At 36.7% G+C, this 111,708-nt stretch overlaps 5 protein-coding genes and 1 long non-coding RNA gene across 6 annotated transcripts; 4 read left to right on the forward strand and 2 right to left on the reverse strand.

The window, feature by feature from the left end:
- The first annotated feature begins 2,263 nt into the window (after positions 1-2,263).
- LOC127418001 (melatonin receptor type 1A-like) lies at positions 2,264-9,847 on the forward strand. Its single transcript, XM_051658310.1, has 2 exons — positions 2,264-2,934; positions 8,466-9,847. Exons 1-2 carry the CDS (start codon positions 2,670-2,672, stop codon positions 9,233-9,235), a joined length of 1,035 nt encoding a protein of 344 aa, XP_051514270.1. The 5' UTR covers positions 2,264-2,669; the 3' UTR covers positions 9,236-9,847.
- A 5,641-nt stretch (positions 9,848-15,488) lies between these two features.
- LOC127417994 (proton-coupled amino acid transporter 1-like) lies at positions 15,489-71,173 on the reverse strand. The gene is made up of 13 exons (XM_051658298.1): positions 71,023-71,173; positions 70,690-70,915; positions 69,681-69,796; positions 69,229-69,340; positions 68,504-68,594; positions 63,198-63,286; positions 59,115-59,204; positions 58,924-59,008; positions 58,348-58,566; positions 55,994-56,092; positions 55,716-55,882; positions 53,704-53,873; positions 15,489-17,374 (listed from the first exon to the last, which is right to left on the reverse strand). The coding sequence occupies exons 3-13, from the start codon at positions 69,706-69,708 to the stop codon at positions 17,106-17,108; spliced, it is 1,419 nt and encodes a 472-aa protein (XP_051514258.1). The 5' UTR covers positions 69,709-69,796; positions 70,690-70,915; positions 71,023-71,173; the 3' UTR covers positions 15,489-17,105.
- A 169-nt stretch (positions 71,174-71,342) lies between these two features.
- atox1 (antioxidant 1 copper chaperone) lies at positions 71,343-75,182 on the forward strand. The gene is made up of 4 exons (XM_051658325.1): positions 71,343-71,473; positions 71,646-71,718; positions 72,576-72,716; positions 74,364-75,182. The coding sequence occupies exons 1-3, from the start codon at positions 71,468-71,470 to the stop codon at positions 72,698-72,700; spliced, it is 204 nt and encodes a 67-aa protein (XP_051514285.1). The 5' UTR covers positions 71,343-71,467; the 3' UTR covers positions 72,701-72,716; positions 74,364-75,182.
- Positions 75,183-84,369: 9,187 nt separating this feature from the next.
- sparc (secreted protein, acidic, cysteine-rich (osteonectin)) lies at positions 84,370-101,455 on the forward strand. Its single transcript, XM_051658317.1, has 10 exons — positions 84,370-84,460; positions 90,088-90,157; positions 90,470-90,496; positions 90,935-91,022; positions 92,332-92,453; positions 92,663-92,783; positions 93,363-93,496; positions 93,760-93,908; positions 100,438-100,586; positions 100,666-101,455. Exons 2-10 carry the CDS (start codon positions 90,101-90,103, stop codon positions 100,692-100,694), a joined length of 876 nt encoding a protein of 291 aa, XP_051514277.1. The 5' UTR covers positions 84,370-84,460; positions 90,088-90,100; the 3' UTR covers positions 100,695-101,455.
- On the reverse strand, positions 100,728-103,265 carry LOC127418015 (uncharacterized). Its single transcript, XR_007893353.1, has 2 exons — positions 102,972-103,265; positions 100,728-102,566 (listed from the first exon to the last, which is right to left on the reverse strand). It is a non-coding gene; the product is annotated as an uncharacterized LOC127418015 (long non-coding RNA).
- Positions 103,266-103,411: 146 nt separating this feature from the next.
- On the forward strand, positions 103,412-110,917 carry g3bp1 (GTPase activating protein (SH3 domain) binding protein 1). The gene is made up of 12 exons (XM_051658297.1): positions 103,412-103,559; positions 104,674-104,790; positions 105,129-105,210; positions 105,324-105,497; positions 107,408-107,498; positions 107,582-107,672; positions 108,164-108,374; positions 108,498-108,599; positions 108,969-109,086; positions 109,478-109,606; positions 109,994-110,103; positions 110,215-110,917. The coding sequence occupies exons 2-12, from the start codon at positions 104,696-104,698 to the stop codon at positions 110,443-110,445; spliced, it is 1,434 nt and encodes a 477-aa protein (XP_051514257.1). The 5' UTR covers positions 103,412-103,559; positions 104,674-104,695; the 3' UTR covers positions 110,446-110,917.
- Positions 110,918-111,708: the final 791 nt, after the last annotated feature.

Raw genomic sequence — 111,708 nt, forward strand, 5'->3', positions numbered from 1 at the left:
TCCATCAGAGTTTTAATTTTCTCTAGGTTTCTTCTTAATTTTACAGGTTTTCAAACTCTGGACATTCTTCCAACCAACTTCATGAGGTATCCACCTGGGATGCTTTACAGTATTGAAGGAGTTCCCATGTATGCTGACCATTTGCTGGCTGCTTTTAAATTAAACTTAGTTTTTAGTTCAAAGAAATTCATATGTAGGCACAATTTATATTTATCAATAAAACTTATTTAAGGCATTTAAGCATAAGACTTTGAATCACAATATTTTAGGATCATGAAAAACATCAATTCTGTCAATTGTCTTCTTGTTGGCTGCTTTTCCTTTACTATCTAGTCCATCTAATAAAATAAAATAAATATTTATTTTAAATAAAAATAAGAGTTGTATATGTAGGCACAATTTATATTTATCTATAAAACAAAATTAAGGCATGAATCCAAATGTTTTAGGATGAGGAGAAACATAAAATCAGTCAAGTGTGTCCAAACTTTTGACTGATAGTGTGTGCACTGACAGTTGACTATTTACACAGTTAAACAGAGCTTAAGATATCATTCTGCAATAATAATATCCAAGGTTAGATGCTGTGAAATGAGTATTGCTGACAATGCAGCTGCTCCTTTGACTGTTCTCTCAAATTAAAGTGCAAAATTGAGCAAGAGATCTCATATGATTCACTGCAAAAGCTCACCAGAGGGCCAATTCATCAGCATAATAGGGTCACCTCACATAAACCTTCTGAACACTCGGCTGTGACCCAAACATCTGTAATCAGCACAGTCACTGAGCATTATTCTGCTGTCAGTCAAGTTCCATTTGAAAAAACACCACTCCCCTAATACATACTTGAGCATAGTGGGAGAGCAGAGCCATAATTTTAAGGGATACAAGTGGACACTCCCTTAATCTCCATGTGACACTCTCATGCAGCATGATAAACAGTCTTGTGGGTCTTCTCTCACATCTGGATTGTTAAACACTTGGGCTGTTATGCACTGTGCACTGTTTTGCATTCATCTATGCGCTGCAAACAAGAAAGACTGGTTATTAAAGTGACCCTCAGCTGTTTCTGGGTCAACAAATGGAGGGCATCAGTGGTTTGTGTATTCAGATTACTGTATTTATAGTGCTTTTTGAAAAGAGGGGAGATGAGAAGTCATTGGCTGTGGAAAACAATATATACAGTGAACATCATACACCCACAAATCACGTGTGAAAACAAATATGGAAAACTGTACACTAGGGAATTTCCCTTATCCCTCAGATATGACACATCTGTCTATTTGGCACATCATAGATGATGTTCAGTACATCAATAATACATGGCACCCCACTGTGCAGTAAAACATCAGAAATGTAATGGATGTAATTTCCATGACATTAATCATGAAAATGTCTTGCACTCATAAACAACTTAGTTCCTACAAGTAGTTAATCATGCAATTACGATATTTCTGAAAAAGTAAGGTATTGTCTCTTCAACATGAAATCACTGTACAGTAAGCAGTCAATGAGCACACATGCTCATGCCTTGACGCAGGTTTTCCATTATGAACTTATCAATAAACCAGTTTATTGTTCAATATGCAACCCAATACAACTGACTTTGCATAATATTTTCATTCTGGCATCACATTGTAATGTACCCTGCTGGGTTTTCAGTTAGCTACTGTTTTTAGTATGTGCACTTGTGCAGAGCTGATTTAGTGTGCTCGAGTCTAGTGCACACCTGCTGACTGGGACATGACAGCATGCTCTCAGCTGCGCGTGCTAGGCTGGAGTCATCAGGTGCCCCCACATGATCAGCGCGCACACCTTCAGCATCAATATTCAGCTTCACGCGAACGCATTAACGCAACAAGTCAAGAGTCCATGCGGATATAAATGAGACAGTTCCGGACAACGGATATCTTTGGATCGCCAGTTGCGTTTGGCGATGATACTGAGGGAATTTTGAACTTTGGGAGTTTCCTTTATTTATTTCCCGGCGGCTTTGTGTATAAATGGTGCACGGTGAAGCCATGAATGAACAAGACTACTGTATTTTATGTGCAGATGAATCAGATTTATGAATGGGGGTCTTGACAGATGCGTCTCGTCCTCTTGACTTGACTTGACTTGACTTGACCAAAGAGCCACTGGATTGGACGCCGAAATTTTTAAATATATATATATATATTATTATTATTAATATATATATATATATATTATTATTATTATTATTATTATTATTTATTTAAAACTTAAACCCAATTTCGTTTTGAAATATTGAAATGTTTATTTTTGTAGTAGCTACGAGCGGACAAATCTCCACGTTATGACTGAACTGGACTATATTCTTACAATTTTCAACGAGCAAAAAGTATGGAAAATGGCCGTTCACACCAAACGCGTTTTTGTGTCCGTCCCGTCCACAAAATGTAAAAAGGCTGACGTCTTTAACCGTTACGGCGCGTCCAGCTGACTTTTCAGTGCTACCTTTTATAGAATTCGTGTCAGGTAAAAATAAAAAGAAAAAAGACAAAAAAGAACGTCATCTTTAAACAGGCGTCTCGAGACATATGCGTTCTGTTTATATCGTCTCGTGAAATAATTCGACATTTAAATGTCGCGTGTTTTCTATGGCGCGCATCAGTGTGGAACTCAAGCGGCAGCTGTCCGGTGTCTGAATGTACGAGCTACACGAAAGATACCCGTGGTACGGAGGACTGTACCCCTCACCGCTGTCCCATGATGATCAATTGAGGATGGTGGAGGGAACGGACGCCCCTTTGCGGAACATTTCTACCGGAAATCGGGACAGCAAGTTTCTCTCTTTTCCCTGGGTGGTCACTCTACTCTCCAGCGTCCTGATCACTACTATAATAGTAGACGTACTGGGCAACCTGTTGGTCATTGTTTCAGTCTTCAGAAACAAAAAACTCAGGAAGGCAGGTAAATGTCTTCATCTTCATACCACCATGCCGATTATTACATATCCATTTGTATATTTTATTTCCAATGTCTTCTGATGTATCTCATTATTTTAGATTTGAGCCTCATCCATTCAAGGACTCATAAACAATTTGCAGCCCATCAGCTGCTACAAGATCAAATAAGGTGTCATTTTAAAAAGACCAAAGCATGCTGTATGAATGCCTCTACATGCATCCATGTTAACATTGTCTGTGGCTTGAGTTGCACATTTCAATCACCTACCGGCCATTGGGTTTATCTCATGGGCACAGAACCCAGTCATACCTTTTCCTTTGGAGATTTAAGCTTTGAGTGGTTTTAAGGTGCATTTTGTCTGACCAACTAATGATTGACCATAACAAGTGTAGTTTGTTATAAAAAAAGAACTATAGAATTCCTATGTAATTTTGTTGATTATACTCCCTAAATTATACATTGCTAAACAAACTGTCTTTCAAATGCACCTCTTAAAATAAATAAATAAATAAATAAGAGAGACAGTGAAGGTTCATAAACTTTTGACGCATTTTAAAGCATTTTTGTTTTTGAGTGAACTACCCCTTTTATAATACAAAAATATTACTATAGGGATAACATACAATAAAAAAATGTTGGTGACAAATGTGCTATCTAAGACTCTAGATAGCTCTATTTATGAGCTTCATATGGAAACACTTATAGTTGAAGCTGCACTCATCTCTTGTCACTTGCTGCTGAGTGGGGCAGATCCATCACAAAGAATGAAACTGGATCAAATTTATTTTAATTGTCATGATTTATTCCACCGCAGGCCTTGCAGTTTTAGTCTGAGTGATGCTAAATGAAAATTCAATTTGTGTCCCACTCCCAATGTACAATTTCCAATACATTCAATCAATATCATATTTATTAATACCCAGCAAGTTAATTTACAGAAAATTAATTTATCAATATTCTTGACCTTCATTTTTGAGACATTGAAGCTGACATGGGTCATATACATGGGTCATTTGAGGCAGTGTGCATTCTATGAGTTTATATGAAGAACAAATTAGTAAAAATCTACTTTTACTGTTACCATATAATAATAATGTAAAAAAAAAAGAAACGAAAAAAAGAAAAATCCAGCACAGTGTTGTGCTTGCAAATCTTTACTTCAAAGACATTCGTCTCAAGCCTTCCTGACTTTGCCTTGTTCCTCTGCTCCCCTTGCCCCTTGTGCCCCCTTGAACTGCCTGTTTCCCCCTTCCCCCCACACACCATGGACAGTTTATCATTGTGGAGCATCTGAATCCGCTTCTTAAAGGGGGGGGGGGGGGGCTCTGTCACGTATTCCCTGTTTTTGTTTAGACTTTTATGTTGAAATTCTTGTTTAGTTCCCCTGTTCCTGTTTCCTGTTAGTTTTGTAGTCCTTTGTAGTTTCTTTTCATGATTGGTTTTCCCCTGATTGTTTCCCCAGGTGTTCCTCGTTCCCTTGTTTTCCCCTGGTTTCTTTGTCAGTCTTCACATGTATTACGCTGTGCTCTGTGCTTTGTCCTCTTTGTTTTGTTTCGTTATGTTCTGAGTTACCTTGTTTATCTTTGTTTTATTAAAAACGCTGCATTTAGATCCTCATTCCTTGCCTGCTTCGTTACAGGTAGCCTAATGGTATTTTTCTGAAAGTGATTAATCTAATGGCTTATTAGTTTCAACAATACCAGACTGGCTTTGGCTGAACCTGACAGCTCCTTCAGTTTATGTCAATATTCTATAAAAGACTAATTGAATTTATCTCACTGAAAGCACCACGACCGCTCCCATTATAATTAATAAATCTGTCTACACTAGTGGTATGTGATGTCAGAAATGCGGTAGCAATCGAGTATTATTCTTTTGATGACCTTACATCACAATACATGGAGTGGACTTTTTATCTAACCTGTTACTCGTCTGAGGTAACGGCACTTCGATGTTCAGGGGCGAATTCAAAACTGAATTTTTTTGTTTCCTGGAAGGGCACTCCTGCGGGAGGGGATGCCACACGAAAGCTTGTTCAAAACGAAAGTGAGAAAACAAATCTTTTCTTTGGCCCTTCCACAAAACTGTTAGCGAAGGGTACATTCATACAGTAATGCCATGTTTTCTTCAGAGTACTCACTTCAAGGGCTCTGCAGTTCGGAGTGAGTATATGGCGCAGGGAGGGTCACTTGCGATTGGAATCCACCCCCGATCTGCTGTAGGGCGCGCTCTTAAAGGCACCTCTGCCTTATTTTCTTTAATACGCCCACGATTTACAAAGAAATCTCATATAACACATTATTACTGTTATTGTGAGATTATGATGAGATTTTAATTTTGTTTTATTTAACTATTTTAATTTAATTATTAAAATGTCTTCCCTTTTTCTGGATGACCAACAGGCCACCTTTAGATTTATGAACGAAAGGGGCAGGGGCTTTCACCACTGCTACCCCCATTCTGTGCACGTCAGTGACCTGGAGTGTCGAAAAGTGCATTTGAATACATAATGAAATTCAAAACAGTCATTTTAAAAAGATAAAGAGAACAACTGTATTAGTGTGAATCTGTCAACTGTATTAGTGTGATAAAAGTCAGCTGTCCTCACTTGGAGATACAGTATCACAGAAGTGATAAATGACTTCAGAGTGCTCCACAGACATAGGCATGATTTAATTGTTTTGTCATGACTTTATAAGCCTATCAATGTACTTGGCACAAGCAAATCCTTGCTTTAAAAAATGATCTTGTGAAAAGCACATTTTTGGTGTTATTATGTGTACCATCTTGATAATGTAATAGAGCATCTTCTTTATGAGCTACATATGAGAAAATTTGAATGAAATATGAAGTAATTGCTTAGAAAATACACAATCCAATTATACCATATAGGTCAGTGTTTTGAACTCCCTGGATTTGTCTACACATAAATCAGTATTCATATTTAAAGCACATGAGAGCTGTTTGTGACTCATCAAGCACATTTATTTGTTTTGGGCTTATCACGCACAGATTGGGTTTTTTCTCTGGCATTTATGCAAAAAGTAGAGAATGATAATCTACACTTATAAAGATAACATGGCTATTAATATCAAAGGCACCACAGAAGGCAATAAGAGATGGTAATAGCCAGGGCCGTAACCAGAATATACATTGAGGGGGACAAGTCCCCTCAAATAATCAGATATGGCCAGATTGTCCCCGCCAATAACTGATATCCTTGTTGCTGTTCTGATGCAGTCCAGTATGCACCACTGTCTAATTGTCATGAAGTTGTTGCAGGAATAACATAATGGTTAAAAAAACGTACATTTTTAGCGTGAGTAGTAGTTAACTCTGCCCGTCAATGTCATTTGCTATAGCCAATCAAATTGATGATGGCGGGACTCAAGTTTAAGAAGTTGAGCGGGAACCTCGTGGATTATTCCAGCGCCACGCAGCACGCACACATCAGTGTCGGCAGTTCAGGTTAAGAGTGTTAGTGTCATGTAAAATGTCAGTGTACTGTACAGCTAAACATGCAATATTTCCCCACTATTTTATGATTGAAATGTTGTACAGACCGACAGTGATTTCCAATGGTGCAAACTATTCACCATTGAACAGAAGTTCATTTTCTCTGTATAGATAATTTCTATTCAAGTCACTCTGTTCACTTTACTCACCAACCTGTTTCATGTTTGTATGTGTTAGATCAGTTTTTATGTTTAGATTAGCAATAAAGTCTTGTTTGTATTCAAAGTTAATTTGACTGTGGTATATTTTGATAAATAATCTTGTCACTTGATTTTAAAAGATCTTGCTTCAAAGCTCATATCTAAAATATTTGTGATATTTTCAATAAGCCATGAGAATAATATTACTCCAATAAGTGAATTAATCCTAATTCCCTTATTAAATCTAATTCCTTACAATAGACGTTGTGAGTGGATACAACAAGCTGTTGTACTACGATTTTAATGGTGGAGAATTTTATTCAGACAAATAATCGAATTATTTGTCATTTATCTTTCTTATAATAGTTGTCGAACGCGACTAATTCCGTTGTAAATTCCTTTCATAATGATGTAGACATGCGGACAATTTAATTTAACTCCTAACACACATACTGTTCCTACATAATGATGTAGGTACACAGACACTTTAATCCATACCGTGTACATTTACATAACCAAATTTCCCTACAGACTTGTGGCTTCCATTGAGTTTTTAGGTTGTGGTAAGGACAGTGTCATATATTTTTAATGCAAATATTATTGGGTAATAATTTAAAATCAATTAAAGTTTTTCTTTGTATTTTTAATTCATTCTGAATTTTGTACAGACACAGTGGTAGTGTTGTACTGTGTGAACTTAAAAGAAAAACATGTCTTTTAAAACCAAAAATTATAAACATTTAAATTTAAAGCCTTTATTCAGAAAAGTGTTGCATTCAGCGCCTTTACTATTTTAAAGGTCCAAAGTGGACAATTATATTTGTGACATCAACACATATGACCCCAAAAGAACACATGTTAAAGACTTAATGAAATCAAAATTCTAATCTTGGCTTCAGGTCCAGTCGTGTTTAGTATACTCCTAAAGGTTGACACAATTCACTTTTAGCTGATATACACATAAAATCTGCTGAAATTTACTTTATGATGATAATTATGATGACTCATGTTGCTCTTCATAGATTTTACACATCAAATACTCTCTAGAATGAGAATGTTCCTCCTCCGAACACAAATTTATGATAGTGCAAAATCGTACAATATCACATAATCTTCCCTTGTCTCATTACAAACCCTCATATTTCCTTTCTTCTGTGGTACACAAAATGTATTTTACAGTTAAAACCATGGTAAGGGGCTCGACTTTATGGTTAGGTTTAGGTATGGGGTTTGTGTTAAGGTTTCAAATTAGGAAAAATCTCATGAACACGTGTTCGCAACCCAGATGTTTCTCTTTCTTACGTGGTAAAAAACAGGGCTTTTTACATTAATATCATGGTTATGTTTAGGGTCTGTTAGACTTTTTGTTAAGTTTAGGTTTGCTTTGAAATACATTTTGTGTACCACGGAAAGCAGGAAATATTGGCATTTACAACGAGATGAGGGAAGTGTATGTGATTTGTTGGTCTAAAAGTCAATCGATTTCACCATCTAATACAACTTTCATGAGATTGCGCTGTACCACCAGTAACCGACTAGCATGTAGCAAATCAATAGCCTTTTGGCTATCAAAAAAAAAAGGAAGTGTGTTGAAAAGTCCCACTCAAATGTCCTAAAATATGTAAGGCAGTTGCCAACACAGGAAATAAAACTGCAGTCGTCAAGCAGTTTCATGGGATTTTTAAGCATGTACAATGGGGGTGTGCACTTTCAACGTGTTGGCCAAGCATTCACATCTACATTTGAGTACTTACATAGACTGTTTTTGGCATTATTTGTGATAATTCTAGCAAATTGTAAACTCAATTAGTATCCTATCCTAACGAAAACATGAAATATCTATTAACAGTGTTTATTTTTTCCCCCTCCTCCTAATAGGTAATGCTTTTGTGGTGAGTTTGGCAATAGCAGATCTGGTAGTAGCCATCTACCCATATCCACTAGTGCTAACTGCTATCTTCCATGACCGCTGGATTGCCGGTGACATTCACTGCCAAATCAGTGGCTTCCTAATGGGTCTCAGTGTTATTGGCTCTATTTTCAACATCACAAGTATCGCCATCAACCGCTACTGTTACATCTGCCACAGCCTTAAGTACGATAAGCTCTTTTCCAACAAGAATACAGTATGCTACGTCATCCTGGTCTGGGCGCTGACTATCCTGGCCATCGTCCCAAATTGGTTTGTGGAGTCTTTGCAGTATGACCCACGGGTATATTCATGCACATTCGCCCAATCGGTAAGCTCGCTCTACACCATCACTGTGGTGGTGGTACACTTCATCCTGCCCATCTGTATCGTCGCATACTGCTACCTGCGCATCTGGATCCTTGTCATACAGGTCCGCAGACGGGTCAAGCCTGACAGTCGGCCCAAGATCAAGCCTCACGACTTTCGGAACTTTCTTACCATGTTTGTGGTGTTCGTGTTGTTTGCCGTCTGCTGGGCTCCTCTAAACTTAATTGGCTTGTCGGTGGCGATCCACCCTAGACTGGGCCAAGCCATACCAGAGTGGCTCTTCACAGCCAGTTACTTCATGGCATACTTCAACAGCTGCCTAAATGGAGTTATATATGGAGTGCTAAACCATAACTTTCGAAAAGAGTATAAAAGGATTGTACTGGCAATTTTGAAGCTTCACTGTTGAAAGTTTTCACAAGGAGACTAGCACTGTGTCTTTCCTAAGGTACAAAAGCTGTTAAAGAGTCACACTTACATTGGGGAGTATTGGTGCATATATTGTCATATTTTTTTTTTAAATTATTATTACATTTTGTCATAACAAATATGGACATATTTTGAGTTGTCACTAAATGTACGTGCTTACAATAACAGAATGATATATGAATCTAAGGTCTTTATTTACAATATATTTTACACATTAAAAAGATTTTATACAAGCTATGTACAAGTATCCAAAGCAAAGCAAACCTCCTGATAAAGAATGTGAATTACTATTTAAATAACTAAAAGGAATATTCCAGGTTCAATACAAGTTAAGCTCAATCGATAGCATTTGTGGCATAATGTTGATTATCAAAAATGTATTTAAACTCTTCCTTTTCTTTAAAAAACACAAAAGTTGAGGTTATTGTGAGGCACTTACGATGGAATTGAATGGGACCAATTTTTGGAGGGTTTAAAGGCAGAAATGTGAAACGTATTATTTAGAAAAGCACTCACATTAAAAGGGATAGTTCACCCAAAAATGAAAATTCTCATAATTTCTTCACCCTCATGCCATCCCAGATGTGTATGACTTTATTTCTTCTGCACAATATCTCTGCTCTGTTGGTCCTGACAATGCAAGTGAAGACCTTTGAACCTCCAAAAATTCCATAAATGCAGCATAAAAGTAATCAATAAGACTCCAGTGGTTAAATCCATGTGTTCAGATGATAGGTGGTGGTGAGAAACAGACACATTTTTAAGTCCTTTTTTTACCATAAATTTCCACTTTCACTTTCAAAATGTAAAAGAATGTGAAAGTGATAAAAGTAAAAGTTTAAAAAAAAGTACTTAAATATTGATCTGTTTCTCACCCACTCATATAATATAGCTTCTGAAGATATGGATTTAACCACTGGAGTCTTATGGACTTCTTTTATGTGGCCTTTATGTGATTTTTGGAGCTTCAAAGTTCTGGTCACCATTCACTTGGACCTACAATATTCTTCTAAAAATATTCATACATATTCATATAAAGTCATACACATCTGGGATGGAATGCGGGTCAGAAAATGATGAGAGAATTTAAATTTTTGGTGAACTTTCCCTTTCATTCTGTTAAAACTTGTGTATTTGAGCTGCAAAGCTGTTTAAATTGCCATTTTTGCAGCGGACTACTGTTCTAGGTGGATAAATGTATAGTTATTTGTCACCGACGTTACGTCGTCTTAGCAACCGAGTTAATAAAATTGGATGTAACTTTACTGAGAAAAGGTTAGTAAGCAATTGTATCACACTAAAATCATGTTAACATGCATATAGTTTTTGTCTCGTGGCTATACTTTTGAAACTTGTATTTTAATGTTGACAGATTGGCCCCGTTCACTTTCATTGTAAGTACCTCACAGTACCCTCGATTTCTTTTTTTAAAGAAAATGAATTTTTGTGGTAAACAACATTATGCCACAAATACTGTCAATTTAGCCTAACATTTATTGAACCTGAAACATGCCTTTAAAATGTGCTTGATTTTGTGCTGAAATGACTAAAAATGTAGTGTTTAAATATGAAACAAAAATACTGTTTTGGAACCAATGTAATTTTCATTTTCAGGATTATTTTCCTGACCATGGTGACATTTACTTGTGAAATATTTTATTAAGAAAGGTTTTTCAAAACAATTATTGGATATTTTACAGGAAGCATTCTTAAAGGAGCACATCAAATCTGTCCTTAAGAGACACTTGAGAGGATATTTAGGTTGTGAGTAACATCTCATTTAATCTATAACTAGCACATACTGTTAATTCAATTCATAATATATTATTGAGAATATATTGAGATTTTGAAAGATTTCTAATCTTATTTTTGTTAAAGAAATGTATTTACTGTATTACCTCAATTCTTTAAAAGAATGTACGATTTAGTCTAAATTATTTTGAGAAAAAACAGTTACACAAAATATATTTTAAGACTGATGAAAATTAAATTCATGTCAAAGCCTGTCTTCTGGCCACAGAATTCTTTCTATGGATTGTATAAGAGTTAAACCAGTTTATCAATCCACTTGATTGATCGACATAAATGTTGCAAAAATGCACAAGAGATTTCCTGTATATTGTTATTGCGCTGCAATGGAAAGCTCTGCTTACATGCATCATACAATTTTTTTGTGTGTTTTTGTGTGTAAAAGTAGTTGGGAATCAAGAAGTGTTTTGCTGTTATTTGAAGTCTCCACTCTGCACATTTTCTCAAATGATCAAATATTTATTAAACAATCTTATTTTTATATGTATATATTCCTATGACTGCACTGGGAAATTGAGTACTGTGTTCCTTCTCAGTACGATGTTTTAGAAATATTGTAAGTCCAACTAAAATGTTATCACTGCTTTTAACTGTGCAACATGGAAAGAAATGTGTGAAATATTCACTCCACTGAAGAAGTTGTTTTTATTATAAGTATAAAAAATGTATGATGTGTGGTTTTCAAAGATGAACACCAGAAGTACATGTTCGACAAGACCTATGTTGTTTTCAGCACCTCAAATGTTTAAAAAAAAAACGACAATAAATGCTCACCAGTCAACACACATTACTAAGAAACCAACACTTGCTTGGGGCAGTTTTCTTGATGATGTGCTGCTGGTCATCATTATCCATTTAGAGCAGGTTTAGCAGAAGAAAAAGTAGATCTCTGACAGGGAGCTTTGTGAGTCAGCGAGGACATAGCTTGTAGATGGCAGATTTATGCCTTAGGGTTTGAGAGCAAAATAAGGATATACCGCACAAATTCTGAGGCTCACTGTAAGCCTTAAACATAGCAAAAGAATGACACTTTTGAAGATTTTCTGCTAAAAAAGTCTGTCGGTAAGTTTTACCTCTTCTCGGATGCAGAAGATCAGTTATTGCTGGTATAAACTGGTCGGTGGATGAATCTCATAATTTTCAATATAATACTAATAATAATCTCTCAACTCTCAAAGCTGTCAAGTAATGTTCGGGTCATATGTCAACATATAACATAAGTATTCAATTTTGCCTTTTATTTTATTTTATTTTTATTTATTTTTTAAAGAAAATTAAGCCTATTTTTAAGACTTTTAAGATTTAAGATCTTTAAGATTTTTATTGTCCTTACTATGAGACTTTCCAATGTCACAGTACTAAGAATAACTTTGTGATAATATTCTTTTTACAACCCCAATTCCAAGAAAGTTAGGACAGTATGGAAATTGCTAAGAAAAACGAAGTGATTTGTAAATTCTATTCACCCTGTGCTATAGTGAAAGCAACACATTATTTTGATGTTTTACCTTGAATTTTTTTTTGTTTTTTTTTTTAAATATATACTCATTTCAAATCAGATGATTGCAACACAATCCAAAAAAAGTTAGGAGTATTTACACTCCTTTTTGTTTTTATTAGCATATATTGTCCCAACTTTTCCTTAATTGGAGTTAAATGTAAAGTATAATTTACACTGGTGGCCAAAAGTTTGGAATAATGTACAGATTTTGCTGTTTCAGAAGGAAATTGGAACTTTAATTCACCAAAGTGGCATTCAACTGATCACAAAGTATAGTCAGGACATTACTGATGTAAAAAACAGCACCATCACAATTCGAAAAAAGTCATTTTTGATCAAATCTAGACAGGCCCCATTTCCAGCAGCCATTACTCCAACACCTTATCCTTGAGTAATCATGCTAAATTGCTAATTTGGTACTAGAAAATCACTTGCTATTATATCAAACACAGTTGAAAGCTATTTGGTTCATTAAATGAAGCTTAACATTGTCTTTGTGTTTGTTTTTGTGTTGCCACAGTATACAATAGACTGGCATGTCTTAAGGTCAATATTAGGTCAAAAATGGCTTAAAAAAGAAACAGCTTTCACTAGAAACTCATCAGCCAATCACTGTTTTTAGGAATGAAGAATATACAATGCATGAAATTGCCAAAAAAAAAAAAAACCTAAAGATTTCATACAAAGGTGTACACAACAGTCTTCAAAGACAAATGACAACTGGCTCTAACAAGGACAGAAAGAGATGTGGAAGGCCAGATGTACAACTAAACAAGAGGATAAGTACATCAGAGTCTCTAGTTTGAGAAATAGATGCCTCGCATGTCCTCAGCTGACAGCTTCATTGAATTCTACCCACTCAACACCAGTTTCATGTACAACAGTAAAGAGAAGACTCAGGGGTGCAGGCCTTATGGGAAGAATTGCAAAAGGTTAGAGTGGGCAAAGAAACACCGACATTGGATAACAGATAATTAGTAAAAGAGTGTTATGGATCTTAACCCCATTGAGCTTTTGTGGGATCAGCTAGACTGTAAGGCGCGTGAGAAGTGTCCGACAAGACAGCCACATCTATGGCAAGTGCTACAGGAAGCGTGGGGTGAAATGTCAACTGAGTATCTGGACAATCTGACAGCTAGAATGCCAAGGATCTGCAAAGCTGTCATTGCTGCACATGGAGGTTTTTTTGATGAGAACTCTTTGAAGTAGTTTAAGATTTTTTTTTTGTAATAGTAATTTTTCACGTTATTAATGTCCTGAGTATACATTGTGATCAGTTGAATGCCACTTTGGTGAATAAAAGTACCAATTTCTTTCCATAAGATCAAAACCTGTACATTATTCCAAACTTTTGGCCAGCAGTGTGTGTGTGTGTGTGTGTGTGTGTGTGTGTATATATATATATATATATATATATATATATATATATATATATATATATATATATATAGTACTGTGCAAAAGTTTTAGGCGCTTGTGAACAATGTTGCATAGTGCAGGATGTCTTCAAAAATAATGTCATAAATAGTTTTCATTTATCAATTAACATCATACAAAGTCCAGTAAACATAAAAAGCTAAATCAATATTTGGTGTGACCACCTTTGCCTTTAAAACAGCCCCAATTCTCCTAGGTACACCTGGACACAGTTTTTCTTGGTTGTTGGCAGGTAGGATGTTCCAAGCTTCTTGGAGAATTCGCCACAGTTCTTCTATCTCAGTTGCTTCAATCTCTTTATGTAATCTCAGAGTGACACGATGTTCAGTTGGGGACTCTGTGGGGGCAATGCCATCTCTTGCAGAGTGCCCTGTTCTTCTATTCTAATCTTTTCTATTTGCAAAAGTAATGTTTGGGAGTCTAAAATGTATTGTTCCTATTGACACACTAAAGCTGAAGATATAAATAACCATCTTAAGTGACTAAAAGTTTTGCACAGTACTATATATATATATATATATATATATATATATATATATATATATATATATATATATATAATTCTTATTTATTTGTGAGATTCACCCACACACTGGGTTCTATTACTACAGTCTATTATTTAAAACAAAGAAAATGAAATTGGATTGCCATAATAGAACATGGCCGAAAACTTGTCTGTACTCCACAATATATTTCCCTTAAAGTGTACCATCGCAATTTCCTTTTGATCTGTTCCAGTGGAAACACTGTTATTGCAATCTTTGACACTGCTGATGTCAGCCTGAAACATGCCCACTAATCAAAGCCTGTGCATTTGAAAGAGTCGAGCAGCAGCACATCAAAATTCACAGTTCATTCTTTTCAGCAAGTCAAATGAGAAGAAAGATAATTCAAATAAAATGAATGAAAAGTAATCAAATCTATAATTCATACAAATCATGAATGTATACATAATGTCTGCTATGTCTGCAATAAGAAATGCATTCAATACAGACTATACTATCAGTTATGAGGTTGATAAATGGTAGGATGAACTCTGAGATGTATTTTTCTGCTTAATAAGAGTGTCATAAAGTCATTTTCCCTGTATTACAACACAGACAGGCACCTATCCAAACAGCAAACAACGAGAACTAGTTGCATAACTGCATGTGTGAAATTAACCCAAGCTTTACACGGATAACTGCTCTGTGTGACTTTCCTTTCTATCGTTACAAATGCACATCTTAAAGTGTTGCCCTCAACCCTCTAAAAACAAATGCGACTGGAGCCAGATTTAAAAGCAAGATGGCACAACAGCAAACTGTTACTAAAGCTGCATTAAATAACATTGAAACAGCAGTGTTATGCTCTACTTCTTATATGTAGTGAGTAAAAACCAAGGATAAACAACCTTTAGAACTGGGACACAGTGGCAGCACTCTTACAAACATCAAGGCAATCTTAGGAACTTCCAAAAAGCACAAACAACTCTTAGGGTGTGCAGTCTGCTTTACAAGAAAGACACAATATGGGAAAAGTCAACTGGTGGTTTAAATTTTCATTGTTGACATTCAGCAAACAAAGAACCAGTACTACTATATGTACAGTACAATTATGAGAAAAATTATTTTCATCTTCTTGGATCTAACGCTGAAATATCATCTTTATAGTGTACAGCTTCAAAATTGGAGGGACATTTTCATTTAGGACAGGTTGAGCATGGAAAAACTACTTACAATATACAGTATGTACAATAAGGCCAAAATCCATGAAACCACAAAGACGAAATAAAATACACTGCAATTACAACAACTGTAGTTAAGTGAAATTTTATGTGATACAGTAAATGATTAAAAAAAAAAAAAAAAAAATATCTCTAGTCTACAAATGTGGCACTGCCATCAATATATACAGCAAATTCACAAATTAAATAAATGAAGAAAAAAAAAAGTACAAGTAAAGTGTTGAAACACAGTATCAGAATTGAGTTGCCTTTTATAAAATAAAAATACAAATAAAAAATTTACGTACGCATAGTAAATGTACGCTCCTGTTGATTTGCCTCAAATTAATCAGTGTTTCATGTGCCAAACTTCATGACATCTGGAGCAAACTTTCAAACTAGAGGTGACAATTACTTTATATACAGTACAGCACAACTGGACAGGTCATACATAGATTTTTACAGGATGGGTTTAAAAAAAGAAAAAAACTAGACAAATTAGGTCAAAATTCATATTATCTACATATTTCTTTGCTACAAGACTCAAAGATGGACCTGAATATCAAAGACTAAGATAAGTCTAATGTGTGATAAGACAAATAAAATTACATCATTTAAATATTGATATACTTTAGTTAAAAATGTGTCAATGAATAAACAGAATTAAAACAGCAAATGGTGTAATAATAAGAAAATGTGTTTAGATTACACTATTTCAAGACCATTGGCATATTCATTTTGGACAGCTCTTAATTTAATGATTCTGATCATACTGGCACATCTTGAGGGTATTATGTTAAAATTTTCAATTTTTTCCACCACATCTAAAAACAAGTCTAGGGTGAGCATGTGTATTACACAGACATACAGTAAATCACTTGCTTTCAGCCTTGGAAACAAGCCCTAAGAAAACTAAAAAAAACAATAACAAGCAAAAATACTGTCTATGTCCATTCTTTTTCATATAAACTTGAATAAACAATTAGAATGATTAAACAGTACTTGTTTGCCAAACTGGTAAATCCAAGTAAATGTGTAAACAAACACATGCCTGGTGAGAACACATTCATGATATTGAGACCATGTAAACAAGAAATTAAGACAAACAATGCTGAGATTGTTTTGTTGAGATTAATCGTAAAATTTAGATAAAAGGCCACGTTTGACCGAAAGGATTGTGTATAAATGAGCTGTTTTTTGACACTTAAAAAACAAAACAAAAAAGTTGAGAAACTGAAAAAACTCAAGGACAAAATAACATTACAATCCATGAAAATCTAAGAATGCTCAGTAAAACGAATCTCAAGTGAAATTCAGCAGAAATCAAAGGACCGTGTAGTGAGTAAATTATTCAGTGAGTCTATACACCCTATATTTAATCTGTCACTCTGTCAACATTTACAGTAACTGAAGGCGTGTAGTGTTGTGTCTGGCACTGCTGCGAGTGAGAATCTCCTGGATGGAAATGTAGGTCCCCGCCACAAAGCCCACCAAGCCAATGAGACTGATGGCGATATCCTTGACCTTCACCCAAACCTTCATGTCTTCATTATGGAAGGTCATAATCTGAAGCAGGGGTGGGATGATGAGGGCGAGAGCGCTGCTGCTCACCGAACCCACCAGAGATATCACAAGGTCAAGCTCTGGAATCAATACGGCAAGAGTACCTGAGGAGAAAACAGCAAAAGCACATCACGTTTAACCATGAAGTATAAAAGCAGAGATAGAGAGGTTAAAAAAGGTAGTAGGAAGATAGCAAAAAGCCAGAAACAGAGACGAGCTTAATGCTGATGACCATGTTTCATGTTGGGGAAAGGACAGTGGCCATGCCGCACAGGGCTTTGGGAATGGGTAATCCTGATCTGTTGCTAAGGGGATTGAAGTGGGCAAGGAAAAGCACTGTTCTCCACCAAACAATCACCTCTGATGTCTGTCGCTCCCAACCAAATCTTCTTCTATTTTTCACAATGTGCATGGCAGGAACACACCGGAGCTTTTAAATCTTCAAAAGCTCACATTGCAAATTCCTGTCCATCACACATGAACACATCCATGCACACACCCACTTCCTGTCACTTACTGCTTTGTAGGGGCTGTGAAAGACTTGTCGGCTCTTCATTTTATTCTCATTTCACACACAAGATTCTTTGAACCATAATCTGTCACCAGAGAATCTGGCAAATTAACGTGGAAGGGGAAAGGAAGGTTGATTTTTTGGACAACATGCCTCGTGCTCTCTTGGGAGCGAACGGAACAGTCTGCTTTGTAATGTTGTTTTGAGAGGTCTGGTGGCCAAATTTGAAGCCCAAAGAAGACAAATAGTCTAAAAGGACCAAGATGTAGGTCACTTTGAAGATTTGAGCTGCACACACCAAACAGATTACAAAGAAGGCACAGGTGACAGATTCCCCTTGGGGACTGAGAGCAGAAAAAGGGTTTAAAAGGTATCACAAAGTAAATTCACATTAAGGACATGCACTGGATCAATTGATGGAACTACTAAGCTCGCCTCTTCCCATAAACAAAATTGTTTGTGTCCACAGAGCGGGACTCATTTGTACCTGACCGTGAGTGCGTTCACATGCAAACCAATATGGTAAAACTACAAAACATGACAATAGAGGACAAGAAATTGCAGTGTACTTAAATATTATGGTAGAATAATTTTATGCCAATCAGCATTATTATTATGAAGACATTGCATTCATTACCCAAGGAGGTTTGAAATCCTCTACAGCAATGTGTCCAAATTCTGGTCCAGGAGTACCCCCAACACTACGCATTTTGGATGTCTCCTTAATCTCAGCTCAATAATGGCTCCATGACCTGAATTAGGTGTACTAATTAGGAGAGACATCCAAAATGTGCAGTGTTGAGGGGTACTTCAGGAACCGAATTGGACAACATCGTTCTGGAGTGAAAATTCTGACCTCTTTCTTTTCTACATGAATTTGTCCCCTCTTGCTGTGTTATCCCACATTTACAATCACAAATTATTCAGACACCACGGATTCACATAGTGTTAGACAAGAGCTGGAGCTCTACTGCCACATCCTCACGTTACTTTATAGTATTTTGTCATCCATGTCCTTTTCCATATTTCATAGATCAAGGCCAGCGTTGTGTCAGGGACGACTACAATCTGGATTCTATGGACTCAGCCTGTCAAACTTTGCTGGCCACATCCCTAGTCCTGTGCCACTGGCACTAGATCCTTTGCTGCACTATGAAATCCAATGAAATGAGTGCAGAGAATGATGATATTTGATCAGACAAGTCCATCCCTCTCTATCATTAATTGGACATCAAGCACGTCCACAGGTCGGACCAAGTTTCTCTCATCCATTTCACAACTCACCTCTGCTAACCTTTTCACGGCACCTGCACAAAGACTGGAGTCAGCACATTTCTCCACATGGAAAGAGAAATGGCAATGCCCTGCCAATTGTAAGGCTTCTAGATTAATGAGGTCTGCCACTCTATTTAAGCTATTTTTATAAGGCAGTCTTAGCAGAGCAAGCATTTGATTTGCATGCACAGCAAGTTTAACAACTGCACTATAAGGCAAATTGATTTATGTATTGAAGGGTATCAGAGAAGCCCAACCTTTGACCTGTAGAGGAATTCGAGAAGTGTCAAGAGAACAAGGTGTCAAGCAACAGAAGATATAAAAGATATGGGCGATATACCCCAATAAACCGGTAGAAATTTAACAACCTTTATACATTTTGGATTATTTTCTCATCACGGTTATGCAAAATCAGCACCACGTGGCAAGATGTTTGAACCTCATTCTATTCACGGTGCACATTCTACCGGAGAAATAGAAGAGAAGGCTTCATATGAGATTTGAAAAAGACGAAGAAACATGGACAGGGTTTTTTCAGGCACTGACAATTTTTCGGCAGCTGCCCAAGCAAAAATTTAAGCCACCGAAGTAAATTCAATGACATTCATCTTTCGTACTTTATGGGCTTCTGACACGAGCAGCTGTGCTTCATGTGATTGTCGTGCACGCTATCTCTAGAGCATGCAAGTGTGCACAAATCCAACAGGCTGTATGTGCTCCAGGGACAGGACAGCGCAACACGGGATCAGTCACGCTACTCAATCCTGTTCAAAAATCACAAAACTTATGTGACCCATTTGAATTTGAATTCCATTTGAGTTTTTTTTCCCCTTAAAGTGCTAAGGAGGATGTCAAACATAACAAACGGCTAGAAAGCCCAACATTCTAACCACCACTGATGAGGTAAACAGCTAAAACAATGTGTCATGTGGCAACAATTATGTGTGATGTGGGGTTTTTAAACTATATCATCATCACCCTTAATTGAATTCTGTTCAAATGATGTTAGATATTAAGAAATACATTTTTACTTATGTATTATTTCCTTTGTTGCATTGCTTTGAAAAGATGTTGAGTTTATTAAGGAAAGATAATAATAATAATAATAATAATAATAATAATAATATTCAACAACATCAGATTGAAATGTGGCATAATGTGATATATAGCATTATGGTATGGTTGATTTAAAACCAAATTATTATTATTATTATTTTACTTTATGTTTGTCAAGTTCCACATGAAGATAAAATGTACAGTATATAAGAGAGAGTAGCTTTCATTTAATTCACTAACTGGATTATTAAAAATATAGTAAATTACAATATTACAATATGTTTATTTAATATATAATCCCATTTTTTATGATTATGTATATTGTGAGATATATTGTTATCGTGATGTAAAATTATTCATATTGTGATCTAAGATTTTGGTCATCTCACGCACGCCTACCAACATTAATCAAAATTACCCTGGAGCACAACTCAGGAGAATTGTATTGGATTTACACATCGAATACATTGAGTCCTAGGGGTTTGAATGAAGACTTTAATATTAGACCATTTCTTAAATAATACATCTTGAGATTGCTATATGTATGTTAAATTTGTATGGGATTTTGTTAAATATGTATTAGCGCCATTTATATATTGTATTTCTTCAACTGTTGTGAATACATTTAATGACATGGAAATGTATATATTTTATTTTATCTTCATGTATGTTTACATGTGTATACTTCGTTGTATGTTGATGGAAAATTTATCATGTGACCTATACTATTTAAGATGGCGGTACTTTGAATACATTTTAAGTCTGATGAAGAGCGGGATGCTCGAAATATTACTAATATTAAAGTCCTGTTAATGGGAATTTTGTTTTAGGTGTGCGTCTCATTTGTTTCTACTTTTTGACTATAATTTGGGGGTTAAACATGACTCAAGGTTTCGTGAGAATCATCCACTGACACCCTGTCTACACCATGTGTCAAATTCAAGTAGATCCCATTACAAATAATCGTGTAGTGCTGACAGTAAACGGATGCCCTGTTCTATTGCTGAGGTGCTAAAGAGCTACTCCAGTCACTTTATCATCCCATCCGTCTGAAATAAAATGATTATGCTTTCCAAATATCATACATGTGAATCTTTCTGTCTTGAATTTAGTTTAAATAACATATTTAAATAACTTCTGACAGTTGCATTAACCTTAAAATCCTGGGGGATACAAACATTTGAGAGGATGGGGAAAGGAGCACTGAGCAAGTGGGCCAGTTTTTTGTGGAAATTGTTGAAAAGGGGGTCCCTGCAAATACTGAGGTCATGTGACTTTTAAACAAAAACTCTGGCATCAATTCACAGATTTCATCAAAATGTGACGTGGTAGCATGTTGTGAGAAAACTGGTGACTTCAAAGTAAAAGTTATATGAAAAGAGAGTGAATGGAGAATGGCTGCCTGTGTTTTACAGAAAATCAGTCAAATTTAACATTACCATCAAATGTTAAATTTTAAGTAATTAGTACAAGTGTTGTACTAATTACCCCCATCCATTGTGAAAAAACCCATTATACTACATTAAGTGACAATGGCTAGTTTCAAGAATTATAACAATTAAGAAAAGTTGAGTTTTGGTTGGCGAAGTGAGAGTTTCCCACTTGCTACATTTTGACCTTTCCTGACCAAGCTATTCTAAATGCACCAAAGGGTCAGACACAGATGATCCCATTATGGTGTTTCATCACAGGCCCTAGCAATCAGCTTGTACTGTCATCAAAAGACCTGGGGACTCTAGTGGTCAGCTTGCGCTGTATTAGCCAAAGGTCTCGTGTCCCTATTGATGAGCTCACACTGTACTTTGCCAGGCATCTTGGGTCCTAGTGATCAACTTACACTGTATTAGCCAAGGGCCCTGGTGTTCAACTTCCTTTGGCAGTCCTGAGGCTTTGGATGCCCATGGTAGTTCGAGGCCCTGGAGCACTGGTCCACTGTTCTTGATCCGTACCATGGTATAATGGTATCAGATGGTAATACCATAGCACTTTGAAAAATACTGTGGTATTAAATAACAATCGTCATCATATACCACAACATTTTCAAGGTACTTCAAGTTACTTCAAAGGATATTTTGTGGGTTTCCAAAGTATGCGGTAATGGAAAGTGTTTTTGAAATGTTTCGTTTTCTGTGGTGGAAAACACTGTTCCAGTGTGAATATAATACATAAATGCCGCAAAATCAACGTGTTTTTAAATTAAGATGTATTAGTGTGGACATGGCCTGAGGGTTAGGGGTATGTTTAAATATCAGCAATAGTAACAGACAATAAACAATAAACTAATAAGCAAAACTACATTATAAATTAAATGTTTTCTAATTCAAACGTATCATTCATAGACATACCACATTTAGAGTAGGTAATATAATGGGTCTGTAAATTCTGCAAAATATGTATGGAAGATCATTAAGCTTTGGGGTAACATTAAGATATCCTTGGCTTTTTGCAGGAATTCAACCCCAGACTGCAATGCTAACAACACTGCAGGACCTAAAATGTGCTAAAAGAAGTCTCAAAGCAAATGTATTCAAGGCAGTACAGATGTTACATGTCCTCAGCCTCTTAATTACAAATCTAGAGGGACCTCTGGGACACATTTCACAGGCATAAACACAGCAGGCATATGGGCATTTCAGCACTACCCACTGTAAAGCGGGGTGCCAAGGTGTTTGCATTCAAAGACAAAAATCCCCAGGGAGTCAAAGAGCAAATGTATGATCTCTGAGAAAATCAGCATAGAAACTTTCTCGCAAAGATGCCATCTCCCACCCAACTGAGAAAGAATTGCCTCGTTGTCTTTCTACATCTGTTCTCTCTCCAACTCCCCCTCTCCTGTCCCTCTCAGCACAAAATCACCTTAAAACGCACTTAAATCTTGTAGGTAACAAATGTCTAATTATATGTCTGGCTATTCATGTTTCATATCATTGAAAAGGTCTCAGTTTGACTGGTATGAAGGTCTCATTACCTTAACTGTAAAATACATGATAACATAGTTTTGAGAATTTAGAGGAATTCTGACCAATTCTGGGGGCGTGCCTATCTCCTTTATGCAGCTAAGGTGTGACCCCAGGACTTCCAAACCTATTCATCCCCAAATTCTTATTGTCATTCCATTTGGTTGTGGTCTGGGTATTTAAGGAAATTTAGCACATTGTTCATTGGAATTTTCTGTAGCCAGAAATCCCTTTGGTGCTTAAACTATGTACTTTGCTGAAGTCAGGTATGCATCTGTTACTCATAAGATTCATCTATGAGCATTAGATGTTTTGTATTGATAATTTTTGAATTTATTAATTATGTAATTGACTTGATACATATTTACCTGACTAATAAATTGTTAAACTTGATTCAATTCTGACTCAATCTGAAATTCTTGCCTTTAGTAGATTATGTTAAGTCCTTGTTGACACAAATCTGCGATTAGTGTTAGTACAAACTTACGGCTCAGCGTTGATAGAGCATCTGGCATGTCTTCTGAGACCTTAGCTTTCTCGCTAACTATTTGGTATGAACTAAGTGTACCTAGACTGTAGGGACTAAATATAATCATTATTTAGAACAACATAATGTTGGTTGACTCGCCGAAATAATGGTAGTTATCACCTCTGATTACCGTTAACATTATTCCGGCCAAAGGTTCATACGAAACTATGGAGACTAATTAAAAGTACTTAAAAGTATCTGGATACGGTAGCATTGGTCGGCCAATCCAGATAGTATAAGTCACTACTCTGGTTGAGTAGTGTTATTTTAATTAAATGTATGCAGATCTAGGGGGACTAAACAAAGCTATTATTCAGATGAAAGTATGCAGGGAGCAACTTGTCTGAATAATATAATCAATAATTGTCCACACATTAAGGGTCTTGCCCATGAAAATTATTCTCTTTAAAGCTCTGATGACCAGAAACTTAGCTGGTTGGAGTTGGAGCATGGCCAGTCTAATTTGTTCATTTGAGGCTTTGAAAGTGTTGCCGTAGTTGGACAAAACTTGTGATATAATTCAGCAACAAACCAATTTACAATCACACACACGTTGAAAGGCCCTCAGCCATGTGAAGATTTCTATGGGCATACTGTGACAAAACTACAGAGGAGAGCACAGGCTCTGAGACAAATTACCCACTATATCCTTCTAAACAATTCTTGACAATGACTGTTTAAAATAAAAATAGAGGCTCATCACGGGTTTATTGTCAGGAGACAGATATGGTGACCTATATTTTAGGGAAGCAGTAATTAATGTTGCATTGGGGAAGTATCTTAAAAACATGAAGAACCCATCTGCATGGAAATTCTCATAAAATATCCTAAAAAATTCAACTCTAGCTAAAAATATCTGTCTTCAGAAGACTCACTCATCACAAAGTGTGACAAAAGCACACAGGAGGCAGCTGTTCTTAGGCATAACACAAGCGTGCATCTCTTTAATGAAAGCTGGATTGTGCTTGATGCCGGTAACGTGATCGATACAACCGTATGACTCACTGCCCACACATCACATCAGAATTCAGACTGACATTTTAATATGTGTTGATGCACCATGGAAACGTGAGCCAGTATTTATATAAAACATGTTGTTTGGCCTATACGGTTGTTCTGTATTATGCATCTAAGGCAAAGAGACTGTAGCCTTGTGCAAAGGGAACATTATAGTGTGATGAAAATGTACATCAAGGCCTTTGCCCATTCTTGTCAATATAAATAAATAAACAGATGCAGAAATAAATACATACACTGATCAGCCACAACATTAAAACCATTTATGGGTGAAGTGAATAACATTTATTATCTAGTTACAATGGCACCTGTTAAGGGGTGGGATATATTAGGCAGAAAATTCAGTCAGTTCTTGAATTTCATGTGTTGGAAGCAGGAAAAATGGGCAAGCGTAAGGATCTGAGCGACTTTGACAAGGGCCAAATTGTGATGGTTAGACGACTGGGTCAGAGCTTCTCCAAAACGGCAGGTCTTGTGGGGTGTTGCCAGTATGCAGTTGTTAGTACCTACCAAAAGCGGTCCAAGGAAGGACAACCAGTGAACCGGTGACAGGGTCTTGGCCACACAAGGCTCATTGATGCACGTGGGGAGCAAAGGCTAGCCCATCTGGTCCAACCCCACAGAAGAGCTACTGTAGCACAAATTGCTGAAAAACATAATGCTGGCTATGATAGAAAGGTGTGAGAACACACAGTGCATCGCAGCTTGCTGCGTATGGGGCTGCATAGATGCAGATCGGTCAGAGTGCCCTTGCTGACCCCTGTCCACTGCTGAAAGTGCCTACAATGTGCATGTGAGTGTCAGAACTGGACCATGGAGCAATGGAAGAAGGTGGCTTGGTCTGATGAATCACGTTTTCTTTTAGATCATGTGGACGGTCGGGTGCGTGTGAGTTGTTTACCTGGGGAAGAGATGGCAGCAGGATGCACTATGGGAGGAAGGCATGCCGGTGGAGGCAGTGTGATGCTCTGGGCAATGTTCTTCTGGGAAACTTTGGGTCCTGGCACTCATGTGTGTATTACTTTGACACGTACCACCTACCTAAAGATTGTTGCAGACCATGTACACCCCTTCATGGCAACAGTATTCTCTGATGGCAGTGGCCTCTTTCAGCAGGATAATGCGCCCTGCCACACTGCAAAAATTGTTCAAGAATGGTTTGAGGAACATGACAAAGAGTTCAAAGTGTTGACTTGGCCTACAAATTCCCCAGATCTCAATCTGATTGAGCATCTGGGATGTGCTGGACCAACAAGTCAGATCTATGGAGGCCCCACCTCACAACTTACAGGACTTAAAGGATCTGCTGCTAATGTCTTGGTGCCAGATACAACAAGACACCTTCAGAGGTCTTGTGGAGTCCATGCCTTAATGGGCCAGAGCTGTTTTGGTGGAACGAGGGGGACCTACACGATATTAGGTAGGTGGTTTTTATGTTGTGGCTGATCGGTGTATACTTTAGATTGTCAGTAACAAGTCCATTGAGACTTTCTAAATGGATCCTCTCAGTCTATTAAGAAGGACAGTTTTCTGTGGCCATTCTGAAAAATTAACAATATGCTCATCTTAGACATATCAATCATGGAGTAGCCATTTATCTCTCAGCAGCCTTCAAAATGAGCAACTATTAAATGGTCAGAGGCAGAGAAAAGAGCAAGGAATATGTTGTGCATAATAAAAGAGCCTTCAAAAGATGGGAGGAAAACAGAACATAACGCCTCATTACAACGTCTAGGACAGTTAGTGTCATGAACACTGTGGTATTACACATGAAAGATACTGTGTTTTAGTCTCTCATAAGGCAAAGAAGAAAATCACAATGGTAAGAATTGGGGAGATAATGAAGCAGAGGCTATTAAATGTCATGAAATGAATTGCACAAATTAAACCTTCAACTCACAGCTGAAATAAATCAGGTATACACTGCCAGGCCTGGATGCAGCATCCTCATCATTGTATATGTTAAAAAGATGGACTAAGATGTCTTATAATTAGGAATGTGCATGTTTATTTTAGTTATCTTGACAAGTGAATTGCTTAAACGACCAAAGTTTCATCATGAAACTCCATGTGGCGCAAACTGATTATTTGAACTTGTTATCTGTTAGCAAATTAGCTCGCTCACATGTGACCAGTTAAGCCAATCGGCTACCATAGTTTAAGCTGATTGGTCCTTTGACATGTAATCAGGAAACCAATCAACTTGTTTCTTTCTCTTTGTGTAACATTTAAATTGCTCAGTTTTGCAAATAAACCGGTTTCACTGCAGCGTGTTGTAAGATCTGAGGAGCTCGGAAAGAGTAGAAGAGTAAGATAAAGTCTACCCCGAAATTCCTCAATGTCATAATTTAAAGACTCTGCCAAGATAGAGCCCTTAAAGTCTGAATCAACCTTGTGTAAGAATGTACATCTGTTTATTCTCAACCATCGTCTAAACAAAGGAAACTTTTCAGGATAGCACATAACCTTCCTTCAGACCCTTCCTCACTCATGCAATAAATCAGGAAATACCCCCACACTTAATGGTCATCACATGACATAGCCATCTCGACCATCTGCAACAGACTCTTCTGAAGAAACCCCCATGGTTGCCATGGAAATCTAAGACACTCCTTTGTCCTTCGATATAAACAATTTGCTACACTTAAATTAGACTAATAAGGGAGCATGAGACATTTCCTGTGGAACACCTGACCGTCATATGCTAAAAACTCATCCAAGACAAAAGAGCTTGAAGACTTGAAGAAAGTAGGCTTTCTTTGAAATTATCACTTTGTATTATCTTTTTAGCGAGACACAAAACTAATGCTCTGCTCATAACTTCATATGTACAAAATGAACTTTTCAAGTGTATACATATATCAGGACATCTCATCTTATTCCAGGAACTTTGACACAATCGCAAAACTTTATTTTTTTCCTGCACATATCTGTCAAAGTGCCTAGAACTCTCATTCAAGGTTTAACCTGATAATAACCCAGACAATTATGTTTCTCAATCAAGGTTTAACCTGATAATAACCCTGACAATTATGTTTCTCACAACGTGTAATGTATTATCCATGTTGTAATACCATTTAATTAACCTTTATGACTTTTAATCAGGTATTTTCATGTTTTGTAACTTGCACATTGAATATTCATGAAAGTATGTCATATTTACTATCGCTGAGTTTTATTTACATGTTTCAAATGCTAATGAAGGGTATTTTCTAATATTTCATTAGTGATTTCATTATATAAAAGTTCATGATTAAACATTGCCCAATTTTGAGCAGGAAACAGAAACCTTAAGAGCAGACTCATTAATCTCCTTCAGAAGGAGGGACAGAAAGATGATCACATGGTATCTGAAAAGACACTTCTGATTGGCTCAAGGCACCTTTGGGGTGTGGCCAACCTCAACACGACAAAACCTCCCTGCCTAGGACGAATGTTCCTCTTCTCTTGCCTCTTCCTCTCTCTGCTCTCTTGCCCTCTTCCCTCTGGGCTCTTAGCCCTTCTTTGGCTGGCTTCGCTTTGGCGCCCCTCTGCCCAGGTTCCACACAATGTTGAGCTCGGAATGCAAAGTTCTGAAAAGAGTTTTCTTCTCTGTGCTACGACCCACACACATGACGGGGAGTCGCGAGTCTCCCTTGCGGGAGGCCTTGCTTCAAAGCGCTGCCTGATCATTCCAGCACCAAACTACCTGGCATCCACGATCTTAACAGAGGTCCAAAACATAGACGGAACTGCCAGAACTTTTTCTACTGACCCAGCCACAGAACCAAAGCAATACAAGGAAACACAACGAAATGCGAGTACACCTCCAGACCTTTGCTAGAAAGAGCTGGTATTTTATTTCAATACTTCGGGTAACCCAATTGCAAATCAAGGTTTACTAAATGAAGTATCGATGGTTCAGGGCATGTCTATAGACTCCATAAAGATAAATTTTCTCTGTTACAGACCTTTTCATTCATCTTCTGTTACAGCTCACTCACCAACCTGTTCTATGTTCATCTGTGTGTGTGTTAGTTAGTTTGATGTTGTAGATTAGAAATAAAGTCTTGTTTGTATTCAAAGAGGATTTGACTGTGGTATATTATGATAAATAATCTCATCAATTGAATCACAAAAGATCTGCGTTCCGTGCTCGAACAATATTTAAACATATTTGTGATATTATTTTCAATGGCCATGAGAATAGTATTACAATAAAGAGTTAACAGATGTGAAATATCAACTCAGTGTGGCCGAGTGATTAGATGTACACCTTAATTCTTTCAATATTCCCCAAATTAATCATAATTCCTTTCTTGAGCTAAAATCCCTTACATATAAATTGTAAGCAGATACAGTGAGCCTATTGTATTACATATTTAATGGTGGAGAATTTTTATTCAGATTTCTAATCTGATCATTTGTCATTTATCCTTCATATAATGGTGGTCGAACATGGCCAAGATTCCTAAACTAATTCCATTATACAATTCTTAAATATTATTGGTGATGAATGCTGGCAGTTGTAAATATACCGTCACAAAGTTACAAATTTCCTACAGCACTTTCCTACAGTTTTTCTCTGAAAACCACCTCCACCCCAGCTCCAATTGTTTATATCTACTACATGGGGATTGTTTGTATGTTTATTTATGCAGCAGCATGTCCTACATGCTCGATGCAGCATGTTTTGCATTTTGTCTAAATGTACACCAGCATGTCCACATGCCAACTCAGTTTGTCTGTGTATTTTCTAGTAATTGCAAGTCTCTGTACTTGCTCTGCAGCAGAAGCAGCGAAGCAGATCTTGTTGCCAAGACCAATATCCTATCAATATGTCATACCCACATTAACATGCTAAATCTTTTCGAGAGTTATCTTGACTGAAATGACTTTAATCAGTTAGCTCAGTGGTTCTCAAAGTGTTGGGCACACCCCGTAGGGGGGGAGCAGAGGTATTGTAAGGGGTGGGTGGAAGACTGGCCCGTTCTCAAATCTCGTTCACTTTCAAACATTCAACAAAAATACTGACAATGAACACAAGACACAATGTGCGCAAATTCTTTTCCTCTGCCTTTTCTACTGCCTTGTTTAAACTTCCGCTTGGCACTGCAGCGCATCCTACGTGCACAGATCTCGACAGCCCAAAGCTTTCAAATGGGTGAAGAAGTGAATTAACTCAACAAAAGATTTTCTTGTGTCAAAGGGGGGCGTGAACCAACAAAATTGAGAACCACTGAGTTAGCTGAAGAATGTTAACACAAATGTTTTACTAATAATTGACACTGAACACCACTTTTATTGATGAAAATAGAGGAGAAGAGTGGATGGGATTGAAGTCAGGTTGCAAATGAATGAATGAATGAATGAACGTTACATTTATATAGTGCTTTTCTGACACTACACTCAAACCACCACCAGTGTGCAGCATCCACCTGGATGATGCGACAGCAGCCATAGTGTGCCAGTATGCTCACCACGCACCAGCTATTGGTGGAGAAGAGAGAGTAAAGTTATAGAGCCAATTAATGGGGATTATTAGGAGGCCATGATTGAGAAGGGCCAATTGGGGGGAATTTGGCCAGGACACCAGGGTTACACCCCTACTCTTTATGACAAGTGCCCTGGGATTTTTTATTTACCACAGAGAGTCAGAACCTCGGTTTAACATTTCATCCAAAGGACTATGCCTTTTCATGGTATAATGTCCCCGTCACTATAATGGGGCACTGGGACCCACACAGATCACAGGGTGAGCACCCCCTGCTGTTCTCCCTAATACCTCTTCCATCAGCAACCTTAGTTTTCCCCAGGAGGTCTCCCATCCAGGTACTGACCAGGCTCAACCCTGCTTAGCTTCAAAGTGTCTTGAGCTACAGGGTGCTATGGCTGAACGTTGCTGAACATTGCCAGAACCACATACAATATCCACTAGGCTACAACTCTGACATTAATATTTTCTAGCTGAGAAAAAGGTAATTAGTGGTGCTTGCCAAGGCAAACATGACTATTACTATTGCTCATACTTAAGAGTTAGGGATTCAAACAAACCCCAAGCCTAAGTATTCAACTTCAGTGTGTAACTACTCCAGCACCATTTGTTCCACAGAAAAGAACAATTAAAATTGTGAGGCCTATTGAGGAGTAGTGTGCTATTGCTTTTCTAAACCATCAGACTTGGTTGGACTAAAGTAGCTTAAAAAAAATCACATAGACTTACACTGAAGAAGAGACCTGAGCCATATCTGGGGCCAGAATAACAAAGACATGGGAACACCTTAGCAACCGCATAGTGATGCCATGGCAACCACACATTAAACTCTATTGATGGGTTTTGCACGAGCAAGCACCACTTACACTTTTTTCCTTCAGAAAATGTAGAAATCTAGTAGTTTTACGCTACTCTGCCAATGATGCTGTTCCATTCAGGATGTAAAGTAGATTTAGCTCTCTCACACAACCCAATCTCGGTTACTGTTGCCGCAATGCACAGTTCAAAGCCTTGACTCAAGAGGCTGTGTGGGTTTAAAGTTCACACTTCGAATAAAGAGCACTGCTGAAAAACCCCAGAGTAACTAAGATCAAGCTCAAATGCTAATCCAAGAGCACAGAGTGGAAGATTGGTCTTAAATTGACTGTTCGGCTCTTATGTTCCCAAACCAGAAAATTGCAATAAACAAAATAAAATGACCTGAATGTAAAATAAACATGCTTGGGGCATTGGCTCAGCTGATCTTGCATAGTCCAGGAACCTCTACAAAAACAGAGTCTATTATGTGCAGACTACTTTTAATTTGTTGCTGATGACTTAATTTTTTTCTCAATGGAAAATGAGTTACTAGAGTATTGGGAAGAATGGGGGTAGTTGTCACACTGGGTACATTTTAAAAAAATACTATGAACAGAGGGATATTTAAACCACATCGATGTTAGTTAACAGATTTACTTTTTGATAACATAAAAGTGACTATATAACATGATTAAAAGGCAGTGAAAGTGAATGAGCAATCCCACGAAAATGTCAACCATGCCATGTAAAAATAAAGTTTTAAGCAAAGGCACAAAACCCATTTTAAATATTTTACTGTATTATTAGTGCTACAATGGATTTTTTTAAGCAAATGGCATTGTTTGTCCACCTCTTATGAGGGGTGCACCATTTCTAAAACAACATTTTCAAACAGCTTTATTTTATAATTGCAAAAGAGGGGTTGAAAGGCTATTTATTTTCACTTTATTTTAACAATAATAATTTTCCAGAGAGACAAGGAATTATCTGAAAAATATGTACACTTACTTTGTCAGCACAGTGCGTTTTTGGTACACTATAAGAGCCACATTTATGATGTTTGTGTGTTTCAGTGCTGTGTCACGTCCATAACATTTCAGAGGTTAAGATTATATCACTAAAAAAATATTCATTCATATAAGTTGATACTTTCTGTACAAAGCTAACTTATGTTGATGTTAAGTATGATAAACAAATGGTCTCCCTTCTATACTATAAACACTCATAAAAATGTGTTACGGATGTGACCGTTACGGATGCTTCATATCAAATCATATGTATGTCAATAAGAGAATTACAAACATCCAGCGCTCATTCTTTTACTATGATTATTCTGAAAGATCACTGACTACTGCTTTGATCTGTGACTTGTTTCAAGCTATAGCATTTTTAGCCAGCATTTGAGAAGGGACCATTTTGACAAACTTTGCGATTTGAACTCTAATATGATAAACATAATTGCTGCGCTACTCTGCTTACTCCCGTCAGGATGCCACTCGCTCGCAAAGCGCTGACTGAAACGATCAACGCAAATTAAAAAACGCAGCCTTTAACGACTTAGTATTTGTGCGATTTCAATCTTAATTAAATCCATCCTGCAGTCTTGATGGTTATATCATAAAGATGTCTCAGAGATCAAAGTCTACAAGTTTTAGCATTTTGGATGATTTTCCCCTCATCAAGTAAGTGCTGGTTTCACAATGGTCATGTCCATAATGAAGAGATATCACATCCGTAACGACGGGTTTTCCTCATTTATGTGAAAACAACAATTATTACAAATGTATTATTACGTGTTCTTAGGAGTGCCAACCCTTCTACATTATGTGGCTGGTATTATTTCTGGATTGTGCATTTCAATTCACAGAGTTTTTACAATGTGCTTCAGAAAAACTCATGTCCATTTTAGTCACGTCTGTAGCACAAGTTCATTTCCCGAATTAAAGTGGAAAAAAAATTGTTTAGACTTAACATTGTTTGATGTCTGGACTCTATCTGCAAGTGTCTATGATTATTCATTGAAATAGTTCGATATACTAGTCATGGGGACTTGATATGTGATGTTAAATTTTATGTTTTTACTGCAAATACCACGTCCGTAGTGCTGGAATTGCCAGAAAGGTGACTGAGGCAGTCCCTCTGCCTAATATCTCCTTCTGTGTTCCACAAGAGAAAGTACATCATAGCGGTTTGGAACAACATGAGGGCTAGTAAATGATGACAAAATATTAATTTTGGGTGAGCTATCACTTTAAGATTTTTTTTGGACCCATTTGGGTAAGCTTAACGTTTGTTCCAACAGAGATATTCAACAAAGAATGAAAACTGTGCCAACCACTTAAGTAGTTCCCCTACTTAAATCAAAAACAAATATTCCACCTTGTTCAGATTGAACTATCATCAGAGGTGAAATAGTTAAATATAGATGTATAAAGTAAAGGTCAAATATAAGGAATGATAAGGAGGTCTCTGAAAACGATTAAAGGTCAAATCATCATGAGAACGATGAGCATGAAATTACATCATATATGTCATATATGTAGTTTTAAAGACCTTCACTCTTTACTGGATGGCATTTTCAGAGACCTTTGAAGCCGCATGGTTCAAGCATCTCCTTTTGTTTTCAGCAGAAACAGGTTTGTAGCCTCCCTCAGGCTACTGGAGGTCAGTTGCAGCAGCACCAGAGGTAAAGTAGAGGCGCACAACACAGTCTGAATGTCTTGGTGCTCATGTATCAAGCGTGCTGTCAGTGGAAGCGGTGCACTCCAAGAAAAAGTAAAGGACCAGAAGGGTCTCACGCACTGTCCATTCCACTTTCCATTAAGAGTGCATAAGCACACACTCACACCATTGGAAACTCAGTAATACAGCTCTCCTCTCATCCAAGCTTTGATGTACTCTTCAGTGCAGTTGATTTCAAGTATGTACTCCACTGTGAGAATGTAGCCTTTGTACGAAATACAAACGGTTTGAGTGTTAATTTCTAGTTTCTACATGTCTCTCACACACACACAATTCCTAAGGCTTTTCTTCAGGGCAAATTCCTTTCTGATCCATAAATGTACCTTATGGGAAGAAAGCCAATTTAGGGACCTTTTGTATTTTTGTAAGGTTCATCCAAACATGAATGAAAGATTTTACAATTCTGTTCATCGCCTGAGCTAAAATTTATGAATTAAAGGTTGAGAGTGTTTTTTCTGCGTCACCAGCATCACCAAATGGAAATGCAAAAATAATGACTGTTTTAAAGCAGATTTCCAGAAAGCTCCCTCCTCTTTCTGCTTTGGTTGGACAAACAAAGGTCCAAACTCACATCACTGGTTGAGCTGATATTGCTATGTTGGACTTGCCAGAGTCAAACAAACAAAGCAATGTTTCGATAGCACTAATGAGCCACAGCTCAGAGAAAGTATTTTAACATAGAAAAAATTACACACTAACCCTTCAAGAGTTCCTAAGCTAATTCCTAATGGGCCACTCAGACCAAACACGTTCTTAGGCAAAAAAGCTAGATGCTGTGCAAGGAATATAACAGAACATAGGTATGTTGACATTTTTTTTTTTTTTTACCTGACAAGTCATCTAAAAAGTAATCTGCAGCGCTCCAACATTAGACATCTAGCACATGTTTATACAGAAAAACAATTGGAAAAACAGTGCAGCTGTGTTCGGTGTGTTCGGTGTGAAAGGTTCCTAGGGCTTTTCTTCAGGGCAATTCCTTTCTGATCCCTAAATGACCCATTTAAAAGGAAGTAAAAGGAGGGACCTTTTGTATTTTTTGACGCTCATTCAAACATCAACCAGACACAGATGATTCTTTGCAAAGTCTTAAACAAATTTAAGACAGACAGCTTTCTCGCCTCAATAAATCAAATCAAAAACACAATACAATGACACTTATTGAATTAAACGATTGGTTAAAAATCATTATTCATAATCCAATCATGCTGTGGCCAGTTGTGTTTGAATGTGAAATGCTCTGAAGAACTGCTTTGTCATAACTGAGTGGTCATTGAAAGGCTGTCATCCAGTGTAGTATGATTTTTACAGCATTACAAGAAGTGTACAAAGGGGCTAAAAGCACACCTTAAGGAAAATGCACTTTTTTTTCTGCTCACAAAGTGTATCAAAATTCAAGAAATACATTTATTTGTATTGAATATTGATGGAGCAACATCATTTGTGTAAAAATAAGTAATAACAGAAGGTTGTTTTGAATAAAGTAAAACACCCCCAGGGTGTTTATATAGTGAACTATATCTACAATATCGGGGGAATAGTTATAGGGCACAATTTGTCAACTTATGCAAATACTTTTGAGAAAGTAAGACAATAAAATTAAGATAATGCAGCTGCTTATTCAAAATGACCACTTTAGAAAAGGGTTAACCATTTTCTGTTAATTTCAAATTAAATGAAGAATTTCATAACATCTCAAGTATTCTATAAACAAATGATTGGATCAGTCAATGTGACCCCATTTTGAACATTTTCACAACAAATTTATTCACCCAACTTAAGAAAATAACGGGCTCTATTTTAGTGAGTGTGCCAAGCACAGCGCTACATGCAACGGCCGTGCGCTATGACTTATCCAATGGTGAGAATACTAATTCTAAGTGCACTGGCATGGGTAGGAGTGTTTGCGCTATCTGTGGGTGTATGAGTGCAAACTGTGGGTGTATTGTATGTTAATAAAGCGTCGCAATGTGCAATGCGCTATTTTTCTGAGAAATAGGTCACTGCGCTAAGACGTTTCAAGAGCACGTCTGTTTTCAAGTCCAAATTCAGTTCCTAAATTTGCAGTTTGGAGATTCCCTCAGCAGGTGGAAATAAAGTTAATGTCCAAACTCTGCAAATATAATGGAACATTAAATTATGTCCCTGAAGATCAGAGTTGTACCTATATTATGAAACAAAAATTTTAGATTTGTGTTAAACAGTTGGTTTATTTTTCAATTATTATTATTATGTTTATATTTACAGTTGTATTTATGATCTAATTTGTATTGGTATTTTTCCACCTGTGTGATTTTTAAGTCACTGCAAAAGCAGCCAGTGGAAGAAGTTGAAGAGGGTAAAATGTTTGGATTTGGTATGATTTTTTTTTACCATTTTGTTATTTTGATTACATTTTTGTTTCGTTTGAAGTGTAATTTGAACGTAGAAATATTTTTGGTTTAATTTTTTTGTGTTTCAATAAATGAATTTAATTGTTTAAAATCGTCCGGTAGTAGTTAATTGTGTGCCGATACAATCACTATTAATACTAGCCATGAATTGTGTGTCAATAGATGAAAATTATTAATAATACTTACATTCCCTATAATTTAACAGAGTGTACATCCAAATCCAACATTTTCTAAGCATATAAAAAAAGAGTGTCCATATTTCTATTCCTCTAATTCATTGCATACAGTCCATTTACACTACCAACATCTTATAAATGTGCTATTTTTGTTTATATCGCTGGTGCTTGAAGTAATGGACTAAATAAAAGGAAGCAGACTGTGCAATAACTGGAGAAGAACCTCAGAATTAAATTGCACTTGACCCAGCCCATTAGCACGTTGCACATGTAATTTTGCCAAACCCACTTGTGCCTTTACTTAGTGCATGCTTGCAAGAAAATACCAAAACTTCATGGCCATGCCCACTGACTCTGTGCCGCAGAGATTTATGGCATAGTGATGTGTTTAGCACTAGCGCTCTTAAAATAGGGCCCAATGTGCAACAGGTTGTATTTTGTTTTTTTACCCCAAATACTATCATTTCACTTATTGGACAGTTATTGAACATTTTTGATATTATAACCTTGAACAAAATTGAAAAAGGCAAATAAGTATTTTGTCTCAAAATATATTTGATAATTTCTGGGATTTTCATTAGCTACATCAATTTGCAACATTTTAAAAATGATCAAATATTAGATCAAATTACCTTAAAATCAAGCTTTAGATATTGTACAAAATGACCTTATGGATCAGGAAATGTTTCTAGTTTACAGTGACAAACTAGTGTTTAGGAAAGTCCTGTGGTAGTTTTTAATGCTATTTAAAGGAATATTCTTGGTTCAATGCAAATTAAGCTCTATCAACGGTATAATGTTGATTACCACAAAAATGTATTTCCACTCATCCCTCCTTTTCTTTAAAAAAAAAAAAAAAAAAGCACAATTCTGGATTACAATGAGGCACTGACAATGGAAGTGAATGGGGCACATTTTTGGAGGGTTTAAAGGTAGAAATGCAAAACTTATAATTTTATAAAAGCATTTACATAAATTCTTCTGTTAAAATTCTTGTATTATTTCAGCTGTAAAGTTGTTTAAATCTTAATTTTTTACAGTCGTTTTAGGGTTTCGGTGTTTGTTGACATTTCAGCGTCATGGTAACAAAGTTGTAAAATTGGATATTAATTTAGACACTAAAATCACGTTAACACGCATATTGTTTATGTCTCATGGCTATACATTTGAAACAGTGAGTATTTTAATGTTTACGGATTGACTTACATTTTAAGTGCTTTGCTTTTTTAAAGAAAAGGAGGGGCAAGTCAAAATGAATTTTTTGTGGTAAACAATATTATGCCACAAATGCTGTCAATTGAGCTTAACTTGTATTGAACCTGGAATATTCCTTTAAGTTTTGAAGATAAAATCAAATGTGCCTTTTATCCCAGGGGCCTTTTGTTCTGCCGATTGCGGCTGTCATATGCATAATGTGTGCTAATCTCTGGTTAGTAGCAGGAAATGGTGTCATTCTTGTAATAACAGCCAAGTAACCACGAAGCACGTATTTTAGCCAACATAACTTGTGCATGCCTGTCCCAGGCACACCAAATGATTGTAAAGACCAGATGGGAATGATAGCTTCAGATATTACAAGCTTGCATGCAGAGATGCACACACGTTTGTTTTCTATCATGCTCGAGACTTTACCTCGACTTCTATTGTTTTTATACTGAGCTACAGAAATTTTCTATTCCCTAAACCTCCCAGAAACATGTCTGCATTTTTACATTTTCATTAAGACTTCATTTATTTTGTTTATCAAGACATTTTCCTCAGGTGGACCTTTGGCTGGTCCCCACAATGTAGGTGATTCCAGGTTTTATTATCTTTTTGGGGACATTCAGGTAAGTAAACATTCCAATGGGACATAGGCTTGTTTTTATATCGTATAATTTTTTCTTAGATATTTTTGTCAAGATTTATTTCATTTATGAAAAGTTTAACTATACTTCATTTTTGGAATGAGGAAATTTGTTGTTTATTACATTTTATGGAGCATGTCACAGCAATTAAGCTGACAATATCACAACAGTGGTTTTTCAACAAAAAATTTTTTTATGAGACAGACAGAAGAAAAAAAAAGGAGCATTGTCTTGTCTTCAGTCATAGATTCTCAGCATTGCATAACCATGATTTTTAGTATTTGTCTCTGTATTTTTTTCTTTTTCAGTACATTTCACTGGCACATTTGGCTGCCGCAGAACAACACCTCTTACATTTCTTGGAGATTTTAAGCATCAGATATTACACTTCATGAGACAGAGGTCTTGTGGTTTAGCTGTATGTTTCGCCTTTGGATATCGTTACTGTTTTCAAAGAAAGACTCTTTGTTGTGTAAATCTCCACCCAAAGAGACAGTCTTCTCAAGTCTTGAGAAGTCTTCAGTCTTTGACACTGGAATATAAAAGCTATTTTTACAGGTTTTGGCCTATATCCTTATGTAAAGTGAAATGAACTGCATAAAGCATATTTTGACAATCCCATACCTCATCTGAGTGAAACTTTGAGATCCCAATGATCTTTTGAATCTCTGTCCAAAATCTAGTGAGCTACCTACCTAGACAGCATTTTAAAGGGATAGTTCACCCAAAAATGAAAATTCAGTCAATTCCCAATTTTACTTTCTTTTTCTTAAAGCTATACTACGTAACTTTTGGCCCTCTAGCAGCTGAAGCATAGAACTGCAAGTTACTTGTGGAGGAACATTGTTATGGTAATTACATCTGGCGGGGTTTGGCTCTGCTCTTCTGCGTGGATGAATCTAATGCCTTGAGGTGTACCGGTGCAACCCTGGTTACAGATGATAAACTTATCAGAGTGAATGTCACTAACAACAAAACTCACCCCCTCCCCTCAAAAAATTAAATAAATAACAAAAGGAAGAAAAAGATGGATATCTGAAAAATATGTCTTATTAGCAGGTAAGCAGCATATCTGTTGTTTTGTCTTATTGAAAACAATTGATTCAAAATAAACAATGTTACAAAACGTAGGCAACAATGACAATAGACATAACGATTGCTTGTCATATCAGATAAAGTCAAATGGTGGAACTATTATAACTTAGCTAGCAGGCAAATAGACCAAGGTAGTAAGTGGTTTAGAGATTGTGTTGTTACCAGCATAAAGTTATTTTTTTTCCATTGTCCTTCCTCGAAAATGAAATCAAGCACTGCAGTACCAAAAATCCATAATAAAATTATGGATTACATTAGATAGCGTTAGCCCATTAGAGTGGCTAACGCTATCTAACGAACTACCGTGCTAAGAGAGCTACCTGGCTAACTATCAGTCCAATAAAATACACTATATGGCCAAAAGTTTGTGGACACCCCCTTCTAATTAACGAATTTGGTTACTCCATTAAATCCAGTATAGAAAAATCTTAATGTTTCTTTATGTAATGGCTTGGGCTTTGTGTGCTTCCAAATTTGTGGCAACTGTTTGGGGATAGCCCTTTTCTGTTCCAGCATGACAATGCCCCTGTGAACAAAGTGAGGTCCATAAAGAAATGGTTTACTGTGTCTAGCGTGGAAGAAATTGACTGGCCTGCACAAAGCCCAGACCTGAACCCCACTGATCACTTTTGGGGTGAACTGGAACAGCAACTGTAAGTCAGGCCCCATCGACCAACATCAGTTCCTGACCTCACTGATAGCCTTGTGTCTGAATGAGAGCAAATCCCTGCAGCCATGTTACTACATACAGTATAGTGGAAAGCCTTCCCAAAAGAGTGGAAGCTGTTATTACAGCAAAGGGGGAAATTGATGCCTAAGGTTTTGAAACCAAATGTTCATCAAAAACATATGGTGTCCACAAACTTTTGGCCATATAGTGTATCTTACTTGTCGAGCAAGAAAAAGCCATCTCTGGGTCGGTTTTAAATCCTTTCATATCTCTGAGTTGTCGCTGCCTCTGAAAAAGCCAAGCCGATGTTGTTTCGAGTTTTATTATTACGGGCTCTGTCGCTTTCCCTTTTTGCTTAAAGACTGTTTTCAGTTAGAGGTTTCTTTATTTTGAAAATGGGTGATTCTCCAGAGGCTTGTCTTTTCGAATGGTCCATGTTCAATGTCGCTTATTTGTTGTGGCTACAAGCTTTCAGCTTCAAACTACCACCACACCTTTCACTGCGCATATACACGTGCTGTATAGCTGGACCTTTTCTTCTTTATTTATGGATATGATGTAAACAAGCACAGATGACTGATGAAAGTATGCAGTTTCCCACCGAATCTCAAAGCTCTAAAATATAAATAATTATTATAGGCTTATCATAATGAATCGGGGTACGGCAAATACATGGTTTGAAAGGAGGATTGTTGGTGTACTTGATCATTAATACAATTTTGTTCATTTCAAACAAAAAAAATCTTACATAGTGTATCTTTAACACAAAGGAAGTATAAACATATTTGAGCTCAGTGATGTCATACAGTGGCAGCTTACGGTGACAATCTCTTAAAGCTTCAAAAGGACATAAAAGCATCATTCAGAAGTAAATTATAAATTATTAATTAATTATTGTATGCGACTCATGCCTGGATCTGAAGGCATACAATAAGGTTTGGTGAGAAACAAACTGAAATCTAATGTTTTATTTAGTGGAAATTTTCACCAACCTTTCTCTCCTGTGCATGTTCATGACAGTACATGAGAGCAACTGAATACACAGCCCCCGCTCACAAGATGGGGCGTTCAAGCGAAAACTTGTCTAAAACAGGTCCCGCATAACGATAGTTGCAACATAATACACAACACAGTTGAACACAAACTAGAAAACATAACTTACAAAATATGTCTGAAGAGTTTGATGTTGAAGAGGGGATGCATTTTAATGCCTAGCCTTATCTTTTATTTAACCAGTGTACTTGGTAATCAAACAGAGAGAGAGAAATGAAGAGGCTGAGGCAGTTGATAAAGGCTGAGGCAGTTAACAATTGATTCTTTTTATGCAAAGATTTATTTGGAGTGAAAAGCCCTTTGGAAGGCAGTCAATGTAGGCAGAAGACAGCAATGCAGCTAGATTTTGTAACAGAGGTAATGTGTACCATTTAGAATAGCTTGGTCACATGCTCTCATGTCTACAAGATGCTAAGCTCTATTGTATGGCCTCAATAGAGCAAAATTATAATAAGGCTGATAACAGGTGAATGGGAAAACAACAAGTTTCATAAGACCTCATTAATTTGAAAGCAAAGAGAAAACAAAAACATTTCATTCAACCAGGTCAGTGAAGGCAAAGAAGAAGATCTGTCAAAGAAACTGGGAATTTTCAACATCATTTTTAAATCAACTAGTCCAAATGTTGTAGATTAATCTTATATGTTCTCTGTATTTTTGATTCAATCTCTAAACTTTTTTATTCATAGCAGTAGCTCATTCCTTAGTGACTTTTCAGAGGCACATGGCAATGTTATCTTAAAGATACACATGTCAGTTTTTGCAGAGTGACTGATGTGCTTAAAAGGTTTCACAATATCAAGAGCCACCAATTAACTGCTGCATGTTTTTTAGAAGCAGTCGGATCAAGTATTCTTTAGTCGAGGTATTGACAAACTCAAACGGAACACATCATAGCCGTGGCCTCTGCATAATCTGCCAGCTTTAAAGTGGATTGACTTCTAAGCAGTGATGAGACAAGATGAACAGCACATTCTGCCTATTTGTCCATCTCTTGCAGTGCACTTCCACAGTCTTTGGGGTTCATCCAAGTACTTCAAACAGCCGGAGTGATGGAGGAGTGTGGGGAGATACAGAGATCTATTTGCTCATTCACCTGGAGAAATTCAACTTTGTGGTCCTAGCTGACACCCCAATTACAGCTCAGAGGATCACAACCTGGTCTCATAGTGAAAACATGACTATATCAATTTTTGCAAAACTTATTATACATGTCTCCAGGTACAATTCCCTGCAGTTTCCAGGAGAAATGAACACTAGAGGCACTACAGCAACTGCGTGTTTAATTCACTTTCATTAAAATCATGACTTAAATGGCTGATTATGACTTTATAAATACTTATTTTTCTCTCTGTTACTCAGACCCTGCTATTTTATGATGTCCACACACTTTTACTCAAACACATCTTTTGAAAAAATAAATACATTTTAATGCTTTTATTGCAGATTCACCTACATATTTAAACTTAGTCCAATATGGATAGCTTGCGCGGTAGCTCACCTGATAGGGCGTTGGACTTAAGAGTCGGAGGACCGTGATTCATGTCCAGCCATGAATTCAAGCTGACATAGACATTACAGAGTCACAGAAGCAGCACAAAATGTGGTGGTTGCTTCAGAAAATGTGCTTTTTAATTTCACTTCTGCATTTTAAAACACTAATGCTTAGATTTAGGCATTGATAAGGTAAGGATGCATTTTTAAACGTCTCATTTATATTTTAAAACACTATTGGTTAGGTTTAGGCAACGGTTTTAGGTTAGGGAGGTATGCTTTAAAACAATTATCTAAAATTCAACTTAAAAATGCCTCTGAATACAACACCATTTTACTTGCTTTTGGCACCCCAGCTGGACATTTCACTGGAAACCTGCAGCCAAACGTGATATATACAGCACGTACATTTTTAATTGTAAAAATGTTGTCATGTTCACGTAAATTTCATGAGACCAGGCTGGAGGATCCCTACACAGCTCCAACATCCAAAAACCTTGAGAAGCGTATGTGCACAATACAGATGTGCACATACGTTTTCAGTACATGCTCCTTTTTTTCCATAAGTTTAAATACCTCTTGCAGAAACTTTAAAATATGTAGCATTTTATTTTTAATTAGAGATCATAAAAAATATATTGTTCAATAACTAAAATTGCACAAATTAACCTGTTTAAAAGTTCCTTATTGTGATAGATGAGCAGAACTCCCTCAATTGTTCTGAGTGGCAAAGTGGTAAATTTCTGAACTGGATATTTTGTGTGAATTCAGTTATTACAGCTTAAGAATTAATAAGAAACAGTTCTTTTGCAGTCTACATATCCCTTTAAGGGAGAATGTTTAAACTGCTTGAGTAGTTGGAACATGAAAGCTTCCTATTTGTACTAGGTTGGAACTGTTTATTTCAAGGAGAGACCCATCGGATTATATAATTTAAAGGTGATGTGTGTAAATCTTTCTATGTTAAATTTGCAGCATGTAATTTCTGCACCACAAGTAGCACCAAACAGAATTGCAATCTGTATGTTTCAGCGGCTGACAAAGCAAAACTGGCTCAAACTAACTGCAAAATGAAAAAAATGTCCACCTTTGTATTGTGAAGCACTTGGTTTTTTTCATGTAAAATCTCTGCTGATTTTGATAGAGTGAAAGTGACAATAACTATTATATTTTTTACTGATATTACAACATTAGTACTTGCTGAATATAAGCAACTTGTGCTTGGTAAAATGTTATATATATATGTATTGCTCAGCAACACTATAGCAACCACCTACAACAACCTTGCATCATGGCAGCGAGTTTTCTAAAAAAAAAAAATATTATAATAAATAAGTTTTATTTTTGTGATTTTACAAGTTGACGTGTTGCTCCCATGCTCTCTGTGATGCACTCGATCTAGCTGATCACACTGTTTTGAAGTAATGTCATATATTTGCAGACGTAGCTCTACAAATCCATTCCATATATCAGCTATATGTCAGCTAGAGGTGAAACCCCTTAAGCGTGAAAGATCAGACCTCTTGCCGAACTCTTGTGTTCATGTTTTCACTGCGACACATGCTTACATTCACGCTATTAGCACAGCCCAGCCACTGCTGGCATTTGAATCTGCATACACTTGTGATCATATAAGATGAAAAAAGAATCTTATCTCTCTGTACAAGATGAAGCCCTTAACCACTCTCTGGAGATCTAAGAATCAGACGTCATATGCTGCAGACACTTCGTCTCTCTTCATCTCCGAGACAAAGGCACTCTTAATGATGTCCTTTCTTTCCTCAACAAGCCAATGCAGACACTCGTCAGTGTTTGATTTTGACTTCAGAATTAAAAAAAACTTAAGATGCTAATGTTACACAGTGAATATTGATGCAAACTGCTGAGCAGAAAGAGGAACATTATGCATTATTCTGTGCTTTGCTTTATTACACCGAGTCCATCCCATCGGACCAAAAACTTTCAGTGAAGATGCAAAGCAGGACAAAAGTTGGCAAAGCACAAATATTGGGGTATTGAGGAGTCGTCGCAACAAGTTTAAGATAATCTGTCTAAATCAATTCAGTAAGTCAGATGCAGTGTTTTAATCATTTCTGAAAACTAAAATGAAAACTAAATGCTAACATTTAGTTAATGAAACTGAAATACGTGTTAAAGACTCCTCACAAATAAATGCTTGTTTGTGATACAGGGTATATTACAAATGTAAAACTTTATAACCCGCCTACATTAAAAATGAAAATGCCATTAGTGATAACACCAGATAGACCTGAGAAATTGAACAACATTAAACATATTAAAATGATATCAGTTCAGCGGGAGGTATAGCGCATAAGCTTTTGCTTTACACAGGTGATATTTTATTATTCATCTCCGACCCCACTAGATCTATGCCTTGTCTCCACAGAATTATTAATTCCTTTTCTAAGTTCTCAGGATAAAGAGTTAATTGGTCTAAATCCGAAGCTTTGGCTCTGACAGCGTACTGCCCAGTAACAGCTTTCCAGCCGGGCGCCTTCCAGTGGCCCAAACAGGGCATTACGTATTAGTTTATTTTATTCCCAGCAAATTTGTGTGATTTAGTCAGAGTAAATTTACACATTTCAAGCGATGTGGACAGGTGGTCTTCACAACACTTATCTATGACTGGGAAAGTTAATGTTATAAAAATGTATTGTATTCCAAAATTCACCTACTACAGTCTCTCCCCACTGAAGTTCCCCTCTTTTATTTTAAACAATTTGATAGTATAGCTAAATCCTTTATCTGGAATGGTAAATGTCCTCGGATGCAATTTAATAAGTTACATAGGCCAATTGACAAAGGTGGGTTAGGTCTCCCCAAAATTTTGTTTTTCTATTATGCTTTTGGTCTCAGACATTTGGCGCATTGGTCACATCCACCTGAGAGAGCCCTCCTTCGCTCTTTATTGAACAGGAGGTCCTTGCCCCTATCTTGCCATTGCAAAGTCTCTCTACCAAGCTGTCCAGAGAAGTAAAGACACATCCCTTTATCGCACATGCATTTAGTGTGGACAATAGTTTCCCACGTGTTCAATTTGGACATTTACCTGAACGTTGCTGCAAGTATTTGGTTAAACCCTAAATTGTGCATTAACAAGTCCCCTTTCTGTTGGACAGAATGGATTGAGAAGGGAGTTGCTACGCTGGGTGACCTGTATGAAAATGGAGCGTTGAGATCCTTTGAAAATATTATACAGCAGTTTAGGATTCCCAGATCTCAATTCTTCATGTACTTACAGTTGTGCCATCTACTTTGTACCACCTTTCGGTGTAGTGTACAGCCCCCTAAAGTGGCAGACACTCCTGAGATGGTGCTTGCTGCTTTTGGAAAGGGTCACGAGGCTTCAGCGTACTATTCCTGGCTAATTTAGAGTCTTGGGGACGAGGTTTTAACATCTCTTAAGAAGTTATGGGAGAGAGACTTGAATTTAGTGCTGGAGGATGAGGAATGGGGTAGGATTTTTAAAAATGTCAAGTCTATGTCTAGGGATGCAAGGGTGTGCCTCATTCAGTTTAAGATTCTGCATCGTTTTTATTGGACTCCCTCTAGATTGCATAGGCTTGGCCTTAAAGACACACCTACTTGCTGGCGATGCCAGTTGGAAGATGGGGACATAGCCCACGTTTTTTGGTTCTTTGCTAAGATTCAAGAGTTTTGGTCGAGGGTTCAGAGTTATGTCTGTGAGGTCTTGAGCACTCAGATTTTATTCTGCCCCATACTTTGTATTTTGGGTGATGGGTTGGGTATTAACGTAGGGGACAAACACATAAAAAACTGGGTCCTAAACTGAAACTAGAAAACACTGAACACTAAAAGTCAAGAGTGAAAACTTAAATAAAAACTACTGGAAAAATAAAAATGAAAAACTATTTAATCATGATCTGAAAAGAGGTGGAATATAATAAATGAGGCTGATTTTTGGTTCGGATATGGCACATGGCACCAAAAGTAACATCAATTACATAAAAAAATAAAAAATAAAACTGACGAAGAGAGAATGACAGTCAGCTGTGACAGCTGTTTTGAAGGGCCACGTACTTAACCACGTTAAGTAGAAATGTATTTGTTGGTTCCACAATCCTGACCTGAAGTCAGTGACATTCAAATGGAGGATGTGATGAATGGCTGAAAATGTCTGGTAGCTGTAGACCGGCTCAACTAAATGGTTAGTCGAGCGTCTAGTACTCTGTCAAAGTATTCTGAGGAAATGACAACAGATTGCTGTCGGCGCAAGCTTTGATTAAGTTCTCCTGGACATGTCCATTTGTAACTGCTCAGCGCAAAGCGTGATGAACTGTGAAGGTGGTTTGATGGCATATATCTTCACCTCGGAGACTCACATCCCATGTGATTAATATTCAGAAAGCTGACAACCCATAATCACAGGCCTTACACCCTGTATTTGATCTGCCAAATCAACACTTTGCCTGCTAGTTTTTATTCTGCCTTTGGCTTGTTAGATTTGATATATTTTTGAAAAAAAAATTTAAATAAAAAAAATATACTCGAGGCTGTAACAAAGTGATGACTCTAATATAATTTTCCAAGAAATGTGCTCTTTTCTATTTTTCTTACATGACTCTCTGGAATACTTGTTTCTTGAATATTTTTATTTAATCATTCAGTTAATCTGTTTTTGATAATTTAATTTATATTTACACAATATGCAATGATCTAAAAATTACAATGTGCAATCAATGTATTATGATAAGCTGCATTATCAATTTTATTCAGTGTTACATATTTAGTCACTCTTTTATTTATTTAATACTCTGATTTACTCTGATTATTTAGATACAGTTTGAAAGTGCAGAAAACAGCTTAGCTTGCAGTCTCTCCCTGTGTAAGGCCTTTGTGTCAAGGGAAAATGAATTGATGTAATACAGAATGTAGGAGAATTGAGACGGGATGCCTGTGTCAAGCGAATGAGTAAGGTGTTTTAGATAAGGAACACCATCTGTAGCAGCTTGGCTTCTTTGGAAAGAATTACAGCTTCTTTCTATCAAACTTTGTAGGGCCCAAAGGGAGGTGGGTATGTGGATAATGAAAGAATAATTTAATGAGCAGGACTGGTGCAGATAATGCCAAGATTACCAAAACAGGCAAACGATATACGTGCGCTACTAAGTGCTAGCATTAAAATGAAACAGCAAGTTGGGGCCAAAGGTGACCAGCTGGAAGGGAGACGGCAAAGATGAAACTAGGGAGGCATAAGACAATTTCATTGGATGAAGAGGCCATCCCTCAAAGAGTTAAGGGGAGCAGAAACTGTATAAAAATGCATGATTCTGAAGTGTAATTTCAGATGCTCCATGGACCACCTTGGCTTTGTTATGTTTTTAATAAAGTCTTATCTTATGGCATCAAAACCCAAGACTTTGAGAGTGAGTCTTTACATTAGAGGCAAAGGTTCCACGACACGTTCAACTTATTTTGTACTGTATATTGACCGCTAAACTGTATATTCCACTGGTGCCACTGACAACCAATCTTTCATGTCCATTTATTTTCTTATTTAGTAATGAAATAAGCAGGATAATGTACAGCAATAAAAACAATTCCCTCACCTTCGCATTGGGGTCCTGATCACCTTGTCAGTATGACTGTACATTATTTACTATTGTTTGATTAACATCATTTTTACCTAAAACAATGTGTCCTGTTGAATTTTACAGCTCCTTTTCCTAATACTTCTTGCTTTATAACTAGTTTTCAATGCAATGCATTGAAGAGAAAGACTGCACTAACTACAAATATATTTTCAAGGCAATGTGTCATTCTAAAGGCGGCTTGATTTGGGTTTTTATGTTCTCTCAGTTATGTGCTAAAGAATGACAACAAAGTTCTTTTGTCCTGTTCATTTCATCTAAATGTGAGCATCTTGACTCATTGTGAATGGGATGTGTCCCTTCTATTTATTAGCTCTCTAATTCAAAGTATAGAGCAAAGTATAGTTCTGATTATTATGGGTTTTTTTTCCTTTTAGAGAAGAGTGCAATAGTGTGATAGGCACATTTGAAGTGTTCATGGTTGCTGAATGACATCCAACCATTGTACCTCAAGGTCAGAGAGCATGCCATTCACACTTTTAATGTGTAATGTTACATCTTGATATTGGATCATGTACGAGAAAACATGCAGGAGAGTAGATAAACAACATAATGTTTGAAATAAACATGCATTACATTTCACATCATGACTAATGTGTCACATGTCAATTCTATTCACTTCTATTTACAAGAGCTAAATTACGTTGTTGTAGTTACTTTTAAACATTATAATGCACAATGCCCCAGACGATTTAAACACGAATGGCTCCTCACGGGGCCAGCCTCGTGTTGCCAGTGACATTATCACGCAGTGTTTGCAAAAAAAAAAAAAAAACGTTTACAATGCTCAATTTAACTAACAACCAAATATAATCCCACAGCTGCACATCCGATTCCATGCCAACACCACAATGCTGACAATTTTTTTTCCCCATGCATGAGAGCCATTAACATGACCACTGAAATGGCCCCTGCCAATACTGCTTTAGTGTCTCTGCTTTAAACCAGTTCAAAGCAAATAGGTCAACACAACCAAAAAAAAAAAAAAAAAAGACAAAAACACAGGGAAGATATTAATTTCTCAAATCCTGGATATACCTTTGTTCAGTGTTATGAAGTATTGGTGTGACAACACATATATCTGAGTGAAAATGGATGTAAAAAAAGTAATTTGTAAGACAATGCGTCATTATCACAACGAAAGCCAGCAGCTTCATCAATGCAAGAAATGGATGTGGATGATTTAACTAAATCATCCACAAAACCTCTCAAATCATACACTGTTTCTGGTCATTGTGACTTTATTCTCAAAATATTCCAACTTTAATCTCGTAGTGATACGACTTTATTCTGTAATTTTGACCTTATTTTCAACGTATTACGACTTTAATCTCGTAATGCTATGACTTTATTCTCTAAATTTTTACTTTATTCTCAAAATATTACAACTTTAATCTAGTAATTTTGACTTTATTCTCAAAATAATATGACTTTAGTTTCAAAATCTTAGATTTTTTTCTCAACCCATGGCACCATTCCGCCGTCATACAAAAACAATTAATATTTTATTATATAAAAATATTTGAAAATAAATAAAGGCTGTTGGTAGATTTTGGAACTGACACAAGGGCGAGTTAAAGGAATATTTTGAATTCAATACAAGTTGAGCTCAAATCAACAGCATTTGTGGCATAATGTTGATTACCACAAAAAGCAATTTTGACTCGTCCGTCCTTTTCTTTAAAAAAAAAGCAAAAATCAAGGTTCCAGTGAGGCACTTAAAAAGGAAATGAATGGGGCAAATTTTTTGGAGGATTTAAGGCAGAAATGTGAAGCTTATAATTTTATAAAAGTACTTACATTAATTCTTCTGTTAGAACTCATGTATTATATGAGCTGTAAAGTTGTTTAAATCGTAATTTTTACGGTCATTTTAGGGTTTTAGGGTTTGTTGACATTACATCGTTATAGCAACGAAGTTGTAAAATTGACTAACTACACAAAAAAGGGTAGTAAGTGATTTTATCACACTAAAATCACGTTAACACACATATTGTTAATGTTTTGTGGCTATAATTTTGAAACAGTGAGTATTTTATATAAAAATAATTGCCCCCCATTAACTTCCATTGTAAGTGCCTCACTGGAACCCAGTGTAACACACTCAATGGAAAGGAGGAGGCGAGAACCCGCTTGACGATATAAATAATATTTTAATGAGAAACTTAAACCAAAAGAGACACACACACACAGGTGTCGGACAGCTGTACGTAACTCTCTCTCTCTCTTGCACTGCCGTCTCCGGTCAGCCTTATCCCTCTCAGGCTTCATCAGCCTAATTAGGGGCCGGGTGTGCGGAATCACGACCCGGCCCTGCCCTCCGCCCTGCCACACCCAGTTTTTTTTTTTAAAGAAATGTAGGGGCAAGTCAAAGTTCATTTTTGTGGTTATCAGTATTATGCCACAAATGCTGTTGATTGAGCTTAACTTGTATTGAAACCAGAATATTTCTTCAATGCTTCTGATTATCGGGAAAGTGGACACAGTTTTGCCAGTAATCTCAAAATGGACAAATAATGGCGATTTATCAGCCTAACCAATATATCGGTCTATCACTAATCAAAACTTATTGCAACCATCTCTGCTGTGTAAAGGCTGCCTATATGTTTAAATAGATGCAAGTAAAAGGAATATCTATAACAATTCAGTATGCAAATATTATGATGGCAACATCACTGTTGGTTACACTTTGAATGCCTAGTCAGTGTGACATTTTAAAACTTTAAATTATTCTATCTGAATCATTAACTTTAATATTAAAAGTTTATTTTAAATGAAAAGTTTTTTTTTTTATTATCATTAACTTTAAATTATCTATAAAATAAAGTTTAAATGAATAGTTATGAAAATTCCCAAATATGAAAATTATTTTACAAATCATTTACTCCCCCTCATACCATCCCAGACTTTATTTCTTCTGCTGATCAAAAATGAATATTTTTGAAAAATATCTCAGCTCTATAGGTCCATACAATGCAAGTGAATGGTGGCCAGACCTTTGAAGCTCCAAAAAGCATATAATGGAGCATAAAAGTAATCCATATGACTTCAGTGGTTAAATCCATGTTTTCAGAAGCGATATGAAAGGTGTGGGTGATTCTTTTTTACTATAAATCTCCACCTTTAACCAGCCCCATCCAGTAGGAGGCAATATGCACGAAGAATGCAAATCACCAAAAAAACAAACAAAAAAAAAAACAATAGAAGATGAATAAGGAAATAAAGGTGGAGATTTATAGAAAAAAGGACTTCAATATTGATCTGTTTCTCACCAAAGTCTTTCTAGCAAGTCAGTCCACTGTCCGCCATTTTGGAATGCTGCCGGGAGGCTATTTTCAGTCATGACAGTGCAGCTCCTATCTACTTGACTGGGGGAACACCTAAATCTTAAAAACGACTTGCCAAGCTTACGTTTAAACAACAAATTTCAAATCAGCAGAAAATCACTGGTATCATAAATTGTGCTTCTTCACTTCATATTATGCTAAAAAGCCCAATTGTCCCGGCTTGTATAGCTAATGCGCATGCACGTTCTCGAGTTGATTGCCAGGCAATGTTTGTACCTGAAATGTGATTGGCTTTTTTACCTGTAAGGCGGGACTTCCTTTCTACATCCGTTGACCGTTGGGCGCTAGAGTTCCTTGGTTGGGTGTCACAATTTCTCCCTATCATTTAAATGGAAGTGGCCCGTCTCTCATAAATAGTCTCTGTTCTCAGCCACACCTATTATATCACATCGGAAGACATTATTTTAACCACTGGAGTATTATGGATTACTTTTATGCTGCCTTTATGCACTTTTTGGAGATTCAAAGTTCTGGCTACCATTCACTTGCATTGTACAGAGCTGAAATATTCTTCTAAAAAAAATTGTTTATGTTCTGCAGAAGAAAGAAAGTCATTCACATCTGGGATGGACTGAGGGTGAGTAAATGATGAGAGAATTTTCATTTCTGGGTGAACTATCCCTTTAAATGGAGTCATTCAAGATGAATTAATTGCAGGTTTAATACATAGGGGAAGGGGTTTTAGAACAAAGGAATAACTAGAATGTTTGTGGAATATAAATACAGTGCTGCTTTTTAAGTACTGTAAATATTAAAGCAAAATTTAACTGAGAATACTGTACTGTATGTAGGCTGTATGCTATATCCCCCAATGGCCCTGGAGACTACGTAAAGTATATTAAGATTTATAGGCTGCTCCTGGATGTGGAAGGTGTGTTAACATGGTAACAGGGTGTCCGCTCAGGGTAAATGAGTGTTCAATAACTGCCTCCTACTGAAGAAAACACAATCAGAGCAGAACAGCATGTGAGATCACACCTCACGTGTCAAACAGGAATTAACAATCTTGTGTTTGAAGGGAAATCAATAAAACCGCTAAAAAAAGCCTCGGATGTTTCTAAAAATACAAGGGCTATAAATGCCTGGGATGTGGCCGTTGTGCAGAAATCAGTGAGGTGGGTCAGTAAGCATGTGACATTTATTCACTGCTATTAAAAATACTGCATTCAGAGGACACAAAAATGATTACCACCAAATACAGAAAAAGAGGCACGTTTGCCATGACTTCACTACCTGACCCATACACCTTGTTGAATCAAAACACAGAGCACATTGAATTTCTGTACCTCATTCAAATTTTTATCTGAACACTGAATCACAAGCGTAAAACATCTGTTGTGCTCAAGGTCCTGCTTATTTCAGAAAAAAAGGTGACAAAAGATAAAAACAGACTTCATCTAACAATGACAAATGCTTTGCAAAGTGACAGAACATAACCTTGAGCCGTGGTGAAAGGGAAACACTTTGCCAGCTCGCACAAACACGTGCCCAAGCAAATGAGTTATTGAAAACGCTTCTGACAATTGACGTAAGCGCAACCGATGACGAACTGCTTCATAGCTGATACATTTTGCTGAAAGACTGCTGGTCTGTGGAAATGGTTGTGGCGCAAGGTCAGAATTTAACCAGAGCTTGGATCAAAAATGCCACTGAAAGTTACAAAAATGATTTTTATTTGTATCTGATTCATATTCTATCTATTTCAATATTCTGATCTCAATTCCTATTATAGGCCTTGCTATACACATAACTGCATCAAAAATTTATGCTGATTTAAAGGTGCTGTAAGCAGTCTTTTTGTTCCAGGAATACCACACATAAAATGTCCCTATATCCTGACAAACTGTACAGAAATTGGTGTCTTAAGATAACATACTTGTCTCTGTGACAGCCCTAAAACTAAGTAGACAGCAAAAAAGAGTCAGGAAACTTAGCCAATCTTCATTTCAATCATTTTATGTGGTTGCTGACTTTTTTTGGAGGGCAGGATATCAGAGAAAGGGCATGTGGTTTAGGGGATGGGGGCGATCTAATTCAGTCAGGTGGAAGTTAGTAAAATGGTGGAAATCACTTATACTGCCTTCAATTACAAAGATATAAGAGGTAATATAAATCTAAAGAAAAAAAGAAAAATCAAATTATTCAGGTTGAGAATTTATGTTTGTGATTTGATTAAATGTAAGTATTAGACAAAAAAGGATGGCATACAGTATATTTTAGATATGGTTAGAAACAAATTGTGACTCATTAAGGTAAAAAAGCCCCTGAAAATCAAATCTAAGGGATTTCAAATGTATGCCCCTTACTGTAAAAGTACATTTTGTACTCTGGTGTGGTAATGTAAAGGTGATCTGACACAGTACGACTCACATGTGAGGCCTACGAGAGCCATGCGGATGCTGAGGTCCACCACCAACGCCCACCTGGGATTGCACCGCGCCACTGCCGGCGGGATGAGAATTTCTGCTGACACATAGAACTGTAGAGCGTATGTGATGTAGATTCCAAAAGAGTAAAGCAGCTTCACGATCTGATATAACCTACAGAATAGACAGAGGTGAAATTTTAAGATGAGTACGGGTAGTTGGCATGAAATACTTTAGGGAAGTTGGCGTCCTGCACTGTGACATCATATACACCACCTCAAACTATTTTTAACAGCATATTGTTAAGTATTCTATACTTAAAGTATTATGCATACTGAATTGATGACTAGCATTACATGAGAAACTATATGGACTTTAATTCCCTTAATTCTTCAAAATGTTAACCTAAAATATTGATGCTGACAAAAATAAAGTCAATGGACTTGTTAGCATCAAATACCCATTACATCATTGCTCTTTTGGGATGAATGTGTGCATTTCTGATTTCAGCAGCCATTGATGACAAATTTATCATAGAACACATTAGCTAGTCTTAGTGGAGAGAAATGAAAAATATCAAGTATCACTGATATCTTCAATAATCATGAATATGCTCTTAGTGCAAGGCACATCAATCACTGCACTGTTGCAAATAGCAACAAGTGGAAAGAAGACTGACACCTCTGCCACTGCTTCTGCAATTTGCATGAAACCCACACCTTCTCCTTTGACATCACCATTCCCTGCAGATATCGCCCTGCTGACAGACTCAGGTGCAATGTGTGTTTTTGGGTCTGTACCCAGTTACTAAGGAGTTTACCGGTCATCTTTTTTTGTTCACTTGAGCCCAATAACCTGTTCAAACTGCGTCGTCTGTAATCGCCATTAACAAGCCTCAAAATGCTCAAAAGCATCCTTTCCCTAAATTCCCAGCTCAAGAAAACCTGGACGCAGCAGCTTTAAAGGCCTATTCACACAAAATCCAAAATGATGGCAAAAAACCACGCTACAAGATTTTAAAACAAAATAATCCATCTCTATGAACTCTGTCATACTGAATCAGAAATATTGTACTGTGAAAATCCATGATAATCCATTATTTATTTAAATGGGTGGCTTGATTTTTTAATTGTTTGGGTGCTGCACAATTAATTCAGGTAAACAAATGTTTTTTAAAGGTATGACAAAAATTGTGCAAAAACTTGTTTGCAAGTATTTTAATACTTTGTGTCATTTTGTTACATCAGACATTAAATGGGCCTTAAAGGGATAGTTTACCTAAAACTGAATAATTTACTCACCTTTATGGAAACTGTATGAATAAATTTTTTCTGTGGAACACAAAGGAGATATTAATAGAAGAATGCCTAAGCTGCTCTTATGGTCTTTTCCATACAATGAAAGTGAATAAGTCGTATTGCTGTCAAAAGAGATTTTCAGTGAATGACGTTTTACATTTCGGTCCGTTCCTCGCACAAAGCTGTCATATGGCTTCAGAACACTTGGAATATAGTGCACGACTGGTATGGAGTTCTATTATGGTGCTTTTTTGTCTTTTTTGTTTTTAGCTTAAAAGCACTTGGTTTCCATTGTAAAAGCACCTGGTTTTCATTGTAAAGAAGAGGGCAGCTTAGACATTCTACTAAATTTCTCCTTTGCTTTTTTCTGAAGAAAGACATATAAAAAGCAAATAATTAAATAATTTTCATTATTGGGTTAAATCTGTAAGTCTAAGAATTAAGATTCCACCCAACTATTAATTTCATACCAAAAATATGTCGATAGCTATGCACTTATAATCAAAGACTATGGGGCAATAAACTATTTTAGTTCTTTCTTGGGCCGCCACATGAAATCCAAAGTAGGATCTGGGCCCTGAAGCAAAACCATTTGATAAACACTGCCAATGATAAACTTCCATTGTGAGGGCATTTCTGTACACGCAAACTGGATTTAAGATGGGATATCCTTTTAATTCTGTTGGAGAACGAGGAATTAAGTCCTAAAGAAACTTACCAACACAAAGGTAAATTTAAAGTGATGCTGCCCCGAATATTCCCTCCGAAACCAATATAGCCAATGGTGCCCAGAGAGATGTAGAGGGTGGTGACGATACCCATGCCCAGATACAGAACCATGGGGAACTTTCTGGGATTCTGCATCTTATTCTCAAGTGGCAATACCTGTAAATGAAAAAGATAGAGTCAGACACCTAGTTGAATTGAACTTTTCATAATGTAAATAACATTTCTATGGTGTCTACAAAAATATTGTCAAGTAAAAGAAAAACTTACAACTCCGATTCCCTCAAAGGCAAATATTGCTGTTCCAAAGAATAGAGGATAGTCAACTCCTCGTCCCACCAACGGAAGGTCAATTGGGTATGGGATATTCTGACAATGCAAAACATGACAGAATGAAATGTCTGACAGTCTGTGACACTGATGTGAATGAATAAAAAAGTCCAAATCAATAAACGAAAATGACAGATTTTGAATAAACACAAATTTTGAAAACAAATGATGGCAAATGTCATCACCATTATAAACCTTGGAAAGTGATCTTTTGATACATTTCTTCAATGTATAGTTGCCACGGCAGTCTGTCTGCATGTGGGTGTTTCTTCAACTAAGGACACTTGTCTTGATTGATTTTTCTTCTGAGACTAACAGATTTAACCTTTTTGATTTTCTTTCATCATTTATTTTTTTTTTTACTTATTTTCAAATGCTTCTACAAATTTAAATATACAATATACATTTAAATATACATTTTATTGTTTAACCCCTGTCCCAGACCAGAGAGTATTTATGAGAGATGGGCCACTTCTATTAAAATGAATGGGAGAAATGGGAACACCCAGCCAAGGAGCTCACGCCCAGCGTTCAATGGATGTTGAAAGGAAATCCTGCCTAACAGGTTAAAGAGCCAATCATCTTTTAGACACAGACATCGCCTGTCAATCAACTCAAGAATGCACATGCGCATTAGCAAAACAAACCGGTAAAATTACATTTTTCAGTGTAATCTGAGGTAAAGAAGCCCAATTTATGATACCACTGTTGTCAGATTTTACTGCTGATTTAAAATATGTTCTTTGATCATAATCTTGACCAACTGTTTTTGAGATTTTGGTCTTTCCCCATTCAAGAAGATAGGAGCTGCACTGGCATGACTGGAAATAGTCTTAGTCATAAAATGCTAGTTATAACATTAGCCTTGGCAAGACAAATGAGTCTGATATCCTCCCCCCCCCCCACCCCCAAATGATTTAAATGTAATTTCCATCTCAAAATAAATGGTGATATGAGATGTGGTGGAAATGGCATTGGTTAATAACAGTAGGTGGGGGGAACAAACAAAAATGACAGAATTCTCCTGAGATGCATGCATATCCACACTTGTACATTGTTAGTAGTCAAATTAAATAAACTGGTTTGTTTTTAAAAATGTGTTTTGAGTGAGCTCAATTAAAGTCCACAGTGCCAAAAGTGCCCACTGATGAAGAAACACCCATGTGTTGTGAGTACTCTGGTTAGAGAGGCATTGCGAGGAATGTTCTTTTAGCAGCCCTTCAAACACTCTTGAAACCCTTGACTCTTCACAAAAAAAAAAAAAAAAAAAAAAAAAAGGTTCTTGAAAACAACAAACCAATCTGCAATCTGCAGCCAGCTTTCTCTTGCCATTCCACCATGACGAATTTCCTTCCCTCACTGAAAAATTGCGTTACCCACTTGCCCATTTCTCACTGCTGTTGCCTGCTGATTACAGGCAGAGAGTCTGATTTAAAGCATTAAAAGCTGTTCAATAAGAAATAGGCTGTTAAAAACAGAAGCCCTGAAACCTGTCATTTACACTTAACTCTTCATCCATAAAATCTGCGACTCGATCAGGAGGTCAAGGGAGCAGGGTGTGTCCAGAGGATTGGTTTTTTGAACATGGATGAGAATGATCAATTCAGCACCACTTGCATTTAATCATTGTACAGTGGCCTCAAAAATTATTTGGGTATATTGGCCACACTTACAAATATGAGAATTTTATTATATTAGAAACAAAATCAAGCGGTATCTGCTAAACAAAAGATGCTAGACCTTTTCTTACTTACCTCTTTTTATTAATTTTCATAGCAGTTATTAATTGTAATTTTTAGTGGATATATGAAGTCAGTTCTCCTTTTGTTCACACAGAAAAATCACATGCGTAGTTTATCACATTAACTCTGGATAAGCTAAGTTAGACAACTAGAAAGTGTCTCAATACTTTTACTTTTCTTTTTGAAAGTATTTGTATCAGAAAATCTAATTTTTTTTGCTTGAAAAGTATGTTTGTACTTTTGCTCTTTAAAGTAAATGCCCCTTGATTTTATGTTATTATCTAATGCACGACATTTATACATTTTTGAGTGTGGTTTAAGCATCTGTATACTTTCTAGGGCCACTGAATGACAATATGATGTACTAAGGATGTTGTACTACAATTAGGTTAAATAGGCAGAAGTGTATATGGTATATTACCCAAACTGCAAAAATAATGCAAAGTATAAAACACAATTTCTGACTAATATATGGCACATATTGAAGCACTTTTGACATACTGTGTGTGTCTAAGATTGTGTTGAGTGTTTAATATGTCAATGCTCTCTTACCGTCAAACAGTAGTAGTATATGAGGACCAGGCTGACACACATGGACACATTTGCTACAAAGGACAGAGGAGCTAAGTACTTGAGGTTGCGGATAAACACCAACACGATGACAAAAGGCAGGAAGAACAGCATATAGAGGCGAGAGTCATAGCTGGGAACAATCACTGCTGTCTCGTTGTTGTGACAGTTCACGCTCGTACCATTGGCAGTCTCAACCACCTACAATGTGTGAATGGAAAGACAGTATTATTGAGATAACGTTGACTCTTTAACAATACAGCAGACAATATTGGAAGAATTAAAAAAATTCATAAATGCAACCTACAAATCTAAACCTGAAACCATGTATTCTGAAAGGCAATACTGCTCTCTTGTGGTGAGGAAAAGTAATTAATCTTCATCACACTACAGTATGTTTCCATTACAGTTTGGATTATTATATTGAAATAATCTGACAATAAAAGGGAATATTACAGTGTGTTTCCACATAGAGATTTTTTATCTGGCCAAAAACCTTAATGCATATCCTGATATATGAATTCTTCAGGCTGAACATTGTATTTAAAAGTCTCTCACCTGTTTGACATTGTCACTAAGAAACACAAAGTACACACAGCAGAACCCCAGCTGGGTTATATTGAGGAACAGATTGACCACACGCCTGAAAGCCAAATCATAAAACAAAACCAGATTCAATATTTCCAGATACCCATCTTCTGAATTTAGAAAATGCCCTGTAAGCACTGAAACATTGTCAGTTTAGTTACCTTCCCCACAAAGAGTGTCTACTTAGCCACGGTACATTCTCCATTCCATACTCCACTGCATCACCATAGGACAGAAAAGGCTTGCCTAACCTACAGACAGAAAAGGTCCAATTCAGAAGTTAAGAAAGTTTCTCTTATATGGAAATGTGTGTGATTTAATAGTTAGGTGCATGTAGACACACAACTAAATTCATTCAATTTGGTTATTTACTAGTTTCAAGAATAAATAACATGGTTCCAGAACAGTCAGCCACCTAAACTTAAAGGAATAGTTCACCCAAACATTTAGTTGTTCATCTTCCCCTCCAAAATCTAATTTGTGGTTTTATTTTCAAGCTTGCCACGTTGCAACTGGTCACAAAACACGTGAGAACCAATGGCATCAATGAAGACAAACCTGGCACAACCTATTTGAAGGTGCTTTTTTTTTTAATTGAACACAAACATGATTAAAATTTGAAAGCCGAGAAGTAGATTATCAGTAGTGATCACATTTACATGCACTTAAGAAAACGTTTTATTCCAGGGTTTTAGCAGAAAGCATCGTTCTGAAACGTCTTGTAAACAAGAATGCTGATTTCCTTATGCCGTTTAAGGGATTAAGAGAAAGCAGTTTAACATACCTAGGTTTCTAGGTCATGTAAACACATAAGCGGTGTTCTGGTGGTTGTTTGAAGAGTGCTTGTGCATGGAACAGACCGGGATAACAAACATCATAGGATAGAGCCCAACCACATGTGGAAAGTATTCAACATTTCTGGGAGTACAATGGGAAAATCACATATACAATTATACCAATTTATATACACAAATGTAAAATATCGACAGTCCCTAACGTCCGCATATATGCTCTGGTACATTGGAGGAATCCCAGAGTTTTATGGAAGAGGGAAGCCCCACTACTTCATTGCAATTCAGCTGCAGGTCACAATAGTAAGTTAAGGAAAGAAACACAGCAACAACTCTGGAATATCAGGAAATAATTCGAATCAGAATGAGCTTTATTGCCAAGTATGCTTACTCACACAAGAAACTTTCATGGTGACAGAAGCTTCCAGTACAAAGAGAATACAAAAAAATATACATATACAACATATAAATACAAACATTTGAAATATACTTATAAACATATATATGTAAACATTGAAATAAGAATACAAAATAAGATACAACAGATAAATATATAGAGGAAACTACAGTAGGGCAATAATGTTGTTATATACAGATATACAGTTATGTGCAAGGTGATTTAATGTATTGTGCAGACGAAGTAGAATATGTCAAATATAATTATGAATGAATAGTTGAATATGCACATGATTGTTTTGCCACAATGGAGAGTACTGGGGGCAGTTTTAACTGTTCATAAGGTGAATGGCATGAGGGAAGAAACTGTTCTTGTGCCTGACTGTTCTGGTACTCAGTGCTCTGCAGCGCCGGCCAGAGGGCAACAGTTCAAAACGGCAGTGGGCTGAGTGAATGGGGTCCAAAGCGATTTTTCCAGCCCTTTTCTTCACTCTGGAGGTGTACAGTTCTTGGAGGGTGGGAAGGTGAGAACCAATAATCCGTTCAGCAGTCCAGACTATCCTTTGAATTCTTCTGATGTCTGACTTGTTAGCTGAACCAAACCAGACAGTTAATGAAGTGCAGAGGACAGACTCAATGAGAAATCAACAGAGAATAAAATAGTGAAGTCTTCCTCGGATGCCATGTGTGTTATTTACACAAGCATCGCAGGAAAATTAAGTTGTTGTGGAGAAAGCTGCTTACCGACAGAGCCACATGTATACGGGAGCAAAGAGTATGCCGCTTATACAGTGCATGTAAACGGGAACGCTGTTTTCTCGCAATAATCCGCTTTCTGGTGTCCATGTAACTGTAGTCAGTGATTAACGACTTAAATTTTGGTCTGTTCCTTACACAAAGCTATCCCATGGCTTAAGAAGACTTGTATTATATTGCATGAACCCCATAGATTATTTTATGATACTTTTATGGTGTTTTTTGTTTCTTTTTGATACTTTTTGAACAGTCTATATACAGTTGAAGTCAGAAGTTTACATACACCTTAGCCAAATACATTTAAACTCTGTTTTTCACAATTCCTGACATTTAATCGCAGAAAATATTCCCTGTCTTAGGTCAGTTAGGATTACTATTTTATTTTAAGAATGTGAAATGTCAGAATAATAGTAGAGAGAATTATTTATTTCAGCTTTTATTACCTTTATCAAATTCCCAGTGGGTCAGAAGTTTACATACATTTTGTTAGTATTTGGTAGCATTACCTTTAAATTGTTTAACTTGGGTCAAACGTTTTAGGTAGCCTTCCACAAGCTTCTCACAATAAGTTGCTGGGATTTTGGCCCATTCCTCCAGACAGAACTGGTGTAACTGAGTCTGGTTTGTAGGCCTCCTTACTCGCATACACTTTTTCAGTTCTGCCCAAAACTTTTCTATTAGATTGAGGTCAGGGCTTTGTGATGGCCACTCCAACACCTTGACTTTATTGTCCTTAAGCCATTTTACCACAACTTTGGAGGTATGCTTGGGGTCATTGTCTATTTGGAAGACCCATTTGCGACAAGCTTTAACATCCTGGCTGATGTCTTGAGATATTGCTTCAATATATCCACATAATTTTCCTTTCTCATGATGCCATCTATTTTGTGAATTGTATCATCTATTTTGTGAAGTGTACTCCTGCAGCAAAGCACCCCCACAACATGATGTTGCCACCCCCATGCTTCACGGTTGGGATGGTGTTCTTTGGCTAGCAAGCCTCACCCTTTTTCCTCCAAACATAACGATGCTCATTATGGACAAACTGTTCAAGTTTTGTTTCATCAGACCAGAGGACATTTCTCCAAAAAGTAAGATCTTTGTCCCCATGTGCACTTGCAAACTGTAGTCTGGCTTTTTTATGGCATTTTTGGAGCAGTGGCTTCTTCCTTGCTGAGCAGCCTTTCAGGTTATGTCCATATAGGACTCGTTTTACTGTGGATATAGATACTTGTCTACCTGTTTCCTCCAGCATCTTCACAAGGTCCTTTGATGTTGTTCTGGGATTGATTTGCACTTTTCGCACCAAACTAAGTTCATCTCTAGGAGACAGAATGTGTCTCTTTCCTGAGTGGTATGATGGCTGCGTGGTCATATGGTGTTTATACTTGCATACTATTGTTTGTACAGATGAACGTGGTACCTTCAGGCATTTGGAAATTGCTCCCAAGGGTGAACCAGACTTGTGGAGGTCCACAATTTTTTTTTCTAAGGTCTTGGCTGATTTCTTTTGATTTTCCCATGATGTAAAGCAAAGAGGCACTGAGTTTGAAGGTAGGCCTTAAAATACATCCACAGGTACACCTCCAATTCAGTACACTTCCTATCAAAAGCTAATTGGCTAATTGTCTAAAGTCTTGATATAATTTTCTGGAATTTTCCAAGCTGCTTAAAGGCACAGTTAAGTTAGTGTATGTAAACTTCTGACTCACTGGAATTGTGATATAGTTCATTAAAAGTGAAACAATCTGTCTGTAAAGAATTGTAGGAAAAATTACTTGTGTCACGCACAAAGCAGATGTCCTAAACGACTTGCCAAAACTATAGTTTGCCAATATGAAATCTGTGGAGTGGTTAAAAAATTTGTTTTAATGATTTCAACCTAAGTGTATGTAAACTTCTGACTTCAACTGTCCACAGTATACACATTCATTGTATGGAAATTAGCTGTGTGAACATCTGGCCTAACATTTATTTTGTGTTTCAAGAAGGAAAGAGTAAATGATGACAAAATTAATTTCATGTTCAGGGAAATCTCCTTGGAACCATTCAAATTTAATAAGCGATCAAACATTATTGGAATTCATGTGAGCAGTCATATCTTTGCATAGGACTGATTAAATGAAGCAACTGAGAGGCTCTGATTAAAAACTATGTTTGTAAAAGAGCTACTATAACCATGCACTATAGACTCTGGGAATAAAACATTATCCAAAATAATAAAGATGGATATTCCTAATGGCAGCATAGAAAAAGACCTTTTTGCAGTCTCGTATAAAGATTAAAGCAGTTAATTCTTACTTTGCACTTAGATGATGTGCACATTTCACAAGGAGGTTCATACAGTGTACAGCCACAATGCCCATGGCCAGAAGACTTAAAGGCCCCACCTGCACAATAGGAAGAGACAGAGAGCATTAGATCATTCATTAAACATTTTTGAATCGCTAGTTACTTGGTTAAAGCATCTTACAAAACATGAATTACACCCAGAATTGTCTCACGTAAAGTGCCATACAAAAGGACGCACTGGTCACAGGACATGACAGTTCATGGCTCAAAAAGTTCTAAGCAAATTTGAACCCAAAATGTTGTTACCAGCCCAGCACTGTTTGTGCTATCACCACTCATGAAGGCCCTTGACCAACTACAACCTCTCCGATACTCATTCAAAGTGCCATCTGAATAATACAGAATTAAGTTTTGCAAAGTCCTTGGTGTACTGTATATGCAGTTTAGCACAAAGGGATGCATCCTATTAATGGAAGTGGCTGACGATGTGGTGCAATTATCCCCAAAACTGGAAAAAACATACCTATATATATATATATATATATATATATATATATATATATATATATATATATATATATATATATATATACACAACTGGCAATGTTCAGATCAAAATATACCAGCAGGGCATCCTTCAGGACAGTACAATTCTAAAAGGTTTTTGGTCACGCCCCCTTTGAAACAATAAACATTTTCGCACCCCTCCACCCCCTAATCTGATCGAAAAAAGCAGGGTCCCCCTCCACACTTTGAGAACCACTACTCCAGGGGATGTGTCCACAAGTCTGTGGCATCTTTCATCAAATGGAAACACTTGTCAAATTGACCCTTCGCTAAGCTCCGACCCCCTTAGTTACGGTTGCTCGCTCTGACAAGCTCTGCAGAACACTGCGGTTTTTGGCTAAATATTCTCATAAAAGGAATGGATAATATTTTAACGTGGGCTGGTATGAAGAGTGACATTGAAATGCATATTTATGTTTTTAAGTTTTTTAAGTATTAAGTTTTTTGTAAAATAAATTGTTAAATTACACAGTAATTTGATTAAAAACTGTGCCGACTGTGAATCAAAATCAAGGTGAACGATTATTACAGTCACTTGAAAAGAGAAAAACTTCATTTAATAGCAATTACACATCTACTAACATTAGTGTAAGTGAACAGAGCTGTTTATAACGTCTCATAACAAACTCATTTTGATGCTGTGAACTGTTTATTTACTATCACTTTTACTATGACTTGAATCAATACATAAATTAATTAACGTTCAGTTATTCGCTTTAATTTACCTTGGAGCAAATGTAGGTGTCATTGTAGATGTTATATGTTCATTTGGGAACGAGGGCTGACATAGTTTAATCCAAATAATGCTCTTCTCCAGATTTATTTAAAGATTATTAAAAAATAAATAAAAAAGAAAGAAAAACACTTTGGGCATCCTCTCCGGGTAACTCGTGTCACTATTATAAATGACCCGGTAACAACGTGTTTTACATTTTCTGTATTATTTTGATAAAATCCCACTTAAAAGTACTCAAGCACACTACTTCCATAGGCTGTCATTGGAAAATAGCAAACGCGTGTCAGAGTAGTGATGGGTCGTTCATGAACGATTCGTTCATCTTGAACATTTTGCGACTCAGAAGAACGAGTAGTCTCAGAGAGTGATTCGTTCATTTTGCGCACGTGCATTGCATAACCTCCGTTCGTTTGTTACGTGAAAACCGCATAGGCGCTGTACAGGAAACAGAAATGATTAGTTCACCTCTCGACTCTTTTGGTCCGAGTCGTTCGTTCTTTTGTCACGTGACAGCCGTATACGCTATGCATTGCTCATACAGGAAACAGAAATGGTTATTTCACCTCTCGAGTCATCTGGTCCGAGTCGTTCGTTCTTTTGTCACTGCACATATGGCTGTCACGTGACAAAAGAACGAACTACACTGACAATTCCAGAGGTGAACCAATCATTTCTGTTTCTCATCATTTGTCATTGGCTGCATTATCAGTTTTTCCTTATTGGGACTATAATCAAAGTTTGCGTAAGTAGACGTGTTGGGGGGGATTTGGCTATTGAAAATGTAATATTTTAATTTAATTCTGCTTAAATGAATGAAATGAACGAAATGACTTGAATAAAGATTTGTTCATTTTGCTGAACGAGACTCGAAGATTCAAGTCAGTTAAATGATACGATCTATGTCAGAGTAGTGGTGGCAGGGCAACAGTTGCTAAGACAGTATTGGTCAGAATCACATTGAAGGCGGGACTTAGCGAAGACTCAGTTGCTTCTTGTTGTTCCTGTGTCCTCAGTTGGAGCTGAAAGAGGTTTCAGTAGTCTTCAGAGGCTGAAAACATGACTCAGAAGAATCAGAATCAGAATGAGCTTTATTGCAAAGTATGCTTCCACATACAAGGAATTTTTCTTGGTGACAGAAGCTTCCAGTGCACAAACAATAAAACAACAAGACAGAGATAATAAAAAAACTTTTTTTTTAATAAAAGTAAAGATTGAATAGAAATAAGTATATATAGAAATACACAATAAGACAAAAATATACATATAATATGTACAAATACAAATCTGTTATATACAGTGCAAGGGAATATAATGCAGAAGAGGTAGGATATGTTAAATAATATAATTGACTAGGATGTGTGTTGCACATAATTATAGTATAGTTTTAACTGTTCATGAGATGGATAGCCTGAGGGAAAAAACTGTTCTAGTGCCTGACAGTTTTGGTGCTCAGTGCTCTGTAGCGTCGGCCAGAAGGCAACAGTTCAAACAGGTAGTGGTCTGGGTGAGTGGGGTCCAGAGTGATTTTACCCTTTTCCTCACTCTGGAAGTGTACAGTTCTTGAAGGGAGGGCAAGGGGCAACCAATAATCCACTCAGCAGACCAAACTGTCCTTTGTAGTCTTCTGATGTCCGATTTCGTAGCTGAACCAAACAAGACAGTTTTTGAAGTGCAGAGGACAGACTCAATGACTGCTAAGTAGAACTGGATTAGCAGCACCTGTGGCAGGTTGACCTTCCTCAACTGGCAAAGGAAGTACAACCTCTGCTAAGCCTTTTTCACAATGGAGTCAATGTGGGTCTCCCACTTCAGGTCCTGTGAGATGGTAGTGCACAGGATCCTGAATGACTCCACTGCTGCCACAATGCTATTTAGAATGGTTAGCGGGGTCCATGTTGGGGTGTTCCTCCTAAAGTCCATAATCATCTCCACTGTTTTGAGCATGTTGAGCTCCAGGTTGTTATGACTGCACCAGTGAGCCAGCTGTTCAACCTCCCTTCTGTATGCAGACTCATCATCATCTTGGATGAGGCCGATGACAGTAGTGTCATCTGCAAACTTCAAGAGCTTGACAGAGGGGTCCTTGGAGGTGCAGTCATTGGTATACAGGGAGAAGAGTAGTGGGGAGTGCACACATCCCTGGGGGGCACCAGTGCTGATCATACATGTGCTGGAAGTGAATTCCCCCAGTCTCACTAGCTGCTGCCTGTCTGTCAGAAAGCTGGTCATCCACTGACAGATAGACATGGGAACACAGAGCTGGGTTAATTTATTCCATAAGACAGCTGAGATGATGGTGTTGAAAGCTGAACTGAAGTCCACAAAAAGGATCCTTGCATATGTCCCTGGTCTGTCCAGATGTTGCAGGATATGATACAATCCCATGTTGACTGTATCATCCACAGACCTGTTTGCTCTATAAGCAAATAGAAGGGGATATAGAAAGGGTCCAGTGATGTCCTCCAGGAGGGCCAACACCAGTCTCACAAATGACTTCATGACCACAGACGTCAGAGCGACGGGTCTGTAGTCATTAAGTCCTTTGATCTTGGGTTTCTTTGGGACAGGGATGATAGTGGAGTGTTTGAAGCAGCAGGGAACTTCACACTGCTCCAGTGATCTGTTGAAGATCTAACCACTTTAATTTCCTTAGTCAGTGTGTTTTTGGCCTGATTATACAAGATTTTATCCCAGCTTCTGTAAGCATCCTCTTTGGACTTAGCAGTGCCATTACACAAGCATGGCTTAATGATGTAGCGGAGTGTGTCATACATGCAAAGAAAAGTTGAAGAAAGCAATCTGTTGCTTGCAGTTTTGCACAGGCATTTCTCTATAAAAGAAATATCCCTATATGTATAAAGATCCAACACCTTTCAAAATAAATGTTATGATTGATTTTTTTAAAGAAAGCTCTCTCTCATTTTTTGTTTCCTCTGTGAATGTTTTGTAATGAAAATTTATTATAACAAATCTTAAATTATTTAATATGATTTAAACATGCATTGTTGTGAAATTCCCAAACAATGGACCAGCCAAATGGCCACTAACTGGCCAAAGTGAATTATTAACTTGTTCTTTGCGAGGGGTAATTTTGCACACTGGCTATAGTTTTCTCTACCTGGTTCACAAACATATGTCCTGTATGTGCAAGTTTTAAAATGGCTACTCACACACAACCAGACACAGACAGAGGGAAAGAAACCACAACCCTTGAAGACTCAAGCTGTTCTCTAACAGTTTACAGTAACTGCACACAGGGTAAGAAATTAAGAAGGGCTCTGGGCAAAAATGCCACGAAGTAAAAAAAAAAATGCTCCTGAAATGTGAAATTTGGGGACAAAATATGCCCCTGCTATTATTTTTTATTTATAACATCTGATATACTGTAGTTGTTACTACTGTATTTGAAGCCTAGTTATACAAATGATCACATAAAATATGATTTGATGTTTATTTCATTTTATGGGTAATTTATTCTCAATCCAACTATCCAAATTGAGAACTTATGTTAATACATTGAAATTGATGAATAAGAATTTTATTAAATGGATGATACAGTATATTTTTTATATGTTTTAAAAAAAATCCTCACAGTTGTAAAAAATGCCAGTGAAAATCAAATCCAGTTGGCAATTATTGCCCCTTTATGGAAAGTTAATATTTGACACTGGCTGTATGCATTTTTTGTGTCTTTAAAAAACACACAAGGTGTGGTAGATCTGATGAGTTCTTAAATATCACAACTCTTATGAGAAACACGAGAGAAGCGAAAATGAAAGGCTGAAATGATTTTGACATAAGTAGATCAAGTACAGACAAGAACATAGCAAAAACTGCTACTATAATGCAATGCCAAATACATGCCTTTGTGCAATAAATTTTGAATTTAAAGCATTGTTCTTATGAAAGGCAACAAGAACACAAGACATTCAAAAATAAAACAGAGTAACAGTCATCATCATGGCCATTTATCTCCAAATACGATTAAACTAAACTGATTTTCATGTCCTACCAGTAGTCCTGCATTCCTGACAGCAAGAGGCAAGCCGAGCAGTCCAGTACCAATATTTCCTTTCAGTAAATGAATTAAGGTCTGAAAAAAACTGTAGAAGCAAAAATTTATATTAACACACAATATATTCTTTACCACAAAACAACAGAAGTTCATTAACATAAAAGTCTTAATAGATCATTTAAAGGTGTGCTTCTTGACCCAGATTTCACACAGGTCATCAAGTGCTGACCCAAAACAGAATCAAACTTGTTTATTGGTCAAAAGTAAACAAAAACGTCCATAAAATTAAATACTGACATTCATATTATAACATTACCTATTCGCTATGCAAAACACAAACATTGTTGTACTTACTGTAAAAGAATCATATTTAATGTAGTTGTAATTTTATGGTTATTGAGGATGAAGGTATGCCACACTATCTGTCCACGGTGGCATGTACTTAATAAGCTAGCTTTTACCAAGTGACAGATGAATTTGAGCCAAAATACCAGTTTGATTGGATTGATTGGAAAAGAAAGTCAAAAAAATAAAAAATAAAGAAAAGCCAATTTATTCTGGGATCCTAAATATGCATGATTACATGATACATTTTGTTTTTTAAGCTGTATTTAGCATGGTTTTTCCCTGCTGTCTGTGACTCTATCAGAACAGACCTGTGACCCATTTTTGGGTGGCAACCCACCAATTGAGAACCGCCGATTTAAAGAAACAGCACTTACGAGGATCCTGTTCTTCCTCCAATTCGCTCATATTCTGTCTGCCGTGGGGAATTAGGTGAATGGATAGGCTCATCCTCAGCAGGACTCTCATCTCTTCTGGAAAACTCTGGGCCTGTGACCAACACAAATACAGCACGAACACAATCTCAAACATTGAATACAATTTATTTATACTTGCTTAGAGACATAAAAATTACAAACACTTGCTTAGAGACAATACTAAGTGCTAAATCTTCTTACCTTTTGTTTCTTTTATTAATGCCTTAATTTATTTTCATAATTACAAATTATATTTTAAATATACATACACACAGTATATATATATATATATATATATATATATATATATATATATATATATATATATATATAATATTTTAAGCTTAACCAATAAAACAAAGTAGTCACAAACATTATTATTTTTTTCCATAATGCAAAGGAAATTGGTTTACCATCCTGATAGTTGATACCAGAGGTCATGGCTGCTTTGGTGGGGTGTAATTTGCCACTGATAGTTTCACTGATCAAAAGCTTCCCTGATCAAAAGCTTGTGGTGATGCTGCAGGCACTGTGATCACAGACAAATGAAGAGTTATTGGCCCATGCCAAATGTTAAGGTGACATGAGACTATGCAATCAACATTAGTTATATCAGACACTTTAATACAGCAGCTCAAATGAACTAGTGCATCACTGACAGCAGTCATTTGTATTATTATGCATGTATAGGACATTTATATTGAAGAGTGTAAAATAAATCAGTTGTTTCTGTCGGAAGTGATTCCAAACAACTTGTATCAGACCTTGTTTAAGCATCAGCAAACAGACTTAGCCGAGATTATGCATAATAACGTAGCTGCACCATCTCACAATTGTTGATAAATTTAAGGTACTTGAAGACTTTTTTTTTTTTTTTTTTTTTTACGTTTTGTGAGCATGAACATCCGAGACTGTATACATTTAATAGACAGGTTTAGACCTAAAATATGTCATGATAAAAAAATAAAAAATAAAAATAAAAAAAAGAGAATAACCTATAGCCATTATTTGTGGATCTTTAGAACAATACAACCAGTAAAACCTTAATACATTAGGCATGCCCTCTAATGCAGTTAGAATCCTGTATGTTATCTCTAAAGCACCTACTGTTTGTCTTTATTTGCAACAACTTGACCAGTTCAGGATTTCTGAGCTGTCATTGGCATTAACATGCAAAGCTCAGTGAAAGTTCTAACAAATGGTAAGATTACCAGGGTAAATGTAGTACAGAAGTCTCATACAGACTGAAAGTTTTAAATCTTAGCACCTAAATCTTACAGTGTATTTCCTGTCTGCTTTGAATCGATCAAGACAATATGCTTTTAAGTATGTCATAATTTGTATACACTTCCTACTGTAAGATCCTGTACCCGTTTAGAAGCTAATATACAACAGTGATCCATAACTGACAGTTGGACTCACCGATAGCACAACAACAGCTCCTGAAAAGCAAACACCAACTATATAAACCTCATAAAGTCCATATCGGAAACCGGACATGCTGTGACAGCACAAAATATAGCAGGTAACCCGACAGTCTTCCTCACATCTCAAACTACAGTCAGCCTGTATGTTATTCGCTTTCTTGCGTCCTCCTGCATGCTGTCACGTGGCCACGAACACCGGGTTTGGTCAGCTGATTTCACTACTGCAAAAAATAAAAGCCCTAACTCATGTTTATGTGGTGGTTCTATTTCAAAAACCAAGGCTTTTCACTTGTAAATTCCGTCCACGCCCTTTTCTGTGAACCCCTACCTGTTGCGAGAGCGCTTTTATAGTGATGTAACCCTTCAACGTTCCACAAAAATTATAATGTCTTATTATATTTTATTTCTTAAACGCGGACTGGAAACCTCAAAGGTATGAATCAAAGGCGTCTAAGCCAGTAGAAGGGATCATGTAAAAACTCTGGGTCATGTGCGTTTGTAACGATAGTGAATTTCTCGAGAAGTGGCCTATTGACACGTGACATAATAAACCCGAAATGACAAATAGCATTGAATATACTCAATATTTTGTGATAAATACGGCTTTTATGAACTTTTAACTTGATTACATTGAACTCTGTGTCAGGAAATGTTGGTAATTTAGTAATGAGCCCTTAACTGGTGACAGTGTGTCATATGACTCTATAAGTGAAGCTCAGTCTCATCAAAAGCGAGTCTGAAGAATTGCGCTTGCAGCGACTATCTGACCGATCATGACGGTAATTTCATATTTAATCATGAAATTGAACACACGAAGATTTTTTACTGCCATATTTCATCTTTTGTCACTTTTTATGTAGGACTATCTATTTATTCGGCTACTTAGCTTTGCAGCTAGCTTGTATGATGTCTTGAAATTGAATGTTTTGATGTTTTTATTTTTCTTGACAGACTCACGAGTTTTTTGTTGATATGACATGTGAAGGATGTTCTGGTGCAGTCACTCGAGTTCTTAAAAAACTGGGTAGGTTTTTAAAAAGTTTGGATTTTCAAACAGTTCGCCCCTGCAAGACCTTTGAACTTACCTGTGTATGTTAACCTCTTCAAACTAGTTAAACCTTTCAGACGACATAAACGTATTCTTTTTTAAGTTCAACTCTTTAATTTAATAACAACGTCAAAAATAATTTTAGATGTACATTTGTACATAAATTCTATGAAAAGGACGTCAGTTCAGATTTAAAGGGACAGTTAACCCAAAATGAAAATTCTCTCATTATTTACTCACCCTCACACCCTCAGATGTGTTTGACATTCTGTCTTCTGCAGAACACAAATTAAGATTTTTAGAAGAATATCTCAGCTCTGTAATTCCCTACAGTGCAGGTGTATGGTGGCCAGAACGTTAAGGCTACAAAAAGCACATATAGGCAGCATAGAAGTAATCCTTATGACTCCAGTGGTTTAATCCATGCCTTCAGAAGTTATATGATTGGTGTGGATGAGAAACAGATCAATATTTAAGTCCTTTTTTTTAATTACATCTCCACCTTTTAACAGCTACAACCAGTAGTTGGCGATATGCACGGAGAATGTGAATCTGCAAAAAAAAAAAAAAAAAAAAAAAAAAAAAAAGAAGAAGAAGAATGTTACTTGGAGAATTATGGATTAATTTTATGCTGCCTTTATGTGTTTTTTGAAGCTTCAAAGTTTTGGTCACCATTTACTTGCATTGTAGGGAACTACAAAGCTGAGATATTCTTCTAAAAATCTTTGTTTGTGTTCTGCAGAAGAAATAAATTCATAAACATCTGGGATGGCCTGAGGGTGAATTAAATTATGACAGAATAACCTGTGTCTTTACAATGTGTTCCTCAACAGATGTCAAATTTGACATTGATCTCCCCAACAAGAAGGTCTTCATTGAGTCAGACAAAGACACCGATGTTCTTCTGGAAACACTGAAAAAGACTGGGAAAACAGTTACCTACATTGGTCCAAAATGAAAAATTATACATGAAGGTGAGCAAAGTAGTTGTTTCAGAAATAAATTAATACTTTTGATTAATCATTAAGTATGTTTGATCCCACAGAAAAAGCGTAGAGTGGTCAGCGTACTCATATTTAATAAATCTTTAATTTACAGTAAATTAAAATACGGGCTGAGGGACCTCTTTATCATAAAGAGTACTTAACAGTTGGGTGTGACTAGTCTAGCTGGTAAAGAATTATCCACCAATTAAATATTTGGAATCACAGTATGTCAAAGTGTATGACATTTGAGTTACTTCATACTCATACATTGAAAAAAGTCTTTGTTTTCTGTCTTATGATCAGACAGGATTTACTTGTCAGTCCAACTTTTTTTTTAAAGTGTAAAATAAGGTTTCATTATCAGTTTTCATCCTCCTGTTAATCTTCCACAAATCAGTGCGGATTCTGCTTTTCCATACACTAATACCTTAATAAGCATGGATATGGATCTTGTTACCAGAGCCGGTCTATTTAAATGCAGTGACTCTGAAGATTGTATTAAAAAAGTTTTGCAATTAAAGACATGAATAGCATTTTTTAGAAATATGTTGAAAATGATGTATACTTGCATGAGAGGACATCTCCAGTCATATCAGTAGTGAAATAAAAGCTGTTTAATTTCACATATAGCGGGTCGCCCCCTCATGGGCGCTGCCATGTTGAAAGCACATGATACTGTGTCATGTAATTTACTGAGTTACTAACACTAATATGACAATAATAATAACAGGTTTACTTTAAATAGAGCTTTCAGCCAGTGCTCAAACGTAAAGTACATGTAAACAAAACAAGCAAACCAAACAATATAACAACAAACAAAATATAATTACTACAAAAACAGCCAGTCCGAGTCAACAGTATAGTCCAGAGTGATGGTATCAGCAGGATTGTGATCCAACAGACAGTCCAAACAGAATGAGTGCAAGTTAAGATTAAATGTCCAAACAAAAGGGAGTCATGAAACAAACTGCTACATCCTGCAGCTCTCATGGTGCGGTGGATCACGGATGAATGGCGCGAAATCAAACGCCACTCACGAACACGGCGATGTTCAGCCCGGCAGAGAGCTGCACCATTACAGTCCAGTGCGCAACAATGCAAGAAAATTATTTTGGATTAAATCAATGAATGTCCATAATAGGGAGGTGTGTACTATAAGATGGATAAAACACAGACTAAAAGTAACAAAACAGAAGATAGACAAACATCTTCGGTGTAAAGCGGCAGCGCTTAATAAACAAACTTCCAGTATCCAGGACAATGGGGGTCAGTATAGAGTACAAAACCACAAGTACTACTTGCAAGGGCGTAGATTTGGCTTGAATATTGGGGGTTACAGTGTGAAGGGGGGATGTTGTACTTGTTTTGATTATTGGGGGGGTTACCCCCCCATCCCCCCTGGAATCTAAGCCCTTGACTACTTGGACCAACGGGACAAGTAAGAGCCAGCTAAAATCTTGAGTGCATGGGTTAGGTTTATATTTGCAGTCTGAACTCTTGCATCTTGTTTTTTATAAAGTCCATCCTCTCACTCTATGCTTTAGTGAATACATTTCAATATTTATATAACCATAAAAGAGTATGCCATATGAGCGTTTTGCGACTCGTTTAATTTTTTGAAACTTGTTTTAATAGGTCAGAATTGTGCTGCTTTGCAGACTATGAAGTGAGACTACCCCATTGGACTGTACATGACACATCAGATAAATGACTTTGGGACCACTGGAAGGATTTTGATAAATCTGTTCAGCTGAGCACCATGAAGAGAATCTACCAGGTTCATATATACACTACCGGTCAAAAGTTTTGAAACACTTGACTGAAATGTTTCTCATAATCTTAAAAATCTTTTGATCTGAAGGCGTATGCTTAAATGTTTGAAATTAGTTTTGGAGACAAAAATATAATTGTGCCACCATATGAATTTATTTCATTATAAAACTAAAATTTAATTTAAAAAAAGTTTTTGAAATTGATGACTTGGACCGAATAATAAAGAAAAGCAACTAATAAGTGCCCATCATAGATGGGAACTCCTTCAATACTGTTTAAAAAGCATCCCAGGGAGCTGGTTGGTAAATATATATCAAGAAGTTGGTTGAGAAAATGTCAAGAATACATGTCTGCAAATTCTAGGCGAAGGGTGACTACTTTGAAGATGCTAAAATATAACACAGTTTTGATTTATTTTGGATTTTGTTTAGTCACAACATAATTCCCATAGTTCCATTTATGTTATTCCATAGTTTTAATGACTTTACTATTATTCTAAAATGTGAAAAACTGACTGGTAGTGTATATATTTTGGAAAATATAAATATGCTGAAATGTACCTGTTTACTTTGTTCATGTTGTTGATTTGCCAAATCAAAACACTTAAAAAAATACACTGCATCTCTGTCTACTTGTGATTGTTTGAGTGGCCAGATGTCAAAATAAAGATTCCAGATGCTCTGTTTGCCTGCCAATTTATGATCACAATACATAAACAGAAGGTAAAAATGAAAAGGATTCATGTCTGGGGGAAAAAAGTTTCAATGTGTTCAGTGTTTAGTAACTAGAATCTCAGTATTAATTTTTCTTACATGTGATCACATTAATATATTGACCAGTTTAACATATTCTTTTGAAATACTGTGTTAAGAGAAGCCTAGATTTGATGCTTTGTGGTGAATTACAATTTTACATTTTTCATGACATTTTCTCCTCTTTATTATACTTTTTTACATAACTTTGAGGACCTATTTTGTCATGCCTGTTGGTTGCATCACAAAATAACGTGTTTGTCTTTACATGTGATCATAAAAAAGGACAGAAGCTGTTATATTTTTACTACTTTCAGTACACCAGTGGGAGGCAATACTACCCTTTCAATGAAAGGAGGCCATTTTTTTTTTCCAAGCAGTATTTTTTATTTTTTTTTAAATGAAAACCTCAATCTTGATATATACAATTTACATTTCCATTATTTTAATGTTTAACAGAAAGCAAATGGAAATCCAAAACAAATTTTTAATTGATAACGGTTAATAGCAAACGGTTGATACATATAGATCATACAATCACTATAAAGGTGTTACAGCATATTTTGTATAAATACCAAGCTTAATCAGTGAATAATTACTTCTGTATAAATTATAAAGCTCATGTTTTAGGGGCATAATCTATGAAGGTGTACATTAGAAACCATACACATCCAGTATACTTGCTTGCATACTGTCCACCAGTTAGGGACTCAACAGAATGTGCTGCATACCTGAAAAGAACATGTCACAGTGTCTCATTGGCATGTTTCCATTGTTTTGAGCTTGTCTAATTGCTAAGAGAGTAAACTATAAAAGCAGAGAGGAGATGGTGACAGGCAATGCAGTTGTATAGAGCATACTGTATAATTGTTAACTGAAATGTTAGCAATGTTTTTGTCATTGTCACTAGTTTTAAAGTTAAGGACAATTCTCCATCAAACCAAAGACAAAAGTTAAACTGTCTTGTGTGGTTTCTTTCAACTTGTCTAGCTTTAAGTGATGGAAATTGAGAAACTCATACTACTATGGTAGAAACACAATTCATCCTTTGTTGTCTGGTATGACTAGTTTGAAAAGAGATAATGTAAGGAATGCTTGGCCATCCAGGCTAGGTGTGGTGACTGGAGAAGCCCTCATAACTGCAACAAGCAGCAATGGGACCCTCCATGGTTCCCCCTGTAAGTCACTGTTGACTACATGAACTCAATGGATACAAGTATGCATCACTAACTTAATGCTGAACAGAGAGCCGGTCATAACTTTTCTTTTTCTTTGCATGATAAACAAACTACACAAATGTAGGACATTGTAATTTCTTGATTTACAGTATATCTGGAACTTTGTCACATTAATTTCCCTAAAAGAGAATGATGATTGTATCAATGGGACACTGCAGAGGTCAGTTTAAAGCTTTTTGTTCATTTGAGTTTTAGTTGCTGTGTTTTTGTTTTAATAAGAACAGTTGCTACCTACACAAATTTAAAAATGAAAGCTGTTCTCAAATAGCCTTGTTGGAGAGGTGTTGATATAAATAGGGACACTGTTACCCTAGATGGTCTCTTTGCTCTCAAAATCTTTGGCAGATAGAACTCACCAGACACAATATGTCTCACTTTCTGGTATATATAACTTCATGCAAACCGCCTCAGAGTTTACTAGGTGTACTGTATGTTACTGTATGTTACATGTTCAGTTTTACAAACTGATTTAAGGGAGAAGTCCCTTAATAAAATAATAATTTTGTGTGGTAATTAACAGCATGCCACAACTGTCCAGAGAAGTGGTAATTTACACAGAATTTTCCTTTTACTTGATTAAGCTACATTTTATGACTTATTTAAAGGAAATTAAATAAAGTGTAATATTTTAAATGATATGTGATTTATAATAAGACATGTTTCATATTACAGAATAATGATATCATAAATTTGACTTAATATATATATATATATATATATATAAAATACTTTGACAAAGTGAAAAACACAAAGTCATAATAAATGTAAATAGAAAAGTTCATAGATTAATGCTCTATTAAATCAGTGAAAAGGATATATAATGCCTGGCTGATTCATTTAAATTACATTCTTTATGAGGACATTTACATTTTTCATGACCATGAGTCTACTTTTATAGTCATCTACAGTGTGTAGGCACCACTTCATAGTTTGGTAACATCAGGCATCTGTTTAGACTGTTTAATGCTTAGCTCAAATAAGCACATTAAACGAATCATGAAATTAGTATGGTATGTGCATTGCATATAAAAATAGGAGATAATACTGCTTGCCCTTTACATCTCACACCTTGGATATTGTTACTAAGGTAACTGTGAAATCCTAACCTAATCCAGTGTTAGCCTCAGATGGCACACATTGTACATATTTTAAACTGCAAAAAATAAAATAAAAATAAAAATAAAAGAATAAATAAATAAATAAATTCCCCAGTTACAATCTGTTTGACTTCCAGGAGTCAGGGTGTACAGGTTTGCGAAGTTCATGTTATTGTAACATTGAAAAATATTTAAGAATTTTGTTTGAGGTAGTTGATAGGAATTAAATTAAATGAAAAAAAAAAAAAAAAACTGTAGCTTATAGTTTGCAGAATTACTGTATATCTGTGAGATAGTTAGACCTTATAGCTCTTGTTCTGAAGTTCTGAACAAAAAGTCATCACACATTTTCCACTTTTATTTTTTTTTGGCACACTCCAAAAAATATGTTTTTATATTTACACATTTAAATTTCATAACAAATGCCATCAAATTGAATTTATTAATCTTTAACTAAATAAAATAAAAAGTTGTATTAATTGAATTTTGTTAAAAAATATTTAATTTGATGGAATTTTGTTATAAAATTTAAATATGTAAATGTACAAAATAGGTTAAATTATTATAATATATATATATATATATATATATATATATATATATATTATAATAATTTATATATATATATATATATATATATATATAATACTGAGTGTAGAACCTTTCAGGGAGACTATAGGATCATCTCGTAGCATTAAATGAACAATAAAAATACTAAATTGATACTGAAAGTAACCATAACTCTTTCCCAATCCAATCCCAAATCCTTAAACCTTACCTTAATACTGAGCCCAGTCCAATTCCCCCTAACCTGCCCTTTTATAAGTCTCATTCCAGCGTCATACACTACTGATTCATCCTTTTTGTTTTAAAAATCTGAATTTCCTTTTTGTTCATTTTATCTTATTCATTGTCAGTCTTGCACAACAAATCATTTTAACAGAATCATTATAATACAGAACCTTCCCATGACTTCCTTTGTCACTACAACCCTAAAAATCATGACTAAGAAGATTAGAATTTGATATTTCTAACTTAATAGTTAAAAATGCAAGTCACTAATCAACTAGATGAGGTGTATGAAAGATGTATCCTCTTCTTACATCCTTAAAACCAATATCAATAGCACTTTTAAAAAACTGTTTTTTTCTGCCTCTGACAAGATTTTCTTTTTGATTATGAAAAACACTCTAAAAGCCATACTGTGAGGAAGGTCTGCTAATTAGAGACAGAGAGATAGATGCTTAAGATGCAAAAGGTGCTTATCTGTGCCTAGCCCATCAATCAATAGTATCATGATCAGGCACAGTCACTAAGTGACAGGCTCAAACAGGGCTTTCCCTGTTCACACCAACTCCTCCAAAAATGAACTGTTATCACAAGAACAAATTAGGACTCAACATCCACAAGTAAACTGAGCAAGAGTAGGGAGTTTAATCTTAGCGAAACTCAACATAAAACAATTGCTGCTCTCGCAAAACTGGGGCATGCACTACCGGACCAGACTAGACTTTTAGTTAGGAAGGGACAAACTAGATTTGTGTGTGTGTGTGTGTTTGTGTGTGTGTGTGTGTGTGTGTGTGTGTGTGTGTGAGAGAGAGAGAGAGAGAGAGCGAGAGAGAGTGTGTGTGTGTATGTGCACTTTTGAAAACAGTAAAATATTTGCAAAAGATACAATCTACTGATAAATGCAACTCAGAGCTACTGAAAAGAATTCCTTCTTCCTTTTTCAAAATATTGAGCCTGCAAGACATTGTAGACTTAGATGCCATACAGGTAGAGACAAGTACTGTATAATCATGCTAGGTGAAAAACCTTCACTGTAACAAAAGCACAGAACCTCTCTCTGAATACAGTAATGTGCAGAGTTTTTCATCTCAACAAATTCCAAGAGAGTTCTTAAAAACACAAAATGCATATTAAATGGCTGGTAGAAACAAATAAGCAGAAATAAAACATTATGCTAAAACAAAATTGGGGGGAAATCTGCCAATGGAACAAGACAAAAGTTAGCTGCATAAAAAAATAAAAATAAATAAAAAATAAATTAACAGTTTAAATTAAAGATGTAAGGCTTTTTATGTAAAGCTGAGCTACACGAATGACTGCAGTAACACTGAAATAAGAATTCTAGACAAGATTAAAGGTTAGATATTGCTTAAAATAAGACCACAAAAAGGTTTTGAATAAGATATTCAAGATAAATTCTCTGAAGTCTTAACACTTTGTGGAAATTTTGCTTCTCAAGTTACTTTAGTTAAAATACTAAAATTATTATTATTTTTTAAGATGTTTTTACTGGAAGAGCAAGGCAAATTAACTGATTAAGAATAGGATTTTTTTTTTTTTTGTAATATGCATGGTGTAAAAAATTAATACTATTGCCCTCATCCTTACAGTCCATTAGTAAATTAGAATAGGTTTGCAGTCATTGCTTATGTGCTAAATTAACTGTTAAAAAAGCTTAACAGGTGGGGCCAAAACCGAAACTAATTATGAAGACTATGGGGGTTGATTAAATGCTGCTTTAATTTATTTGTTTAAATGTAATTTAGTGGGAAGATTCTATAGATTTTTCATTCAATACAGATTTAATGAGAAAGCGTCTGATGTGGCAACATAAGGACATTTTTATGAGATCATATTTCTACTCTTAATATTCTTGTCATCAGCATTGTCAAATATTTCAAATGTGCACTGTATTCAAAGGGCCATTGGGAATTATTTAGAAATAATTGGCCTTCAGGACTGTCAATATAAAAAATGAACAGAATTAAAATGTAGTTACATTTAGATGAAAAAAAAATGTTGCACACATTAGGGGAGAGAATGAAAAAAGAACTGATAAAGGAAATGAATAGAAAGCAGAAATGAAAAGTGCGTTTTGCAGTCCCTCTGTTTAGCCTTAATGTTCTGATTTTTATTTAAAGGTTTGGGTCATTTAATTTCTGTTTAAAATATATTTCCTTTCGAACTGTCATGGCATTTTATTTAATTTTTTGAGTCAGAATTAAACCCTGAGTCAAACTGACCCAACAGTTCACAGTCTGATCTGTCAGCTGATCAATCTTCTAAATGTATTTACTTAAAAACCACCTTATAGCCTAAATCAATTACAAAAAGTTGACCATGAACAATACCGTTATTATTATACTTAACGGTAAAGCTCTTCAAGCTTCCACATTCTGTTTTATCAGACGAGGGTACAACCAGAACAATTTCTGGGCTGCAACTATAGTCTTTGATGTACACGTCACCAGGTCACACTTACGACCCATCCCACTGAAAGCAGCCACTTCACAATCACACGGCAAAACTGCACCACTGCATTCTGATCCACTTAGCAACTCTAGGAGAAGTAGAGAACACAGTCATGACATTCTCACTTTTTTTAAGCTGTCAGCTTATCATTATGGTCTTCCTGGATCGATGCCCAGATGTTTTCTCTCTCTGACGCTATCTGATCCAAGTCATTTGCGTGGCAAAGGAAATAAGGAATACAGAGGATGAGCCATTGCATTTTCTCTAGTGTTCCCATCTGTGTTTCCACCCATGCAGAGTTTTCACTATAACAGTTTTCTTTAATACTGCAGCATTTCTTTACTGTCGGATAAAATGGCCAACAGTCACAGATTACATATAATCCTGGACTGAAATGTATTTGCACTGGCGGTGCTGTTAGGTTCGTGGGTTAATGTGCACAGAGTAAACCTCACACAGTTTATGGAGATTGAGACAATCCTTTGACAAAAAGTTTTCACAGTGGTCCAACTGACAAAGATGTGGGATCTATTTCCAAATTTCAGACCAGCTCTTTGAGACAATGTGAAAAGACAAATTCACTTGTGTGGGCTTTTGAGTTGACATAATAACTAAGAATGAATGGTTTCTCATCTTTATGCCATCAAGTTAACATATTCTGTCAATGTTTATGCAATTACAGTTTTTTTGAGGACAGAATCGTATTGCTGTGCTTTTGAACTATGCTACATCATCTCTACGTATTCAAATCTTTTAAATTATTTACATTTTTAATTATATTTAATTTTGATTATATTTAAGTTTGATCAGAATAATGCCACCTGAAAATTCATTAAAAACCAGAGAATCGTGTTTAATATAGGATTTATGCACACAACAGAAACACCTTCCTTTAAATATGTACTGTAACTAATGTGTAATGATCCATTCCTGGCCAGTGTTGATATTATTTGCTGGTGCTGGACACAGCATGACTTGAGCTTACATAAAGTCTAAACAGGAACTAGGATGAAAAGGGGCCTTGTTCCCTGAAGGATGTGAATCTTTGAAGAACCTGTGGAACTTTATTGAGGAAACAGTGGTTGAAATCCCTCCGTCTGGTGCACAAGTCAGAATCTAGCTATTTTCAATCTGGTCCCAAGAGAGGTATTTCCCGTAAACTAACCAAAGAGGGGCTCTTTCAAAATAAATCAACAGCCAGTATTTGTGATGCAACATTTTGACTCATCTCAAAATAAATATTATTTGACAGTAAAGTATAATTATGCAACATTTTTTTGGAAAATTTTTAATGACATTTCATATATAAAGAACCACCAGAAACATTTTCAGCATAACAACAACATATATAACATAGAGCGGTTCTCAGCTGGCTTCAATTGGAGACCCAGATTTTACTAGGTCATCCAAATGCAACCCAGCACAGGAACAAAATTTTTTATTGTATAAAAGTAATTTAAAAAAAATTGTTATTGGTATGAACTGCAACTGCATATGCGGTACAATATATATTTTTTTTAGCATGACATGACCATTTTAATTTCTAAATGTCTCTTAAAATTTGATGTCATGTTGTAGGCAACAAATCATTCACTGCTTAAAACACATCGTGGTCAGCACAAACCATGCTTATCCTCGCTGCAAGTGAACATGTATTTAACGTAATGTCTGGGTCGTATTTTCTATGACATTTAAGAGTGTTGTTCATGATTTTATAGGATGAGGGCATGTCACACTACCTGTCCATGTTGGCATCTGCCTAATTTGGCAAACTTCTACTAAGTGACAGATAAATTTGTGACAAAATACTGTAGAGTTTGATTGGACACACAAACTTCTATGGCAAGAACGAAAGATATAGGAAGCATTTTCAAAAAATTATAAGTCTATTTGTTTTGCTCTCCTAACACAATGGCATGGTTAGTCGTATCTTATTAACTGTATTTATCTTTGTTTTTTCCTTGCTGTTCATGACCCAAACAGACCTACCAGAACTACTGACCTACAAGTCAGAAGCATTTGTTTCTTTCTTGCATTTGATGATAAATATAATCAGATGTAATTGCATAAAAAACCCAATATATTTTATTGTAATTTGATAGCAAATTCCAGACAGTCTTTGACCCTTCGAGAACTTTTTAGCTCCCACAGACAGTGCCACATCTGCAGTGCATAGAATAATTACAGCTCCTTCGTGGCCTGCTTTGAGTGTCTGCATAGGCCAGGATGGAAAATGCCACGTTGCAGAGAAGCTATTTTTTTTTTTCCAGCGTTGTCTCATCCAGATGTTTCTCTCCTTACTGCTCTGTACACTCAAAAAGTACAGACATTAGCAATCTATAGCAGAGCAAACCTCTTTGACTGTGAATTTGAGGCAGATGTTTCATGGGTGGAATGGAATGGTAGGCGTGATTGGTTTAGTCTGGTGGTCAGGAGCAAACAAAACTTAGAGACAGTATAGTGGGAAGGGCCCCTGGGATTTCAGACTGAGTTTTTTTATTTTTTTTAAACAGGATTTAACCATTTGACACTCTCTCTCAAGAAATCTGTCCTGCAGATCTGAAATACATGCCACATTGTGAGCTCCATTACCAGATTATAAATGCTCCTTTGGATCACAAATTAGTTTAGTTTAGAGTGAATCACATAACAATGGCATTTTATTTTATGTGCAACAGTCAGAGATCCAGACATCACTGCTACTGTCAAAATATCTTGACAGAGCACCAGAAAAGTGAAAGACCAAACCTTTTTGCAATTGGATATTATGTGTATTTTTAATTTGTAATTTATTTTTTTATTTTTTATTTATTGTCTGGAGAAGAAACAAAACACAAATTCATTTGGGTCACTATTTTCTGGTTAAGAGGCGTTGATAACAATTGAGAATATAAGCTGACATCAAACATTGTTCAAAAGGTGCATCATAATTTTGCCATCACAAAAACATGTAATATTGGTGCATTTTTTTTAACGATAAAACAGAAAATGTGTTACATTTAAATTATTTTTGGTACCATTAATTCCTAATTGGTTTTAGTGGTTTATATCCTGTTGCACATGATCTGTCTTGGCCTTTCTCTACTTCAATACACCTGACCTACATCTGACATATAGATTATTATGCTTTGGTGTAAGGACGAGTCTTGTGATTGCCTGGATCAGACACAAATATCACAATTATTAATTAGTCTATTATGCTGCTCTATCCATGTTTGCTTAAAATAGAGTTCAACTAACAGTCTACTAAAAGGATTCTGTCTTGTTCTTTTTTTTATTTTTATTTTTTTATTTTTTTTTAAAAAAGAATCTTTTACACACTATAAAATGATTAAGTGAATGCCCTTAGATAAAAACAGAATGTACAGTAAAATTTAAACATGAACTTAGATGAAAGTCTGTGGTGGAGAGTATACACTTAAGTATAAAGGTCCACATGAGTGGATACACAGAGTTAACGGTGGGACATCCCACCCTAACTGAGCGAAGGGGGTTGACTGGGCCTGCCCACAGCAAATGTCTTCAGTGTGAACTTGTATTGCTGTTAGATAGTTTCAGACCCTTTCACCAGCTGACTTCTCCTCTGGCTTCTCTGTTTGACGGGACAGAAGGTAAGAGCATTACTTTTCCTCCTCTTCACACTACTCTCTATAAATAGAAATGACAATTATAAGAATCTCACAATCAAGTGTTGATTTACTAATACTTTAAAAACTATTGTCAAAACAACTGTCATGAATATTAGCTTGATTTTCTTTTCTTGTTAGCATATTAAACTACTTTTAAAATACTTCCGATTTTAAATTACTTTGCCTGGAAGCATTTTATTATGCATATTTGAAAGCACAGTTTAACAGAAAGCACATACTGTATTTTCACTAGAGCAGGTGTCTATTGTTCATGTAAACTTTGTGTGTCGCTTAATTATTTATTAAGAAATATTAATGAAGGTAAACTTAGATTATGTACAAGGCAAATGTGCTTGCTGTGCTGTTTACTCAAAGTTGGAGACTTAAAAGTGTACTGTGACGTTCAGAGCAGAACAATGTTGAGGTATTGTGTGCCACATATGCAGCAGGAGGGGTGGACAGAATGTCTGGGATGAAGGGGGAGGGGTGACAGCGAAAGTGTCAGATCCCTCCCCTTCCAATTACTCCCATCAAAAGTAATGCATGTTTCCGTGGCAATTTTTCACCAGCTGTTTGAGACCATGTCGAAATGAAGCAGATGTAGCTTCTGTAGACAAACAAGAGTAGTGTGAAACAAACTGACAGTCCACAGCTTTCAAAGGGGTTGGTGTTATTATAAAGACAACCGAAAGGTTTTCAAAAGGGCATTTCAAAGTTAGAACAAGTATTTAATTAGTGAATTTTATTTTTATTTGCTAAACATGTTTTAATGGCTAATTTTAATGCCAGATGCATGAGACTAGATGCAGTTTTTTTTTAAAGAAATGGATATAAGAATGGCACAGATACAGTATGTTTCCCCGCTGGGCACCAAAATGTTTTTTTTGTGAAAAAAAGGAAATAAGGTTTGTTGAAACTTACAAGCATTTTTGTGCCTTTGGGTGAAACAGAAAAGGTTAAATCTGTTTTTTCATCTGTAGCAGATGGAGATTGGTCTCTGTGCGAGTGTTATGTGGGCGAGGGGTTTGTATCCCAAAGGAAAAACAACCTACAAATCAAATATTTGATTTATGATTCTGCTGTTGAGGCTTATGTTTACAATGCATATGGATTAGAGGGCATAAAAGTCAAATTTATATCCAAAACTGTTCGAAGTGAACACTTTTAGTCGGCATACATTAGTAAGTCATATTTTCTTAGCCACAGATAAGGTCTTTTCAAGGTTGTACACTTGGGGTAAAATTAATTTATTTTCCCACGGATAGTTGCTCTGTTCTTTACACTCAGAAAAAGATACAGTTGGGCTGTAATAACAGAGAAGTCTAACTTACAAACAGCTGTGGGGGATGGAGAATAACTTAAAAAGATCAGGTGATTGTAAACTCAGGTTACATGGATTTTTTCTGCTCAGTTACTTTCTATTGACTGCCTTTTGTCTACCTCTGAGGTCCCTGTGCTTGGCATACCTCATCTGTGTAGATAGCAAGCTTTCCAGCAGAGGATAACATTTCTTGCTGTGGCTACCTCTTCCCCCCACGTTTTTTTTTTTTTTTTTTTTTGCACAAGGTTTAGCTATTAGTAGCTATTTCCTGTTACCACAGAAAATAAGATAAGGTTACAAAGAGACAAATTTACATTTCCTGTGAAACAAAATCTCACCAGTAAAACAAACGTGTCGTCTCTGATGCTGTTGAAGCAGGTTTTGGCCTAATAGCCTTATGCCTATAGTAATTTGTTTGAAACTCTACTTTTTATTGAGTTAAATTGTTGTTTTTATGTGACTGCACTGCTGGCAGGTTCACTGTTTGTTTCAGGGGAGCTTTAATGAGAAGGGGTCTGTTTTTTCTTCTTAATACTAAACATTGCACAGATGCAAGGCAGTAATTGTGAAGTAATGGACAGGTGGCTTATGCAGGGGTTTACCTCTTGTGCCAAGAGGCTTCCTGCTCCATAAATCAAGTGTGCCCACGATGCCAAATTCTCTATCCCAGAGCTGGGCACTGACGATGATAATCTGTTTGTATTTAACAAGCTTAAACTACTTTGGACGATATTTCATCCCTCAAAGCAGGGGATTGTTCACGAAATCTTACTTCATATGTTGTATAGAGTTTGTTTGTAAGAGATGTCTGGCAGCAAGACGATTTAGCATCGCAAATGTGGATACTTTATTCCAACTCATTTGTTTTTCTTCACATTAAACCACCTGTTATATCACTCAGGAGAGCAGAGAGAATTCTGCCAGTCTGCAGAGCTTCTGGAAAATGAATCTTTGAAAAACAGCACAGCACTGAGCCACTGTTTTCCTCCCAGTGTACACCCCGCAACCTGCTGACCTAACTTAACTCTAAATTAAATACAGGGCAAAAAAAGGCATCCTTTATACCGCTGACTTTCCCTCGGTTCGTGCATGTTTGATTTTGAGCGCAACCTTCCAAATAAAATAAGTTGTTTTGCTCTAAAGTGACTCCACCAAAGTAATGGACATATAAACGTAAATGTGCCAAAACGGCTCTTGAAAGGAACAGAGTAACATATCCAAATAAAAACAGGAGATGATGTTGGGTCATTTCCTTCTTCCAATGACTCACACTGCTCACACCGTCAGCCTGTTCTCACATCGAAATCTTTTTTTAATTTTTTTTATGGATAACCTAAAAGATTTCTTGACTGACACATTTAGAGACATCAGCATTTGAAGAATATGACAGAGTCTCTGTACTTTTCCATGTCTAAGTCTATTAGAGAAGTGGGGCATCTGACCTCAGCTCATGAGCATGAACCTCCTCTTCCTTTGCCAATAAAAGCAGGGCCATTGAAGGGTTGACAACCTGGCTTACACTGTTTTCATGTACTCTAGCATGAATACTACTAATCATACCAAATAAAGAGTTGTTTACTGAATTGACAACAGGGTTACTCAAGAAGCACACTTCAAGTCATATTTAACGGATGATCCATGGATTTCCATGAAACTTCAGAAGACAGTTGGACTGAGCTGGCCATATTTTTAACATTAATATGCAGCGTTTTTGCTAAATTCTGAGAACAAGTGACTCTTGGATACTTCAAAAACTGACATCTTAACATTTGACAATGCAATCAACTAAATGCTGTTTTAAACTGTCAGTCTGAGCTAGAATATACTTCTAACTCATTTATGCAAAGAATTTAACCAATCTCGTGGACTAGGAATTCCTCAACCTTAGGCAACAAACCAAGGAGATTCTTTGTAGTTGCTGGGCAAATTATTATCGGTTCAGTAGTTTCAAGAAGCCCATTTTATTCCCATATGAGCTTTACAACTCTGCCAATTATAAATGCACAGATAATATGCAGTAATCCCACCTCTCTCCACTCATGCACAAATATGCCCATCACAGCTTGAGGGTTGGGAATTGACTTTTAATCACTTAAAAAGTCAACCATCAAATGAACTAGATGTATGTCATGACTTATGAATCATGATATATATTCATCACACTCACAAGATGTATGAATTTGATGAATCTTAAAGGAATTGTTAACCCAAAAATAAAAAGTCTCTAATCATTTACCCACCCTCATGCCATCCTAAATTTGTATGACTTTTTTTCTTCTGCAGAACACAAATGAAGATTTTTAGAAGAATATCTCAGCTCTGATGGTCCTTACAATGCAAGTGAAAGGTGGCCAGAACTCTGAAGGTCCAAATATCACATTAAGACATCAGTAATCCATACGACTTCATCCATTTAATTAAATTAGTCATATGGTTAAAATCCATTTAATCAATGTCTTCTGAAGTGATCCAATCGGTTTTGGGTGAGAACAAACCAAAATATTACTCCTTTTTCACTGTATATCTTGCCATTGCAGTTTCTAGGTACGATCATTTTAAGCTCAATTACGCCTCCAAGTGCTTGACGAATGCACAGAGCGCTAGATGGAGCTATTGGAAGTGTTATTGAGCTTAAAATCATGATTACCAAGGAGACTGATGCCAAGGTTTATAGTGAAAAAAGGAGTTACATTTTGGTCTGTTCTCACCCAAAACCCATTGGATCAGTTAAGAAGACATTGATTAAACCACTGGAGTCATATGCAGTACTTTTATGATGGCTTTATGTGATATTTGGACCTTCAGAGTTCTGGCCACCATTCACGTGCATTAGATGGACTTGCAGAGCTGAAATAGTCTACTAAATATTTTTGTTTGTTTTCAGCAGAGGAAAGAAAGTCATACACATTTTAGATGGCATGAGAGTGAGTAAATGATGAGAGAATTTTCATTTTTGGGTGAACTATCCCTTTAAGAACATGTGAGTCGGGGTGATGGATGTTCCCTCAATAAACAATTACCAAAAATACCAAATTGCCAATCATATAACAATATTTGGCTAGTTGACATTTGGGAAGTAGAGATGTCCTATGATGATAAGTAACATGCTATATCTAAAACTGTTTTACACAGTGTCTGGCTAATTTTTTTGTAATTGTTTTATGACCTCATATTCATTGACAATATGGAATATTTGAACTTTTAAAAATCCCTTTGTAAAACCACAGGACCATTTAAAATGAGCCTGAAAGGCAACAAGGTGTTTACAAATGGTGAAAAACTTTATCGAAATGGCAAATAATTACAGGACCTAAGATATACACTTTACCTTAAACATCCACATAAATGTAACCTAAAATTTGGATGTTGATAAAAAAGTCCATTGACATGTCATGAGCCATTAAAATTTCACATATGCAACATTAGTATCTCGACCAAATACTGAAAAGATAAAAAGGCAGGCCTTTCATGCTCAGAAATGGCAGGATATGTTTTGTTTTGGAGCTGTAGAGCACTAGCTCCAATACTATGTCTGTGTTTTCATTAAAAGACAATAGCGTCTGACTTTGACCTTTGATGTCCTTCAGTGCCTCCAAAGTGCAGCAGTTGATACAATCACCCTAAGGATGGTATACCCATGGCTACTTTGAACTTAACAGCCATAAACAAAAGAAATATCTATATTAAAAGGAGACACAGACAAAGAAAGAGAGAGAGAGATGGAGAGAAAAAAAAAATCAGAGTTCTGACAAACAGCCCCTATCACCCTGCAAAGAGTGTAGATTCTCAAGGAGAACATATCACATCAGACCCTCTTCCAGGGGCTATATGAGCAAGAGGAAGGCCATTGAGCTAGCAGAACAAAGACAAGCAGAGCTCTTATCTCAGTCAGCATCTGTCTGGAGAGACTGACTTCTGTAGTTTAGTTAGACGATGTTAAGCATACAGAGCAGGTCTGAAACAAAAGTGAGTTGTTACAATGCTCACTTAGCCTATGAAAGATCTCATTGTTGACTTGGTGTGATATTGATCACAAAACATTGGCAGACTTATGTAAAAGGAATAAATATAAACCTAATTGGGATGAATGTGTGTGTGTGTGACTGACACACTGCAATCCTCATACTCCAGTAACGTATTCATAACATGCATTCTAACATGATTATGATTATGTTTGCTCTTGGCTCTGTAAATACATTGGATGATTTTGTACATACATACTATATTCTTTATTGTGTTGTGACAATAGATATAGAAGATGATGTATGTTTTGCCTATTTTTCCTTAGGCTGAAACTCAAAATGAGGGTTTGGATCTTCTTCCTTATCTGCCTCACTGGCAAGACTCTGGCTGCTCCAGTAAGTCACTCTATGTAAACATTTGTGCATTTAGGAGATGCTTTTATCCAAAGTGACTGCATGTGCATTCCCTAGGAAGTGAACCCATGGCTTTGCAGTAGTGCCATGCTCTACCAGTTATATTATATTATATTATATTATATTATATTGAATAACTTAACATGGTGACTAATTATTTATATAAAATAATACATTAAAAAAGGCAAACAAATAAATCAAGGTTGTCATGTAAACCAATAAAAATGTTAAACAATTTAAAACTCACAGTGTTGTGGTATGACTAAACCTTCATTTAATTTCATATTTTTGCAGGCTGAGGAGGAGCCAGTTGTTGAAGAGGTACATTATATTTAATTTAGATTAAAAAAAGCTAAAGCTTTCTCTATTCTCTTAAATCAGACTTCGCTGCATTTTAAATAAGTCTTGTTAAACCAGCCATTGACCAAAAATAGACAACTCAATCCCCATAAAGGGACCAGATGTGTTTTCATACACACACATGTTCAGTTTCCTGTTAAATTCCCCAGGGGACTGAAATCCACTAAAGTATGTAAATGTATCTGAAAGGGAGCAATTACGATTCAATGTTTTGCCACTTGTGCTTACAGATGCCAGTCAAATTTGGTCACAGAAGCAAAACTATTGGTGTGGCTGGGCAGTAATAAGGGTCATTCATGATCATTTGAAGTTTAGCCTCTTTTTAAAGAGGAAAGCAGTGTTTAAAAAACTGGGCTTGGTTATACAGACCATACCCACAATTGCTGTCTTATAATTCAGGAGCTGGAAGTGGGATCCAACCCAGTCCAGGTGGAGACCGGAGAATTTGATGAGGCCATTGAAGTTGTGGAGGATATTATTGCTGAGAGTGAGTCAAATAACAATTCCCAAAATAACCACAGGCTCCTGTCATCAACCTGTGCATCATTTAGTGTTTTCTACACCCCAAACAATTTTCCATCGTTTTGAGGTTATTTTACACACCAGGGATTTGTGCAGTAGACAGATTTATTTACCTTAAGAGATTTATCTGCTGATTGAATCATGTCTTCCTTCTGTGTACGAGTACAGTTGTGAATGTGATTGAGCGTGTCGATTATATAGAAGTACATGAGGGCATAGGTAATAACAGACTGCATGTAAGTCAAATAATTATGTGTTCCGTCAGGCTACGGTTATAACGGACTAAGTGCCAGTCATCCAGCCACATAATGTGTTTGCCAACCATCAAATATCTAGGAAGGGGAAAGAAAGAAAAATGCATTTAAATTATTTATTTTTTTACATTTCTTTTATTATTATTATTATTATTATTATTATTATTATTGTTGTTGTTTTTTAAATGAAGAGAAATTAAAAAATGTAGTGACTATTCTAAAAATGTTCCTTTCAGTCGTACTACAATGGGGATTTTAGCCACGTCCACACTAATATATATTTAGGTTGAAAACGTAGTTTTCCATATACTAAAACATAATTGTTATCCAAAGGATTGAGTACTTGAGAGAATTTTTGAAAGTCTAAGTTTTGGGTGGAGAAAAATGCCATTCCAGTGTGAATGAGAGGGTAAACGTAGCAAACTCAATGCATTTTTAAACGAAAATTTTATTAGTGTGGAGTCTGTGTACATGGCCTTACGTTACTACTGAAAAAGAAAAAGATAATTGTAGTGACTAGTCTAAAAATTGTCAAAAATCTAGTCATTTCTTCTTGGGAATAAAAAGGCAGATTTACGCTATGTCGACACTAATACATTTTTGGTTGAAATCTCAGTTTTCCATTTTCTAACATCATAATTTTTCAAAAGTCTAAATTTTCGGTGGAGGAAAACGCTGTTCCAGCGTGGATGAGAGGTGCAAAAATAGCAAAATCATTGCATTTTCAACCGAAAACATATTGTGTACATGGCCTTAAACTTAATTGCAAATTTAGATTTGTGATTAACACAAAAATAAACAATATAAAATCATCAACAATTAATTTCAACTGAAAATCAAAGCACATTGCAGAAGGTCTAGACTAGACTGTGCGCATAGACCACACCTCTATCGCAACACCTGGGCTTTAAAACATCTCCTGTCCAGTAGAGGTAACTAAAAAAAATCAGAAATAAATAAAAGGGGTCTTGCAGACAATGTATAAAGTGTATTTGTGCCTTTCCTGTTTTTTCCTTTCAGACCCCTGCCTCAACCATCACTGCAAGAAGGGCAAAGTGTGCGAGGTCGACGACAGCAACCAGCCAATGTGTGTGTGCCAGGACCCCTTGACCTGCCCCGCCCCAGTTGGAGAGTTCGAGCATGTGTGTGTTATGTGTTTTAAGTAATTTCCTTCATTTTACATCTGTCTCAGTTCATCACATTTAAAGTAACAGCAATGCCTGGAAGTATAGGCACAACATTTTAGGAGTTTACTGTGATTGAAATTGAATTCATTCAGTAAACAATAGTGCGTCAAGTTGACAACAATAAAAATTTATGGTTTCTCATATTTATGACATTTATTTCACAGGTCTGTGGCACCAACAACAAGACATATGAATCCTCCTGCCACTTCTTTGCCACTAAATGCGCCCTGGAGGGCACCAAGAAGGGCCACAAGCTGCACATGGACTACATCGGACCCTGCAAATGTAAGTGCATGACACTGGAGGCAAATATGGCAAATAAGTTCAAACAGACTGTCTAGAATGTTTGCCTCAGAATACATCTAACATTTAGACCCACCCATCTCAGTCATAACAGTTAGTGCTTTGGTGTGATTGATGGCTTGTAGCTTTGAGGTGTCACTGTTGCCTCCCTGCACTTGAAGAGAACATGACAGGATAGAACTTGCCAGGGCTGTTCCAAAAAGCACATTGAATCCCCTCTAAATCTGCCTCCTCCAAAGCTCTTGTATTCCTGATGGGATGAGTTGGGACTGAAGGGCTCAGATGGAGCTCCTACTGTGGCATTGTCTTATGGCTGGGCAGGGTGCCTTAGTTAGGGATGAACTAAAAAAAATATGTTTCTTGCATAAACTAATTAGATCGTAACTAATATTAGCTATAGGGCTGTAATTTGTCCCTTTTTAAAACTCCAAAGTATATTCTACAGAATTTTATAATGTTAAATTGAGAGTACAGTATGCACCAAGAGACATGCTAGAGTGCTGTTTTTGTTTATTATTTATTTAAAATATATTGTTTTTTAATGTTTGAATTTCCCCCCAGACATCATACCCTGCATGGACAATGAGTTGAACGAGTTTCCCTTTCGCATGAGGGACTGGTTGAAGAACGTGTTGGTGACCTTGTACGAGCGTGATGAAGAGAATAACCTGCTCACTGAGAAGCAGAAACTCAGAGTCAGTCCAACCTTTGGCTTTTCATAGTCTGAAAAATGTGTTATATTGTTTAACTTTTTAACTTTCTATTGTCCTCTACATGTACCACATAATGCACAGTAAGATAAGTTAAGTAAAAGCCTCCTTTCATGAAAGGAATTTGGACTGGTCGCAAAATCGTGCAAATATAATTGAACAAATTCTTGAGGTCAAGACAGTTTAAGTTAGTTGAATCCAGATGGCAAACCACTAAAACACCAGCTAACGTCATCATCTGAATCTAGGTGAAGAAGATCTATGAGAACGAGAAGAGGCTGCAGGCTGGTGAACATTCTCTGGACCTTCTGGCCCTAGACTTTGAGAAGAACTACAACATGTACATCTTCCCTGTTCACTGGCAGTTTGGTCAGCTTGACCAGCACCCTGTTGATGGGTACGTTCAATTACTCTAGTTTCGAATTTTCTAAGCTATTCCAGCTTGTTTTGCTCTCATACTGAAGGTGAAGTGTGTAAATTCTGCGCTGCTAGTGTCATCAAACAGAGTAGAACGCTACAGTCTGGTTCCAAGAACAAACCAGATACGTATAAAATTATAAACCTTTAAAGACAGACCTATAGTGATCTCCAAGGTAGTTAATCGACGGTATATGCTTCTGGTGAAGCCATCAGTCTGCATTATTTTAACTTAAATTTTAAAGCAGAGAAAGATCCACCAATCAGAGAATCAGGGCCAACTGAGTGTGCCAAACGAGCCCAGCAGCAACCGTGCACTCCCATGATGCACTATTAATCACACAATTGAGTCTTCTGACATGCTGAAACTACTTTTATATTTGTATCTATCTGAATATTTTGAAATAAACCTAAAATGTATTGTATCTATACTTATGAGCAACAACTTTATATCAATAGTTTTATATTTTTCTATAGTTTCTAATTAGATTCTCTTATTTCTAATTTGTCATTTGTAATGCTTCATGGAATTGAGACAAATTTATTTATTAGGATAAACCCCTTGAGATGAACCATCTCGTTTTCAAGGGGGTCCTAACATACTACAAAACAAAACAATAATTAACATTTCACAGACACAGTAAAACAAACAAACAAAAAAAAAAAAACACAATCAACACACAAGTATCAGAAAATTAGTACATTAGTTTGTTGGAATTTTTTTTTATGTCTGGCTGGTTGAGATGCTTAAAGGGATAGTTGAAAATAAAAAATAAAAAATTCTGTCATCATTTACTCACCCTCATGACATCCCAGGGGTATATGACTTTCTTCTGCGGAACACATTTGAAGAAAAATAGCTCAGTAGGTCCTTAAAATACAAGTCAGCATAAACATCATCCATACGAATCCAGCAGTTAAATTAATGTCTTCTAAAGTGACATGGTCGCTTTTGGTGCCAAAAAGATCAAAATGCAAGTACTTTTTAACTATAAACCATCACTTCCGGTAAGCTTCACGAGAGCACCGAGTTCACGCAGTCTCTCGTGTGACATATTCGCGTTGCCATGTTGCAGACATAATCTCACGTTTTTCTCTCTGTTGAGACTTCCATGAGAAGCACACAAACACACCATTGTGAGTAAACAAGCAGATACAAATACAAATCTGAACCAAAACCAACTAAGCTTCTGTACAGCGTTTCTCCTCAGTTGCAAACAGTTGTGTCGCACGTGCCACAGTTCTCATGCCAATCTGATTACATCACACGCATACTGCTGCTGACCATAAGCAATGCTTTATAGTTAAAAAGTACTTAAATATTTATCTTTTCCACACCAAAAGCGATTATATTGCTTTAGAAGACATTAATTTAAACACTGGAGACGTGTGGATGACATTTATGGTGACTGTCTTTGATTTTTGGAGCTTAAAAGGTCTGATCATTATCAACTGCATTTTCAAGAAAGATAATAGCTATTTCTTCAAATTAATTCTGCTGAAGAAAGAAAGTCATATACACCTAGAATGGCATGAAGGTGAAAATTTCCTTTTTGGGTGAACTAACCCTTTAAACAATGTTTTAATAGTAAGAGGCTTACTTAATGTTGTTGTCTCTGCATATTAAGTTGGGATAGAAGTATGTTAACATCTAGAATAATTACACACATGACAGAGGATATTGAATATTTATAAATAAATATTTAAGAGTCGTCATTTTTATTTTGTATAGCACACATCGTTTCAAAGCAGCTTTACAGAAAATCATGCATTATAGATATTACGGTTTCCTTTTCTGTTAAAGTCTTAGAGTCATCATTGTATAGTTTGATTAAATATGATTAATAATTTAATACACAATTTACAAATAATAATAATTGTATTTAGAACCCCAGTGAGCAAGATGAAGGCGACTGTGGCAAGGAACACAAAACTCCATGAAATTATGGTTAATGGAGAAAAATAACCTTTTTTATGTGCAGTGCAAGTCATGGTTTAAAATTAGTAAACTAATTAAGTGTTAAGGGCCAGTGTTTAAACAAAGATTTTGTATGGACTGTAAGATTAATGACTAATGTCTTTGAAGTTCATCCTGGATTAACTGCAGAAGTTCACATAGATGCATTGTCCTTTGTTAGTTGGCTGCTGAAGGCTTTTGTTGGCAATTAATTTATAGTCCATGTATTCCATTTTAAGAGTGTAGTTCATCATTAGACCAAGATAATGGAGGCAGAGATCAGTGAGGTGCATCGCTGTACAACCGGCAGGTCATTTCGGTGAGGTCTATCCTAAATCCAAGGTTCAGGCAGTGGCATATGAAGTATCCCATGTCTTATGGTTGGAGTTGGCATCAGTTCATCCTCTGAAGTACATCATAATAGACTGAAGTGATGTCTGGCTGACACCGGCTGCATTTAGTTGTCGTCGCTCAGAGACACATAGCAGTGGAGTCCGACACCAAGCAGAAACAGAGCTGGATCTGGCCGGCTCTGGTAACCTCAGGAAATGGATCCCGAGGTTGTGACAGGGAAACAAATAGAATAATATTAGCGTAGATGCAATTTTTGCAGATTTATAGATCATGATGTATGTTTCTTGTTCCGTCAGACATAACTAAAGCAGCCTAATTGTGGGTTGATGGATAATTTAGGTGTATGGCTAAACAGATGAGTCTTTAGTCTAGACTTAAACGGAGTGAGTGTGTCTGCATCCCGAACAGTGCTAGGGAGACTACTCTATAGTTTAGGAGCCAAATAGGAAAAGGATCTACCTCCTTTTGTAGACTGTAATATTCTAAGAACTATTAACAGGCCAGAATTTTGCAATTGAAATGAAAGTGATGAAATATAGTGTGGTAGAAGGTCGCTCAAGTACTGCAGAGCTAGACCATTTAAAGCTTTGCACATAGTTAACAAAATGTAAAAAAATGAGAACGAAATTTAACAGGTAGCCAATGTAACAATACAATGGGGCTAATATGATATTTCTTGGTTGTAGTCAGCACTCTGGCTGCTGCATTTTGAACCAACTGAAAATTATTGAATTTGCTTGACATCCTCCCAGTAATGCATTACACTAATCTAGTCTTGAGGTCATGAACACATGTATTAGTTTTTCGGCATCAGCAACAGAGAGCATGTGTTGTAACTTAGCAATACTTCTGATGTGGAAGAATGCTGTTCTACAAACATTGGAAATTTGATTTTCAAAGGACAGATTGGTATCATCTATAACACCAAAGTTCTTCACTGTAGAAGACAATGTAACCGTACATCCATCGAGAGTCAAATTATATTTTAGCTGCTTCTTTTTAGAGGTTTTTGGTCCAATAATTAGTACCTCTGTTTTGTCGGAATTGAGTAGAAGGAAATTTCTGGCCATCCAATCTTTTTTTTTGGGGGGGGGGGGGATTTTTCCCCTTTTTCTCCCAATTTGGAATGCCCAATTCCCAATGTGCTCCAAGTCCTCGTGGTCGCATAGTGATTCGCCTCAGTCCGGGTGGCGGAGGACGAATCCCAGTTGCCTCCGCGTCTGAGACAGTCAATCCGCGCATCTTATCACGTGGCTTGTTGAGCGTGTTGCCACGGAGACATAGCGCGTGTGGAGGCTTCATGCCATCCACCGCGGCAACCACGCTCAATTCACCATGCGCCCCACCGAGAACAAACCACATTATAGCGACCACGAGGAGGTTACCCCATGTGACTCTACCCTCCCTAGCAACTGGGCCAATTTGGTTGCTTAGGAGACCTGGCTGGAGTCACTCAGCACACCCTGGATTCAAACTAGTGAACTCCAGGGGTGGTAGACAGCATATTTTACCACTGAGCTACCCAGGCCCCCTGGCCATCCAATCTTTGATTTAATTGATACACTCTGCTAATTTGGAGAATTGTGAAATTTCATTAGGTTTTGAAGAAATATAAAGTTGGGTATCATCGGCATAACAGTGGAAACTTATTTCATGATTCCTGATAATATCTCCCAGGGGAAGCATATATAAGGAGAAAAGCAGAGGCCCTAAAACTGATCCCCGTGGCACTCCATACTTAACTTTTGTTTGATTTGACAATTCCTCATTTACATAGACAAAGTTGTAGTGGTCTGCTAAATAGGACCTAAACCATGCAAGTCCACAAATGCCAACATAATTCTCAAGCCTATTCAAGAGAATGTCATGATCTATGGTGTCGAAGGCAGCACTAAGAACTAAAAGCACTAGAAGAGAAATGCAGCCGCGATCAGATGATAAGAGCAAGTCATTTGTAAGTCTGATAAGTGGAGTCTCTGTACTGTGATGTGGCCTAAATCCTGACTTAAGTTATTCATATTTACTATTTCTCTGCAGAAAGGAACATAGTTGGGAGGACACTACCTTTTCTAGTATTTTCAACATAAATGGGAGATTTGAAATCGGTCTATAATTAGCCAATTCTCCAGGTTCAAGCTGTGGCTTCTTAATAAGTGGTGTGGTAACTGCCATTTTAAAGTTTCTTGTTACATGTCCTAAGGATAGCGAGGAGTTAATAATATTAAGATGAGGTTCTGAGATTACAGGAATACCTCTTAAGAGCTTAGTTGATATTGGATCTAACATATATTGTGGCTTTTGATGTTTCAATAAGTTTTGTTAGCTCTTCATGACCTATGACAGTGAAGGATTGAAGTTGCTTGTGAGAAATTATGAGAAACTATTTTCTGGAGGTACTGTGACAGACGATTGCATAATTCAAATTTTATTTCTGCTGATTTCAGTTTTATCAGTAATGAAAAATTCCTTAAGTCATGTTGTGCTGCGACGGAATATCTGGTTCAGTCGAGGCTTTATTCCTAACCAATTTAGCCACAGTACTAAAACACCTAGGATTGTTGTGGTTATTTTATATGAGTTTGCTAAAATATGCTGACATGGCAGCTTTAAGTGCCTCTCTGTAGCTACAAACACTATCCTTCCATGCACTTCAAAATACCTCTAATTTTGTATTCTTCCACTTGTGTTGTATTTTCCGAGCTGCGCTCGAGTGCATGTGTAATCATTGTACCATGGTGTGGGGCTTTTTTCTTCAATTTTCTGTAATCAAAGGGGGGGGGCACACTATCAAGAGTGCCAGAGAAGACTGTATTTATATTTTCTGTTATTACATCAAGTTCTTCTAGACTTTTTGGCTTACTGAGTATACTAGATAAATCTGGAATATTATTAGTAAAGCTATATTTAGTGGTCGAAAGAATAGTTCTACCTGAATGATAGCATGGTGTAGATTGAGTAACATTAGCTGATCGCAGCATACAAGACGCAAGGTAATGATCTGAGATGTCATCGCTCTGTTGCGGAATTTCTATAGTATCAACATCAACTCCATATGACAGAATTAAATCTAGCCTATGATTATGGCGATGAGTTGGTCCTGTCACATTCTGTCTGACTCCAAGAGAGTTGAGAATATCGATAAATGCCAGTCCCAATGTGTCATTTTCATTATCTATGTGAATTTTGAAGTCACCAACAATTAAAGCTCCATCCACAGTAACTACTAGATCTGATAGAATTCACCAAGGAAATCAGAATAAGGCCCGGGTGATCTATATACTGTAGCAAGGGAATCTGACGGTGTTACATTATACATTATTAGTTCAAAAGACTTAAACATATATCCTGTCCTCTGAGTAACACCAAAAATGTCACTGTATATTGTAGCATCACCTCCTCCTCGACCCTTCAGACGAGGCTCATGTTTATAACAATAACTTGGGGGAGTAGATTCATTTAAACTAATATATTCATCCAGTTTAAGCCAGGCTTCAGTCAAACAGAGTGCATCTAAACTACAGTCTGTAATAATTTAATTTACAATTTGTGCTTTGGTTGAAAGAGATCTAATGTTTAGTAGCACTACCTTTATGAGATGTTTATCTTCAAAAAAAATAAAAAAAATAAAGAGTCTTCAAGTTTTACCTTAATTTTTTTTCTAAATGAATTAGTGAGAGTTTTGTGTTTGGTAGTTTGGGAACAGACACAGTCTCTATATGATATCTAGGTTATAGAGTCTCTATGTGTTGTAGTTTACCTGTGTGACGTCTCAAGGCAGCTAGCAGATGTTCTGATTAACCAGTTTGTCTGCTTCCTGACCTAGGCCCCAGTTAGTCAAATACTATCACTATTAAGACAATGAGCCAAATTACTAGAGAGGAGAGCGGCACCTTTCCTGGAGGAATGGAGTCCGTCTCTCTTTAACAGGTCAAGTTTACCCCAAAAACTCTTCCAGTTGTCTATAAATCCTATGCTATTCTCCGGACACCACTCAGACATCCAGCCATTCAGTGAAACTAATCTACTATAAACCTCGTCACTATGACGAGCAGGGAGGTTCAAGTTTTTTGGTAACAGAAGCTGATGTCATGTCTAATTATCAGTTCAAACATGAGTTTCTTTTTCCAACCACAGCAATTTGAAATAATATAACAATAAAAAAAAAAATGCCTAGACATTGATTCTTATGTTTTGTCAGATTCCTGTCCCACACTGAGCTGGCCCCTCTACGTGCTCCTCTCATCCCAATGGAGCACTGCACCACCAACTTCTTTGAGCAGTGCGATGCCGACCAGGACAAGTACATCGCCCTCGAGGAATGGACCAACTGCTTTGGAATCAAAGAGCGTGAGTTTCTTAGTATTTGACCTTGCTCTTTTACTTTTGTTCAATTATTTTATTTGCTAACTTTGTTTTCTGCTTTCAGAGGACGTCGACAAGGATCTTGTCATCTAAAGCACATCTACCATTGATGCTTCCTAGTTACTATTGGGACGAGGTGCTAACCCTTAAATTAAAATCAAAGTAAAGGTGCTAATCGCATTTTGTAACAACCTGCATATACCACTAAACATTCACTAAACATCAATATTTTAAGTGCACAGGAAAATCAAGAGTGATTAAATACTGCCCATTTTCTATCTGAAGTTAGTTGAAGTTGGCCAAATAGATGTTGGACAGGCTGTGTTAAAGAAGAGTTAAGCCTATGATGAACTATGTATGTTGAAAGATTTTTGTTTTGGAAATGGATCTACAATTTTCTTAAACTCAGAATCAGGGCTTGGATTTAATGTAAATTTGGATGGTGGAAATGTACAAAAACAAAATAAAGATTCCAAATAAATGTTCTTTCTGCTTGCTTTATAAACTTCATAGTTTTTGGTTTGTTGCACTCTTTGGTGGTGTATTTATTGTTTTGATTTCTATATTAGATTTGAAAACATCTTTAAATTTGAGCCCTGATGATCTACAGGTTGTTGTTTTTATTTGAGTCTTGTTACCTGTCAAAAAAAAATCAGGGTGAAATGTTGTGTTTTTAAAATTTTAATAATACAAGGAAATATTATTTGAATACAAAGAGGACGAAATCTTGCAGGATGAGATTTTTTTTTTTTTTTACCCTCTAACATGTTCACATACGTTTGCAGAATTTGCCACAATGTGGGCACCATGAAACACTTTACATAAATAAAAGCTACTGAAATTTCCAAACTCAATCATTACATGCATTTCTCCCTTTTTCTTTATCTCCATTCCCCAGAAATCTGATTGCATTACCTGTGTACACTTATATGTTCTAAAACCCTGACAAATGTGGTGTTTTTGCAGAGAAGTAAATATGAATTCACTACATGAACACTATACAGTAAATGTACAAAGAATATGTTTATGAATGTTTAAATGGGACACTGTACCATATATAGTGGGGTGAAAAATCTTGAACACATTTGTTAGTGGTTTCATTGAGGGTAGAGTGAATGCTTATGTAATTTCCTTCTTGCCATTGCATTTAAAAATATATTTTGGGACCCTATATTTAAAGGATTATTTTTAAGCCTCAGAGCCAGTGTGGCTAGTGTTCAATGAAGTTTGATCAAAACAGTAACATTTTGAAAAACCTCAAACATGCTGACAAGAAAAACTTGCATATGTATTTATAGATTTTTTTCCCTAATAATTTATACTATAATCAGACAATCTACAATGTTTGTTTTTCAGAATACAAGCATATATTTTACTTATTTGAAGTTGAACTCTAGTATAAAAGCAAAGATCTAGCTAGCTCTAGCACCAAGACTCATTTGGAGAGAATTTTCTGAAACATTTAAACATTTTAGATATTGAAGAAAGCAGGACAATTATTATAGCTTTTGTTATTACTTTTTTGTTGTTGTTTTGCTGACGATATAATTTTTTTTTTTTTTTTTTTTTTTTTGCATACTTGAATTCATATCCTTTACTGAAGTAGTGTATTTACTGTGAGAAGCATACAAGTTTACATGCTGTGTTAATTCTTTTCAATAACTATTATAGTTTATAGTTAACCTACTATAGTTTAAAACAAAAACAGATTCACATCTTAAGTTATTTTTGCACATAATGCACAAAGCGGTGGGAAAATTAGTAAATGGTCTCACTGTGGAATAGACAGTCATGGGAAAGCAGAGCTACAGAAAGTGTTTACCCAGTCACCAGGCTTACCCTTCCAGCCAGACACCCGCGTCAGGAATCTCAAACAATGGCAATGCTCCAGCCAGAACACCAAGCTCAGTTCAGCCCCCTTCTGCAACAGGGAGGGGTGGAAACACTCTTCTACACTCCTTAACCCTAAAAACAGAATAGTGGCACATATCACCAAAACCCTAACATAACACAATCTCTAACTCTAATATACAACTATCCAGATTGTGGATGAACACATATAGCATAATCTGACTACATCCAGGAGAGTGTAATAATCACAAATGAATAGCAAATACTAAGAAGACGCTCCTTTGTTTGATAGATTAGCTAAACTCAGTCTCTCACTTCCTGCAGTCCAATCTAAAATCTGTTAAATGTAGCTGTTATCAAATACAAATAGTGTCTGAACAGGCAGTGGGTTGTATTTCTGCCTGGCCAATCATCTTAAAAATGTGTTCAGTTAAGTACTCAGCTAATGAGAGCTGCCGGTTTAATAGATATGCTTTGTTTGCGGATAGATTAATCCTTAATTAATTGCAAACAAATTACCTGTATCCCTTGAACCACCAATTGTTCATGAGTGGGAAGAGTGTCGCCCTCTAGTGGACAATAGACTATCTAAATTTATAGCAGGGCCTATATAATAGCCTATTAGTAGTGTACGACCTAAAATACGAAGTTTGTTAGTTTGTGTATGGATTAGCGTTTCTAATCTACATTGACATGACCTGGCAACTCCGTTGTTTCATAAAGCAACACAACAAATGTATCTACTACGCAACTGATATTCTCCACATTGAACATGTCCATGTGGGCCTAACAACCTAGCTTTGCTCCCGTTCAGTTTCGTTTTTGCGACAGATCTTCAAAGTCAACTTTCATTGGCTGATTTCGGGGGCTTCTAAAGTGAACGAATGCTGATTGGATGTAACAATCCTCTGCGACGATATGATTGGCTGCCGGTTTATGCGGCTACCTAACGGATGATTTAGTAGCAGCTAATGCGAGAGACACCGGCATTACACCGCACGCGCTGCCAGTGTTTGAGCTAAAATCCTCACAGCTACCGGCACAAGAGGTGCTTCACTAAAATCACTTCAAACGAAATCCCAAACAAACATTAAAGATTCCCTTCTGGTAAGTTTTCTGAATTTGAAGTGCCCCATATTTAAATCAAGTACCGTTTCTTTATTCGCGAGATGTTTTTAGTGTTCTCGTGCGGTTAGCTTATTGATTCTGTTAGCTCGTGCGCAGCTAATAGCCATGTGCTTGATGCGAAGTTTTCTATTTATGTAAACTATTTATTCTGTCAGTTCTGTCATATTAAAACACCGCGGGTGACAAGTATTAGTTTTTTATGTGGTGTGTAGAGGTAAACTTCATCGTTAGGCCGCCGGAGTTGGTTTTTGTTTGTTCGACGCTTTGAGGATTAGCTTTAGCTACATTTGTCTCACCGCTAACCGACATTTCCGTCAAAGAGAGTCTGGTGTTACCTCGTGTTTTACACCGTAATCATCGTCTTGTTTCGGTTGTAGTGGCACACTTGGGTAAATTAACTGCATTTATTTATCGTGTGTAAATGTATTGTTTGACGCGGATAACCGTCTGAAGCTAATGGGACAAAGTGCTAAACACGTGCCTAATTCATTAATTACGATTTAAGAAAATCCAGCGATTTGCTTAGATTTAGTCTGCCGGTGAAAATACTTTCTTTTTAGCCATGTCGTTTGGTCCATTATGTGATCACAAAGAAATCACACTTTGATCACGTAGAGCGAGGCGTCTGAGAAACGGGCCTAGTTGAGCACATACCATAATGGATCCATTTGAATAAATCTAATTTCCCTTGGGAATAAAGTCACACCGTATACAATGAGCATCTAAACCAGCCGATCCGTGTGGATTTAACAGCTGTTCACATAGGGTGTGACTTCATTCCCAGTGGAAATCTATGGAAATGGCTTCGACACTAACGGCCTCATTGCGTCTCGAGCTTGATGGGCAATCCCTTCACAATGGGATTTGTTTCAGTTTCACCGAAAGGTCTGTCCTGGTCAAGGGCGTAGATTTGGCTTTAACGTTGGGGGGATTACAGTGTGTATTTTGGGGGGTGTTGTATTTGCTTGTTTTTATTATTGGGGGGTTACCTCCCTCCATCCTCCCTGGAATCTATGCCCCTGGTCCTGGTTGATGTGGTTTACCTCTATGGAGCTTGATGTTAATGAGCAGTCATGCCTTTTGTCAATTTTAGCTGAAAACGATTGACCAAAGAAATGGTGATGGAGAAGCCAAGTGCCCAGCTTGTCGGGCGAGAGTTTGTCCGACAGTACTACACCCTGCTGAACCAGGCTCCCGACTACCTGCACAGGTTAAAATCATCACAAGCCTCCATACACAGCTGTTTTCTTGATTAGAATTTTGCCCAAAATTTGAACTTTACAGTGACTGTTGCATGTCACTCAAATTGATTACGACAGTAATTACAGTATCTGTAGCCCAATGGAAGTTGGTTTTATAAGATCCCTTTTTAATGTAAATTCACAGTCACTCGATTCCAAGAACATAATGTTTCTTTATCATTGATAAACCTCACAAAAAATTCTTAATGTATTAAACGATTCATCAATTTCTCTTTACCAGCTAATTGTATGCTTAAGATGTGGTAATTGAAGTAAAACTTAACATGCTTATTGGAATCTTTCTTAGGTTTTATGGCAAGAACTCGTCTTACGTTCACGGTGGCCTGGACAGTAATGGCAAACCAGCTGAAGCAGTCTATGGGCAGTCTGTGAGTGTTTTATTACCTGTGCTCATCTTGCTGTGAATTATGCCTTAATGATGTTGTGTTGCAGAGGTTTTATGCTATATATATTTTTTTTTTGTTCTTATGATTTTGTACAGGAAATCCACAAAAAGGTAATGGCCCTGAGTTTCCGTGACTGTCACACTAAGATCAGTCATGTTGATGCCCATGCCACCCTGAATGAGGGAGTGGTGGTGCAAGTCATGGGGGAGCTGTCCAATAACATGCAGCCCATGAGGAAGTTCATGCAGACATTTGTTTTGGCACCAGAGGTATGAACAATCCTTAAACACTTTATAAGGTGTGTGTGTGTGTGTGTGTGTGTGTGTATATATATGTATGTGTATATGTACACCTTAGGTGATTGATTATACATTTATGGATCTGGAATTCTATTTTCAATTAATGCAGCCACATGTCTTAAAAGCTTTTGTCTGCTTTGGCAGTTGTTCAAAGACTTGCATAATTGAAAAATTTAATATGCAAATTGCAATTTGACTTAGTGTGTCCTAAGACCTGTATTTTAGGCATCATTAATATTTTAGGTTACTATGGTAGCAGTACGTGTCTGCATGTCAGATTTACATGGTTCCCATGTTCATGGAAAATATGGACGCATCATATATAGAACTATTTAAAAAAAATACATATATTTTAATTTTTTATATTATTTTTTTTTATAAACTTGTTAGTAAGCTAATGTGATGTCCAGTTTGTGAGATTGCTTTTCAATTTGCGTTGTTCATTTAGGGCTGGGCGACTATATAGAGTATTCATGATGTAATCGAAATGATTTTGCTGACATTATAAAATTGAGCAATATTATGAATATTGCAATTAATTAATGTGCCTTTTATTTTGGCCATCAAGTTTCATAAATGCGTATTAGTTGATGGTAGGCAATTTCAGTGTCAAAATAAAAGCTGCAGGTAAATACAATAGAAATATATTGCCTTTAAAACCAATCTAATCCTCAATAATATTTTAGAATTATAATAAACTTGACTGGTTCCCACAGTAATAGAGTATTATGCAATATTCAACTTCCTTAAATTAGTGTAGTAACTTTTGCGCACCTTGTTCTTTCACAAAAAATCTTTTAGTAAAAATATATGAAGGTAAAGAATGCCTCTTATTAAAAAACTATATTGTTATATATAAAAGTGCATATTAATGAAAAGGATTAGATCTCATTCACCCTTGTTTTCATTTAGTGAAAAGCTGTGGGGAAACTTTATTTTTAAATAGATTTTCGTTCAATGCCTTAAAATAATGGGTCTGTTCTAGAGCTGCGAGATTAATTGTTGAAAAGGTAACTTTAGATTCAGAAATCCATGCGATCTTATTCCTAAATGACAATGATTCGTCTATGTATGTTCACGTTCCCGTGGCATGCCTTTTGTAAGGTGGTCAAATTTAATTTTGAAATTAGCTTCGAGACGTGTTTTTAAAGGGTGAAGTTAACTTGATATGGCATTTAAAAAGCAACTCTCCTGCACGAGATACTGAACAAACTAGGAAACGCAACGACCAAAAACGTTAGTCTTGCGCATTGATTCCAAAACTGCAGGGCGCCGCAATGACTGGCTAAAGGTGCCACAAAATCTCTGCTGGGTTCAATGTTTTAATAGCTGCTGATGCTAAAAAATACCGGCAGTATCGAGCTCTGACACAATTCGGTTGCAACGTGCGGTTTGATTTTAGCTGGCTACTTTCAAACACTCGCATGCCTTTTGTAACAGTATAAGGGCGGGCAAGGAGGTGGCGGTGGCTGAACAGTCAACGTCAAGTTTAATCAAACTCAACATAAAATAAACATAAGGACACACATGCAACGCGGCCGCGTGCGTCTCTCATACTGGCTCCTCCGTCTCACCTTTATCTTGCTCTTCTGCTGATCAGCTGATTCAGCGCCAGCCGTGCACCATCACGGCCCGGCCATGCCCTCCTACTTGTCACACGGATGTCTGCCCGTGCACTTGTGTCCTGTGATGAATGCAGCTGCGTGCGTGAACAACCAAATGCTCTCTTCATAGGCAGCAGCTCAGAATTTACAGTTTATCAAAGCATTTTCCTAATGTGCCTACAGCCATTTTGTCTGTTTCTGCAGGTCGTTTTCCATTGTTGGACAGGACTAATATTGTTCGATGTGTTCATGTGTATTGTCATGTCATCTTTTTAGGGCACTGTTGCTAATAAGTTCTATGTACACAACGACATTTTCCGGTACCAGGACGAAGTATTTGGGGACTCTGACTCGGAACCTCCTGAGGGTAAGCAACTGAAATTGATTGATTTCAGGGGTCTTTAATCTCACGGTGAGCAGATGATTTCATTCATCTACTGCTATGCACAGAGTCTGAGGAAGATGTGGAAGAGCTAGAGCGAGTGCACTCACCAGAGGTGGTCCAGGAGGAGCCTGCTGGATACTACGAACAGTCACCGTGGTAACCATTTTTCAGCAGTTCAGTTTTACCAAATGAATGATTTCCTTTTTGAAGTAGTTATTTTATTTGTTTTCTAATGATTTGAACAAGTTGTCTCTGAAGGGGTAAAGGAACGATGTAATTCTGGTTCATTCATAATATCAATGATTCTCGAAATACTTTTGCAGAAGTGCCAAAATTAATTGATCTAAACTTCAATAAAGTCATAGCCTATTATTTTAGCCTAGAACACTTACTGTCATTGTTTTTAGATGGTGATTTTTGACTTTGCTGGAGGAGCCAAAAGACACATTGAATTGTACAAGATGAAACTCAATAGATTTTTTTACTGGAATTTACCTATAAAATTAACCACCCATTGTAATGAATTATTACAATTCTCAAACCTTGTTGGTGTTTCAGTATCTAAAATGTGTGCTTAACCTGCATGGTGCCCTCTACAAAGAGAGATGTTGGAAGTGTTATTTAATATGAAGTGTTGGCTTTTGCAGTGTGGAGCCTGAGGCCCCACAGGAGGAGGTGTCTGTAACCCCAGAGGCCCAGCCTGAGCCAGAAGCAGAGGTGGAGCCTGAACCTGCAGCTGTGGAGCTGAAACAGGAGCCTGTCAGTCAACCCGAGGTTCACGTCGAGGAAAAGACTCAAAGATCGCCCCCTTCACCCACTCCTACTGACACTACACCCACCATGCTTGAGGACAACCGGGTAAGACCACATTCCTTACTCCCCTCTCATGTCAACAGACCTGTATTTCTCATTCTAAACTGTCATAAACTGGATAAGTGAGATCACCTGTGTATACATAAAAGTCATCTCTCTCGTTCTCAGCCATCTTCATGGGCTTCAGTCACTAGCAAGAATCTCCCACCAGGAGGAGTGGTCCCCACCACAGGCGTCCCTCCACATGTTGTCAGAGTCCCATCTGCTCAGGTAGACGCACACAAATGGATCTTTCGCATATTATTTTGTACTATTCAGAGTCCTTTGCAGGATTAGGTTCAGACTTCTCTGAAATGGTGTGTTTGTCATGGTCAAGCTTCAAAATAACAAGTATCATTTAATACAAGTACCATAGTATTAGCCAATAGAACTGAGTGCTGATATTGGTTATAAACCCTTAATTCATGCTATGGAATACCTTAAATCTCAGCATTTGACCCTGTTTATTTTTTTTGAGATTCTCAAGAACCTGCAGGTAAAGAATCCATTAAAGGATGTAATTGTTTGGGTTATAAATGCAATGATAATTTAATGTACAGCCATCACGGAATAACTCCAGTGTGTTGTTTGTATCCATAGCCGCGTGTTGAGGTGAAAGTGGAAACCCAGACCACAGCACAGAGACCCCAGAGAGACCAGAGACCACGTGAACAAAGACCAGGACCCTCTCCAGCACACAGAACAACAAGACCAGGAGGTGCACTATTAAACGCACATCTTAAGGACGATAGAGAAATAATGCAAAAGCGATCAAGCCAGAGTGCATTTAAACTTTTGTCTATTGCCTTCAGCCATTATTATTGCCAATATCTTTCCATACTGCTGCTTTTTAACTTTAATGAGTTACATAAGACTTGTTTAGCTGACTTAACAACTTTTGTATACATTTTAGTGGCTCTGGCAAAAGTGCTTAAGGCAGCCTCAGCACTATTTAATGAACTTCACGTCTGCATATAAATGGCATTCCTTACCACAATATTGGAAGTTAAATTAAAGGCACAAATCATGGGTTGGTCCACTAGCAACCTGAAAGAACATATCATATGCAGATGGAAGTGTTATGTGTCTAATGCTTAATCTTTGGTTAGCTGTGCGGGAGGGTGAGAGCGGTGAGTCTGAGGTGAGAAGAACAGTCCGGTATCCCGACAGCCAGCAGCTCTTTGTTGGAAATGTACCTCATGACGTGGATAAGACAGAACTCAAAGAATTCTTTGAACGTGAGTCTCTAAAAGCAATATAAATTTGTTTTTTTTTTTTTTTTTTTTTTTTTTGTGTGTGTGTGTATGTAGTTCACCCAAAATGTTATTTACACACCATGTTGTTCCAGACCCATATAACTTACTTTCATGGAGCACTGAACATGTTAGGTGGAAAGTTAGGGACTAACATCCACAGTCACCATTCTCTTCCATTGCATCTTTTTTTTTTTTCATACATTGAAAGTGAATGGTGACCAAGGCTGTCTTACCGCTAAAATTCAACAACATAAGGGTGAGTAAGTGATATTTTTGGGTGAACTATCCTTTTTAATCTGATTTCAGTTGTTAAAAAACAATTTATCCAATTAGCCAGTGTAAACCTATCTGCTTAATTTTCTTCTGCAGAATACGGCACAGTCCTTGAGCTGAGAATCAACAGTGGTGGCAAGCTGCCTAACTTTGGATTTGTGGTATTTGACGACTCCGAGCCAGTGCAGAAGATTCTCAGCAATCGGGTGTGTCTGAAATTCAGATGTCATGCACTACACAACTTGCTCAGCTCTTGCATTTATTACTAATGGGAGATCACCAGAATGACCTTTTCAAATTTGCTCTTTATATTATAGCCTATTAAACTGCGAGGAGATGTTCGGCTGAATGTAGAGGAAAAGAAGACCCGCTCCGCTCGTGAAGGTGACCGGCGGGACATCCGCCCCAGAGGCCCGGGGGGACCGCGTGACAGGATAGGTGGATCAAGAGGACCACCTTCCCGTGGGGGCATGGCTCAAAAACCCAGTTTCGGAGCTGGACGTGGCACAGGACCCAGCGAAGGCCGCTACACAGGACCACGTCAGTGAGGCAGCTCCCACGTCATTCACTGCTGATGCGAGTCACCCTGGTTAACACAGATGGCTTCCCTTAATCCCTGTCTCCATCCTTCACTCCAGGACCCAGGAGTGCAATTCTTCTTTATCAGGACTCTTCCTTTTATTTCTGAGTTTGAACTTGAATTTGTTGTAGAAAAACAAAACTACTTGAATTGGGGAAAGGAGAAACCTAGCATTTGGTTTTAGCGTTCTCTCCCTGTTTCTTAAAGGAACGTGTTTTACTGCTTGGGCAATCGTGTGTATTGCTAGCACCCGCTTTCAGGTCAATTGCAAGTATGGTTTTATTTGGGATTGTTGCCAAGTCAAATCATGGTTGTGTGTGAGTGACTATCTAGCATGTAAAGAATCCTGTTTGCCTTCTACTGTTGCACTTCATCAAGAATGACAACATATTTTAACAACTCCACTGTTGAGAGAACAAAAATAAACTCTATGTACTATTTTGAAGCATGGGTGTGTCTTTTCTGGGGGAAAAGGTTAAAACCATTTGAACATATTATGCAAATACCATTTCTAAAGTCACAAGCACCTGAAGATTCTCAGTGTCGGCTCAATCTCCCACCCCCTTCCCTTATTTTTGGGAAGTGTTGGTTGTAACAGAAGTCAATTTTGCTCCCATAGATTTCTATCACCCAGCCACCAAAATGAGATTCTGCAATATTGTCCTGCCCCTAAACAAATATGAATAAGTTATATTGCCGCTGTAGTGTTTTTTTCACCGGTACCTTATCCTGGGGCATATGACAGACAATTATCTTTTTTATTTTCTCTGTGAAATTGTGTTACTGATGTATTATGAGGTTACTGGCTCTAATTATAGATTCATGTTTTTGTGTCACTGTAGAATAATGATTGTTGCACCTTGAAAATTGGATTAACAGTCAGTATGATTAGCTGTGGCTTTGGTTTAAGGGTGTGTTGACCAGCAGGTCTCTCTGCATTAGTATTCATGGAAGGGAAAGCACTACACACAATCTCTCTCCATTGCTCTATTTTGAAGCCCACAACCCATGACCCCCATAAACTCAAGATGTCCTCATACAGCTGGCAACAACACACCAAGCTTAAGGCCCTCCAGCTGGACACTCACAAAGCTTTTGGCCCTGCAATACAACAGACATCGTCCCAGCTTTTTAAAAGTCTAGTTACTGCTCTATTTTCTACTATTTACCTTTTTTTTTCTGTGTTTCAAAATATGGGAGCATCAAGAGTTTTGTTACTAAGTCAAAGTGT

This window comes from Myxocyprinus asiaticus, chromosome 27, assembly GCF_019703515.2.
Source record: "Myxocyprinus asiaticus isolate MX2 ecotype Aquarium Trade chromosome 27, UBuf_Myxa_2, whole genome shotgun sequence".
NCBI classification, from domain to species: Eukaryota; Metazoa; Chordata; class Actinopteri; order Cypriniformes; family Catostomidae; genus Myxocyprinus; species Myxocyprinus asiaticus.

Excerpts from the sequence above, each read along its gene's own strand:
- LOC127418001 (XM_051658310.1), top strand. The coding sequence starts at position 2,670 with ATGTACGAGCTACACGAAAGATACCCGTGGTACGGAGGACTGTACCCC. Across the intron at positions 2,935-8,465 it reads CAAAAAACTCAGGAAGGCAG|GTAATGCTTTTGTGGTGAGT; the intron begins GTAAATGTCTTC and ends TCCTCCTAATAG.
- LOC127417994 (XM_051658298.1), bottom strand. The coding sequence starts at position 69,708 with ATGACCTCTGGTATCAACTATCAGGATG. Across the intron at positions 69,341-69,680 it reads TGGTATCAACTATCAGGATG|GCCCAGAGTTTTCCAGAAGA; the intron begins GTAAACCAATTT and ends TGTTGGTCACAG. Across the intron at positions 59,205-63,197 it reads GCACATCATCTAAGTGCAAA|GTTAGGCAAGCCTTTTCTGT; the intron begins GTAAGAATTAAC and ends TTCTGTCTGTAG.
- atox1 (XM_051658325.1), top strand. Across the intron at positions 71,719-72,575 it reads TCGAGTTCTTAAAAAACTGG|ATGTCAAATTTGACATTGAT; the intron begins GTAGGTTTTTAA and ends GTTCCTCAACAG.
- sparc (XM_051658317.1), top strand. The coding sequence starts at position 90,101 with ATGAGGGTTTGGATCTTCTTCCTTATCTGCCTCACTGGCAAGACTCTG. Across the intron at positions 90,497-90,934 it reads AGGAGCCAGTTGTTGAAGAG|GAGCTGGAAGTGGGATCCAA; the intron begins GTACATTATATT and ends CTTATAATTCAG. Across the intron at positions 92,784-93,362 it reads CTACATCGGACCCTGCAAAT|ACATCATACCCTGCATGGAC; the intron begins GTAAGTGCATGA and ends ATTTCCCCCCAG.
- g3bp1 (XM_051658297.1), top strand. The coding sequence starts at position 104,696 with ATGGTGATGGAGAAGCCAAGTGCCCAGCTTGTCGGGCGAGAGTTTGTC. Across the intron at positions 104,791-105,128 it reads GCTCCCGACTACCTGCACAG|GTTTTATGGCAAGAACTCGT; the intron begins GTTAAAATCATC and ends AATCTTTCTTAG. Across the intron at positions 109,087-109,477 it reads CAGAACAACAAGACCAGGAG|CTGTGCGGGAGGGTGAGAGC; the intron begins GTGCACTATTAA and ends ATCTTTGGTTAG.